At 33.3% G+C, this 124261-nt stretch overlaps 2 protein-coding genes across 4 annotated transcripts; one reads left to right on the top strand and one right to left on the bottom strand.

Annotated features, from left to right (window-relative positions):
* Window positions 1–9498: 9498 nt before the first annotated feature.
* Window positions 9499–95194, top strand: LOC126880353 (ionotropic receptor 40a). 2 transcript variants are annotated; one of them, XM_050644164.1, is made up of 15 exons: window positions 9499–9606; window positions 14727–14821; window positions 14873–14968; window positions 28111–28247; window positions 34668–34833; window positions 37139–37269; window positions 38889–38982; window positions 40290–40448; window positions 59933–60092; window positions 63714–63842; window positions 70123–70223; window positions 83565–83733; window positions 83807–83903; window positions 86767–87005; window positions 94922–95194. In XM_050644164.1, exons 2-15 carry the CDS (start codon window positions 14783–14785, stop codon window positions 95119–95121), a joined length of 1917 nt encoding a protein of 638 aa, XP_050500121.1. In that variant the 5' UTR covers window positions 9499–9606; window positions 14727–14782; the 3' UTR covers window positions 95122–95194. The 2 variants fall into 2 exon arrangements, with proteins under 2 accessions (XP_050500121.1, XP_050500122.1); XM_050644165.1 differs by lacking the exons at window positions 59933–60092; window positions 63714–63842; window positions 70123–70223.
* A 4042-nt stretch (window positions 95195–99236) lies between these two features.
* Window positions 99237–119456, bottom strand: LOC126880361 (TM2 domain-containing protein almondex). Of its 2 annotated transcripts, none has more exons than XM_050644180.1 (5): window positions 119157–119456; window positions 119039–119094; window positions 117231–117374; window positions 107964–108123; window positions 99237–101518 (listed from the first exon to the last, which is right to left on the bottom strand). In XM_050644180.1, exons 1-5 carry the CDS (start codon window positions 119230–119232, stop codon window positions 101277–101279), a joined length of 678 nt encoding a protein of 225 aa, XP_050500137.1. In that variant the 5' UTR covers window positions 119233–119456; the 3' UTR covers window positions 99237–101276. The 2 variants fall into 2 exon arrangements, with proteins under 2 accessions (XP_050500137.1, XP_050500136.1); XM_050644179.1 differs by having other exon boundaries at window positions 119039–119097; window positions 119157–119448.
* Window positions 119457–124261: the final 4805 nt, after the last annotated feature.

The raw sequence follows: 124261 nt of genomic DNA, 5'->3' as shown, positions 1-124261 counted from the left end.
ACTCTCTACAGGTTCTACATAATGAGTACTTTTTCCTTTGTTTTTATTACACATTTTAGCCAGATGGCCAACCTTCCTACAGACCTTACAACTATATTTTCGGTACTTACAATTTCTAAAGTCATGTTTTATTCCTCCACACGCATTACACTTTGACTCTCCATACAAACCTCCTGAACCTCCTTCTCGTGCTTCTCTATTTCTGCCTTGGTTAACACTGGTGCTTGATATCTTATTTACTGGAACTGAAGTGTTGGCTTCTACTGCTGCAGCTTCTTTTCTCAACGCCAACTCATATAGATGTTCTAAGGTTTTTGTATGATCCTCCTCACATAAGCGATCCAGGACTGGTCCCTTTCTCACACCACAAACGAATTTGTCTTTTAAAACATCGTTTAATGTAGTCCCAAACTTGCAATCTATTGCTTTATTTTTAATTCTTATGTAAAAGTCTGCCACGGACTCCTTTTCAGCTTGTCTCAAAGAATAAAATTCTATTCGTTCCTTAAAAACAGAAACTTTTTTAGTGAATTGCTTTTGTAGAAGAATACATAGTTCATCGAAAGTCTTATTCTTAGGTAAAACTGGGTCACACAATCCTTTTAATATTTCATAGGCCTTATCACCAATTATTGTCAATAATACTGGAACCATTCTATCATTCTCTACATAATTTGCAATAAAATATTGCTCTAACCTCTCCTGGTATATATTCCAATCAGTACCTATCCGGTACTCTTGTAGGCTGCCTATTGCGCCCCTTAGAACACTCACTTGAGTTGAAGGAAATACTGCACCTTCCATTTTGCACCTTGCAAATACTAAATTATTCAAGCGCCTTGCTTGTAAAATTGTCTACTGCTTATTTATCTTCGTCGCCAAATTATGTGGTGTCCACATCTAAGAATATTAAACAATTTAAACGGCATGAAAACCTTTATTCATTATGCTAAATGAACATATGCTAATATCTGAATTACATATTTTTGGTTATCTGTGAAGTTGGTCATAGATAGATTTGTAGAGGTGGGAAGTAACATAACTGTTACAGGTAGCATACATTACAATATGTAGTTGTCACAATGGTAATAAATTAGTTGCCCGTGTAACTAAAGGTATTACTTAAAGTTGTAACATCGTAATGTCAGTCGGGATAGGGGACGTTGGCCGAAACAACTGAAAATGCTCTCGGGCAACGTTATATACAGTGCATTTGTTTGTACTGACAACCAATGCGTCGAAAAATTGCTACTTGGGTAGTATATGCTTAGAACATGATGCGAACATCATTGTTATGTGGGGAGTCAACGTGTTCAATTAATTGGTTTTTTATATTCAATTGTCTGGCAGGTTTTTGAGTTTTGCTCACTAGTGTCTATTTTTGTTTTATTTATGTTGAAGGTTAAATTCTCTTTTTTCACTCGCTCTTTGTAGGTACCCTGTCCATAAGATGCTGAAGTTCATCAATACTGCTAGCAACCACAACTGCATATCGGTTTATCTAATTATTACTCCAGTAAATTTCGGAAATTTTTGACATAAATTAATCAATGATTATACAATATTGGTTTGTCTACAATTTTTTATTAGGATAATGCCTCAATAAATACTAATGGCCATTGGCATGTGTAATGTGTGTAAAAATGTCGATGTCATCGTCTTTACAAAAAGCTAATTGTATCCGAACAATGCATTATTTGCGTTATTATAAAAATTAAATTTGCCAGAAAGTGAATAAAACTTAAATTGTTTTTAGATACGCCCCACATGACATACTAGAGCTTAGGTTATCTATGTATTATGTCAAAACTAGTATAATCCCCCAGTAAACACTTTAAGACATTTTGAGCCTCGTTTAACTTTCAACCATTTGTATAACGTCACGGTTTCAAGCATAAAATATGTATATTTTTGTATTGTTAAGACACTGAGACGTTATACAATCATGATTGAAAGTCAAACAAGGCCCAAAATGTGTACTGAGAGGGGGTGGGGCCACTTTTCTAAACAAAACCGCGTGATTCATCGTATTTCCGTGGTTACAAAACTCGTTTTCAATTGTTTGCAGATTTTCTTAAAATCCGGCAAACGTGCATCTGTCGGCATTTAATACATCACTGCTGCCATCTACTAAATGACACGTGAACTATCTTCTCATCTATTAAGTGACAACGGAACTAATTTATCACTAGAAAAATGCCAACTTAATGCTGTAATATGAACAAAATCCCCAGATTGCAGCTTTTAACAATAATTTTTACCTTTAGGTACAGTTAATTTAAAAATTATGGCAGTACGGACAATGAAATTTTGTTTAAAATAAAGCTTTTTGCGTAGTTAATCGTTTCGATAGTTATTTTCTACCGAAGTTCAAAAATTATTATGCAAAACGAATTTTTACAACAAGTTACTTAGTAAGTTATGACATGGACTCCTTTAAGTACAGTTATAAAAAATATACTACTTTCTTTGGAAATTTTAACTAGATACTATTAAAATAGAAAGTCTACAGTTCACGTACATACCCCTAAATTGAAGATTGGGTTTGAAATAGTGATAAATTTTAACATTGTGTCATACCACCTTCAGATCATATAAACAATATACAGTCGGAAAAATGAAAGAATACCCATGAACGATCACATCAATCACTTCTTTTATGATTGATGTGATCGTTCATGGGTATAGGGCTTTTCATTCACAGTCATTTGTTTCGAGCTTCTGTCAAATGTCGTATAAACCGTACATATTAATATTATACACAGACTATACAACATATGACAGAAGCTCGAAACAAATGACAATCGATGAAAAGCCCTATTCTTTCATTTTCCGACTGTACATACATTTAAAGTAAATGGTAAAGCGGTAACGATTAATTTTATTTACGGTGCTATAAATAGAGGGAGATTTTTACGATTTATTTTACCAAAAAAGAGGCCAACTTTTTTTGAGCGTAACTCGTTTATTTTTTATGCTAGAAACTTTTGTAAAAAATAAAAATAAAGCATTTTTAAACTCTTTAAAAAATGGTAAATCTACTATCTAAAAATAGGAGGTTGAATTGTTACATTAACGTTTCATTCTTTAGAGGATCCAATTGTTAAGAGACATCTGTCTGGGAACATGTTAGGAAATACAAAATCCTTTGCCGCTTAAGTACCTACAGTAGTCATTCTGCAAATCTAACAGAAGGTCTAAGTAGTCAAGCACATTATGGAATCACAATGGAAGATGCTCCATCAGCATGTTATTAACTCCGAAATATGAAGAGGTTTGATAATAATCCTAGAAGTAGGTCTACAAAACTAAGGGTAGCAGTTAAAATAAGATAGAAAATTATTTTAAAATAAATATGTAGTTTGTTTTTCATGTTTGTTTTTTTTTTATTAACCATTCTTTATAATATAGATATGCCTTATTTATTTCCACCTTGAAAATGTGAGTTTCTTATTGTATATTCCAAATAAAAAACATGACAAGACATTAAAATAGATTACAAAAATAATTTTTAGAAAGACATGAAAAAGTAGAAATTGTAATGCATTTTTCGTTTTTCAGTTTTTTACTATTAGTCCAGACTGTATCGTCGCCCTCATTAGGAAAATTATTCTGATTCGATTTTTTTGCACAAACTTACCCAAAAAGAGGTTTGCCAGGGTGCCAGGCGGTACCGTGGTCGACAAATTGTTTAAAAAATTTTTTTAAACAAATTCACAAAAATATTTTTTTTGCTTCGAACCAATTTTTTTTAGATCATTTGGGTCATTCTGAGCAGAAAAGGTCTCTTGTGATTTTTCTCTAAAATTGATTGTTGTCGAGTTATACGCGATTAAAAATTTGAAAAACGCGAAAATGGCCATTTTTAAGGCTTACTAACTCTGTTAAAAATAATTAATATGAAAGTCAGAAAGTGACCAAAGCAAAGTCTAAAGCTCTCTCTATTATGAAGAAATTTTTGACATTATTTTATTACTAAGCTGTTATTTTTAATTATTAACAATCAGCGCTAAGAGCGTATTAGGCGGCCGTCAATGGTGAGTGCTAAAGAGATGCACCATATGACCATTCCGGCCGTCCAATGCTGCATCTGACTCGCACTCACTCGTTGATAATTAAAAATACATCTTAGTAATAAAAAAATGACAAAAATTTGTTCAGGATCTTGTAGAGGGGACTTTAAACTTTGATTTGGTCAGTATAATTATTTTTAACCGAGTTATTAAGCCTTAAAAATGGTTGTTTTCGCGTTTTTCAAATTTTAAATCGCATATAACTCGACAACAATCAACTTGATGTGAAAATTTATTTTGTGAATTTGTTTAAAAAATTGTTTAAACCATTTTTCGACCAAGGTACCGCCTGGCATCTTGTGAATTTGTTATAAGAACCTCTTTTTGAGTTTGTGCAAAAAAATCGAATCGTAATAATTTACCTAACGGAGGCGACGATACAGCCTTTTTGTATCTTTAAAGAGGAGGGTCTGGAATCTTCAAAGGACATCTCAGTCCAGAACGCCGCCTGACTGACCTTAGTGCAGGATTCATTCTTCGTAGCCCCAGCGATAGTTCCCGAGGTAGTTTAAAGCGCCCTCTCGTCGCTGAGGCAATGCCTACCTGCTAAACCAGACCCTCCTCTGTCATCCGGGCGCGCGACTTTTCCCCAACACGACTCTACCTTATCGGCAGAGTCTACGAGAAGTGTACGGTAAATTGAAGCTGTAATTACAAAATAAGAAATATGTTTGTCTTTGTACTCACTTTATCACGCTTAACGAATTACGGGATCTGGATTTCAATTATGATTTCAATGCATATTTTTTTATAATTCTCGTATCAAAGTTACGCGTGAAGTTAGTCGTATTGATGACAGTTGGGGAAACGTCCGCGACCCCTGTCATCCAGCGCTCCGAAAGCGGAATGGCCGCTGCAAGTTCGGCATCCCTTCTGAAGCATTTTACCTTCATTCATCCACAGACTGTCAGCAAGGAGGCCCTTATCTTTTTCCCTTTCCTCCTTTTTTTGGTCCCAAAATTTGGGTTTTTTTTGTTTTGTTTGTTTTTTGTTTTTTTTTTATTAGAGCTTCTTTCCCACAGTCTGTCTCACACAATCGGAACTCACCTGTTCGCCTCTTATCAAAACTTATTCCCTCTACCTTCTTCTTACAATATATTTCCCTCTCACCCTTATCGTTGGTACAGCTGTTTTTCCTCCTCTTCTTTCTTCTTGTGTGTGTGTGTGTGTGTGTGTGTGTGTGTGTGTGTGTGTGTGTGTGTGTGTGTGTGTGTGTGTGTGTGTGTGTGTGTGTGTGTGTGTGCTTGTTTTTGGTTTGGATGCAAGTCCATTTGCCACAGATTTTTTTATGTCAAAATTATCAAGATAATTCTATACGATAATAAAATAAATTCATATTATAAACATTTATAAATATATATTATTACTTTTGAGAAAACTAACTAGCAGATTTAATATGTTCATATCAGTGGTGCAGACAACATTATGGATATGGTAAGGTGGTAAATAATTCTTTTGAATAAGTGATTGTATTAAAATTTTTGTGTTTAAGTTATAATTTTTGCAATTAAAAAATATATGATTTAAGTCTCCGAAATTCTTTATTCTTGATCACTAAACGGATATAGTTGTGTACACTAGTCCAACCAGATTTATTGTCAATCATTCTTTCAATCATATCTCTCACAGTCACAAAATTCACACCTATCTCTCTTTCCATTCTGTTCCTTTCTACTATCCATCTGTTGCACTCTAGCATGTGTAACAATGTCCGGATGCCTGCAGTATGGGCATTCATCAGTGTCAGCCTTTCCGAACCTAGCGAGAGGTAGGCTCTAAAACACCCGTATCCTGTGAGCACCTGCGTTAGGAAATAATCCAGTCGCCTATGACCACAGTTCACCCAATCTTTTAGGTTCGGCATCAGCATCTTTGTCCACTTTGCCACATGCTCCGTGTTGTTCCATTCTCTCTGCCATCTTTCAATTGACCTTTCTCTTTCCTGTCTTCTCTCGGCCATAGTGAGCTCTAGGTCTCGTCTCTCATATAGTTCTTTCCTTTCCACTTAAAATCGATCATTTCTCTGTTATTTTAAGTTGAACAGACCGATTTGAGCATGTACCAAAATAATCTCTTCACCTACCATATCTCTTTTTGTATTATAACTAGAAGATTTATGAAGTAACGAATCTTTTTGATTTTTCATAAGCTACAAAAATATTTTATATAGTTTTTTCGTTAGATGCATAATTTTTAAAGTATTCGCAAAAAACCATCCGAGAAGGTGACATTTTTCAATGAAAATGACAAATTTTCAACCACGAATAACTCAAAAAGTATTGAGTTTTAAAAAAAAATATAGAATAGTTTTTGCTTAGAATTAGGTTATCTAGCCACTTCCGTAGTTATTTTGACCAAAAAATTTTCCACCCCCAAGAAGGAGTGGGTGTTGTGGGGGAGAGGAGTTTTGGGGGTTATAACCCCCCCCCATTGGGATGTACTTTAAGCTCTATACGCTTAACTCCATTACTACTCCATACCTCCCAGAGACCCTACAGTAGTTGTAACCTCCCCTTAGGGTCATTCTGGTTACTCCGTTGGGGTAGACTTTGAATTAGGAGATAAGTAGAGGCTATTCCCAAAATTTCATTAACATCCATGCAGTAGGATAGAATTCAGAGGTACCTAATATCCTCTTTTTGTTCTCATTGACTGGCGTATTTATACGCAGCAATACCTGAAAGTCCTCAATTTTTGTGTTTTCGTAGTGTAACCATAATGAATCCAGTAAATATTTAATTAGCACTCATCAAACGTGTCAATAACTAGATAAGGGGTGGCATTTCACGAAATATTCGTTTACTTACTATTAGAACAGCTTAAGATGCATGTCAATATTTTAAAACTATTTGCGGTTTTCTTTATATTAAAAGATGTTAACTCAAGAAAATTTATGGTTCCAGATGCATGTAAGCAAACAAAATTAAACATTTTATTTATTACTTTTTATATACCTACAGTTTTACACTTCATTCAATAAAAGCTTACTTTAACTTCGTATTGTATATGGAGTAAGAGAACGCTTTTGGTCAACGTATATCTCTCGGGCCAGGGCCCTCGTCATACACACCATTGACCACAAGCGTTATGATCAGTAGTAATTCTACTTTCAATTCAATCTAATTCAATCTAAACAAGAGCTCTAAAATTATCGAATTTTTCCCGAGTGACACTTTGACAGTTTTAATTTCACGACCCGAAGGGGAGTGAAATTATGTTAAAGTGTCACGAGGGCAAAAATTCGATAATAATTTTAGAGATCGAGTGCAATTTGTTGCGATTATTTCATGAATAAAACTGTTCAAAACCAAAATTTTATTGTAATTTATTTATAGTGGAGTCACTGAAGGTGGATATGAGCTATTACCTCCGATTTCGTTCAACCTCCATCGATTTGCATGAAAATTGGTGAGTGGTTAGAGGATATCTCAACTTGCGCTTTTACCCTGGGGGTGGATGCCACCCCTTTTCGGGGTGAAAATTATTTTATTAAAAATAACCCCATAATTAGGTAAGGGGACAAATTCTAAGCAAAATTTTTTATATAAAGTTATTAAAATAAATCAAAACTTTTTGAGTTATTAAAGATCAAAAATTTTAATTTTTCGTAAGAAAAATGCATGTTTTTAACCGATTTTTCATAGATAACTCAAAAACTATAAGTTTTTACAAAAAAGTTATTATTACAAAAATTGAAGCTAATAAAAAATTAAATAAACTCCTTACTAAAAAAACCTTTTAATATTAACTGAAAGGGAGTTATAGGTAATTGAATGCATATTTTTTCGGCGAATACCCAAATCTAAGTATTCAAGCTTAAATTACGGGAAATTGATGCATTTTATAACATAAACTTATCAAACATTTATGAAAGTACTTAGAAATATATATCAAATGAGATACCGGACAAGTTAATAGCATTAAAATTTATGCTCCAAAAATTTTTCAAACTTCATCTTTTAAAAATTTTTCCAAAAAATGTTATCGTTTTTTTTTTAATAACTCCGTTAATTTTTAAGATATCAGGTTCACCTAAAAACGGATTGAAAGGTGATTTCAAAGGCTATTAAAACACGTTAGATTTAATCTTTCAAACTCCTTACTTTTTTAAAGATCAAAGATTAAATGGCCACGGTTACATGGTTCTCGCGGCAAAACTTAAGCTTTAAACGTTTCTATCTCGGATATTTTTTACCCTACATAAATGGTAAAAAGGTATAATATTTGATATAGAAAAAACTAAAATTTGGTTATTTACTATTTTTTACGTATATTGAGTATTTTTATAGTTATTATCAAAAGAAAATGAAAATGACGATGATTTTAAAAATTCTGATTTTTTTAAATTATATCTTTTTTCAAAAATATGCATTCTAAATCAGTGAAATATGTTAAAATCATTACTTATGCTAATACAAAGAAATTGTTGTAAGGATTACTATAAATTTTAGTTTTTGTGGAAATGGCGTCATAACTTGCTTAATTTTGATGCTATTAACTTGGAGTTCATTTGTTAGGTATTCTGAAGTACTTTGATAAGTGCTTAACAGGTATATTTTATAAAATGCATCGTTTCCCCGTTATTTAAGCTTGAATACTTAGATTTGGGTACTCATCGAAATAAATATACATTTAATTACCTATAACTCACTTTGGATTAACATTAGTTTAGTACTTTGAGTTAATAGTGTATTGAATTTTTTATTGTCTTCAATTTTGGTAAGAATAACTTTTTTGTAAAAGCTAATATAGTTTTTGAGTTATACGAAAAACAGCTTTAAAACATGCATTTTTGTACTAAAAAAATAAAATCTTTGATCTTTAATAACTCAAAAAGTATTGATTTATGTTAATAACTTAATATATCAAATTTTGCTTAGAATTTGTCCCTCTATCGATTTATGGTATTATTTTTAATAAAATAATTTTTACCCCAGAAAAGGGGCGGCATCCACCCCCAGGGTAAAAGCGCAAGTTGGCAACATGTCACCTTTGTTTCTTGAGGTGTCCTCTAACTGCTCACCAATTTTCATGAAAATCGATGGAGGTTCAACGAAATCGGAGGTGAAAACTTTCAGTGACTGCACTATTATGTAAGTGCAAATTAATACAATTAAACACACAGTTGTTATAAATATTTAACGGTTGAAAGTCATCACTTTTATAATTTTTAAAACATTAATTATTGTCATTAATGCCACTGAATGTATTTTTTCGTAGCAACGAAGGGCATCTGACGTAATATACTTGACGACGGGATATTATCAAAAATTATCAGTTTAATTTTTATTTCTGTAGCTTTCTATTGGTTAGAATCTCCTATGAATTAAATAATCCTTATAATACCCCTGATTCCTTAATAACTATTATGATATATATTTTTTGGTTAATATAATACACAATAAATTTTTTTTGACAGATACAATCAAAGAAATTAAAAATAATTACGGTGGAGACTTGATAACTGCACTGTATGAGTTTATTAGTGGATTTCCATTACAACACATCACAATAGGATTTGACTATTCAATCAGTAAGTATTATCAGTATTATTATGGTATTTTAAATTCTCAACATTAATATCACAAGAGAGTGGGAATAAATTGAAAATAATGCGACAATTTTTCGAAAATGTGTTGCCAGGCAATAGACACTAGGGCGCGCAAGGCTAGAGTGACTATTGCCAATGGCAACAAGTTTGAGAAACAAACATTATTTTCTTATTTATTCTTACTATCGTGTGATATTCGAAAAAATATGTTTTAATTCTCACATAAAAAATTCAAGTTTTTGTAGATACACATTCGGTAATACAGTATGCGGCAAAATGAACAGTACTGAAATTAATATTTAAAAGTTTATGATTATTTATATATCTAGTATACATGATATAGCCTTGCAAACATTATTCACGACGACGTACGTTCCCGATAAAACATATGTTAAAGATGCCCTCTGGCCAGCGGCGGATCTACGGAGAGAGAAAATGAGAAAATTTACCCACCTAAGAACGTCCAAAATTAAAGAAAAAATTGTTCAAACATGAAAATATATTAGCTGACATGAAATCGAAACCACAGAAAGACAATTCCAACCCAATAAACACACTATTAGGAAAATTAAGGGAACCTAATGCCTGTAAGTTATTATTTATGTCTTTTATGTAACTTGAGTTTATCTTTTTTATGTCTTTTCGTTGGTTTTTCATTGGAAAAAACCCCATAATGCAAATTTCCCCTTCTAAGTAAAATTTGTAGATCCGTCACTGCCTCTGGCAGTCCGCAATTCGAAAATGGCTGACGGTGGATCTCTCTGACTCCTTCAGCATTCCCCATATGTACGCATCTGGTGGCGTTAGTTCTGGTGAGTGGCAACTCCCAAAATGATCGCGCAATATTCGAAGAGACTCCCTGGCAGGGTGACAGGTTGTCCCGTCCTGCTGAAACCATTGTTGATTTTAAGTTTGAACCGTTTTCGTGACCTTTTCCGTATGACCGAAAATAGTACCCCACTATAAAAATTTTTTCTGCCAAACTGAGAATCATTCTGAAGCACCTAACAGTATCACGACATTCACATACATTATAACGGCGTTCGGAAACCACTCAGTGCGTTTCGGCGCCTGACACATACAAATTTGAAGCATACGAATTTCAGTACTGTTTATTTTGCCGCTTACCGTATTTATCACAATTAATGTTTTACAACTTGTCAAAATAAATAGCATGAGCAGGTTTAGCAAATAGTCAGATGAAGATATCAATAAAATATTAGTTAAAATTATTTATAAATACAGTTTTATTCATGAAATCATCATTATTATCATCATCATTCCTCAACCTCTTGCATCCACTGTTGGATATAGGTCTCCTCCATATTCTTCCATTGTTTTCTATCTTGTGCATTCTGTATCATCCATCCATCCATCCATCTTTTTGGTGGTCTACCTCGGTGTCTTTTATCTTCTCTAGGTCTCCATTCTATGAGTCTTTTGATCCACGGAATTTTACCGCGCTGGACAGGCGAGAAGTGAGGTGCTCTTAGATCTCCCTTAGCCTTCTTTGCTCCAGTAATTCGTTGGTTTGCAAATTTTAGAAACCATGAAAGTGTTACCAGAAAATTGGTCCCACTAAAGTTTTGTTTTTGATATTATTTAATTATTTTATTAAAGCAAAACTTTCGCTTATTTTTAGCAGATGTCGCTACGACACCCACACCATCATGTTATTTCGTTGTGAATCGATACTGGCAGCCCGAATTTTACGCCCCGTTTCCGAAAGGATGATCATCTCAAAAATTATGTAATCGACGATTAACAATAGATTAAATGCGTCAGAAACGTCAACCAAACTAGTTTTAACAACAGTCGATCACCTGACAAAAGATTAATCGTTAGTTAACAGCCGATCATAAGTGTTTTGAGTCTCCGAAAGGTCGATTAACCAGTTTCGCTTGTCAAACGGCGGTAAAAATGGACTGTTACCTAATCTACGACTATCCGTCGATTAACGGGCTGTTAAGAGTGTTTTAGTTTTTTAATTACTGTAATTAACAAATACCGGGAAAAAATTTTCAAATAACACATATATAAATGATATAAATCATATTATTCAATAAAAATAAGATTGTTTTATGGAAGAAATAATTTAAAATATTTATTTAACTTGCAGAACATGGATATCTCGGACATTTTTTATATTTGATTATATAATTTTTCTTTTTTTCTTTTAAAAATGTAAGATAACAAGGATGCTAGACTCATAGAGCTATTTTTTGAGAGGCCAGAGCTCTAAAAAGCAGAACATAATGATTATAGCGATGTAAATAAGAGGGAAAACGTGTGAGAAATTATAGCAGCTAACTTTGAAGAAAATAAAACAGCCGGTAAATAAATTAAAAATAAATATAAAAAGTAAATATATAGACCAAAAATAAAAATACGATTATAAAATATTATAGATCATAAATAAACTGTTTTATATCTCCAACTCTCGTCACATTACCTAGCCTCATTTTTAAAATGCTCTCGTTCAATTATTGCTCCAAACAAGGGACAGTACGTAAGAGAGAATGCACCTTTAGAATCTAAAGATACAAGTTTGGATTTAGAGGTTAATATAATTGAAATTTTGAAGGATAACAGCCAATTGTGACAGTATCGTTACCAAATTGTATGTCAGATCATCGATTACATGATCTATGATCATGCAATTTTACAATAATTGGCGTTTGAGAAACCCATCACAGGTTAACAGTTGATCAAATCTGACAGCCGATTAGATGATCGGAGATTTGAATAACGTTTCGGAAACCGGCTGTTAGTCTGTTCAGAGATAATCAAATATGCACTCTCTGATGATAATCTTATAAGGTTTGAAACCGGTTAGGGTGCTTTTGATGCTCTCTGAACAAACTAATATATGAGACGGCTCTTGTTTAGTTTTACAACGAAATGATTATTTATTTATATTAGTGTTACTCCTATGGCGTAAATTTGAAGCCATGAGTGTCTTCTTCTTCTTCCAGGTCTAAAATGCGGTATAAAAATCTTGCACTGCTTCGGAGCCAATCTCTCATATACAGAGTGTCCGGAAAAGATTGGTCATAAATTATACCACACATTCTGGGGTCACAAATAGTTCGGTTGAACCTAACTTACCTTAGTACAAATGAGCTCATAAAAAAACTTATAGCCCTTTGAAGTTACAAAATGAATATCATTTTTTTTTTTCAATATATCGAAAACTATTGGAGATTTTTTATTGAAAATGGACATGTATTATTCTTATGGCAGGAACATCTTAAAACAAAATTATAGTAAAATTTGTCTACCCCATAAAATTTTATGGGGGTTTTGTTCCCTTAAACCCCCCCAAACTTTTGTGTACCTTCCAATTAATTCAATATTGTGGCATCATTAGTTAAACACACCGTTTTTAAACCTTTTTTGCCTCTTAGTATTTTTTCGATAAGCCAGTTTTTATCGAAATGCGGCTTCTTTTTTAATATATTTACATAAAAATTTTATGGGTGTTTTGTTCCTTTAAACCCCCCAAATGTTTGTGTACGTTCCAATTAAACTATTATTGTGGTCCCATTAGTTAAACACAGTGTTTCTAAAACTTTTTTGCCTCTTAGTGTTTTTTTGATAAGTCAGCTTTTATCGAGATGTGGCTTCTTTTTCAAAATATACCTAAAAATATGTAAGTTATAAATTTTTCAGATTATTAACAGGTGTCTATAATCATATACTCAACCATATACAAATATGTGGTGGATTCGACAAATATTCAAAATATCTCGATAAACACTGGCTTATCAAAAAAGTACTAAGAGGCAAAAAGTTTTAAAAACATTGTGTTTAACTAATGGTGCCACAATAATAATTTAATTGGAACGTACACAAAAGTTTGGGGGGGGGGGTTTAAGGGAACAAAACCCCCATAAAATTTTTATGGGGTGCACAAATTTCACTATAATTTTTTTTAAGATGTTGCTGCCATAAAAATTCCACATGTCCATTTTAAATAAAAAAAGAATGTGTGTGTACTATGTACGCACGTAAGAAGATATTCTTCTATTATATAATAGGTAATTTAAACGAAGTAAATATACTTAAAAGGTTATTTGTATTTTATTTAAAAATCAAACTAACTTTCTTATCTACCACTTTTAAAAAATTTTTATTAAAACAACCAAAAATAAAAAAAAATATGAACCGCCCGGGGGAATTGAACCCGCAACCTTCCAATCTCAGTGCTAACGCATTTCTAACTATGGGCCATTCCACGAACATACGCATGTTTTGGATTATTTCGACAACGAATATTTTACTGTGCAACATAAGAAGTACGAAAGTAAATGGCGCTAATAATTATTCCAATAAACAACAATGTAATTTGCAATTAACTTTCGTTCTTCTTATTTTGCACAGTAAAATATTCGTTGTCGAAGTATTCCAAAACAGGCGTATGTTCGTGGAATAGGGTATACTCCATCGAGGCACTAGAAATAAACATGTAAGTTTCGGATATAATTACACAACACGGCGACTTATAGTGTAAAAATGTTATGCTTACATAATATTTTATTAATCCAAAAACACAAGAATTATAATAAATAATACATTTCCTAAAACTACTAATATATTCTTTTAATGACTTATTTGCACGGTTACAGATACATACATACCTATCTTGAAAGATTAGCAACATACTGTCAGAACTACATACTGTCAGTGTGCGCATGAGCGCGGTAAATGTACAATTTTACCCTCAATCGATTCGCCGCTAAAGAAGAATATCTTCAAAAATCTCTAAGAGTTTTCGATATATGAAAAAAATCGATTTTCATTTTGTAACTTCAAAGGCTGTAACTTTTTTTGTGTGCACTATTGTATATAGGTAAGTGAGGTTCAATCAACCTATTTTTGACCCCAAAATCTGTGGTATAATTTATAACCAATCTTTTCGGGACACCCTGTATAATAAATAAACGTTGGCTCTATGTATTATGAGAGTGGCATTGGTTTTTTTATGGTCTTTAGATTATAATTGCTATATCAAATCAGTTTTTTCAGTAGAAATTAGAAAAGAAAAAAGAATTAAATGATTACTTGTGAGTTTAAATATTGATAGAAAACTTTTATTTTAGATGAAAGATTTATCGAACATCTGTTAAGAGTCTTGCATGACGGAAAAATTGTGGCAATGACTTTCAATTTCTCAAATCCCGATATAGTTGAAAAGGTAAATCTCATAAAGAAACAAATCATAAAGTTCAATATAATTTATTTTTAGTATTTTTCTTACCTCTCACATCAAACTGAAAATTTCTACGAGTCTTCAACCCTTTTTTTAGGTCGCCATCGTATATACGAATATTTATTAATAGAAGTAAGTATACTTGCTAACAAATTATTTATAAAACCTTATATAAATACTATTACAAAGTCATTATGTATTTGTATTTGAGTAGTATCGTTAAATTTCGAGAGGTAAAGATACTAAATAACGGGTATAATAATTAAAAGTACAATATATTAACAAAAGATTACTTTCTACCTATACCGGACCCTTAACCACACCATTCAAATACAAATGACTTTGTTGTAATAAGCTTAATTAATTTTTTCTCAAATATATTGTAGGAACTATAAACAGGTTCCTAAAAAGTTTAATTAATATAGGTAGGTATAAGTGAAATCAATTTGTTAGAAATTAACATAGATATTGATTTCTGTCAATGGTTAATGTGCCGGGGATTCAGAGCTGAACATTCCAAGAATAATGCATTGATTGGAGCAGCCACTTTCATTTCCCAAACTATCAATACGCATAAAAAATATGCAGTAGACATATTCCTAGACGTCCAAAAGGCTTTCGATCAACAATTGTGGCACACAGGTCTGATCGAAAAACTTCGCCGATTCGGACTGCCTATAACTTTCATCAAACTCATTAATTCCTACCTCTTAAATCGGACCGTACGCGTCAAAAGAGCAAACCAATTCTCCACACCATTCATTCCATAAGCTAGACTGCCACAAGGGTCAATATTAGCTCCAATACTATACACAGTATGCAATAGTGACATCCCCCACCCCATTAATCGAACCAAGTCCATCCTACTCTACGCTGACGATACTGCTCTGCTCACTGCAGGCACTGCATACTGCATACGGTACGCTGAGACATCCTTCTGTCCTCGATAGGGCCCAAACACAATTAAATTGTTACACGGTGCAATAAATGGAGAATCACCCTAAATCCAACCAAAACTCAAATGGTTGCTTTCAGACATCCTAATAGCATAGCTAGGATAACCCTACAGGATGAAGTTCTTGAATTCCGTTCATCGGTAGTATATTTGGGAGTCCATTCTAACAGGACACTCAACTGGAACATCGATATCCAAAACACCTTAAATAAGGCAAGGAATAGAGCTAAACTTCTTAGAGCGCTATCTGGAAGGTTTGGAGGCACATCAAACAAGATGCACACCTACAACACATACATGCGAGTGATATTGACTACAGTGCTTGTCTCGATGCCTCACTCAACCACAGACACAATAACACCATCCTTGAGTGTGAGCGTAAAGTCCTCAGAAAGTGGCTCAGGAGGCACTGGAGTTATCCGTCGGTGTTAGTACACCCACTCGCAAAAATTCCCCCCATAAAAGAGAGAATCCGTTCTCTCAGCAACAGATATGTAACACGTACGATTATTGGTACAAATGTTAGAGCTAAGAACGATCTAAAAATCCCTTGCAATCGACAAGGTCATATAGGTCACCAGAATTCTCAAAAACAAAATTCCATTCCCTCCAGCCAATCTTTTACAATTGGCCAGAAACTAACTTTCTGACGAGTATTATGCAATTCTAGAACAAATTCCCCTTTATAGTCTAACAGCTGGGAGCGGATTTTGTGCGTGATAAGTAATAAGCAAAAACTGTACGGGGATATGTTGAATTAGTTGTGTACATGACTTTCCCCAACGGCCGGAAACCAGAGTGGGGGACGAGGATAGTTATAAGGGGTCAAAGTCGCGGTTTTTATTAGTTTTTTTGTGACGCTCGTGATCGAGATAGTGCACCAAAATTTGGAAATAAGTAGCTCATGACGTAACTAAGTAAAATCTCCAGGGGTGGACCGCTGCGGGGCCGACAAAGGGGTGGGGCATGGGTGAATATAAAAAATGTAAGGGTTTTTTTGCGACGTTCGTGATTTATATAGTGCTCCAAAATTTGGAAATAAGTAGACCGTGACATAACGAAGTAAAATCCACAGATCCGGAAACCAGAGTGGGGGACGAGGGTAATTATAAGGGGTCAAAGTCGCGGTTTTGATTATTTTTTTTTGTGACGCTCATGATAGAGATAGTGCACCAACATTTGGGAATAAGTAGGTTATGACGTAACTAAGTAAAATCTCCAGGGGTGGAACGCTGCGTGGCCGACAAAGGGGTGGGGCAAGGGTGAATATAAAAAATATAAGGGGTTTTTGCGACATTCGTGATTGAGATAGTGCTCCAAAATTTGGGAATAAGTAGACCGTGACATAACGAAGTAAAATCCCCAGATCCGGAAACCAGAGTGGGGGACGAGGGTAATTATAAGGGGTCAAAGTCGCGGTTTTGATTATTTTTTTTTTGTGACGCTCATGATAGAGATAGTGCACCAATATTTGGGAATAAGTAGGTTATGACGTAACTAAGTAAAATCTCCAGGGGTGGAACGCTGCGTGGCCGACAAAGGGGTGGGGCAAGGGTGAATATAAAAAATATAAGGGGTTTTTGCGACATTCGTGATTGAGATAGTGCTCCAAAATTTGGGAATATGTAGACCATGACATAATTAAGTAAAATCCCCAGAGGTGAAAACCAGAGTGTGGGACGAGGGTAGTTATAAGGGGTAAAAGTCGCGGTTTTTATTATTTTTTTTGTGACGCTCATGATGGAGATAGTGCACTAAAATTTTGAAGTAAGTAGGTCATGACGTAACTAAGTAAAATATCCAGGGGCGGAACGCTGCTTGGGGTACAAAAGGGTGGTAGGCAAAGGTGAGTATAAAAATATAAGGGGTTTTTTTGCCGTTTGTGATTGAGATAGTGCACCAAAATTTGGGAATAAGTAGATCATGACATTACTAACTAAAATATCCAGGGGCGGAACGCTGCGCGGGGGACAAATGTTGTGCTGCGTCACAAAAAAAATAATACAAACTGCGACTTTGACCCCTTAAAACTACGCTCATCCCCAACTCTGGTTTTCGCCACTGGAGATTTTGTTTAGTTACGTCATGATCTACTTATTCCAAAATTTTGGTTAACTATCTCAATCACGAACGTCACAAAAAATCCCTTATAATTTTTATATTCAACCCTGCTCCCACCCCTTTGTCAGCCACGCAGCGTTCCGCCCCTGGAGATTTTACTTAGTTTACATCATGACCTACTTATTCCCAAATTTTGGTGCACTATCTCGATCATGAGCGACACAAAAAAATAATAAAAGCCGCGATTTTGACCCCTTATAATTACCCTCCTCCCCCAATTGGTTTCCGGCTCTGAGGATTTTACTTAGTTATGCCAGGGTCTACTTATTCCCAAATTTTGGTACACTATCTCAATCACGAACGTCGCAAAAAAACCCTTATATTTTTTATATTCAACCCTGCCCCACACCTTTGTCGGCCACGCAGCGTTCCAGCCCTGGAGATTTTACTTAGTTACATCATGAACTACTTATTGCCAAATTTTGGTGCACCATCTCGATCGTGAGCGTCACAAAAAAAATAATAAAAACCGCGAGTTTGACCCCTTATAACTACCCCCATCCCACAGTCTGGTTTCCGGCTCTGAGGATTTTACTTAGTTATGCCATTGTCTACTTATTCCCAAATTTTGGTGCACTATCACAATCACGAACGTCGCCAAAAACCCTTTATATTTTTTATATTCACCCCTACCCCCACCCCTTTGTCGGCCACGAGCGTTTCGCCCCTCGAGATTTTACTTAGTTCCCAAATTTTTTTTTGCAATATCTCGATCATGAGCGTCACAAAAAAAATAATAAAAACCGCGCCTTTGACCCCTTATAGCTACCCTCGTCCCCCACTCTGGTTTCCGGCCGTTGGAGAAAGTCATGTACACAACTAATTCAACATATCCCCGTATAGTTTTTCCATATTATTTATCACGCACAAAATCCGCTTCTATCTCTCCGACTATTATATATCGCAGATAACATAAGCTGCATCCCTGAATAACATAAGCTGCATCCCGCTGAATCCAAGAGCCGTTCCCAATTAATGGCAGCTTGACGTCCTCGCTGGTTCGAGCAAGTCATAGCAACAGTTCTTCTCCTTAACCTCTATAGCTTCTGAGCTAATAACAAGAACACCACCTTCTAAAGCCCCCGCTTCACTAGCAGTTTTGTTTTCCACTTAGTACATTATTTTAATGTCCACACTCGGACCTACTCAATATCGTCCTTACACTCCTGAAAGGGAGTTCCAGTACCCTGAGGAGGTTTAAGCCTAAACGGGGATAAAATAACGTGATCAGTTCAGTTCAGTGTGCCGGGAAGTGGCCTTAGGTAACTATCTTACCAAGGCAGAATATGATCGTAAAGCCATTAAACAAATCTTTCTACACTGTAATTCCACAAAATTATTAAGCATGATCTTTTTTAAGTTTTATGCAGAGTGCGTATTGAGAAAATGCTTTGTTACTATGCAATATTCTTCGCAAAGGACCTCTTATGGTAACAACTATGGACCCAGGAAGACAAAAGCATATCTTTCAATAAAATATCTCTATATCTATACTATGAGTATGGCCATACCATCAAAATAAGAACTATATTATTACATTAGTATTAATGGATAATAAAATATACGGATAAATCAAATATACAAAGTAAAATAAAAGAGGGGAAAATTGGGAGATCCTGGTGACCGTTCACTAAGTCTTTCTTTCTAATCCAATGTCCAATTAATATTTTATTAGCAGATCCACTTTGCACATCCGGCTAGAATATGAATAATCATATTAATAATAAAGTAGTAATTTTAATAAAAGCTCACACGTTAGAATATTTGCATATGCTAATCTACTGTGCAGCAACAGCAATTGCTAATGTAATGGGCGTTAAGATCAGAACTAGGGGTACTAATAACGGAAGAACTGGTAACAGAATCGCACTCTGGGAAAAGACTGCTTAGAAAGATTGATTACTACGTAGGGATATTGGTCAAGTCACAAAATACATACGAGGTGTAACAAGTAGAAAAGTCATCAGGAGAGCTAAAGAAATAATGCTGAGAAATAATGCTGAGGCAAGACACTCAAGATATGATCCAGAAAACAACACAGCCCAACAGTGTCTGGATGCATTAAAACAAAAACTCTCCGTTTATTCAGGACGACTCAGGAGGTACAAAGTTAGTATAACAACCGCAAAAGCGACAATGCACTTTTTGAAAATTCTGAGGTGTTTTATCGAAAACTTAATTCCACTGTAGAAAGTGTCGATAAGACTTACCCAAACCAAGAAGAAATTCATGAGTTTTGGAGAAATCAACTTTCCACACATGGGTGAAAGCACACATTGGGATTAAAAATAATGAGACTGTTGATTTTTTGGCAAAGGAGAGCATTTTCGTAGGAACTGAAGCTTATTATAATATATGCGCTCCAGAAGTTCTTAGGATGTCTAAAAATAAAGTCCTTAATAGATGGAACTATGCATGGAAGGAATACTGTTTTACAAACCCCAATAGATACAACAGTAGTCAACCAGTACTCCCCAAAGAATATTGGCACAAAGAACTTGATGTGCCAAGGAAATACATCACGACGATAACCAGAATGAAATTTGGTCATGCATGTTATCCTTCACATTTATATAAGTTGAAAGTAATTGAACCCGAAAATTGTGAATATTGTGGCGTGAAAGGTGACCTAGACCATTTATTTTTTGGATGCATTAAAAACATACAAGAATCAAATAAATTATATAATAGTTTTTTAACGTTGGGATTGCAATCTCCTCTTAATATACAGTATTTAATAACTTTGGGATTGGAAGAAATATTTAGGTTACTTATTGACTTTCTCACAAATTGTAAAAATGTATTATAATAGTAACTTAGGGTTTAGTTAGTGTTTGACACCTATTTCTAACCTTTTGTAAATTTACCTTACTTATCCGTGGCCTAGTCTTGTGTTGTTGTATGAAAATGTCCTGATGGGTCCCTGGACGAGAAGTGTGTGTCCCAGTTAATGTTCCTTTTGACATAATTATTGATTTTTATTTCGAATATTCGCTTAGGGTAGTTAGGATTATTTAGGTTAGTTAGGGCTATAATATGTATGTTGTGACTGGCTGAATCACTAATGTGTATGCAAAAATAAACTTTCCACACCAGCTGACATTAACAACAATGCTGGATGGTTAGAACATACGACACAGAACTGCCAACACTGCATTACTACTCTTTACTAACCCTTCACTACTGAAGAAGTCTCAAATATCATCAAAGAGCTTCATAACTGGAAATCTCCTAACGGGGTTCAAAACTTTTGGCTCAAGAAGTTTTGGAGTATTTATGAATGCTTATCAACAAAAATTAATCATGTTATTTCTAATCCGCAGGAAATACCATCATTCTAAACTCAGGGAACCACTTATTTAATACCGAAGGATCAAAATAACACCCAAGATCCAGCCAAATACCGCCCAATTATTTGTCTTCCAACTTTGTACAAATTGGTCATATCCTGTGTAGCCCGGCATATCTATCAACACTGTGCTCTGAAGAATATGATAGAGCCTCAACAGAAAGGATGCGTCAAGGGTTCCATGGGTTGCAAAGAACAACTTATCATCGACTCTAACGATAATTTTTCACCTCTACTGGTTTCATCTCTTTTTGTTTCACAATGTATTATGTTTTCCACCTTTTGCGTTATTTTGCCGGTTATTAGCGCGCTCATCACTGTACATACTAAGAATTTCCACAGTTTTTACTGTATTCCTTCACTCAACCGTTCTCTCCAGTTTTTTCTGTTTTGCCAGTCCCCTTCCTGCATATTTCTTCTTTCCATTGCTTCGTCCACTTAATCTCTGAAAGATCTTCGGGGTCTGCCTCTCTTTCTTCTTCCTATCGGGATTCACTATGTTATTTTATTTATCCAAGAATTTGGTGTGATCTTTTGACATGTCCGTACCAGGTTAATCTCTTCTGTTCGATGTAGTTTATTATATCTGAGTTGATTCCCATTCTTTTCTTAATCTCTGGTATTTATTTACCTCTTCTTGTTACTCTGCAGCTTTCCTTAGGAATGCATCTGTGTTTCTCTTATTTTGTTTTTGAAGTTATACTTTTTTAGGCGCGATTGGAAGTGAATTTTCATTATTCTGTGCGCATCAGCACACAGACAGTATGGCATTAGTTGCTAAATCTTTCAAGTTAGGTATAAATATATCAGTGCAAAAAAAGGTGTGAAAAGAATATATGTGATTTTAGTAAATATATTTGTTATAATTGTTGTGTCTTTGGATTTGTCTTCCTCAGGAGTAAGATAAGTGTTATTAAAACATTTATATTTTTATTATACTTCACTTCGTCTGTTTGTTACCGTGAATCGTCATTATGTCCGTGACGATATACACAGAGTCCTCGTAGCGTGATTGGTATAGCGTTCGGCTAGAGTTCGAGAGTCTTCGGTTCAAATCCGGACCACTCCTATTCTTTTTTTATTTTTGGAAAGTGGTACGCATTAAAATTAGTTTAGTATTTAAATAAAATTAAAATAATCTGTTTAAAGTATCTTTATTTCGTTGAAATCATATAATAGAAGTATAACTTCTTACGTGCGTACAAAGTACACACACATTGTTTTTTTGTTATCTTATTTATTGTCCAATTTTCACACGCATAATCGAGTAGACTTCTTGTCATGGTATTATATATTCTTCTTTTTGTTTTTTGCTGTTCTTATCCGTGCCCAATTTTCGTATGCAGTCTCTTGTTTGTTCTGGTCTATTTTTTATATCTTCTTCCGTTGTTCCTTTGTTTGATACTATGAAACCTAAATACTTGTAATTATCTGTTCTTTTGATTTGGTTACCTGCATCTATTTCCAGCTGTTTTATTTCTGTATTCTCCGTTGTTAGGTATTCAGTTTTCTTTAGCTCTATTTCCATCCCATTTTTTGTATATTCCTGTTCTACTTTTCTCATCATAAAACTGAGGTCATCTTCGTCTTGTGCGATCACTATTTGGTCGTCAGCAAAACTTGGGTATATAGTTATTCGTTTCTTACTGGTATAGCCATTCCTTTGCACTTTCTTCTCCACGGTTTCAGGATTTTTCCAGGAATATTTTGAACAGGGTATGGGATGTGGAGCAGCCCTGTAGTCCATTTGTCATCCTAAAAGGACTGCACATTCTATTGTCCGTTTTGATAGCTACTTTGTTGTTCTTGTAGAGTGCTTTTAACACGTTGACGGACAGAAAGTCTATAGACGTCTAATTTCCATTTATGTTATGTGACACAACGTCTCGGTCCAAGAGCTGTGAGACATTTTTGAGTAGGTATTTTAGGCAACCTGAAAATTTTACACGTGACTCTTCCATGATCTTCTTCTTCTTTATGTACCATCTCCTCTAAGAAGGTTGGCAACCATCACGGCAATTCTCACTTTCGATACCGCTGCTCTAAAGAGATCAGCAGAAGTGCAATTAAACCAAGCTCTCAAATTGTTTAACCAGGAGATGCGTCTTCTTCCGCGACTCCTTCTACCCTGTATTCTTCCTTGCATTATTAATTGTAACAAGTTATAACGCTCGCCCCTCATAACATGTCCCAGATATTGTAGTTTTCTGACTTTAACTGTATTTAAAACCTCTTTATCTTTTCCCATTCTTCTCAACACCTCGATGTTCGTGTCTATCCACCCAACTTATTCTTAATATTCTTCTGTAGGCCCATAACTCGAAGGCTTCTAATCTGTCCGAAACATCCTTCTTTAATGTCCAAGTCTCCAACCCATAGAATAATACGGAGAACACGTAGCATCTCAGAAGTCTTATCTTTAAAGAAATTGTAATGTCCCTGCTACAGAGTACTTTTTTCAGTTTGTTGAAAGCATTTCTTGCCTGTCCTATTCTTGCTTTAATCTCTTCTGTGTACTCATTAGTTTCATTAATTATTGTACCCAAATATTTATATTTTTTAACCTTTTTAATTTGTTCTCCATGTATTGTTATGCTTTCTTGGCGCTGCTGAGCTTTTGTGATTACCATAAATTGTGTCTTTTTTGTGTTTAGGGACAATCCGTTTTCTTGGCTGACTTTTACCACTCTGTCAACCATTTGTTGTAAATCTTCAAGACATTCGGCTAATAAAATAGTGTCGTCGGCAAACCGTATATTATTGATTGGTCGGTCATTTACTTTTATTCCCGTGGTTAGGTCTTCTAGTGCTTCCTGGATTATTTCCTCTGAATACAAATTGAACAATGTAGGAGACAGGACACATCCCTGTCTGACGCCCCTCTCAATCTGTATTTCATTTGAAAAGGCGTTGTTCTCTTTTACCACAGCGATCTGATTACAATAGATAGCACTAATCATCCTGATGTCCCTCATATCTAAGTTTTCTTTTCAAGTAATTCGATAAGGCGGTTATGTCTGACCTTATCGAAGGCTTTGTTGTAATCCAAGAAACACATATATACTGGCTGATTAACATCCATGCACCTTTGCACAAGTACATTTACAGCGAACAGGGCTTCCCTCGTTCCCATTGCATTTCTAAATCCAAATTGCGTGTCGCTTATGTCCTGCTCAAGTTTGTTATGTATTCTCCGGTGTATAATTTTTCAAAATATTTTGAGTGTATGACTCATTAAACTTATTATCCGGTGGTCTTGGCATTCTTTTGCGTTTGGTTTTTTTGGCAGTGTTATGAACGTTGACAGCAGCCAATCTCTGGAAATGATTCCTGTACTGTATATTGTATTAAATAAGTCGACCAATATTCCAATTTGCTGTTCTTCTATTAACCGTATTATGTCTACAGGTATTTGGTCAGGACCTGTTGCCTTGTTGTTCTTTGTTCGCTTTATCGCCTCTAATACCTCATCTTCTGTTATGTCTGGGCCGTTGTCGAACTTTTCCTGCTCTAGTACTATCTCAGTCCGTTCGTCTTTAAATAGCTCTTGAATATATTCCTGCCATCTTTTAAGCCTTTCACCGACGTCATAATTATTTTGCCGTTTTTATCCAGCAGTATGTTTGATTTTTTCTTAATATTTGTGCCTGTTATTTCTCTAATTTTCTTATGAAGGTTTAAGTTATCATGTTTCTCTACCAACTGTTCAATCTCTGCGCATCTGTCACTATACCATCTTTCCTTTGCCTCTCTGATTTTTCTCCTTATTTCTGTGTGTATAATATTATACATGTTTTTGTCTTTGGTTTTATAAGATCCATGATAGCCTAATACAAAAATGCCGGTCTGGCTGGGGAGTAGCGGTTATTTTCCCCAAAAATCCCCCCAAAGTTAAACAAAAGGGTAAAAATTGTTATTACAAAAAATATCATTGACGTGACTTTAAAGTAAATTTAAATATTCAAATATAAAGAAAATAAACAGGCCAGGCGATTTGAGGGCGATTTTAACTCTGCAAGATACTTGCATGGGCGCCCCAAGATTATTTTCAGGGGGTGCATCTGAACTTCAGAAGATTTCATCTGAATCTGTACATACTATTAACGAGTATAAAATACACAACTATACATGCATAACTATGTACATTCCTTCCTGACAGGGAGGTGCAATTGTTATTTTGACAGGGTATTTTTTAATATTAAAAATAAACAGATTCTGAAAAACACAGTTTTTTTTGGTGAAATTTTCCAACTGCCAAAAGCGCTATAGGTAAGCAGCAGTGTGAGAAAGAGCGTATACCGATAGCTGTTTGCGTCCTCTGTTGTAGCTGAGCGAGTCCGTTCGCTCCAGAAAAATCACGTGACCTAGCGATATCCATGTTGTTGTTCCTCGAAACGTTAGAGTATTTATTATAATATATTATAGTTTTTTAAGTAACTTTTTCTTAATTAAAGAAAAATAATACGTACTATACAATAGATTTTGCAAATATGATAGAAAAAGACAAATTTATTATTATAAATATATAGGTAGAAAAGTATAAAACTATAAACTAAATTAATTCTGTGTTCGAATCTTGTACTTTTTCTTCAAACTCCTCAGCTAAGTTTAAATATTCATTCTCTTCTTCCTCGTCAGACTCCCCTCGAGACTCAGATTCCTCTTCTACATGATCTGTAAATAGTTGTAATATGTATTTAGAATTAATTAAAAATTAACTAGTGATTAACTAGTTGAGTTGCTACGTATTCTCCGTCCTTTTATACGGAGTCGAAGCCTGGACAATCACGGGCGTACCTGAAGAAAGACTTGCCGTTGTTAAGATGTGGAGTTATCGAATAATGTTAAATATATCATGGACACACGTAACAAACACGGAAACATTAATAAAGATGAAAAATGCAAAAGAAATACTCAACACTATGAAGGAAAGAAACATGAGCTACTTTGGTCATACCTACAATAAGAAATAAAAAACGTAATGTGATTGGTTATATAAGGAAAAGTATTAAGCATTGGTAATTTTTCATTAATTCTAAATACATATTACAACTATTTACAGATCAGGTAGAAGAATCTGAGTCTCGAGGGAGTCTGACGAAGGAGAAGAGAATGAATATTTATTTTAGCTCATTTTTCCTTCCTTCATAGTGTTGAGTATTTCTTTTGCATTTTTCATCTTTCTTAATGTTTCCGTGTTTGTTAAGTGTTTTGTCCATGATATTTTTTACATTATTCGATAACACCACATCTCTACAATGGTAAGTCTTTCTTCAAATGCGCCCGTGATTGTCCAGGCTTCGACTCCGTATAAAAGGACAGAGAATACGTAGCAACTCAATTAATTAATCACTGATTAATTTTTAATTAATTCTAAATACATATTACACCTATTTACAGATCATGTAGAAGAGGAATCTGAGTCTCGAGGGGAGTCTGACGAAGAAGAACAGAATGAACATTTAAGCTCAGATGAGGAGTTCGAAGAAGAAGTACAAGATTCGGACATCGAATTAATTTAGTGTATAGTTTTATATTTTCTACCTATATATTTATAATAATAAATGTGTCTTTTTCTATCATATTTGCAAAATCTATTGTATAGTACGTATTATTTTCTTTTAATTAAGAAAAATTACTTTAAAAAAAACTATAATATATATAATAATTACTCTAACGTTTCGAGGCACATCAACATAGATATCGCCAGGTTACGTTATCGCCAGGTCACGTGATCTTCTCGAGCGAACGGACTCACTCAACTACAACAGAGGACGCAAATAATTATCGGTATACGCTCTTTCTCACACTGCTGCTTACTTATAGCGGTTTTCATTTATATGCACGCGTAATTTGTTTGATCACATGGCAATTGGAAAATTTCACAAAAAAAAACCTGTCTTTTGTAGAATATTTATTTTTAAAATTAAAAAATACCCTGTCAAAATAACAATTGCACCTCCCTGTCAGGAAGGAAATGTACATAGCTATGCATGTATAGTTGTATATTTTATGCTCGTTAATAGTATGTACAGATTCAGATGAAATCTTCTGAAGTTTAGATGCATCCCCTGAAAATAATCCTGGGGCGCCCATGCAAGTATCTTGCAGAGTTAAAATCGCCCTCAAATTTCCTGGCTTGTTTATTTTCTGTATATTTGAATATTTAAATTTACTTTCAAGTCATATCAATGATATTTTTTGTTATATCAATTCTACCCTTTTTTAACTTTGGGGGCATTTTTGGGGAAAATAACCGCTACCCTCCAGCCAGACCGGCATTTTTGTATTAGGCTATCATAGTAGAGTCACCTGAAAAATTTTCAGGTTGCCTAAAATACCTACTCAAAAATGTCTCACAGCTCTTATACTATATATACCCGATATTTTTAAAATATCGAGTTATGACAAAGAATCGGTGTCAAAAACATCTACAGATGCATATGAAATGTAACACGACGTCCATGATCGTCGTCCACATGTTTACAACAAATGTTAATAAACTCTTTTTTTTTTCATAAACTGTAAGCGCTAAAAAAATTCAGCAATTTCCCTATTCTACTGTGCAAAATACATAGTGTCACCACCACCACACTTATTGCTTATACATTTGACGCACTGTCCTTCAACGTGTTACTGCTTTTATTAATATTCGTGTAACTTTGATTCCATTGCTTCCCATAGCTTGGTTTTAGACATCGAGTCACATGCCTTAAGATCTGCAAGAGCCAGATGAACGGATCTAGTTTTGACCATTCTTTTTTCTATTAGTTGTTCGACTGTGTAAATGTGATTTATTATTAGATACTAAAAGGTGTACTAAAAGCTGTGTGAAGTAATATTTTTCAGATATATGAACGCAATTTAATAAGAAGAAATACCATTTTTATCTTTTATTGGGGGAAACCACCATTTACAAGATATTTTACCAGAAATATTCCTTATTCAATAAAAGCATATGCGATTACGAATCCAAGAAATAATACGTAAGTACATATGTTTTGTTTATTTTTACGTTCTTTCACCTAGTACCTATTAGTTGTTAATTTGTTCCTATTCTCCTTTTCATGAACATTTTTCAGTGCGTCACAAATTATAGAAAAAAAGGTAAGTCCGTGATAATACACATTTATGACATTTATTCTAACGTGACATTTTTGTTAAATCTGACAGTTGTCAAATTTTATTTTCAATTTGGAATAAAACCAAATCAATTGTGTCTATTGCATTTATAAAATGGTATTTTCTTTCATTTGTATAGTCTTATAAATTGTACAGATTATATTGATAATATTATTATTTTATTTAATAAATAATTCTTTTTTGATTATGGCGCCATCTATCGACAACTAGAATAATCACCGAACTAGAATAATTACCAAATATTCAAAGACGTGCCTTTTTTTCTGTCACATACAATTTAATGCGTTAGAGAGAAATCGAAAAACTGTGACGCACTGAAAGATGATCATGAGAAAAAGAATATTAGACCATTCATCAGCGGTAAAAAACTGTAAAACCGTGGAATTTTGAGAATCAAAACCGATTTTAATGAAAATTTGGATTTAAGCTCGGTTGACCCTCTTATTTAAAATCTACCCTAAGCCGAACCGGGCTTTTGCCCTGGGTGTGAAAACAACTCCATCTAGGGGATGAAAATTTTTTCAATCAAAATAACTACGGAAGTCGATAGATTGACCAATTCTGAGTAAATTTTGTACTATAAAATTTTTTTGCAAAGTGGATACTTTCCAAGTAATTAGCGATTGAAACTATGCAATTTTTATTGAAAAAACTCACGTTTTATAACCATTTTTCATGAATAACTTTTAATTTTAATTTAATTTTAATTAATAAGTTTTAATTTAAAAAATTTTAATTTTATAGAAAAAGTTATTAAGAACAAAATGTAGCTAATAAAAAACCAAAGAGATTCGAGTCGAAAAGACCTATGTAAACCCAATAAGGACTGAGTTATTTCTATTTAAAGGATGGTTATTTTCGAAGAACCTCGAAATGGAGAAACTTCAATCTCTCGAATGTGGTGCAATTTTTTGGGAAAAGTTAACAGACATCTTTTAAAGTTGTAAATACGTCATATAAAAAAGAAAATAAAAGATAAAAAAGAGGTAAAAGAGTAAAAAAACACAAAGAAATAAATAATAAAAAACAAAACAAATATTTAAAAAATATATAACGAAAAAAAAATAAAATCGGATAAAATAGATAAGTTATCAAAAAAAGTATACAAAAAAGTCACATTTTAATAGATAAAAATAAACAAAAATAAAGAACAAGTAAAACAAAAAATTAATATGAGATTTATGGGAAAAAATATTACAATGTACAGTTACAATTAATTACAGTTACATTACAATTACAGTTAATTCTTACAATGTAATGTGTCAGTAAATTTGTTATATGCAATAAAAGATAAACTAACTTACCACAAATCGTCTGGCTAATTGGCAAAGTTTAAGCCATTATAAAAAAAAAGAATTGAGTCTTGTGTATTTTTGTATTTTTTTTGGTTTTGTATGGGTATTTGTAATATTTGTGCACTTAATATAATAGATCTTGGGACCACTCTTAAAAAAAATTATCTCCCTCATGAGACTTTTTTTATTCACTTATTCTGAGTCTAGGGATGGTCACCAGCTCAAGCTTAAGGCGAATTGAGACTATTCACTTTAGATGTACACTGTGGATGATTCATCTGCAATGAAAGGTATAAATATACTCTTCATCTACATTTCATCCAAGATGCACATCCAAAGTAAACAGTGAACAAAGTAGAAGGTATTCCTACTTTTGATGAAATGGTTGAATGATTCTTCCACAATGAACCACTAGAGTAAAGTGTAAACTTGTTATTTTCGGTATTTTTGTCATAAATTTATATTTTGATACCTACGTAAAACGACTTTTCAGTGGAAAGGTGAACATATGCATATATGTATTTCTAGAAATATATCGTAATCATAATCATGAGTGGCTGTGGAATAATAAATCTGAGGACTACCATAAAATAAATATTTTTTGTGAAAATGCAAACCGGTCCCTACTAAAACAGTTACATTTACCTGAATTAAATATAGGCGATATAAAATCAAAAATAAAAATTATCGCTATTATTGTTGAGTTAGCAAAAATTAGGAAGTCAGAAAAGAGTGGAGCAGAAAGCGCTGATGTTTATACTCCTCGTTTTTTTGTGGTTGAAAGAGGCAAACCCCCTGATTTTTTGTAATTTTCGACATTCTTCTAGTAATGCTTTACTTTCCATTCCAGGACTATTCGCCATTTTGAAAAGACTGTGAAATGAATTCCGTCAGTGAAAATGTAAATTGCTGACCTTTTCAATCTACACTTTCACTTATTCCTCTATCATCCGCAGTGTACATGTAAAGTGAATAAGTCTAAATTCGCCTTTAGCACGGCTCGGCTCGTTTCAAGTCGGTTTGTTTCTTGCTAACCGAGCTTAGAGCCGAATCAAATTTTTTTCGAGCCGAGCCGAGCTGAATCGAGACGAGCCGAGCTTTCCTTAACGAGCTTGTCAATATTTTAGCTAATGCTCTAATACTTTTTCTAATTCATCTATTTCTGCTATGAGTGATACTTTTGTTTGAAAATAAGTAATTAAGACTACAAATATGTATTTTCAATATACAGTGTGTCCGTAAAATATGGAATAAGTTCCAGCAGAGCCTGGCTCGGCTCGACTAGAATATTTCACTCGACACGAGCCACGAGCTCAACCTGCAGCTCGAAGTTCAAGCCAAGCTTGTGTCTCGAGTTTAGCTCGAATTTTCGAGCCGAGTTCGAGCTTGTCAAAAGCTCGGCTCAAGTCCATCCCTAGTCAAGTCGGACAACTTTTATATTTCAGACAATTTTCGGGAGGGGCGCCTTTCGTAAATATAGAGGTTTCTAAACTTTGGTGCGACCGACCACTGGAGTACCCTTAAACATTTGTCGGACAATATTATCAGTTAATAGTAAATATCTATATCAAATAATCATATAAAAATCAGCTATACGATTCGTGCTCTATGGAGTCACCCCATATGTGGGGCTGTCTATGGAGTCATAAAAATGATGATTTTTTTGCAGGATTGTTTGATATTGTTCGTCCACTCTAACATTTTCCATGCGTCACTTCATCAGGGCCCTCGCAAGGTTGAGCGGCGCCCGCGTGCTGAATATATTTTGGCGCCCTTTAAATCTACATATATCCAATTATGAAATAAATCTATAATTTTTTATTTTCTACTCGTAATGAAATAACAGAAATTGCAAGAACTCCAATTTTATTTTTCTTGTAACTACATAATTTACTGATAATGGCAAAAAACAAAGAAAACGTTAATATGTATATTAGTGAAGGACGTAGGAGTAAAATTTCGGGCCAATGTGTTTTAAATGCAATAATTTTTCTCGAATCTTAAAAAACTAATAAGTATTTTTGAAAAATTTAAACGCAGAATGAAAGATTACATTATTACCAAGGGCCGTAAGTCCCTTAGAATGACCAAAAAGTACTTTTGAATGAGATATTTGAAATTAAAAATTACACTAAATTTTCTCTTTTTTTTTCACTCCTGTAATTTATTAAAATAAACAATATAGAAGTTTTCAAGGACTTTCGGCCTTCTCTCATTCTGGGTTTAGATTTTTCAAAAATTTCTTACATATTTAGTTTTCTCAGGATTCGAAATAATGAATGCATTTATTAAAACACATTGGCGCGAAATTTTGCGCCAACGCTCTTAAATCTAACTTGAATTAAATGGGTGTTTTCTAAATTTGACGGCAGCAAATTCTTTTATAATATCTTTAAAGTCAATTTTATGACGAGCTCTTGCTCGATGCTATTACCAAACCAGATAATCTTTCCTGTACCATTCATAGTACAGCTCAAACAATTTTTAATTAACTTTAATTTTGAAAATGATCTCTCGCCAGAAGCAACAGACACCGGTAAAGTGAGGATGATTCTTCATGAAACAGTGATATTTGGTAAAGATGAAGTTAGATTATTTTCAAATATATATTGAAGAATATCAAGTGGATCTGATGAGTTAGGCAATTAAAGAACCTAATTATAAAGCTTTTATTTCGCTAAATAAATCAGTTGCATCAATCTTTACTTGATCAATCTTTTGTTGAAGAGCAAGACAATGTTTTAAAATATCATGGTCACTTAATGTAAAAATATCACTGAAAAAACCAAAAACATTATCATAATGAGACATTGTATCAAATCTACTATTAATTTAACGAATTTGGCCAATTATTCCCAAAAAAAGAATAATGTTTTAAACGCGGTTTTTGGATCATGAAATGTCTCTTTTCTATGTTCATAATCGAAAAAATTTGGTTTATATTTTCTCTCACGATATTTAACGAAGGAAAACCTTGTTCATCAGCTGCCAGTTTTCCCGCTTGGGCAATTATTCCTTCAACAACATTTTCATCTCCGTAATTTTTTTGGCCATTGGGATGGTACAGTTGATTTCACATTCAGATTATAGTGTAATGTGTAGTGTGTGTGTTAAGTAAATGTCTTGTTACTTGAGTAAAGTCGACTTCATTGTCTTTACAAAGAGACGCATTGGATCCGAACGTCTGCACTTCCTTCACCTATCCCACAAGGATAGAAATTATTTCCATTAACTGATTTTTAATAAAGAGACATTTTATACTCAGCTGGGATTCACAACTCAGAACCCTTGGATCCAAAGGCAGGCTCTCTTACTACCATTGAGCCACACAGGGCCAGCGATAACGGGCCTGAAAGTGATGCACTGCAGGCGGACGCCCCTATTTGGTGAGCGCCAAAATGAGCTTTTTGCTGCTGGTGTTATACAAAATACATAGGTACTTCAAAACGGTAGTTTAGAAATAAATATAAAGGTACATATTATTTTTATATTACAATCTTTGCCTTTTTATAACATGTATGTATTATTTATCAAATTGGGTGTTTCTATTAAATTATTAAAAAATCTATTTAACCCAAAATCCAACCTATTCGCCGTCAGAATTTATTTTTCAAAATTTGAATTCCTCGTCTCAAAAAACCTCAATGCCAAATTTTTATGAAATTATTGTAATTTCAAAAATCCACGCAAGTTTCAAATCTGGACAGAATATTACAACCCAACAAGTTTTGACCTGTAAACAAATTTTTACTATTTACGAATAAGTACTGCAAAATAGGTATTCCGATATTATATTGTTTTAAAAAATAGTAAATTATTAACACCAAATATAAAATATATTTTTTCACTAATAACACAATATTTGTTTTATTTTTGAAATTTCTCCAGATGTTCGTTAAAAATGTAAAATTGTATAAACAATGAATATCTCGTTAAAATAAATATTTCTTATTTGCCAAACCTTTCGGTTTGGCGCCCTTTTGGGGCTGCGCCCGCGTGCGTCGCACGCGTTACACGCCCGGTTACGGGGGCGTAACCGGGCTAGTGAAACGAACGTCGATGTGTATATTATACATTTTGTATACTGTATGCTATATACTATATACATTGGCGTACGTTTCACTTTGTGTTTTGATTTAATTTATTTGAAAATTTTTTGCTCAATTAGAAATCCAATGAAATCAATTAATTTGTGGTCATCTGATTGAATACAACCAATAAAACCAACATTATACTGAAAACAGATCCCATGGGCTGTTTTCACTCAATCATGTAGCTATGGATACCTACATTTCGTTTCATTTCGATTTTGACATTTCAAATATTCAATATTTCAAAATGTCACGATTTGGTTGTAATACTGATGAGAATATTAATGAAATTATCGAATCAAATATACCAAAGAATACTGTTTACAGTAAAAAATTTTCTATCCGAATAACCCTCGAACATTGATAAATGCTCAAAAATTTTTTAACAACTTTCTCAAGCTTGTTGCTTACAGGCAACAGACCTCCGCCTACGGCGTCGGTCTGTTTCCAAGCAACAAGCTTTCGAAATCTGTTATAAAATTTTTTCGAACAATTATCAATGTCCTTGGGTTATTACTACTGAAAATGAATCGTGCCACATGGGAAAAGATAAAATGGAACTACTATAAAAATACTTAAATTTATTGGTAATATTGTCTGACAAATTTTTAAGGGTACTCCAGTTATCGGGCGCACGAAAGTTTAGAAACCTCTATATTTACGAAACGCTCCTCATCCGAAAATTTTCCGAAATAGAAAATTTGTCCGACTCTACATGAATAACTAAATAAAAAATGTCTCATGGTCATGAGAGAGGTAATAATTTTTTAAAGTGTTGGCCAGTTTTTAAAGATGTATATCTATTCTTTTTAAAGAACAATTAACCTAAATTTAAACAGGAGAGCATGAACACGAGAATTGATTTGATCTGTTACAGTTATCGCTTGTACTATAGTCAAGCTACATCACACAAACAGCATCACTTAGAAATGGTAAACTGGTGGAATCAAGATATGGGCATTTTTCATCATCCCACTTTACCTATTACAAAGTCTGTATTTAAAGATTTTAAAGGACGTGTTCTACGGGTTCCCGTTCTTCACGTAAGTAAATTCCAAATTCTTGAACTTGGATTGTTTTTCTTGAGTACTTATAGTATTGTATTGAATTCAGATTCTTCACTTCTTTATTGTAATTTGAAGGGTCAGGAGAAGAACGATGAATGTTTTTCTGGAAGCATTTTCGGTAAAATGAGAAACAAAGTTACATATTCATTATTTTTCCCCCTTGCATCCAATCTTGTGACGTGTTTTTAAGACGATTCTCATTATTATTTCCTCTTGGCCATTCACAGGTTGATAGTACTCTTTCTAAGCTAACAGATTGCACAAAAATCGCAAAATGACCAAAAATTGACATTCATCGTTTTTCGCTCTGACCCTTCATTTGTTCTGGATCATTTCATTTATAAGCGTTACTTTTTTTCTTACTTTTATATACCATAGTACAATTGAACGAAAAATGAAATGGAACTGTGCAGGACAAGTGGCACGGCAAAACAACGACAGGTGGACGAGAAACATTGTACATTGGAGACCACGCGAACACAGTCGTAGCAGAAGAAGACCACAAAAACGATGGCTAGACGGACACATAACGAGAAGCGGCCCTAAATACAGATTACTAAAGGTAATCTTTCAAGGAAAAGTATTCAGAAAGCTAGGAATTGGGAGAAGAAGAATAGCATGGTTAAAGAACCTGAGGAAATGGTTCTCCACAACAACTAATCTATTTAAAGCATCAGTTAATAAAATAATTATAGTCAGAATGATCCCCAATATCGAAACGAATAGGCACCAATAGAAGAAAGCGACATCAAAACAAAAGTGGGGAGAAACTAGCACCAAATATCTAGCACAAAACAGAAGAGTAGAGAACTCGTGGGGAGGCCTTTGTCCAGGAGTGGATGCAAACAGGCCGAAGAAGAATTGAACGAGGAGAATACTTTGTACACCCTTCATTTCGCTGATAGTCAGGCCTAACAAATTTGACCTAGAATTTATGGCTAAAAGGTTATGCACAGAATATGAAGAATTGGGTCCATGGGTGAACTAGAATCTAGACTGGAAAAAATATCCTACGACCCAATACGACAAAATATGAGAGTCTCAACAACTACCATTGAAGACATTGAATGCAAACAATTAATTTGGTTTGACTATGTCCAAAGAATAAATGATTGACTACTTCCTAAGCAAATAATAAAATGGATACCAGTTGAAAGAAGGAAAAGAGAACTAAAACAGATATGGTTAGGAGGCGTTCAAAGAGCATTGTTGGAGAGGAATCTTCAAGCTGGAAATTGGAATGATCTGCGAGAACGAAGAATACGAAGCGGAAGGTGCAAGACGCAATGAAAACCGGATGAAAAAAAAATCGTCTAACAAACTCTGCCGTATCTACCTGATAATCAAACTTCAGCCCTTAATTTTGTTAAACTATGAAGCATGAGCGTGAATATATAAATGGTTTGGGAGGATTTTTGTTGACAATATAACGAAACTATTATTTCGTTTAGCCCTTAGGAAATTATTAAATACCAAACCTTTAGTTTTTTTTTATTTAGCTTAAATGCCTCGAAACTAAGGCCATTGGCATGGTACAGTTGATTTCGCAATCAGATTATAGTGTAATGTATAGTGTTCAATCACATATTAATCCCCTAATTTGTAATCTCACATTAATCTTAACTTCCTAAACTTTGTAGTTTTACCGGGTAATGAAATATATCGATTAATAGCTTAATAATAATTAGAGTCATTCAACTGCAAACTCAATAAATTGCCAAATAGTGTAAATTCTAATTGAACTTCCTAATGTTTCAATTGCTTCCTCGATTAAATTGTATTGTAAGCTTTTAAAGTTCAAAGTTTGTTACTATGATAGATGCATTAACCTCTTTGCTGAGGTATACATTATTTGTGAATTTATAAATTAAGGAATTTGTGCTTTTTTGAAAGCAGTCTATTATAAAATTTTACTTAACCAACACCTGTAGTGTAATAATTCAGTAGCTGTCAATAAAACCATATTTTTTACTCCACGACTTCAAACATTTATTTATCATCGTCGATCGAGAAGAAACGGACACAGGGAATTACAAAACAATTCGAACCTTATATTACACCGAATTGTCCATTGTGTATAATTTTAGTTTTGTGTATATGTACTTTTATTTAAATATCTCGACATTTCGTTATCGTTCTTAGGTAGGTATATAAACACAACATTGTCTTTTTTCATTTTTGCCAATGAGAATAGTTTTTATGTATTTCAATTTGAAATTTGGTAATAGTGCTAAGAAAAAATTAATTTTTTATGTAATATTCAAATATTACCGTATTTTAGAAACCACCATGGCACTTCGTTCGTTATACACCTACAGACACTAATAACCAATCTGCCGAATCGACTATTCAAGTTTTAGGCGGTAGAGATGATCGAATTTTAAAATTGTTATCAAAAAAATTGAATTTTAGGTAAGTCTATTACCTATAGTTCTTAACGTCGATTTTATATTAATTCATATTTGTCATTCACGTTATGAATATTAAGGTACAGTATTTCTCATGATCATCTTTCAGTGCGTCACAGCTTTTCGATTTCTTTATAACGCATTAAATTGTATGTGACAGAATAAAAGGCACGTCGGTGATTATATTTCGTTGGTGACATTTTTATAACATTTCTTCTAGTTATTCTAGTTGTCGATAGATGGCGCCATAATAAAAAATAATTGTTTTTTAATTAGATCATAATATTACAAATATAATCTGTATAATTTATAAGACAATACAAATCAAAGAAAATACCATTTTATAAATGCAAGAAACACATTTGATTTGTTTTTATTCCAAATTGAAAATAAAATGTGACAACTGTCAGATTTAACTAAAATGTCATGTTAGAATAAATGTCATAAATGTGTATAATCACGGACTTACCCTTTTTCCTATCATTTGTTACGCACTGAAAAATGATCATGAAAAGGACTATACCAAGGGTATCATAAGGATAATAACGCTTGAGGTCAATGGTGTATATACCGAGAGCCTTTGGCCCGAGGGATATACGTTGACCGAAAGCGTTATTATCCTATAATACCCGTGGTGTCTTCAACGTTTAATGTCCGACTAAATTATTCGTTATAGGTATGCAAAAAATTTAAATGAATTTTGAATTACATAATTAAATTTTAAATAAGTACATTTACCAGCAATAGCCGTAACGTAATTGTGGTAACCATAGTTTTACTTAGGTTGTTATTTGTCAAATTGACAGTATTTAACTAGTTATTTAAATTTAATGCCCTAGGGCATTATTTTTTAAAATAACGCCCTGGGATTATATCATACTTAAGTGACTTCGAAATCATGTCATTATTTGTCAAATAACATACATTAAAATTATTTTCTTTATACCTTCGTCATTATTAGCTTCGTCATTATTATAAATAAATTTTCTATAACAATCATTATATCCCAGTCTATCTTTGAAAAATCATCGATTTGGCACACCTATTTGTAATATACCTAGTGAAGAATGGCGGTACAGAGCCCAATTTTAAAAATATATTAGTATGAGGAAATTACTCTATAATTAAATAAAGTACTTATTAAAAAACTAGTCTGTAACGCCATTAAGAAGAACAAAAAAATAGACTTTTTTAAATAAACTTTTTATCCCATTCCTAGATTTTGTTTCACATTGCAATTATTAAAAATCGGTTATCTAATATAAGAAATCAAACTTGACTGACTTGGCAACATTTAGCGCGCCTATAAATAATATGAATATAATAATTATTGTTATAACAATAATGTGCCTTTGTTTTTGATAGTATAGTGTCATTGTCATTGTCGTACTGCCGACGCACTGTTGCCGCATTGTTGAAAGTTCGCAGTATTTTCGAAAAAAAAAATTTATTGATGACGCGCTGATGTAGTCTTTTTAAAAGCCGTTTTTAAAAAAGTGCTGATTTTAGCTTGTAAAAATTTATAATAACTTTGATATGTTTCATGTCAGGCGATTTTAAGTAGGTTCGCTAACAGACCAGATTCGTACTTTTAGTAAGACACATACATATTGTTAATTTTAGATTTGACTACTTTGATCCTCCAGAACGAATTGAGGGAACATCCAATATTGAGACAGGTTACTTTAGTGGAGTAATAGGACAGATTTTACGAAAGGTAATAAAATTTTTTTAAATTTCAATGTAGAAAATCCTATTCATAAATATACGGATACATAGGGTATCCACAAATACTCTCCACAAAAGAAAACTACAAAGTAAGGAACTCATTTTATGATAATTTGTCATAGATCATCGTATCAAAAAATTTATTCTTAATAGAACTCTTTAAGTTAGAGCCATCAACAACGGTTTATTTTCATCGCAGGTATTCTGCATTCGTCTCCAAAGTGATCGCGTGTTTCTATTGGTTGTGAATACACCATTGATTTTAGGTATCCCACACATAAAAATCGAAAGGATTTAAATCAAAAGACCTTGCAGGCCAAGTTACTGAACCGCACATTGCACAATCGCTCACAGTAATTTTTATCTAAAAAAAAGTAGAAACAATCTTACTATAATGGATCTACAAGAGAACCATCATGAACTATAGTGATAATTCTGACCATGTGCACGATTGCACAATTCTACACGCTCGAGCAGATTATCACTGAGGACACCTCTGTCGATACATTTATGCCTTTCGTAACGTTTATTTTATTTCATAACATAAGGATTATTATCAGCATAGGAATAATAATGTGAAATATGCATTTAAAATATTTTATCTTTTGAAAAAAGGGGCTTGCTCTGCTCAAAAAAGAAAATATGTGAAAAATAGTCTTAGTTTTGGATTTCTTGGAAAATAGTGCGTCATCGGAACATCATTTAAAAAAAATGAAATTATTATATATATTCAAAGTAGCATAAAAAAGAAAATCGTAGAACAACATTCAAATTTTCCAACAATTAAAAAAAAGTTCTATGAAAACTTCAATAATGACTATTTTTATCATTTTTAATATGTTGTTCTTCCATTTATAAGATTCGAAGCTGAAAGATTTTCGCAAGTGAAAACTAACAAACTTTCCAGTCACACGAAGGAGAAAACCACACTAACCTATTAACATTACATGTTAAGATCATAGTTAACACTCTAGGGTACCAGTATACCAGTAGTCCTTTTATGCTAAAATTTTTAAAAATATAATCAATACTCTTCTATCGATTCGTAGTGGCGGAAGGAAGAAAATCGTTGTAGCACATTTTGTAGTGCGATTTTCTTTACAAAATAAAGTTCAATTTTCACCTAGATTTCCTTAGGAAACCCCACAGTTTTCACATATTTTACTCTTTTGAGATTTTATGTTTGAGTACTCTCAAAGGCATAAGTGATAAAATTGTGACTGAATTTGTATTGAAATCCGATGATCTAAAACGTGAATGTGAATGCAATATGTATTTAAAATGAAAATATTTCAGGAAGCAGATTTATTTATTGGCGATGTTGGACTGACCTATGAGAGATTTAAACATGTAGAATTTTCATTTATAACATTGGCTGATAGTGGAGCTTTTGTTACGCATGCTCCAAGTCAACTTAATGAGGCATTAGCTCTTTTAAGACCTTTTCAATGGCAGGTAAGTATGGTTTTTTGCATTAAATGTGGTTTCTTTTAATAATATATGATTTTATGTGATTTGTCCAGAATAACCTATAATAATTATGAACTCTTTACCTGTTACCTACCTGCAGAGGTGTAACCAGGATGTTCCTAAGGGGGGATTACGTCTACTTGAAGGTCTCTGGGGGGAATGGAATAATAATGGTGTTAAGAATATAGATACATCCAAAAGGTACAAAAAGGTACAAAACAGATGAATTATTTTTGTTCCTAGAGGAATTAGGATTTCCCCCGGTAGTTGCGGTTACAGAGCACTGGCTTGAAGTCAACGAGCCTTTTTTTGTAGAAAAATACACCACAATTGCTAGGTATGATCGTCCAAGCTCAGCTTACGGAGGCACCCTAATTCTATCTACGAGCAATGATTTTTCTTCGGTAACAAAATATGACTTTCTGCTAAGTGAAGCCTTCTTTGAGTTTTCGTTAATTTACAATAAGAATCTTAATCTTTATATTATTTGCATTTATAGATCACCTAACTCTTCCGTGGAACTATTTTTTCAGAACCTGCTAAATTTGTTAGATGACCTGCCCCATAAAAGTAGAAAAATTTTATGCGGGGACTTTAACATTGATTATGCTGCTGCTAGTGCTACACAAATATCCTTGGTCAACATATTTGAATCGTATGGTCTAACAATGCACGTTGATTCTCCTACAAGGATTACAAAAACTTCATCTACCATAATTGATTATACTGTCTCAGATTTTTCACCCCTTGATGTCCACTCTACAATTATTAATGCTGGACTATCTGATCATGAAGCAGTTTATACGAAGTTTAATATCTTGAGCAAACCCTCCTCGAAAACCCGACGTTTAGGCAGGATTTTTTCCACCCGGAACTTTCGTAATTTCCAAAATTTATGCTTAACCTCTGAGTGGCGCTTTCCTGCTATGGACGTGGATAATAATTTCAGTACTTTTTTGGATAAGCTTGTCCGTATCTTCAATAAAGCATTTCCTTTAATTGCAATTAAGCCAAAACATCGCAAACCCTGGACTACTAAAGGTATCCGAATATCTTCCAAGAATATGCGTTCTCTTCTCTATATCAGGAAATTTACTACCAACGTTTCTATCACTGAATATATCACCAAGTACAGGGCAACCTATCTTAAACTTATAAAATCAGCTAAAAAATACTACTACCATAACCGTTTGGGAAGCTCAAAAAGTGTTGCAAAAGAAACTTGGTCCATAATAAACGATCTTCGAAATAAAACCCACACTTCTAAAACAATTTCCCTTCCAGACCCTGAAAATCTAAATGAATACTTTGTTAATGTGAGTAAAAATATTACATCAACTATTTTGCCACAACAAGATCCCATTGCTTATCTCCATAATTCAAGAAAGGTCTCGAATTCATTCTTTATAAAACCAGTCGATAAATCTGAACTGATCCAAACAATCAATAGTATCAAAAGCAAATCCTCCTGTAGTACTGATGGTCTATCGATAAAAATTTTTTCTAATCTCCCAGAAAATGTGTTAGAAGTCCTCATCTCACTAATTAATGATTCCTTTGAGAAAGGTAAATTTCCAGAGTGCCTGAAGACAGCCATTATTATTCCTCTTCATAAGGGTGGTGAAATATCTAATACCTGCAATTATAGACCTATTGCACTACTACCGGTACTCTCCAAAATTATTGAGAGACTCATAAAAGCCCGACTTATGTCCTTTCTAGTTGAAAACAACATTTTATCACAAAATCAGTTCGGCTTTTTAAATAATAAATGCACCACTGATGCCATCTTTTCTGTACTACATGAGGTTTATCAAGCACTGAACAATAATCTTCACACTGCCACCGTTTTTTGTGACTACGCCAGAGCTTTTGATTGTGTAAATCATAACATTTTGATAAGAAAACTAAATTTCTACGGAATTCGAGGTATTTCTTTAGATTGGTTCCAATCTTACTTGGATGATAGGAAACAACTGGTTAGAGCAAATGATACAGACTCTAGTCTCAAAAACATTGTATGTGGGGTACCTCAAGGTTCAGTATTGGGTCCTCTACTTTTCCTTATCTTTATTAATGACATCACTAGTTTAAAAATCGATGGAAAAATCTTTCTTTTTGCTGATGATACCACTATCACTTGGAGCAACTCAAATATTGCAACTCTTCATGCTGCTATAACTTCTGATCTACTTACAATAAAAACCTGGTCTGACTCTAATTTACTCTCGTTTAACGTAGATAAAACAGTAGCATTGTCTTATAAAGGAGTCCTTCAACCCTTACCTCTTAATAACAGCCAGATCAGTACCGTTGATTTTGTGAAATTTCTTGGTATTTTTTTAGACAGCAACCTTAAATGGTCCCACCATATCGATTTGTTAAGGAAGAAACTATCCTCAGCTTGCTATGCTATAAGATCTGTTTCGAATGAACTCAATTTAGCATCTTCCAAAATAACATATTTTTCTTTGTTCGAGTCACATCTTCGTTATGGTCTTCCTTTTTGGGGTTCTGGTACAGCTGCCCAATTCGATGTTATTTTCAAATTACAAAAAAGAGCAATTAGATATCTGTTTGGCCTCAGAAGAACAACACATTGCAGAAGTTACTTCAAAGATCACAGAATTTTAACCCTTCCATCTTTGTATATTTTAGAAACTGTTTGCTTAATTCGTAAACATCTACATGTCTTTCCACCAAGACCTAATCATGACTACTTCACGAGAAATTCTACGTTTGACGTCTATATGCCGACCCCGTCCTCTGAGTTAGTAAAGAAATCTATATTATATTCCGCAAAAAAACTTTACAATCATCTCCCTCTACAACTTAAATCTGCAGCATCTTTCCCCAAATTCCGTAAACTGACAAAAGCCTACCTATCTGAAAGACCATATTATTCAGTAGAAGATTTTCTTAATCAATAACTAAGAAATTGCAGTACCCTTTGCACAAGTAGTATTTTTATTATCATTTTTTTTTTGTCTATATTTGGGTGTCATATGCAGCAGCTTAACTTTTAAACTTATTAATTACTAGGTAGACTATGCATTTGCAATTTACTTAAATTTTGCAATTGACTACTTCTGTTTAACTTCATTATTATTGTTATTATTGTAAATATATTGACGATTTATGTAATTTTAGTAAATTGGATTGTTATTGTTTTGTTGTCTTGACTTTTTATAAGCTTTGTCGATAAAATTGTACAATTTTTCATGACAATAAAGCATATTTCTATTCTATTCTAAGGGGGATTATAACCCCCAAAACCACTCCCTGGTTACATCTATGCCTACCTGCTATCTGGAGCTACCTCCATTTTACTTTCCTGAACCCTATTTACAGGACACACTTCATTTCCGTACAACAATGCAGTTCTCATCACACTCTTATATATATTTCCTTTCCTTTCAGTCCTTCTCCGATATTTCGATCACTGAGTACTCATCTTATTCTCTTCCAGTTAAACCAACGAGCCTGTATCCTGTGAGCAATTTTTTGATCTAGTTCTTGATTCTTAGTGATTTTCGTTATGTAGGAGCCAAGGTAATAAAATTCTCGTACTCGTCTTAGTTTTTTTCCGAGAAGTTCAATTTCCCCTACCAATCTTGTTCCTATTAACCACATATATTCCGTTTTCGCCCTGCTAACCTTCAGTCCTCCCTCTTCAATAGCCCTCCTCCCACCCTCCAAATTTTCCTCTATTTCTTTTCTCTCCTCCACTAACCCGATGTCTTCCGCATTCCCTGTTTTTCCTATTGATGGCCTACTTCAGCCGAAAGGGATTAAAATAGTTCATTATAATACATGTGATAAACAAAAAGAAACAAAAATAAGTGTTTATAATTCGGATTTTACTTGAACAAATGTTTCTTTATGGAACATTAAAAAGAATGAATGTTTTGGCAGAAGTAAAAGAAAGAAAAAATCAGCAAAGGCTTAGTGACAGGATGTAACAAAAAGGTAGGTCATACAATAAATCACATATTTTGGGACCAAAAATAGTTTGAACCTAACTTACCTTAGTATAAAATAAATGTGCACATAAAAAATTTACAGCCCTTTAAGTTACAAAATGAATATTGATTTTTTGCAGTATATCGAAAAATATTAGAAATTTTTTATTGAAAATGGACATGTGGCATTCTTATGGCAATGATATAAAAAAAATAACAGTGAGATTTGTGCACCCCATAAATATTTTATGGGTGTATTGTTTCCTTAAATATTTGTGATCGTTCCAATTAAATTATTATTTAATCCAGGAACCAAAGCTTTTCACCTCGCAATTTTTACAGAATGGATCAATTTGCTTGAACATTTGAGAATAAGTAGTGAATAGTCCATGAATCAAAATCTATATGATGCCGACAGGCGCTTTTACCATGGGGGTGGTTGCCACCCCATCGCGGGGGTGGAAATTTTTTATTAAATTTGACCGCAAAAGTTAATAAACACATTATTCTAAGCAAAAAATGTTCTATACATTTTTTTGATAAACTTAATGGTTTTTGATTTATTCGCTATCGATAGTGTTAGTTCTATATCTAAAAAATCAATGTTTTTCGATGATATACTCATTTACGATTCACTCAATTTTTGCCGTAGAACAAATCTTATCAAATCATGTTCTGGGGAATTAAATTACCTACAATTTCATATTTAAACATTTTTTCGTATCTCTGAAGCTAATCTTTCTATTCTGAAGAAAATTGCTTTTTTTTACCAAATTGTAAACATTCGTTATTCGCTTTAAACTTCATTTTTTTAAAAACTAATCATTCTAAGCCAGTCAAACTACTAGAATCTATTAATAATACATAAATAAGCAAGAATAAATGAGACTAATGACTAAAAACACCGCCAACTTACAATATTATGCTTCCAATTGTATTTCTCCTTTTTTTTTCAAAAAAATATGTTGATTTTTTAACCGTAACTTTTTTATTTATTATTTTAGAAAGTTCGTTAAAAACGAATTTTTTAAGTTTTTACAAGGTCTATAAGGCTACTAATATTAAATCCTTTTAAATTTCTCAGTCACAAAAAGAGGTAGCATTGAAAGGGTTGGTAAAGGTGGTTTTTGCATGATATTACAAAATTTAATTGTCAATCAAGTTATCCTCGAAAAATGCATAGTTTTCCCGTCCTTTGACTTTGAAACTACAATATTTAGCATTTGACGAAGAAGAGCCAACGTATAGCTCGATTACGAAACTTAGGCAAATATGCAAATTGTATATTTTGCATATTATGCATAAAATATGCAAAAATGTCAAATTTTGCATATTTCTATAAAAGTGTGCATAAAGTGCATATAACTTGAAATTTTAGGTGTATAGATATTCATCAAATAAATCAAGAGCTTGGAAATCAAAATATTTAATTTTGTTTCAATATCTCTAGATATTTATTGTAGTTTTGTCCTTGAATAAGGGTTCCAAAATCTGCTAGTTTATACCTCTAGGTAAAAACTTTTATTGGGATGGTCAGTTTTAGACATCAATTACATATGTTGTAAAATTGGAACCAGTAACACACCTGTTTTTGTAATAATATTGTGAATTGCAATTTGAAACTACCGCAAATAAACACTGCTTTAAACTTGGATATAACCTACATCTACCGATAAGGATAAAGATTACTGCTTAATTTGTGGTAAAACTGGAAGTACTACATAATTTTGTGTTATATTATTTTATACGAGAATATTTTCTAATATGTGCTGACACAAGGCAAGTTCGCAATAAATCGATATATTTTTTATTTTCTCAGGCATTTTTATAATTTCTTGTGATGAAAAAATAGGATCTAAAAAATTCAAATCATTCAATAATGTACTGAAAAGTCGCTTAACATTGTTTTCTCGTACAATAACCTTTAGTTGTATGCTTAGATTTAGGCTCGTAGTATTTTTTCTTAGATAAACAAACAAATAGGTATCTTAATTTTATTTATTGCCACCCTAAATCAACCATGAAGTTCTTCTTCGTCCTGGACTGCGTTTGTCTGCTATTTTCACTTAAATAATATTTTGTAGCAACCTATATTTGGGACCTCTCATTAAATGTCAGAAATAATCCAGCTATCTCTTCTTGATGCTTTTTATAATCGCAGTAGTCTTGCGGAGACATTCTAGTATTGTGATATTTCGAATCTTCTCCATCCAATAAACTCTTAAAATTCTTCTATTGCACCACATTTCGAGGGATTCAAAGCGATTTTAATCGATTTTATTCACAGTCCAATACAGTAAGACCGAGAACACGTAGCAGCGAAGTAGTTGGATCCTTAATGCCAATGTTAGGTCTCTGTTACATAATACTTTGGACACCCTTCTAAAAGCGGCTCTTATTCGGGGGGTTTTATTAAATGATCAAATTACCATAACATATAGCACCAGCAATTAATATTTTTCTCTGGTCTCTGGCATTGAATTGAATAGATGGCAATAAACAGATTTATTGTGGGCTTCTTCATTTATTATGTCCCAAAGACTTTTAATAATTTTCGATTCCAAGGAATTCTGCCACATTTATGTTTCAGTTATTCAGTTATCAACAGGACACAAAATTCACTATTTATGTTCAATCGTACACTGAACCAAAAAAGTAGGTAATTATAATGAAAAAAACATCGATTTAAAAACGGGGAGCATTAATTTTCGTCCAATGATCAGTATCGTTGGTCCAATGTAAGTAGATACATTAACTAATGCTCAAAAACATTAATTTTTATGAATTAGTACGTTCATTCAATGTACTTTCGAAAAGGAAGCGAAAGTAGCAGTAGCAAAAGCTAAAGCAGAAGCGTATTCAAACCTATACGATCAACTTGATACCAGGGAAGGCGAAACGGAGATATATAAAATAGCCAAACAGAGAGCAAAGAAAGCAAAATATTTTAATCAGATTAGATGTATCCGAGATGAAAATAATAAAATACTAGTTCACGAAAGGGATGTCAAAAAGAGATGGAGAAAGTACTTTGACAGCTTATTAAATGAAGAATTTGACAGACAGCCTGTAGAGTCAACGGAGACAGTAGCAGCAATGGTCACCAAAATAACCAACGAGGAAGTGGCTCAAGCGCTTCAAAAAATAAAGAAAGGAAAAGCGGTAGGACCAGATGATATTCCTGGGGAAGTATGGAGAGCATTGGGAGAGACAGGAACAAGGTGGCTAAGATTCCCAATTTTAATTGTTATGAAAATAGTTACCAGGTCCTTTCTGAAGAACTAAGTTCAAGTAGGTACTAGGTGGGATACTCTTAGGAACCATTTAATGTGAAAGCAAAGATTACCGTTAATTTGAAAAATGCCCCAGTAACATCGATTGATGTAGAAAGAAGTTTTTTAATTTAAACAATATATTGTAATATGTACCTACTCAGAAGCCATAAGTTTTTGAAGTTATACTTCTTTACGGGCGTAATGACAGTGAAATTTTATATGGGAAAACCTAGCGACCGGGCGCATGCGCATTATAACTTTGTTCTGATTGGATGTTCAAATGACATGACAAAAATTATCCAATATGGCAGCTGTGGGACTGTGTTTGGTTATAATGTATGCTTGTTGCGTTTTAAAATTTGTAGGAAGAGAAACAACAAACAAAAAGTTAGTTAATGGTTATACTGCCTTTTTAAATAGTTTTCATATTATATTTTTGGACTTATTTACATAGAAGAGATGATTGTTGCATGCCAATGTGAAAGCTCATCAAACTGTGCCTAGTATGAGTGCCGCAGATCTCGCTTATTCAAAGCTAAAGAATCTTTCACTGGTAAGTGTTTTATAAATAGTTGATCAAATTTTGTTATGATATTTGAACATAGCCACTTTGCACGACGCAAGTGATTGCGAAATGTATTAGTCGTTATACGGGCTCCGATACCTACCTTGAACCTACCAAAATACATAAGTAGTATGTAATACTTTTTTTTACATAATTTGATTACAGTCGAACCCGCTTATTGGAATAGCCTTTGTGCAAGGCAAAAATATTCTTATAACCGGGATATTCTAATAACCGATCATTGGTGGCTAGTCGAAATAAGTGTTACCGAATATACGTAGTAATATTATTTACATACTATGCCAATGTGTAGTTTTACATACTATGCCAATATGTAGTTTTATTACATACTATGCCAATATGTATATCATAATATGTACCTACATAATCAGTGTATGTAAATGGTTTTAGGTCTTTTTACGTCAATAATACAGTAGTGTAACTAGTACTTATCTATGTATGTGTTCAATACCAAATTTCATTACATGTATGTGAATGAATACATTAGGTAATTAATATGAAATGTATGCGATATGTAGATATGTAAATATTTTCTTATTAAAATGCATATATAACAAAATTACTTTTTTTCTTGAGAAATTATTGGTAATTATAGCTTTTTCGTTGTTAATCCGTGTGGTCATCCTTAATCCTTAATCCATTGGTTGAATAGAAGTTTTATTGGCTTCAAGAAATGGATTGTTACATTCTTGTTCTTTTCCCTTTTTTTCGAATTTAACAAAGCCATAATTCGCATCTTGCAAACAAGTAGGTACTCTCTGAGTGAATTCTAAATAAACTGCTTCTAACAATTTTATAACAGACAACAGTGCCTTTGTGTAGACAAATAAAAATTATTTTATGACCCATGCATTTGTCGGCCATGCTAAGATCGAATTGGTATTCGTAACAAAGTAATAAATATTTATTACCCTAATAATATCTAATCCAGCACTACAGGCCGTTGACGACAAACCATAATACCAAACATAATTTAAATTTTTAGCAAATTGTAAAAAAAATATTCTTTGACCTGCAAAATATGCTAATAAGCGGTATTATCTAGTTAGATCCTATTCCAATAAACAGATAAATTTATTAAGGCGTAAATGGAAATGTTTCGGGAACTTGAATTTATATTCCATAAACCGGGATATTCTTATAACAGGGATTCTAATAAGCGGGTTCGACTGTACCATCAAAATTTATATCAATATTCACCTAATATATTGTCTTCTTACCCTATGTTTTGTTGTATTTTTTCAATTCTAAATCATTTCAATTCAAAATCAAAATAATTTGATTTACATAACGCTCATTAAATGCAACAATGTCATATCTCAAAAAACTAACTTTCGAGAAAATCCAATTTTAAGTTTTGGATGCTGCTAAAAATTTTTTAAATTTATTGAAAAAAAAATGTTTAAAACCATTAGACAATGTGATTGTTTTGTTTAAGAATCAATTGAAAAAAAAAGAGTTTTTTAATTTTAAGGGTTAATAAGATCAAAATATTAAAAAATGTTCCATTTTGTGACGTTATTGTCACTTAAATGCATTTATAAAAGAGGTACAAATTAAAATATGATGATCTTGTCATTATTTAAACACAATTTTGGCAAATAATTTTAATATGTCAACTTGTCAAAAACAAGAAATTACAAAATAAGAAATCTACAAATAAAAATACTGTGGAACAAACATTAATAAAATATTTTGGCTTAGACATTTTAATGAAAATACGCCTAAAATAACGAAACTATAAAATAAAAATACATACTGAAGAAGGAACATAAATCAAGTAAATAATACTAAGTTAGTTTATAAATATTAATACTTAGAAACATTGATAATATTATCTAAACAAAACGATACAAAATAACAATACTACAAAATAAAAATACTGAAAAAGGAACATAAATCAACTAAAACTTATGGTTTACAAATATTAATAGACGCTTGTAAAAAAGAAATATAAACGCTTACAAATTTTGATAAAAGTTTGTGTAATACTTTGGGATATGATTTTTGTTTACCAAATCCATGAGATCAGATTTTTTTGATTCTCGGAGACCTGGTTTTTTGGAAAATGCAGGCTTTAATGTGAGTTTAGAGTTATCGGTCTTTTTTCTTTTGATTATTTGAACTTCTTGGAATTCATCGCTGTAGGATCTTTTACATCTTACAGAATTGGGAGACTCCCTAAGCACTTGCAATACCTTAACTTCAGAAATTTTGAAATTTGTCATATTTAGAGGTCCAATATCCAAAGTTAGCTGTTTTATGTCAATAAAATCCTCAAACGAAAGTTCATTGACAGAGAAAGGGGTTCCTTGTTTTTTGGCAGATTTAATAGCGGCAATAAATCCATCTGTATTATAAATTGGGCCGCCCTTTAATTGCCTTTTTACTTGTCTCTCAATGAGAGAATGGGCTGAATCACCCTCATTTTGGGTGTGCCCCTTGATTAAATATTTGTGGGTGATTGACTTGATACCCAAGAATCGGATCGCATAAAGGTACAACCCCAACATAAATTTGTTTTTTTGTTGACCCACACAGTTTTCAGAATAAAATATTACTTCTGCGTCCTCCATGGTGGCCTTTTTCTGTAAATATTTTAGAACGCAAGTTCCAAGTTCGTTTACACCACGATGGCCAATTGATTCATCCCATACAAAACATTCGCAACTGTTGTTTTGCAAATCGTAAATGGTGAAGTTGAATACGTTAAGTTTCGATTTATAATAAAAAACCGAAACATCTCCTTTCGGTACCTGCATCACTGCTTGGAGATCGTATACTGCTACAATTCCACAGATATTTTGATTTTCTTTGTCGCGTTTCTTTTCTTCCCTGGATAAGGTTTTCTCGCTAAGATGTCGGTCGTAATTTTCTTTTAAGTCAACCTTTTCTTCATTGCTTGCATTTTCATAGGCCACACATGTTTCGCAAAGGTCTTTCTTGGGTGTAAAGAAAGAAATATTAAATTCTTTGACAAAAACTTCATGGAAAATTGCGTAACTTGCAAAAGGTCTATTTCTTTGTTTACAGATTTTAATATAGTCTCTATGAATATCTGCCAATGAGCGGCTACCATCAATAAATGTTCGGGATGTATTGGCGCGAGTATAATGGCTTTCAATTCTTGGGATGGATGTTATATGCTGTCTAATATCTTCCCGAATTTCTAGATTTAGCGATTTCTGGTTTCCGTGTCTTCCACGTTTGTCCGGTTCAAGGAGGACGTCTGAAACTTTATTCCGTTTTTCTTGCACAGTTCTTATTATGCGATCAGTTATGTCCAAAGTATTTGCAAAAAATACTTTGCAAACTCGAATCTGCTTACCTTCTTTTACAAAATAGTATGCGTTGTTTTTGTCTCTGGGTTTTCTTGTACCTCCGACACGAATATATCGATATTGGGGTACAACAGGTACCATCAGTTTGTTAATAAACTCTCTCTGTTTTTGAACTTCACCGAGTGACCAATAGCTTGAAAAAATCTGTATTCTCTTCTCTTCGGTAAATTTAGATGAACATTTGAGTTTACAATCTTTGCACGGATACCTTACTTGTCTTTTTTTCTCATCTTTTTGTTTTTTGAATGAGTTTGGTAGGCTTCACCACAATTTCTCATTTTTTTTTGTAAGATTTCTCTTCCAGTTTTCAGTATTCCGTTGACGTTTCTTGCCTTTCTTTGGGGGTGTAACAAGAATAGGAATATCTTGGTTTGCTGATAAGGTTTGATTAGGCTGATTATTACCGTCGTCGTTGTTTTCTTTATCACAATCTTCTGATTCTTCATCACTCTTTGGTACATAGTTCTGATCGTTAATTATGTCTTCACAATCTTCAGAGGACGAAGAAGAGCTACCACTACTGGAAGACCTACTATAACACCTACTACAACACCTGCTTGAAGATGATGAAGAACTTGTTGACTTAGAAGCTCCAGAAGCTCCAGGAACAGCTATATTCTTATCATCTGTAAAAAAATAATTATCTTCAAACACTATTAACTTCCAAAATCATACCATTTGTGATTTTTTTTGCATATTTTAATTTTATATGGGAGTGCCTAGGTGTCAAATAAAATACACCCTATACTGTTTTTTTCATATTATAACATAAAATACGTAGGCAAACTATATATTTTTTTTATTTTAATTTTTCAGAACTATTTTTTTTTTTAAATATTTTTCCTTGTAGCACCAATATTTCTAAACCGCAACGCGCGCTCCCTCACATTTTTCCAAAAGCTGGAACAGCCCCTGAAAAAATACTTACCTAGTGTACTTGAAGATTCTTGATTTTTTACAACATATTCATTGTCCATCTCTGAAACGTTTGTTTCATTTTCTTGTGTGTTTTGTTGTTCATCATTGTCGAGCATTTTCTTTGTGGTACCATTTTCACATTCAAAAACAGAAACTGTGTAGTCAGATATAGACTGTTCGGTCGGTGCATCCTCATTGGTAGATTGCTGCTGCTTTAAAAGCTGCTGAATCTTTTTTATGCGAAAGGACATTATTACGTTGAAAGCCTAAAATAGTAAATTTTTTAAATTAGATCAAATAAAAGTATTAGACAAATAAACATAATATGCAATTATTTTTGGTTTTAAGTTTAAAAAATAGTAAAATTTAATTTAATCATTTAGTCGCAAACCCAAATGGAAAAAAGTTGTGTTTTAAGATTGACCTAATCTTAAATAAATATTATTCTTTTTAAATTTTTAAATAATATTTTGTAACAATAAAGTCATATTGTTTACAAAAACTCAGACACCTCTAGCAAAAAGAATATTAAATTTTTTGTAATAAAGTATTAAGAAAAAATAATACACCAAACAAATATTTTTTTCAGAACAATAGCGTCATATTTTTAATTATTAAAACCTAAACGTTTATCAATTTTTGGCGAAAAAAGTACTAATTCTACATAATGCGTTATTGAAATAAAATATTATCAAATAAAAGATCTTACCTTTAGTGCAATATCCTCATAAAACACAATAACACGTTTTTTAACAAAAGCGTAAGCACGTTCCACTTCAACTGACAAACCACAACTGAAATAAAACTCTTGCGGTAAAAATTTATATCGCGTCGCAGAAATACTACAATCGATTGGCGCCACCTCTCAGTTAATTGTTAAGTTACAGATATATCGATCTAACAAATTAAACTTTATACAATATACTTTCTGTTAGACCACTTAACTCAAAAATTCGATTTTTTGAGATATGACGTTGTTGCATTTAATGAGCGATAAGTTAAAAATGTCAAAAGGTTAATCTGTTTAGTTAGACGATCTTCGCACATAATGACAAGCTGCCTCTGTGGTGCAGTTTTAATGCGGGTGAATCCCAATACAACGCAAATACCAGCCGCGTGGTAAGTTGGTTCGAATCCCAATAGAAACTTTTATTTTTATATTTTTTTTTATACATTTTATGATTGTAAGTATATTTATTATATAATTTTATTTTCAGAAAATACGTATTTAGTTAAAAATTTTTCCGACAATTAATGTTCAGAAATCATTTGTGGCATTTTTAATGTGTTTGTGTGTGTTTTATTTTTTTATTATTTTAATTTTTGGCACTGTTTTAATAAAAATGTTTGAGAAGTATTAAGTATAAATTAATTTAATATTTAAATAAAATATAAATAAAAAGTATATTAATTTCGTTTATAATCATATAATCATATAATCATATAATAGAAGTATAACTTCTTACGTGCGTACAAAGTACACACACATTCTTTTGTTAAACAAATTTAAACAGCATTTAATCATTTAGTGTTAGCACAATTCGAAGTAATATCATTTATTTGTTAAAATACTTAAATAGTTAAATACCTAAGCTTAGTTTTCAAAATAAATAAAAAATATTAATTACTATAAATTATGAAGATATTTTAAATATTTTTGTAAATAAAACGGATAATACTTTCTGAGTTGTTTAAATATACTTATATTTTTTTTTTATTTTTATATGCTTATTTTCTAGATAAACATTCATATTTTTGTATTAAATACTGCATATTTATGAGCATGTTTCATATGTTTTTATTTGCATATTTGCCCAAGTTTATCGATTACTATTTGTCTTAAAAAAAATAAAAGAAACGGTTTTGTTTATTTTTTCAAAAGGTACATTTTCGTTAAGTAAAGTTGTTTTGATAAAACGAAAACTTTTTGAGTTATTAGCAGAAAACTGATTAAAAACATTGATTTTTTTCGATATAAAACTAACACTTTCGATAGCGAATAAATCGAAAACTATTAATTTTATCAAAAAAATGTATAGAACGTTTTTTGCCTATAATGAATGTTTTTACCAACTCTTGCGGTCAAAATATAATAAAAATTGCCACCCCCGAGATGGGGTGGCAACCACCCCCATGGTAAAAGCGCCTTTCGGCATGATATAGATTTTGATCCTTGGACTATCCACTACTTATTCTCAAATTTTCAAGCAAATTGATCCATTCTGTAAAAATTGCGAGGTTTTGTCCTATTTTAAGCTTCATTACTTGGACTAATTGTGGTACCTGTGATGTATCGGTATCATGCGATGGGCTATCGGTCTATCACCATGAGATGATACGGAGACGTGTGTTGCTGGAGGATTTTCTTGCACACTAATGCACACATTCCACCTATTCCACCTATTGTGGAATGTGTTCTATGTGTGTTCCACCTATGTGGAACCACCTATGTGTGAACCTATGTGTTCCACCATAAAATGAATAGGTGACGGAGAAAAAAACAAAAACTGAAGCCCGCCAAAGCATTTCTGAGGTTTGCGGCGCCACTGTGCCGAAACGGTTGCCTATACGAAAAAAAATGCATAGAGCCTTATTTGTAGAGAAAATAGTGGTCTTTAATTCTGTATAAGTTTTTTTTTAAATGCATAGGTAATGAGAAAATCGTCAAAACATGCTCTCCAATGGATAGGGGTAGTTTCTGCAGTCTATTTTCAAGGATAGGGGTAGTTTCCGCATGGATGTTGCAATAATCATATATATTTATGAAAAACCCTATTGATGGAACATATGTTAATATGGGTCAAAATGCAAAAAAAGAATTCAACCCCCCCTTTTTTATTTTTTTTTGGCTACAGGGATTGCATTAAGAAATCGCTTTTGTTGTCCATGTATGGGTAATAAGAACGTGTACAAAATGATATATGAACCATTTTTAAAGAGCATGGTGTGCGAAGGATTCCAAGAAAATCACTTTCTTTATTAATTCTCCTTTTTTTTTGGGTGGTTCCGAAAAAAATGTGGGTGCATATGGTGCAGTATAAATGCGAAAAAAATGTGGGTGCAGTATATGGATAATCGCTGAAAGTTTTTTTACTTTAGTATAGGCGGTTCAGATGGTATAAAAATGGGTTTTTTTTTTTTAAATGTAACACCCTGTAATTAAAAAATGGGCGATTTCCCTTAAATCAAACCTATACCAAAAAAATCAGCCACTTATTTGCAATTAAATTCTCTAGGGTTTCTTCTTAATTTTCATTACAGGTAGGAAAAAATAAATTTTTTGTAAAACATATTTTTTAAAAATTTGTCAAATTTGGGGCGCCATCCCCCCTAAACGGTGAGTTATAGACATATGCTGTCAAGAAATAAATAGTAGGAAATATTGTCCTCTTAATTTTACTATAAAGTAAATTTTTTGCAAAACGTACAGGAAGGGCTACGTTTCGCAAAAACCACAAATTACCCCCTTCAAAGGGATGAAAAGGGGGGTTCCGGGGCGAATTTTTTTAAGAAAAAGTTAATCTCGTAATAAGCACCCCTTGATATACCAGAAAAAAAATAAAACCTCTCTTGTGTCCATTTTGCGAGGTTCAACCTCTCCCTACACTATTTTATGTGTACATTTATACTACGGTAAATTAGGTTAAATCGAACTATTTTTGGTGCCAGAATATGCTATTTAATTTATGACCTGCCTTGTGTTATACCCTGTCTACAAGGCCGCCGCCAGAAAAAAATTTAGGGAAGGTCAAAATCTGTAAGTCGCTTTTCTATTCTTAGTCCGTTCTTTAACGGTAAAATATTGCAAAATCTCTAAATTTTAAAGAACCGCTTGGATTGACATGAAATTTGGCATACACATAGCTAACAAGTCAAAGAAAAAAAGTGATATTGTGCCGATATGTGCTTTTGCCCTGGGGGTGGTTTTCACCCCCTCTTGGGGGTGAAAACGACTTTTCGAGTTATTTGGCAGTGAATATGTTTCGCAAATAACTCAAATAGTAAGTATTTTGTCGAAAAAACATTCTTAGCAAAAATATAGCCTGTAAAATTTTTTAAAAAATGATGTATATATCACGTCTCTACACCTAGTAGAAGCAGAGTTATAGCTAATGAAAAATAGGTTCATATTCGTCAAATTCCAAATGGAATACTTTAACGTGAAATTACCAAAAATGAAGCACATTTCGGGGAAAACTCATTACAACTTATTTAAAGTATTTAAAAAAGCTTCATTTTTGTTTTATAAAAAAATTTCTAGCGTCAAAATTAAACAAGTTACGCTCAAAATAAAGGTAGTCCCTTTTGGTTTTGGTAAAAAAATCGAGAAAATCACCCCCTAATTAGTATCTTAAATGAACTTAATCGTTACGACTTCACAAGTTTCTTGACTCGTGTATATGTTGTTTATATGATCTGTAAGTTTCATTGGTTCAAAGTCCTTATTATTGAAAGGGCTGTAGTTAAAAGGGGTTGAACGAGTCACTGATCACGAATGTATGCAAATTTAGAAACACCAAATCTTTAATCAATTTTTGTCTAACAGAAAAACAAAAAAATACATGACATTCAAAAAAGCAAATCTGACTTTTTTTTGTTTTTCGAGATTTTTGGTATCTCTAACAATTTTTAAGTTATTTTGAAAAAAAGCATATTTTTCAAAATTTCAATTCTTAAAATTTTTAATTTGAAACCAAATTTTTTCAAAAATAAGCACTTTGAATCGATGAAACTTACAGATCATATAAACACAACATAAGTAAAATAATTTGTGGAGCGGTAACGGTTAATTTCATTTAAGTTGCTAATTAGGGGGTGGTCTTCCCGATTCTTTTTTGCAAAAACAGAAGGGACCAACTTTATTTTGAGCGTAACTTGCTTAAATTTAATGCTAGAGACTTTTTGTAAAAACAGAAATAAATCTTTTTTTAAACACTTTAAAAAAGTTATAATGGGTTTTCCCCAAAAAGTGCTTAATTTTTTGGATATTTCACGTCGAAATTACTTTTTGAGTTATTTGCGAAAAACCGTCTAAAAATGTGGTTATTTTGTTGAAAAATGAACATATTCACTCGCAAATAACTCGAAAAGTGTTGACTTGGCGAAAAAGCTCTATAGAACAAAAGTTACTTAAAATTAGTCAGTTTACCCATTTCCCGACTTATTTTGGACATACATTTTTTCACCCCCAAGAGGGGGTGAAAGTCACCCCCAGGGCAAAAGCACACATCGGCACAATATCACTTTTTTTCTTTGACATTATAGCTGTGTGTATGCCAAATTTCATGTCAATCCAAGCGGTTCTTTAAAATTTAGAGCAAAAACCGTGAAAGAATGGACTATCTAGAAATGAATGAAAGAACAAGAAAAATTTAGATTTAATAATAATACAAAAAAGACTAATCGGTAAATAAAAACTGTAATCTCCTTCGATCTTTACCAAATTTATTGAGACGGATTTGTTTTATCTTAAACTGTAATTATCCAGGGGGCTTGCGGATTAGGCCGGTCCGAAAAAGGGCAAAAAAAATTTTTTTGGGTAATTTTAAACGGGCTACTAAAAAAAAGTTGTGTATGGTAGTCCTAATACTGTGTACCAAACATAGGCCGAATTAAAATATTTTTGACCAGGCCCCCGGGCCGGGGCCTAAAAAAATTATTTTTTTTTTGCTTTATTTGTGGGGCGGGCTGGTTTCCCAAAATATTAATATCGATGCTACTATCTCGTTAAGAAATTTTTATCATGATTTAAAAAAATTTAACCAGCCCCCAGGACTAAAAATATAAAAGAGGGGTAAACAATTCATATTTGTTTACTATTTTTGCGCTGTGAACTGTGCAGCTCTTTGCTTGAATCAATATTCGGCACAAAAGGTTGTTACATTGAACTATTATGGACACATTTAACATTATTTTGTATATTATTATTTATTTAACCCAGAACTCATCACGCTGAGGTAGCTGCATGGCGAGTTCCACCCGCCCACTATGAGATGCATGTAATCTTCTGCATCGAAATTGATTTAGGGATTTGGGATACTATGAAAACGCAATTATTATACCAGCCTTCCTATATTTTAAAATTTTTCTGACAGCAACATCTCTAATACGTTAACGTGAATCTGTTAACCTACAAATTTGAAAGACTTCCGGGTGTGCAAATTAAGCATTGTCTTAAATAACTTTATTGATAATTGATGAGACATTACTCGGAAAATTTCTCGAGGCCTGTATTAATTTTCATAGATGCCTGGCTGAGATTTTATCTCAAACCTCACATGAGAATATACTTGTCTTGTAATACAAACTCAGCTAAAATCTTTAAGCTTTCACAAGGATCAGTTGTAGCTACATAAACTCTAAGAATGCGGTTCGCTGTCGTGAACCAACATGTTTGTGCCATCTTCTCTGGACTTCTCTCTGCCAAACTTTGAGAACATATTCCATCTCAAATTATTAATATTATAATAATTAGAGAAAACTATATAATTATATAGTTTGAATAAATACTGTTGATCTGGACTTAGATCATTTTCGTTTACAAGAGGCAGGATAGCTTCTATGGGTTTAAATTTAATAACAGGCATTTTTTCGCAATGGGGAAGAGGGGATCCAATCAGCTCAGAATATGAATAGGGAACTTTTGTGTGGGCATCTAGTTTTTGCAGCAAATATCGCAAGGCAAGTTCAGTAGTGTGCAACGGGCATACATTCCGCTGTAATGGTTTATATGCACTCGCCTTTCTATAATTCCAGTGATTCCACCTTGAAGGTGGCACCTTCCAGCCGTATTGATATTTGTACCATCACATCCCATAACACTTAAACTATTTAGATCTATATTATGGCTTTGTAAATAATAATAGATATTCCTTCGACAATATCTATGACATGAGACTGGCTAAGAGCTAAGTACCCAAAATATAAATTACCGGGTCCTTCGATTAAAGCTATATGGTCTCCAGTTTTCATAATTCGTCTCGCGTTTCCGAAGACCATGGTTTGATATTTGATATAACCCAAATTTGATATAGGATTATATAAATAGTAGTTCCAACTTTTAGTCACTAGCCTTGTACAAGAATTTAAAAAAACATTTTGACCCAAAAAAAAATTTTAAGGGCCAGGGGGCCCGGTTAATTATTTTTTAAAGCAGCCCAAATTTGGTATAGGATTATATAAATACTAGTCACAACTTTTGGCAACTAGCCGTATAGAAAAAGTAGAAAAAAATTTTTTCGGCCCGGCCTATTGCGGATCCTCCCTGACCCCCCCTGCCGGCGGGCCTGCCTGTCTATTATTTACGTTGATATGCCTAAAACACCAAAAACAAGATTTGTAATGTGCCTACATAAAAAAAAAAGGAAATATAGAAACATGTTTTTAGGTTTGGCCAGCTATTGGTGTCACAATAATTGCTGTTGGTCCCGTATTATTCTTACTTATAGCTTTACCCAATTTATGGCAACCAAAATTTAAAGTTCGGTCCTACTCCAGATTATTTTTTGATTGCACGTGGTTTACAGTAACCATTTTATTAAAACAGAGTAAGTATGAACAAATATTTAAAATAAGCATGATTTGTAAATATAGAATAAAATAATAGATATATGCACAGAGGATGTGATTTTTTTAGTGATGAGTATGCAGAGCACATTCCATGTCATTGCACATTTAACAACATGAAAAATATATTCACCCATTCCGACATATCTCTCTCACTAAAAATAAGGCTGCTAAAGTGCTATGTATTTCCAGTCTTGCTGTATGGCGCAGAGGCATGGACACTAACAGAAACATTAATGAGAAAGCTGAAGGCATTCGAAATGTGGGTGTATCGACGTATCCTCAAAATATCCTGGACTCACACCACCAACGTAGAGGTACTGCGCCGAATGGGAAAACAAAAAGAAATCTCTTTCACAATTAAGAAGCGGAATCTTAAATACCTCTCAAACAGACTGAATACCTGAATACCTCAGACAAAATACCTCTCAATTGGCGCTGAAGCAGAACAACTCGATATCGAAGACAATCAAAAAATAAATCCATGTGACAAATATAAATACCTGGGCGTCATCTTCGACCGTAGTGGAAAAGACGAACGAGAAATAGAACATCGAATCATACAAGCACGAAAAGCTATAGCATGTCTAAACGGAGTCCTATGGAGTAAAGAAATATCAAAGAAAAAAAAAAGGGAACATATATGAGACAATGGTTAAAACTAGCCTACTTTATGGAGTCGAGACATGGAGAATAACCGAAAAATATAAGAAAAAGGCCGAAGCCACGGAAATGGATGCCATCAGAAGATCGATGAGAATATCAAGAGCCGAAAAAATAAGGAATGAAGTAATAAAACAACAAATGGGTGTAGAGGGCACTATAATTGAGGATATTGAAAGGAAACAGCTCATATGGTATGGGCATGTGACCCGAATGGGGGACGGAAGATTGCCTAAAAAGACCTATGATGTGGCAACCCCCCAGAGATGAAAAAACGAGGAAGACCACCACAGAGCTGGAATCTGGGAATTAGGAAAGCGATTAGCGCTCGAAATCTAAATGATGACCTAACTCAGGACAGAATATAGTGGCGTTTGGGAGTCCGACAACGTCGTAAAACGTTATGAAACCGAATATATGTAAACTTGAATACCTCGGTCATATTATGAAACATGATAAATATCATATATTCCAACTGATAATACAGGGTAAAATAGAAAGCAAACGCGGACCCGGAAGAAGAAGACACTCATGGCTTCAAAACTTACGCCCATGGTTTGGACTAACATCGATCGAGTTATTCAGAAACGTCGCAAACAAAATTAAAATTGCTGTCATGATAGCCAACGTCCGCAACGGACAAGGCACATGAAGAAGAAGAAGATTCCATGTCAGTGTGGCAGTCTGGCAAATGTCATAGGCAAATGTGCGGTTCTTTGCATTAGGAGAAGAAAATCCAACGGCAAATAGCTACATGGAAGGTTCAGTCTCGAAGCTATTAGACTTTTTAAAAAGGGTCAGGCTAGAGAATGTTGTCTAGGACTATTTTAGAGGACCACAATAGATCTAAAAAGGTCGTAGTGGAATGGGCCAGAAGGCCACCTCTTTAAATAAGTATATCTATCTAGGGATGAGTATACTCTAATAATAGTAATACTTATTATGATTTCTTCTTATTTATTTTAAATATTATCAGGGTAGCGAGTAGTACTTTTCAACAGATTTAGTATAGAGAACAGACTATTTCCGAACCTGGTAACTTTGCCCTGCGCTAGCTACTGTTTGTCTCCTACACTCCATTTCCTAGGACCTAGGCGCAACAGGCCCTAGTCTTTCGTCGCATCGAATCTCTATTTATTGTATTTATGGAGTTTCAATATGAATCGTTAACAACGCAGAATAAACAGATTTAGGGGAGTGCATATAGATTTTCACTTCGGAAAAAATCAAACAAGATAGAACTTTTTGTAATTTCATTAAGAAATGTTTAATAAACAACATAACAAAAAGTTCTACTCGAGAAGTGGGTGCTTCATTTTTTATTAAACAAATGAACTGCGAAATCAGATGTTTTTTTAAATAACTTATTTAGAAAATTTTACAAAAAAAACTTATATAAAGATTTTTCTAAAATTAAATCTGTAGCTTCTATAATTTTTTATTTATAACGCTAAAGTCACCCTTCGAACAAACATTGGAGCACTGTAAACTAGCGTTCGGCGAAGTGCACGGTTGAGTTATTTTAATGTAATTCTTTAAATAATGGATCAAATGAAATTTTACAAATTAGACATGAAAGAAGAAAAATTAGGCTATCTTACGGTTATAATAAAAAGAAATAAAATTTATGCGCATAAATACAGTGTGGGCGGAAAGTGAGACTTACATGAATTTTGTTTAAAAATGATTTAAAAATGTGTAACTAATAAAATTTTTCTTATAAAACTCTCAATTTTGCACAACTGACCTTTCGAACATCTTACTAAACGATGTTTATTTCAAATAAAATCTCAAAAAAATTTAGTTCAAATGATACGACGCGACGTCTCAAAAAATGTAATTTTTGAAAACTTCGTAGTTTTACAGAATTACCACAATTTTAAGACGGTATTACTCCAGTTTGAACATACTTATTACAATAATTTTATAGGCACTTTTTTAAAGCTTAGGATGTAATAAGCAATTTTTGACCCCGAATAACTTTTGATTAAAAAATAAAATAGCAATTCTGCTTACAGCATTTGAAAACTTACGTCAAATTATACCGGTTTTAATTATTTGCATTGCTAAAAATTAATTTTTTATTGTTAAACAAAGCTATTTGTTTATAGGCCAAAAAATTGTTTATAATTTTAAAACATTGCTGAGGCCGCTTAAATAATCCGAAATTAATTCTGTAAAGTGTATTAGATAGGTAGAGCGCCTCTTTATATGTAAAAAAATTAGTCAACTTCTAAATGGTCTACTTTTTGTTCAGAAAGTTTTTAAAAAAATTGAACTTTTTTAAAAAAATTTAGATTGCAAATTTATTATGCAAAATCTATTGGGTCGATTTTAATGAAATTTGGTAGACGGTTTAAGTATGCTATAAGAATTTTCTAAGCGAATTACTAAGTTTCCAAGTGCCACGAAAGTAGTTAAGAAACATTGAAAAACAACAGGCTCATTTTGCCCCCTTATTTTGTATTTATTGCTATTTTGCAGAAAAGGTAATACTTTAAGACATTTTTAACCAGTCGCATATCATACAAAAATCAATTATCTTTATTTTATTTTTCTACGACTTTGTTCCAAAACGAATCGTTTTAAAGTTATAAGCAAAGAAAGTAGAAAAAAATCGATGTTTTTTGAAATTTTTAAATATTTTAATTTTTTTATTAGTGTTCCGGGCATATTTGAGAAAGAGAATAAGTCAATTATTATTATTGAAGTTGTCACCTAACTTTATCTGCAAAAATCCGAATGCCACCTCTCACATCCAAAAATAGACGTTTTTTCACAGATCAGCGCTGGTCTAATAATGATGATGATAATTCAGTATCGATAGTTTTCACTTTGATATATCTTGCATTAAAAATCTGGAAAAATATGTAGTATAGTTTACGTAGAAATATATATGATTTTAGTGATTTATCAAAAATTTTGTTCTTTTGTTTTAGCTGGACGAGAACCAAAATCAAACAACAAAACTAGATTCTTTATCATCCTGTTATCTTTTTCAGCTACTTATGTAATTAGCGATATGTATTCAGCTAATTTAACTTCTTTATTAGCTAGACCTGGAAGAGGTAATTTTTATAGTGTTCACTGTATTACTTCACTCAACCGTTCTCTCCAGTTCTTTCTGTTTTGCCAGTCCTCTTCCTGTAGATTTTTTCTTTCTATTGATTAGTATACTAATTTAGTACAGTTTATCTCTGAAACATCTTCGGGGTATGTCTCTCTTTCTTCTTCCTATCGGACTCTACTCTGTTATTGTGTTTATCCAACGATTTTGGTCGGCTTTTCTGACATGTCCGTACCAGGTTAATCTCTTCTGTTCGATGTAGTCTATTATATCTAGGGTTACCATAATTTATTAAGGCCAAATCCGGACAGGGTAGTCGAAGGGGTTGTAGAAAATGTAAAATGTGAATTTGGCTGTGTTGCTACCTCTACATTGTATTTACATATATGCGAAATGCAGATGGCATAATTAAAAGTACAGCTGTTTCGCTACAATATGCAACTAACATCGAAAATCTCTGCCAGTTTAAAATACATATAAGGGAAAGTGGGGGAATGGTGCGCACTTAAGCAGTAATCGCTTCTGCTGTAAATTCTTTAAATCTATCATAACGGCCAGGACGTTTAAGTAAGCTCTAATTATTCTAATTTGAAAACGTAAAATTAGTTTTAGAGAAATACAAAGTGAAAAAGCATAATATTAAAAAAAGAAAAGAAATGCCTTTGCGCACGATTGCCCATCCATGAGGGTAATCATGCGCACGGATTGGGAAATGGTGCGCACTAAATTAATATTTAAAAAATCCTTTCTATTGAGGTTCTCGTCCCTTAATCGTCTTTCCTGAGCTTCCTCCAATTTTGTCTTCAATGGTGTGCTTGTAAGGATTTCCGATTGTTACTTGTTACGAGATTTTCTTTTAATTTCTGGATTAACTGTTTTTGCTATTATTGAAGCAAAAGCGAAAAACGAATTTTCCTTAGATCTAGGTTCCTAAGGCTGAACATTTGTAATATCTAACATTAACTCATCAGTAAATGCATTTTGTTTAGACGTTGTAGAAGCCCCTGGTAGAAAAGCGACTTTTACTATAATTTCCTTTGCTGGATTGGCAGGAGCAAAATCATCCTCATTAAATTTATCTGGATCTAACGGACATATTCCAGATGCACTAAATCCTGACACTGTCTTCTCCATAATGGCTACTTTCATAAATGCTTTATTTAACAGCTCAGCGACGTCACTTTCGGTTATTTTTTGACGGCATGTTAGACTGATAAAGATCATATTCTCTATAATGGATATTCTTTAAAGGACTAAAGAAAGTCATGTCCGAAGATCATGATCCTGAAGATGATCTGAGGTGTGTGGTGAAAGTGACATCATATGAATGTTTTTTAGCAAAAATTATATGCATCAATAGACATATAGCTGGAGTGGTTATGCAGCACTAAAATGATGGGATCATTTGCTTTGCATGTCTTACAAAATGACTCAGCCACTCATAAAAAAGTTCGGTATGCATCCATCCGTTTTGGGGACATATGTATAAAGCATCAAGAAGTCCATTTTTCACAAGTGCTAGAGACATTCTTTTACGAGGATAGATCAACATAGGGAAATATAATTTCCTGCAGCACTCACGCAGAAAACTGCTAAATGGCTAAAAATGGTAATGTTAATATTTACCATTTCATTTTTTGTGGGGGAATCGTACGCACTCCTGCGCACTATTACCCATTTATGTCTGAAACAGCAAACATCATCACAAACAGAAAACTGATGAACCATATAAACCAACAGATGCATCAAAATGTACGGAAAACAACATGATTTAAATCAATAATAAGTTCAAACCGACTGAATAAAGCATGCGAACTTAACGTCTTAATTTTTGAAACAGAAAACCTAGAAGAATTCTTGAAATTTTCAATAATTGGATCTCGCTTAGTCCACGTGCATCGATCGACTGAAGATAATGGCGTCAACTGTTCAACAGATCGGCCGAAAGGTGTAGGACTGGTTGGATCCATAGAATCTTCCAAGGAATTTGAAATATAATGCAGCGCACGATTATCCGCCGCGCACCATTCCCCCACTTTCCCTTAGGTACACCTATGTTTTAACCAGTGATGTGGGAGAGAGGGGATATGACATAAACGATGCTCTTGTTTTTACTAAGGTATGTGCAGGGAATAACGTCAGCTTGGTAATATCGCCAACTCGTGATTTCTCAGAAAGTACGTTTGCTAAATAATAAACGGCAACATGGATATGTTCCTTATAGTATTCTAAATCACGTGATCATGTTTGCGATGACCTTAGATTCGCCAGCGGTGTTTATGACAGTTGAGTATCAGTGGTCGGTGTAGAAGGAGTACCGTTTATAATTTTACATCTTTTGTGTTTATTAGATTGGAGCGGCGTTATTGATGAGTAATATTATTTGATTTCAGTGATTTGTACTTTGTTTCCTAAGGAATAAAATGATCCATTCAGATTTTTAAGATAATTTTGCTTATCTTCGAAAACCAAATTACAAACAATTTATGTGCATGCCGGTAATATCGCCAAGTCCAATGGATAGTAATAACGCCTTGGCATTACCATCCCTTCTTGGAGTTTTGGTTGCCTTGGCAACTTTCTCCAGATACGTCAAAGGTTGGAAAAATTAAAAAGCGCTTTGCCGTAGAGTCATCGGCAAGCAACAGTGATTCTGATGATATAGAGTTAAGTGAGATGGAAACATCAGATGAAGAAATACATGACACTTCATTTTCAGATATGTAACCACTCCAGACTATGGTACAAAAATGTTATTGTTCTTAAATACTTACTTATTGTTATTTTTCAGCAAATATATCATTTTGAAGTATAATGTTCAATTGTTAGATCGTATTGCATTCGAAATAATAGGTTGGCGATATTGCCAACAAGGGTTGGAAATATCGCCAAAGATGACTTTTTTTAAATTGTCCAGTAAATGTGTAAAAATACCCAAATTATTTTTTTAGCGGATTCTACGTAATTTCAAGTCGTTCATTGAATAGCTCAAGTTGTGACATTTTTTTTAATATGACCCACTATCCAACAAAAAAATTCTAAACCTTAGCTTGGTGGTATTACCTTCAGATAGGTACCTTAAATGGGACCACTTAATTTGACACTTATGGGGAAGAAAATATGGCGGCGGGCAGGTTTTAATATGTTGTACATGGAATATGTGTTATTAATTAATTATTAAAACTAATAATTATATATATTTATATAATATAATATAATTTTATAATTATATACTTTATATGGAACAGAATATACTACCAAAAAGTTGTTCCGCCATATTGCCTTCCCCAGAAAGCGATCCCATCTACTTCTATTCACCTCATGTGACATCCCCTCCCTCCCACATCACTGGTTTTAACATACTTTAGATCTAAGGTGCTGCGCATAATGAAATTTTCCACCGTTGGGCCTAGTATTTTCCATTTTTTTTAGTAAAGAAAAAAATCCGGACATTTCTCATATCCGGATATGTCTTTGAAATCCGGACTGTCCGGACGAAATCCGGACGTATGGTAACCCTAATTATATCTGACTCCATTTTCATTTTTTCTTAATCTCTATGTTATTTGTTCCATCTCTTCTTGTTACTCTGCAGCTTCTCAGAAAATCCATCTCTGTTACTCTTATTTTGTTTTTGGTTTCCTTATTTATTGTACAATTTTAACACCCATAAGTGAGGATACTTATTATCAAGGTGTTTTATATTTTTATTTTTGTTTTTTACTGATGTTCGTATCCCACAGTACCGGGTTCACTTTTCGTATGCATTTACTTTGATATTATGACACCTAAACACTTTTACTTGTCTCTTCCTTTGATTTGTTTACCTTCGTCTATTTCCAGCTGTTTTATTTCTGTTTTCTCCGTTAAGTAATCAGTTTTCTTTAGGTTTATTTCCATCCCTTTCTTTGTATATTCCTGTTCCAGTTTTCTCAACATAAAACTGAGGTCATCTTCGTCTTGTGCAATCACTATTTGGTCATCAGCAAAACTTACGGTATGTAGGTATTCGCTTCTTACTGATATACCCATTCCTTCTTACTTTCTTTTCCATGGTTTCAGGAATATTTTGAATAGGATAGGGGATACGGAGCAGCTCTGTAATAGTCCCTTTGTCGGTCGTCTTACATGGACTAAATATTGTATTGTCCATTTTGATAGCTACTTTGTTATTCTTGTAGTGTTTTTACTGCTTTTGTTAATATTCGTGGAACTTCGATGTCTTCCATTGTTTCCCATAGCTTGACAGGTATCGGGTTATAGGCCTTCTTAGTATCTACAAAAGCTAGATGGACGTATCTATTTTTACCCATCCTTTTTTTTATTATAGTCCAGAAACCAATTTTTGACATATAAGCGATTAAAAATTGAAAAATTGCGAAATCGGCCATTTTTAACCCTCAAAAACTATGTGAAAAACTGAAAATTTGAATGTTGCCAAGGTAGGTAGATATTCTTTAAACATCAATTGATGAAATCTCGAAGAGTTTTTTGCAATACAATATTCAAAACTCCTTTGTTTTTTAATTGCTAATCAAGCGTGCGTGACATACAATACGCACACTCCAGAATAAACTATATATACCAGCATAAATAAACATTCTATGTAGTATGCCTACAAACTAAAAATAAATAAACTCAATAAAATACTCTCTAATTTAAAAATAAAATAAATTTTGTTAAAACGATAATGATTAGTCGTTCAAAATAATGGATAATTGGCAATAAAATCATATTATAAGAAATAATAAGTGCTTTTTATAAAAGCAATAATTATACATAAGAAAATAGTTTTTTTCATGGAGTTCTTTGGCGGCATTTAGGATTTTAATTTAATCACTCCCTGTTTGATGCCAACTTTGTACAAACCTTCGTCATGGATCTTAAGAATATCTCCAATGTTTCTAATATCTCCTCTCCTTTATCATCATCTGAAATCGGTATAGTCTAATTATCTCCAATGTTGGCTGGTAAATGAGACTTGTCAAAGAAAACAAAGTTTATTTCACAAATAAACATTGCTTTTCGATTAAATTCAATGTTCAAGCCAGTTCCCGCCAGCCACCTGCCTCTTGGAAGTTTGAACATTTAATTTAAGCGAAAGGCAATGTTTATTTGTGAAATAAACTTTGTTTTCTGATTTGTGAAAGCAGTAAAATGTATTTTGAATTAAATAAATAACATACATTCTTCTTTTTTTGTCAAATAATTTAATTTAATAAAAATTTTTTGGACACCCTGTATAAATAATTATGTGAATGTTTATATTACTTAATAGAGAATTGAAGAATTTGGAAATGGGCTAGCACACGACCCCTATTCTCATTAAAAAAATCATCGATTACGTCATCACGTCCATATATGCCACAATATCATAACTTAAAAATACAAATCGACCTGTTTCGGGATTTTTCCTTAAAGTCGCCGGTTTCCGAAATAACGAATTTATTCCTTTCATTTGCACCATACTGTATGTAACGTTGGACGTTAACATATGCAACGGTGGAAAATAGTTTCGCGCACGCTTGATTAGCAATTAAAAAACAAAGGAGTTTTAAATATTGTATTGCAAAAAACTCTTCGGGATTTCATCAATCGACGTTTAAAGAATATCTACCTATCTTGGCAACATTCAAATTTTCAGTTTTTCACATAGTTTTTGAGGGTTAAAAATGGCCGATTTCGCAATTTTTCAATTTCTAATCGCTTATATGTCAAAAGCTATCAGAGAAAGGTCACTAAAGACCTTTTCTGTTTGGAATGATCCAAAAAACCTAAAACAACTTTGTTCCATTCAAAAAAAAATAATTTTAGGAAAAAAACAAAAAAAAACGTTTAAAAAAATTTTTGACACACTTTTGGTCCTGGCAACATGCAAATTTGTTAAAAGAGGTCCTTTTTGAGTAAGATTGTGCAAAAAATCCGAATCGGAATATTTTTCCTAGGGGATGCGCAGTGGCTTTCTGGACTATTAATGGTTCGACCGTGTAAATGTGATCTAAGCATGCTTTCCCCACTGTGAACCCTGCCTGGTCTTCTCCGATTTTCACCTCTAATATGTAGGCATTTCTAATGTTTTCTTTTTGGTTTTTCCATACAGTAAATTTTCTCCGTTCAGTGCTATTTCAAACATTTTGAGTGTCATCTTTTCCGATCCGTTTTTTATCAATTCATTTGGTATGCCGCCGGGGCCTTCTGCTGTTTTGTTCTTTGTATTTCCAACTCTTTTTATAAATAAATAATAGCAAGTGTTAATAGTATACCTATTCTGGATATTTTAGAAAAAGCTATTCACAATCTGTATCAATTAGAACACGCGATGACGTCTAGAGGCTACAAACTGTACGTAGAAAAACATAGTTCATCCCATGGATTTTTGGAGGTGAGAAATTTTTTAAATACAGAACTATATTATTAAGAATATGATGCTGTCAAACCCTCTTATTGGAATAGCCTTCGTGCCAAGCAAAATTATTCCTAAAACTGGGATATTCCAATAACCGATCATTGGTGGCTAGTAGGTACAAATGTTTCGGGACCTCAACTTTCTATTCCTTAAACCAGGATATTCCTATAACCGGCATTATAATAAGCGGGTTCGACTGTAATCATAAATTTATTTTTCATTTTAATTTTTAGTTTCTTATTTACTCCACCATGGCATCTACACTTCTATCGGAGTGATTGCTGCCCTCTTTGGGCACTTCCGATTCATTTGTCACAGGGAATCAGTCCGCACTAACATTTTGGTTTTACAATTGGTTGTGTGACTTGGGGTCTTCTACAATATTTCTCCAGTTGTTCCTGTTTTTGCTTATGGTTATCCAATCTTCAACTCCCACCTTCTTAAGGTGTGCAATCATCTGGTTCTCCCATCTCGTTTTTGGTCTTCCTCGGGATCTACTAGTTTCCATTTGATAATTTTCTTCATAACTACTTCTGGATTCTCCTTTCTGTTTCTGAAATTTGGTGGCCTTGCTATTCTCCGACTGGTTATTCTTTCTAGAATCCTCAATATGTCATCGTCTTTCTTTGTCAGACATATTATATCAGAACCAAATGTGACTAACTACTGGTCTAATTGCTGCTCTGTAAATTATCAGTTTTAGACCAGGGCGCATCTGTAAAAATATTAGTACATTTGTACGTTGAGAGGTGACTCAAATTTTTTTGCAGAAATTGCTTAAAACTAACTCAAATAATAATATTTGAGTTATCCTCCATCTCAAAAAGGTCCGGAACATTGTTTAAATAATCAAAATGTCAAAAAATGAAGGAAAAACTCGATTTTTCTCTTCGTTTTTTGATTATAACTTTAAAAGTATTCATTTCCGAGAAAAGTTGTACTGACATAAAAGTTGCGTAATTAAATTTCCTACAATATAGAATTGGTTAAAAATTTAAAAAGTAGTTACCCTTGTTGCAAAATAGCAATAATTACGAAAAAACCATACAAAAAGAAGTATTCGCATTTTACGTTTTTCAACCATTTATGCTACACTTAGGACCTTCATATTTTACCCAGAAAAACTTTATGATACAGTAAAACAATACTGTAAATTTCATTAAGATCGGTTCAATAGATTTTGCAAAATAAATTTTGCAATCCAGCTTTCGCAAAAAAATTCATTTTTTCAAAATGTTACAGGACTGAAAATAAAGCATTTACATAAAAATAGCTTTTTTTGCTTATAGGCTATTGATTATGTATTGTAGAAAGGAACTACAACGTTAACGGGATTTTATTGTCTCATATGGTCAATGGACGTCTAAATTTGAAGAAACCGCGGAGTGCTACCATTTACATGGGTGCGTTTTTGAGAAAGGGGCGAATTAGTCCCTAGGCACAGGGCGAATTAGGGTGAGTTCTATGCACTTTTGGTAGAAACACGTCTACAGGAAAATTATTACAGGTTAAAATTACTATCGAATCATCACATTTTAAAGTCAAAAATATTTTTTTTTACAAAAATAATGTTAAAAAGAAAAGCAAGAAAAAAACACGAAAGATAACAATTTTGTTGTTTGCCCCATAACTTTTTTTCACGTGGATATAGATATAGACATTGCTTCACAGAAAAAAAAACTTCCATCCTTCTTCTTAAAAATGACGAGTTGTAAAAGTCTCTATGATTTACTGTTTCCAAAATATGATTTTTCAAAATTCGCCACTCACAGTGATTTTGGCCCATTTTCCTTGTTACTTCTCGAACATTGCTCTGTAACTTTTTTCTACGTAGATTTAGGTATATGCAATGTTACATTTAATATGAAGAAAAGTCAATTAACTTTAAAATGGTCTATTGTAGAAGGCTGTATGACTATTTTTAAGCAAGATATGGTTCCTCAAACTTTTATACTTTTAATGATTTTTGATATATTTTCGATTATTTTTAAATTTCCCATTATAACTTTTTTTCTTGTATATTTAGGTATATACATTGTACAATTAAAAAGAAAGCTTATTTTCTTTACTTTAAAATAGTATAATGTAAAAAGTTCTAGGACTATTTTTAAACAAAATATGCTTTTTTAAAATGTGACATATAATACACGTGCAATAGGTCCCACTAAGTTGGAACCATATGGAAAACTTTTTTATTATTAACTTTATGAAAAAAAATTATTCTTTATAAAATGCTATGCATAGTCTAAAACCTAAGATGCAATCATCAGATATAAAATTTTATCAATAGTGTACGAGGTATGTTAAAAAATATGAATTTCACTCAAGAGTAAAGTACCTTTTAGTTTCACAATATCGCAAAGTGTTATTAAGAAAAGTTATTTGGAATTAAAAATTATGTTATAATATGCAATTATATTCTTCTATTTGAAAAAAATAAAAAAAATTTAAAATTTTTTTCAAATTACGGATACCCTCTTGGATATTCTACGGATATCTTGTTTAAAAATAGTCCTAGAATTTTTTGTAATACGCCATTTTAAAGTAAAGGAAATAAGCTTTTTTATTTCACAATGTATATATCCAAATGTACAAGAAAAAAAGTCATAATAAGATATTTAAAAATATTGACAATATGAGACAATAAAATCCTGTTAACGTTGTAGTTCCTTTTAGCTCTCTTATTTTGAATATAATCAATAGCCTATTATAGAAGTGTACTCGAAAACTTGAATATTTTGGCCATGTTATGCGACACCCAGAGAGATATAATATACTCCATTTAATAATACAAGGCAAGGTAGACGGAAGAAGAGGGCCAGGTCGAAGAAGAACGTCATGGCTTAAAAACCTGAGAGAATGGTATAACAGATCCTCTGCATCCCTTTTCCGAGCTGCCGTTAACAAAATTACTATAGCCAATTTGATAGCCAACGTTCGATAATCGAGCACGGCACATGAAGAGAAGAGAAGTGTATAGTAACCTCGGAGATCCGTGGAAAAAATTTACACCCAAAATAACAAAATTCAGTTTGGCAACACTGTGCGAATGTTGATACTAACATATCCTTTGTTGATAAGCACAACGTTAATTTAGTCCAAACAAATTAATATATATTTTTTTTGCCAACAAAAATGAGATTTTTCAACCAAATAATGTTTCAAATATGATGTGCAAAATAATTTTTAATTGGGTTCTGCTAATGGGCTTGCTTTTTTGTCATTAAAATAAAAAAACTAAATTTTCCTCATTAAATCAATGTTGTCCGGTTATCGTCTTAATTATTTTAACTGTACTAATATCCGTTGAGTAATTATGAATGATTAATAGGTCGTTAAAACATTTTATCTATAGCGGCTTCTGGAATATCTTAAAAATATCGAATTTCATTGATAAAATGCGCATATTCCACCGATCTTCGCTTCGACAATACTGTACCTTTCATTTGCAATTTACAAAACTAAAATCGATTAACTACCACGGCGTCAGGAATTTTTTTTAAATAAACATTAATTATTATTGCTACGCGCAGGACAGCGGATAGCTTGCTCTGCTTGGGCATTCCAATAACCTTTGATAATGATTGATACATTTAAATTTTTATTACAGTTCGATATAAATAAATAAATTTGTTTATTGCAAAATAAAAACACATACTCTATCCTTTGAAATAACACTTTTTTAGCAAAAACTTTCTTTGTTCATATATTTTAACTTAGAGAATAAAAGTTTATTATTTTTAAACATATGCAATTCTTTAAACAACCCCCTCCGTGGCTCAGTGGTAAGAGCGCCTGCCTTTGGATCGAAAAAATCCGAAAGGTTGTGGGTTCGAATCTCACCAGGGTCAGAAATTTTTCATTTATTATAAATTAATAAATGAATATAGTTTCTGTCCTTGTGGGATCGGTACTCACCGGAGGGACCGCAGACGTTCGGATACAATTAGCGACCCTTTGCAAAGACAATGACGTCGACTTTGCAAAGTAACAAGACACTTACTCAACACACACACTACACATGACACTAGGTACCTAACTGTTCAAAATTACCGGACCTACCATGCCAATGGCCATTAGTTGTCGAGGCATTAGCTAAAATAAAAAAAAATTCTTTAAACAATATTTCACAAACATTAATAAAATTAGTTTGATTTTTGTGGAATTAAAATATTAAAATACAACAAAATATAGAGTAAGAAATTAATATATTAGATAAAGATTGGAAGAAATTTTGGTGGAAATTAACTTGTGTGATTCGAACACCGCTGTCCTGCGCGTAGCACCAAAAATTAATGTTCATTAAAAAATTTTCTGACGCAGTTGTAATTAATCGATTTTAATTTTGCAAATTTCAAATGAAAGATACAGTACACTTCTATAAGGAAAAAAATTCAACTTGCTATCTGCTTTATTTTCAGTCCTGCAAAATTAAAAAAAAAATGATTTATTTTTGCGAAAGCTGGATTGCAAAATTTATTTTGCAAAATCTATTAAACCGATCTTAATGAAATTTACAGTGTTGTTTTACTATATCATAAAGTTTTTCTGGGTAAAATATGAAGGTCCTAAGTGTAGCATAAATGGTTGAAAAATGTAAAATGCGAATACTTGTTTTTGTATGGTTTTTTTTCGCAATTATTGCTATTTTGCAACAAGGGTGACTATTTTTTAAATTTTTAACCAATTCTATATTGTAGGAAATTTAACTATGCAACTTTTATGCTAGTACAACTTTTCTCATAAATGAATAGTTTTAAAGTTATAATCAAAAAACCAATAAAAAAAATCGAATTTTTCCTTCATATTTTGACATTTTGATTATTTAAACAATGTTCCGGACCATTTTGAGTGGGAGGATAACTCAAATATTATTATTTGAGTTATTTTCAAGCAATATCTGCAAAAAAATTGAGTCACCTCTCAACGTCTATCTCAAAACAAATGCGCCTTGGACTATTTAGCATTCTAAACTTCTTATCTTTAACCCGCGAGTAATTGCGCTGTTAGATAGAATCTCATATTTTATCCTTTTTCGCGATAACTTGATGAAAAATTTTGCAATTTTGAAAATATTTCGTAAGTGACTCGAGGAAGGATGTAGGTAGTAATGCGTAGGTATTTCTTTCTTCTTCTTTTTGTGGAATTTATGGCTTTGGGGAGAGCCAATTAGCTTTAATAATTGTTAGAAATAATATTTCTAACATAGCAAGTAAATAAAATACTATAAAATAAAAATTTGTTGTAAATTCGTATTGTAAGATTAAATCTATCACGCGACTATTCACGTTACAGAAGTGAGCGCGACTATTCCCGGGTTAAGAAAGTTACTCTGCTTCTAGTCTAGCATTAGTTTTATTAACTGAGACCCCAAGATATTTAAAGTGTATATTCTCCCATATTTAAGCTTGTCACATTAACTGTATTTTTCCATGAGCATATTAGTTATTTTGTTTTAATTTGATTTATTGCCAAACCCCTCTTGGATGCTTTCTTGCACAACTTCGTAAATTCTTCTTTAAACTTTGTAAATTTCTGCTAATTAATGCTAAGTCGTCAGCATACGCCACAAGTTGCGACGTCGATTTTAATTGTAGATACCTTTTATTTTTGGTAGTTCTTATTGTTCTTCTATATCAACATTAAATAGAGTCGGTTCGCTAAACTCAGACACAACTGACCAGTGATTTTAGTAAGGAATTTTGCCAATTTGGTTAAATTGGCAAAAAAATAGTTAGATACTAAATAGTTAATAATTACTAAATAATTAGTAATTACCAAATTATTAGTAAATTGGCCAAAAACAAAAAAATTACCTACTAAAATCACTAGCCAGTTGTGTCCGAGTTTAGCGAACCGACATAGTAACTTTGATAGAGAGATAAAGTTGCTATGTTTTCTATATTTTTGGACATGCCGTTATCTGTTATTATTCATGCCGTCATCCTTCTGTTGTTATTTTCGTAAGCTTTATTAGTTTCATTGGGATATCTAAGTTTTTCATAAATTACTTAATATCTTCTATTAAGTCGGGTCTTATTAGGCTGTCAAATGCTTGCTTGAAATCTATGAAAAGGATGTGTGTCAATATCATGTTTGTAACACTTCTCAATTGACTGTGTGAATATGTATGTGTAAAAAAAATATTTTGTTATGGAATCGTCAAGATGCCTCGGAACTGGACTGAATAAAATGATGACGACAAGTGCTATGGAAATGGATACGAGAAAGGTTATATATATGGGCTGCTGGAATGTAAGAACTATGTATGAGATCGGCAAAACTAATCAGGTAGCTGCTGAGATGGACAAAAACAAAATAGAAATCCTAGGAATAAGCGAGGTAAGGTGGAAAGGATGTGGAAAAACGAGACTACAAAATGGAAAAATAATCTTATTCTCGGGATATACACAGGAAACTGCTAAACATGAGGGCGGAGTGGCCATAATGCTGGGAAAAAACGCAGCACGAGCATTGATAGATTGGGAGGGTGTGACAGATAGGATTAGAATAGAAATATGCTTTATTGTCATGAAAAATTTAACAATTTTATAGACAAAGCTTACAAGAATCATAAATAAAAACAATAACAAATACAATTTACTAAAATTATACAAATCGTCAATATAAATAAAACATAATAAAGTCAAATAAAAATCAGTAACAATCTATTGCAAAATTTAAAAAAATTGCAAATTGCGTAATCTACCTTAAGAAATTTAATAAGTAATTTATTAAGTTATGCTGCTGCATATGACACTCAAATATAGATTAAGATTCTACTTATACATAACAATACTGTAATTTCTTAGTTATTGGTTAAGAAACTCTGCTATTGAATAATATGGTCTTTCAGATAAATAGGCTTTAGTCATTTTACGGAACTTGGGGAAAGATGTTGCAGATTTAAGTTGTAGAGGGAGATGGTTGTATAGTTTTTTTGCAGAATATAATATAGATTTCTTTACTAACTCACTGGACGGGATCGGTAAATAGATGTCAAAAGTAGAATTTCTGGTGGAATAGTCATGTCTAGGTCTTTCTGGAAAAACATGTAGATGTTTACGAATTAAGCAAACAGTTTCTAAAATATATAAAGAAGGTAATGTTAGAATTCTGTGATCTTTGAAGAAGCTTCTGCAATGTGTTGTTCTTCTGAGGCCAAACAGATATCTGATTGCTCTTTTTTGCAATTTAAAAATAACATCGGATTGGGCAGCTGTACCAAAACCCCAAAAAGGCAGACCATATCGAAGATGGGACTCGAACAATGAAAAGTATGTTATTTTGGAAGAGGCTAAATCCATTTCCTTAGAGACAGATCTTATTGCAAAGCAAGCTGAGGATAGTTTCTTGCTTAACACATCGATATGAAGGGACCATTTAAGGTTGTTATCTAAAAAAATACCAAGAAACTTTACAGAATCAACGATACTGATCTGGCTGTTATGAAGAGGTAAGGGTTGAAGAGTTCCTTTATAGGGTAATGCTACTGTTTTATCTACGTTAAAAGAGAGTAAATTAGAATCTGACCAGGATTTTATTGTGAGTAGATCAGAAGTTATAGCAGCATGAATAGTTGCGATATTTGAGTTGCTCCAAGTGATACTGGTATCGTCAGCAAAAAGAAAAACTTTTCCATCGATTTTTAAACTAGTGATGTCATTAATAAAGATAAGAAAAAGTAGAGGACCCAATACTGAACCTTGCGGTACCCCACATACAACATTTTTGAGACTAGAATCTGTATCATTTGCTCTAACCAGTTGTTTCCTATTTTCCAAGTAAGATTGAAACCAGTTCAAAGAAATACCTCGAATTCCATAGAAATCTAGTTTTTTTATCAAAATGTCGTGATTTACACAATCAAAAGCTTTGGCATAATCACAAAAAACAGTGGCAGTGTGGAGATTATTGTTTAATGCTTGATAAACCTCGTGTAGTACAGAAAACATGGCATCGGTGGTACATTTATTATTTAAAAATCCAAACTGATTTTGTGATAAAATCTTGTTATCAACGAGAAAGGACATAAGTCGGGCTTTTAGGAGTCTTTCAATAATTTTGGAGAGTACCGGTAGTAATGCAATAGGTCTATAATTGCAGGCAATAGATTTTTCACCACCCTTATGAAGAGGAATAATGATGGCCGTCTTTAGGTACTCTGGAAATTTACCTTTCTCAAAAGAATCATTTATTAGAGAGATGAGGACTCCCAACACATTGTCTGGGAGATTTGAGAAAATTTTTATGGATAGTCCATCGGTACTACAGGAAGATTTGCTTTTGATACTATTGATTGTTTGGATCAGTTCAGATTTACCAACCGGTCTTATAAAGAATGAATTCGAAACCTTTCCTGAATTAGGGAGATAGGAAATGGGATCTTGTTGTGACACAATAGTTGATGTTATATTTTTACTCACATTAACAAAATATTCATTTAGATTTTGTGGGTATAGAAGGGAAAATGTTTGAGCTGTGTGAGTTTTATTTCGAAGATCGTTTATTATGGACCAAGTTTCTTTTGCAACACTTTTGGAGCTTCTGAGACGATTTTGATAATACAATTTTTTAGCCGATTTTATAAGTTTTAAATAGATTGCCCTGTACTTGGTGATATATTCAGTAACAGAGACGTTGGTAGTAAATTTCTTGATATACAGTAGTGAACGCATGTTTTTGGCTGATATGCGGACACCTTTGGTAGTCCAGGGTTTGCGATGTTTTTGCTTAATTGTGATTAAAGGAAATGCTTTATTGAAGATACAGACCAGCTTATTCAAAAAATCACTGAAATTATAATCGACGTCCATGGAAGGAAAGTGCCACTCAGAGGTTAAGCATAAATTTTGGAATTTACGAAAGTTCCGACCGGAAAAAATCCTGCCTAAACGTCGAGTTTTCGAGGAGGACTTGCTAAAGATGTTAAACTTCGTATAAACCGCTTCATGATCAGATAGTCCCGCATTAACAGTTGTAGCGCAGACATCAAGGGGTGAGAAATCTGGGACAATATAATCAATTATGGTAGATGAAGTTTTTGTAATCCTTGTAGGAGAATCAATGTGCATTGATAGACCATATGATTCAAATATGTTGACCAGGGATATTTGTGTAGCACAAGCAGAAGCATAATTAATGTTGAAGTCCCCGCATAAAATTTTTCTGCTTTTATGGGGCAGGTCATCTAACAAATTAAGCAGGTTCTGAAAAAATAGTTCCACGGAAGAGTCAGGTGATCTATAAATGCAAATAATATAAAGATTAAGGTTCTTACTGTAAACTAAGGAAAACTCAAAGAATGCTTCACTTAACAAAAAGTCATATTTTGTTACCAGAGAAAAATCATTATTTATAGAAAGAATTAGGGTGCCTCCATGAGCTGAACTTGGACGGTCATACCTAGCAATAGTGGAATATTTTTCTACAAAAAGAGGCTCGTTGACTTCAAGCCAGTGCTCAGTAACCGCAACTATCGGTGGAAACCCTAATTCCTCTAGAAACAGAAATAATTCATCAGTTTTATATCTTATAGAACGAATATTAATCAGAACCATGCTAAAATTGTTATCACTAAAATAATTTGAGGATTCTAGTCCCTCAGAACACGTCGTGATGTTTAAAAATTTCGTCTTGGAGAGGCAGCGGAATAGTAGTTTTGGTGGCATTCCCTTGATTTTTGCAGGTGAATAATTCTTTCCGAAGTTAGAAAAGACCTAAAAGCAGCAAGATCAGCGTCTACCTCATCTGCACCAATTCCATAAGCATCATTAAAATCTAGAAGAATTTTTCGTATATCTTCACTCTTTGTAGGAAGTCCTTCGGAAGCCAGAAACAATTTAACACTTGTGTTGGTATACCCATCATATATAATAGGATTATAGTAGCAAGGTTTAAAACAAGATTTCGCAACCTCTCAATACTAGATGTTTATGCTCCCAACAACGACAAAGAACAGGTAGTGAAAGAAGAATTTTACGAGCAACTGCAAGCTGTATATGATAGAATGGAGGCAAATAATAAAAGTGATATCTTAATAGTGCTGGGGAATATGAACGCCCGAATCTCCCGATTGGACAGAATACGTAACGAAGAAATAAGAAGAAGGATGCAGGCACACGATACAGCGGTAGACAGGCTCGAGAGAAGAAGCCTAAAATGGTTCGGTCACTTACTTAGAATGGACGACCAACGATGGCCAAAGAAACTCCTGAAATGGAAACCCCCAGGTAGGAAGAAAAGGGGAAGACCAAGACTATCCTGGAATGACACGATAAGGAAGGCCATGGAACACCGAGATTTGGAAGAGGAAGATGCCCAGGATAGAAATAGATGGCGGTTAGGTGTGGGGATGCGGCGTCAGCCGATATGACACCCCGGATATATATATGAATATGAACGCCAAAATAGGTGAAGAAAATGAGGGAAAAGAGTTTGTAATGGGTAGGGAAGGGTTAGAAGAAATAAATGAAAATGGTGAAATGTTTACTGACTTCTGTGCCCAAAACAACTTAATGATTGGCGGAAGTATCTTTCCACACAAGCGCATACACAAGATAACGTGGATTTCTCCAGGAGGTGAAGTGCAAAACCAAATAGACCACATTACAATAAATAGACGATGGAGGAAATCACTACTGGATGTAAGATCTATGAGAGGGACAGATGTAGGGTCCGATCATGTATTAGTGAGAGCGAAATTTACAGTTAAGCTGCGAGCAGCAGCAAAGAGAACGCCGAATAGAGAAAAATACAATATTTACTGGATCAGAGATGGAAATGACGTACAGAATGAATTCAGAGAGCGAATGCAGAATAATTGGAGAACGGTCGGCGACATAGAGGAAGCCACTGTTGAGGAACTCTGGAACAAGTACAAAGAGACGATAAAGAAAACGGCAGTGGAAACAGTTGGCTACAAGAAAAACAGTAACAAACCCTGGATGACAAAAACAACATGGGACAAGATACAAGAACGTAAAAAAATTAAAGTCAAGTTACTAGGAATGAAAGACGACGATGAGAAGCAACGATTAGAACAGAAATACTGGGAAAAAAATAAAGAAGTCAAAAGAAGCGCAAGAAATGACAAAAGATCATACCACAACGGACTCATTAATGAAGCTGAAAATGCGGCAAGAGAAAATGACCTAAAAAAATTGTATGACATCACAAGAACCTTGACAAGAACCAGCCGAAATGGTACCACTAAAATAAAAGATAAAGATGGTGTCGTACTGAAAACAGAACAACAAATTCTTACTAGATGGATGGAATATTTTAAAGAAATTTATGAAGAACAGAATATAATAAACGAAATAGAAGAGGAACCTAACAGACAACCAATGAACATGAACTCCGAAGAATTCACCCATGAAGAGATAAAAGATGCAATTAATCAATTAAAAAGAGGAAACGCTGCCGAAATAGACAATATCCCTGCTGAGTTAATCAACGCTGACATCGAAACGTCCACCTCTATACTGTACACACTTTCAAATAAAATTTGGAGAACCGAAGAGCTACCCAGAGAATGGACGCAAGTAAAAATTCCTAATAAGGGCGACACATCCAAATGTGAAAATTGGAGGCCGATCACCCTGCTATGCACAACAAGCAAAATAATGACCCGAATCATGCTTGAAAGAATGAAGAAGGAATTTGATAAAGTTATAAGAGAAAACCAAGCTGGATTCCGGGCACGAAGATCCTGCATTGACCACATTTGTACGATGAGAACGATTATAGAGCAATCATTAGAGTGGCAGAGTAAGCTATATGTGAACTTTATAGACTTCGAGAAAGCGTTTGATCGTGTAAATCGCAAAGCCATATGGAAATTGCTAGAGAAATACGGAATGCCTCCCAAGTATATCAGAATTATAAAACTGTTCTACGAAGGGTCCACAGCACGCATAGTCCATGAAGGCAAGCTAACAGAACAAATAAGTATTGGTACAGGAGTAAGGCAAGGCTGTGTGCTCTCTCCAACCTTATTCCTGATAGTAATCGACTGGATCTAAGTAGTAGGCTAAGGCTACTAGTAATAAGACTGGAATAAGATGGAATGCTTTTGACCAACTTGAGGACTTGGAATTTGCAGATGACATATGCCTTTTAACAGAAAAAAGACAACACATGCAACGCAAACCTGAAAAAGTAGCAGAGGCAGGGAAGAAGGTCGGCTTTAACATAAACGTCAGAAAAACTAAGATAATGAAAATAAATACACCAAGAGAAATGGGAATATCACTGGGAGGCACGGGAATTAGAAACGGTAGAGAAATTTAACTACTTGGGCAGTATTTTGAACAACAAAAGAGGGACGGAGGAGGACGTAAAACGGAGGATAGGAATAGCTCAAAACGCATTCAATATGCTAAGGAAAATGTGGTCTTTACGTCAGATCACAAGTAAAACCAAGATAAGATTATTCAACAGCAACGTGAAGCCTGTGCATACGGAGCAGAAACTTGGAAAATGTCAAGAAAATGTATCGGTGAGATGCAAGTGTTTATAAATAAATGCCTAAGGAAGATTCTTAACATTTACTGGCCAAACCGCATATCAAACCAAGAATTATGGACAAGAACTAACCAGGTACCTATATCTAAGACAATATGCAAAAGGAAATAGAGTTGGATGGGGCACACACTAAGAAGATATACAGACATAGCGAGGCAATGCCTAGAATACACACCGCATGGCAAGAGAAGACCAGGTAGACCCGTAGAAACGTGGAAAAGAAGTGTGGACAAAGAAATTAATGCTATTAGGAAAACCTGGGCAGAAATAAATATTAGTGCAAAGGATAGGACAGAATGGAGGCAGACAGTTGACGCCCTATGCTCCGCATGGAGTGAAGAGGAATAAGTAAGTAAGTAATTTGTGTAGGTATTGCGTCTATTGTTGACCTTCTCTCTTTAAATCCGTGCTGGTAGTCTTCTATTTTAGTTTCAATATACCTATTTTGAGAGTCTTTGTCTGATTAATGATGTCTATAGTTTGTAACAGCTGTTTAACAATGTTACTACTCTATAGTTATTGCATTGTGTGGTGTCACCTTTGTATAGAATAGGAAATATTCACCCTGTTTTCCATCTTTTCCGTCTTTTACCCTGTTTTCCATCTTTCTTATTCACAAAACCTTATTATTAGGTCGTATATTTTTCATTGCAGTTCTTCTGCGCCTCAATTTATAAGCTCGTTTGGTATTTCGTCTAGGCCTGCTGCTTTCTTTTCTTTCTTACTTACTTACTGGTATTTTTTTATAGTACATAGTTAAACATATGTTTTTTCTTTCTTGTTTTTTAGAATGGTACTGGCATATATTCTAGATTGTACAATTTGATGATTCTAAGACAAGGAAACAACGATATTTTAGTAGATTCTGTGGAAATGGGAGTGAAGATGGTACGAGATTCGAGAAATGTAGCAGTGATGGGGGGAAGAGAAACATTGTTTTTCGATATTCAACGATTTGGTAAAAACATAATCATTACATACTTCAAATTGCACACATTATTTTACAACTAAGTATTCGCTTGTTCTTTTAGGTCCTGTTAATTTTCATCTGAGTGAGAAACTAAATACAGCATACTCTGCTATTGCGTTACAATTGGGATGTCCTTTTGTAGAAGAAATCAATAAAATGTGAGTAAACTATATTTCACTTTAATTATTATATTAATAATTTATGGTAATTCACACTAGGATCAGTCTCTTCTTCTTATTGCGCCGTCTTTTAGCCACGAGTTCTGGCGTCTTCCTACTAATATTTTGCCCTGTACTTTACATTCCAATATGATTTGAAGTACAGTGGAACCTCGATAACTCGGATTAATCGGGACCACGGCCGATCCGGGTTATCGAAAATCCGGGTTAGCCGGAGAATATGGTAAAAATTAATAAAATACGGTATACTTACAGATAAACTCCGTTATAATTGAAATGTGACTGTACTACACACAATACGGTCCCAATCAGAATGATGTTATGTTATTTAAGAACAGTGGAGACTAAGCCCATTGTTTAAAAAAATAATTTTTTAAATAGTCTTTTAGTCTTTTTTAAGCAATGCTAAGACAGTTTGAAATAAATAAAGGAATAACAGGTGCCTGTTGTTTCCGATAATCCGAGCTTATGAACGTCGCTCTGCCGCCGCCGTGTGCCATGAGTCATTTTTACTATCGTATAGTTCAAATTAAATACACAAATACCCATTATCTCTCAAAGATTATATTACATACATTTTTATTGTTGGAATGTTTGTCTGATGAAAATCGGTTCGGGTTATCGGGGTTCCAATGTAGTTCATATATTTCCCCTCTCAACACATGGCCCAAGTATTGTATTTTCTTTCTTGGATTATTCTTAGTAATTCTTTTTGTTTTTCATGCGCTGAAGTACCTCAATCTTAGAAACTTTTTGTACCTACCCATGGAATTCTCAGCATCCGTCTATATATAAAGACCGTTGAGCTTCTCCGTCGTATAAGACTGACTTGGGCAGCCTTCGGCAAGCTGAACCATATTTCTAAATCGTCTAATATACCAATATGCCTTAAAGAAAAACCTTTAATCAGTGTATTTTGCCAGTGTTGACTTACGGTGCGGAAACATTGACCATGACAAAGAGAACAGTGCAAAAGATCCGTGTGCCTTAAAGGACGATGGAGCGTGCTATGTTGTGCGTTTCACTAAGAGACAAGATCCCAAAACGTCAGCTACGACAAAGAACAAGAGTTGCTGAAACAGTAGAGAGAGTAGGAACACTGAAATGGAACTGGGCAGGTCACGTGGCTCGAATGACAGTATGTCATTATTGATCTGATAACTATTTTGAAATTCTGCCTTTCATTTCTTACGCGACTTTTTTCTCTACATATTGTTTCATTCACGCATCCTACGACTCTGTTTCTCTACTCTACTCACTTAATCTTCAACTTCTGTTTCAAGCTTTACATAGCTAGATATGGTGATGCCCATATTTTAAACTCCACCAATTGTTCTATTATCTGAGTTTTCAGCTCTAATTTACATCTTAGTAGATATCCTGTTATAACTATGCATTTTGTCTACTTTGAGGAAATTAACATTTTATTTGTCTGGTGCTTATATTAATCTGATGCAGCATACATTGTAAATCATCTTCACTTTGAGAAATTAGTATTGCTTCGTCTGCATAGTAGATTGTTTGAAGTTGTTTTTCCCATGCGGTATTCTCTTTTCGTTCTTACTATTTAATCCATGATGATGAAGTTGAACAATGGAGAGGTCAGTTGACTAATGGAGGACTCAGAAAATCCCCCTGTCTTAACCCATTGACAGCTTCAATTGGGTCAGTTAGTTCTACTTTTACTTTTATTGTGTTGTTCTGGTAGATATTTTAGACCGTTTTAGTTATTCCTAGAAGTGCCTCTATTGCGTATAATAAATGAAGAACATCCTTTAATTTGATCCTATCATATGCCTTCTTACGGTCCACGAAACATTAATATACCGTCAAAAATGAATAACCATTTTCAATTTTGTTGCAATACGAAACTACAGCCGCATCATCATTCCAGATCAATCAGAGAGTGCAGCAAGCACCTCTACCGGTTCCGAAACTTATTAGTCTCTCATCAGGAGGCACATATGCTGCTCTCTATGACCCAGGCGCCAGGCGTCTATGACCTAGGACAAACCCCGGCGTGCAGTCACGGATTGCAACGAACGAAATGGCAGGGATGCCCTAGCGGCAACTGCTATCAAAAAACTAAGTTTTCAATCTAATAGCACATAAAACAACATCCAAAAATGTTATTCCACATCCTATTCTCTGGCAGAGAAGGTTCCCATTGTTTTCAGTCTGCTAGGATGTGGAATAACATTTTTGAATGTTGTTTTATGTGCTATTAGATTGAAAACTTAGTTTTTTTTATTAATATACCGGTTTATTGTATTCTAATGATTTCTCTTCAAAATATAATGCAAGGAAAAATAGAAGGAAAACGGAATCCAGGCCGTAGAAGAATGTCATGGTTGCGGAATTTGAGAGAGTGGTTTGGCTGCACCACTAATGAACTTCTTAGGTCAGCTGTAAACAAGGTCAGGATAGCCTTGATGATTTCCAATCTCCGATAGGAGTGGCACCAGAAGAAGAATGATTTCTCTTGAACTTGTGTCATTATAAATATAACGTCGGTGCTTGATCTTTCCGACCTAAAACCTCGTTGTTCTTGTCGTAGTGTTATAATTTCATTCAGTTTAATTGTTATCACTTTGGTTGTTAACTTTGGTGATGTGTTTAATGAATAAATTCCACTGTAGTTCTCCGGGTCCGATTTTTCTCCCTTTTTGAAGAGAGATATTAGGATGTTAGGATTCTTGCGTTATTTTGTTTTGTTCTATTATTTTTTGGATTAGTTTTAACAGTTATTTGGTCAAATCTGATCCTCCTTACTTTAGGAATTCGATATTTCACTGTTTTTCAATTTCACAAATATATGTACATAATATATGGCTATTTTTAGACTAAGGGCAATATTTGAAGCTGGAATTATAACAAAAATGACTGAAAACGAATATGAGAAATTAGGAAAAGAAAAGTCGTTGTCGTCATATGAAATTGCCGAAAATGTTGCCAAAGACACCAACAAAGATTTAAAAAGGCAATCTAAGGCCGAGGAGGAACACGATAAATTAAAACCAATTAGTCTAAAGATGTTGCAAGGCAATTTTTATCTTCTATGTTTTGGAAACGTTTTTTCCGGTAAGTAGTTTACGAGTAAATCTTAAAATAACTGTTAAATAATATCCTTCTTCTTCTTCTTAGCCTTCTATCGTCCATTTTTGGACATGGGCCTCAGCCAACACCTTCCATCGATCTCTATCCTGAACTTGAGCAACATATACTTCCAATTTGTTCCGACTATTGTTTTTATGTCATATACCCATCTCATCTGCGGTCTTCCTGTTGGTCGTCTACATTGTAAGGTCTCCAATGTTAAATCGTGGCGTTCTAACGTTGGTCTTTTTGTCTAGCAGTGTGGCTTGCGAAGCTCCATTTGAGTTTAGCAATTTTTTTGTGATATCCTCTACTTTTGTTTTTGATCTTACCCAGTCGTTCCTCTTTTTATCTGACAGTCGTAGGTATACCTAGCATTGTTCTTTCCATTGCCCTTTCTGTTTTGGCTAGCTTATTTATATTAACCTTGGTTAGGTTCCAGGTGTAACATCCATGTCATGCAGAGGCGTGCGGTCCATGGAAGCGGGGGAAGCACCGCTTCCTTATTTATACTTCGATATAAGAAAATATATTATTAATTAATATTTAATAATCAAAAATTTTCCCTAATCCAAGTAATCTACATATTACCTAGGCAATAGGCATTGAAAAATATTAAAAATTAATCGCGTACGAACGAACTCAATATGCACACAATTCAACTATTCGGTCCACTCCTGACAGAAGCGCATCTCAAAATCGCCGCTTATCATGCAGTTGTCCCGTTTAAAAATTGGTCAGGGTTCAATGACCGCACCCACTAGTCGCGCGAATTTTGGTACCCTCTATTTCGATTATATAAGAATATTTCGATTTAAATTTTTTGCAGAGATTTTTCCTTTTACTGATCTTTTATTTGACATTTTACAGAAGTCAAATGACATTGCATTTTGTATAAGATAAATTGATGACTTTATTAATACGATAATTAAAAAAACGAGAGCAGTTTAAAAATATTTGGGATAAAACTGAAAATATGGGGTTTGAACATGAAAGAAAAATAATGAAGATTGATAATGTCGGAGACAGAGAGAACAGAGAAAACAGAGAGACCTTTTGATAATATTCTACAACAAATTAATGAATTCTAGCTTTCAAAATTTTAACGATTTCAAATTTGTAGAATTATAATATATAATCTTAATATTTCTAATTATAATTCATCAACATTTCCCACAGACGAATTTATTTCACTATACGATTAAATAATGAATTTTTTTGATATCCCAGCTTTGCATTCTCAGTTAAGTGTCGTTTATGAAACAACTGACATTAGTGATAATTATAACTACTGGTTTAAACAAGTCACTGTGTGAAGTGGTCAAGTTGTGTGAATTAGTACTAACTATCCCAGCCACACGTGCATCAGTTGAACGAAGTTTTTCAGTATTAAGATGCATTAAAAGTTTCAAATTAAGAGTTTAAAAGAAATTCAACAAGCGAAGACAGACTTTGAAAGTTAGTCCTATTATCCATTGAAAAAGACTGCATTCAACAATTATTAGAAGTTGATAGGAGAATAGACCTCAAGTAAAAATAAGTGTCATATTATTGAAAGTTGTGTGTTGTGGAAAATGCCTCGGAATATAATTTTTGTAAATAGAATTTTTCTTTAGGAAATCAAGCCCGGCGCGAGGACTCAAGGCCCGAGCTAGCAATACAGATCAATGATAGGTCACTAGTCACTAGAAATAGCGGGAATAGAGTGCCTCACGCATTGATCGGGGTAGGATTTAGTGTGTGAGTCCTTGTACCCAGGACGTCTCACATAAGCACTTTGCTGATAGAGAGCCCCTGCGCACCAGAGTGTTATCAGGTGGGAAGTGGCTCGACCCTCGACCCTTAAGAAAATATTTTTATATCCTTATTGAATCGCTTCCCCTTTCGAAAAAGTCACCGCACGCCACTGATTGTCATGTTAGGAAGGATATACTGGTTAAACACCTTGCTCCTCAAATATTGAGGTATTTTGCGGTTCTTAAGTATCCAACTAAGTTTTCCAAATCCTGCCCATACCAGTCTTGCTCTTCTAGTGATTTCCGCACTTTGGATCAGTTTGTGGAGCTTCAGAATTTGGCCTAGGTAGATATATTCCTAGACTTGTTCTATCTCACTGCCATGTATAGTTATAAAAATATATTTAACCCTTATCCGGGCAACACATTTTACTTACGTAACCGGGCAACTCGGGTCCGTTGGGCCCACCACTGTTCTTGAATGTACTATTCATATTTACCCATGTGTTTCTAATATTCTTTTTTGATTTTTTATTAAAGTTAAATTTAAATTGTCTAGATTAAAAAAACGGTGCTACTATAGTATGCGGTCTACCTCGAGTGTGCGATCTACCTGAAGGATTTGCACAAAATAAAGAAATGCAAGAAAACTCTTGTAGAAAGAATATTTATTCACGAGTAATAAACATTTGGAGAAATAAACAACGGAACAAGTTGCTCATCTACCGTTATGTTTTTACTAATAAATAGTATTTTTGGATGTTTTGGTTGACTCGATTCCACACATCGCGTATTGCTGCTACTTTCTCGTTCCTTCTTCGTTCAGACTTCGTGTCCTTATCGTCAAATCGAACAAATCTTAGCATATTTTTAAATTTTAACCCCATGGTAGCTTTAAATATAGTAGGTCCATATAACTTACTCCAAAATATATCTACATTATGGATTTTGGCACTCAGGTGCCCTGCAGTTAGTAGTACCTAGTCCAATAAAGGCATATGTAGTTCTCTAGAGTCGCAATATTTCCAGTTATCTATCCCCAAGACTTTTTCGGCTTCTTTTTTTGTACACTTTACTATTTCGTTCACAATTTTTTCGTCCACAAACAAACAAAAGGAATCAACAGGATCATCTACACTTTGACTAGGGGCTAACATTAATTTGTGCACTTTGCTTTTTATTATATCGCAGGATCGCATACGTCCTGTCGGTTGTGATTGATTCGTCCAGTTAATTCCATCCTTAGTTTTAACAATTACACACTCTGAAATCTGGGAACTTGTAGCTACACATTCTTTTTCATTATCACTCAATACTACTTGCTGATCATCCTCTTCACTTGCTTCCAAAAAATAATCTTTAATTTCAGAGTCACTTTCAATGCCACCTACTTCAGGAGATTCTTCATCATCGGAATCCCATAAATTATTACCAATATCTTGCAGTTCTGCAGCTGATAATGGTTTTCGCGACATTTTATTCGCACTATCTACTTTCACTGCAATTCAATATAATTTTAGGAGCTTAGTTGTCGACACTAACATCGATGTCAAACGACTGATAGCAAATGCATTATTTATTTCAAAATATGTACAAGTACCTACCTAACAATATTATTGCATTCCAACAATGATTACCAGTTTTTAAAATTCATTTAGAATAGATATAACACCTATTGTAAGAATCTCTTTGATGTTCCGATCAAAGAGACGTTTACGTTGTTTGTTACAGTTAAAGTTTAACTTTATTATCAGATTTCTGGATTCATACAAGTCGTTTAGATAATCCACAAAAACATTACCTGACTGCCAGATTAACTTCTGTAACAAAGATTTAGACTTTTGGTATAAATACAAATAGGGTCCGATGAGCCCGTGGGCCAAATTCAGTGATGCATAAATTTCAACAAAAATTTTTCTGTCAGGTTATGATAAAAGAATTGGCGTCTCGGGCTAGTTGGACCCACCTTGCCCGGATAAGGGTTAAAATAGTTTAATAAACTATAGACTACTAGACCAATAACTTAAATAAAATATAGATAGGTCCGACCCTGAACTTAGTTGGTATAGCATCGATTAAAATTTGCTCCTACTAAAACTAACTTCTTAGTGGTTTATAATCAAGAAACGTTAAATATTTTTACGAAAATAGTGTATTTAAACAACCAAGTTTCATCACACAAAAAAGAAACTGTGAGTATATTACCAATTTAATACAAATTAATTATACATAACCAATAATTCAGTTAAAACACATTCAATAATCCTTTTTTCTGGTTTTTCAACAACTTCGATAAGTCGAACTAATTAGCAAATACAGGACCGGCTTAACAAATTTCTATCAAATGAAGAAAAAAAAATTTAAAAATGGACAATTTTCCTTTAAAAGAACAAGCCGTTATCCTGTCAGCTATCCAAGGTATTAAAATACATGAATATAATATAGTAGCCATAGGATCTCTACTCACGCCAAAAAATGTTGTATTTGCCTCTCGAATACCGAACAACCGAGTGTGTATTTACTTAAACAGTACAAGCATAGTAGATACTTTACTAAACAACCACAAAACCGTAATCATCCAAGGCAATGAAATAGAAATTCGAAGATTTATTACGCCAGCAAAGAGACTAGTAATATCAAACATATGCCCCAGCACCCCCAACTATGTTATTGAAAATGAACTTAAACAACTGAAACTAACTGCAGTATCCAAATTAACATTTTTGAAAGTTGGCATGCCCGAATCTGAATATAGCCACGTCTTAAGCTTTAGGCGTCAAATATTTTTCTCTCCAATAATTAAAAAACCAATTCCAAACTCACTCTTAATAACCTATGACAACACTCCTTACAGAATTTTCCTATCCCTAGATGGTTTAAATTGCTCCCTATGTAATACTACTGGCCACATTGATGAAAACTGCATATCAATATCTACCGGAACAGAATCACCTAAAGAACAAACACATCTCTCAGAACTCGATTCCATGGAAGTCAATAAAAATAATACAGCAACAAACATTTCAGAACATACAACCAACCGCTCCAACCCTACTTCTGCAGATATCCCAACAACAAATTATTCGCTCCAACCCACAACGCACCTTCAACAACTTCAGTAAACAGCAATAATACTAATACAACCAATCAAGCCAAAAGGCAAATATCAACCTCTCCTGAAATCTCAGAAAATAAACTTTTATAGCTCCAAAAGAATCCAAACCCAGAAAAAAGAAAAATACTTTAGATGTTGAAGCCGCATTAAAGCCAATTGAAGACATTTTAACGACAGAATCTCCTTCATATACGCTAAATTTCACTTAATTATGTGACTTCGTTATAAATGCAATGGGATCAAAAGATCCTGAAACCATAGCCAAAAACTATACAGAAGACTTTGACGGCTCGTACACCTTATTAAAAATGGTTCACTCAAAATTAAATGATCGCCGCATGAAAAATAATATAACAAGAATTATAAGGAAAATAAACCCAACATATGATGAATCTTCCTTCACTGAAGAAAGTGACTTCGATCCATCTCAACAGCGCAATTAAATTCATTCTTCAATAGAACTTGAATGGCTTTTATAGCCACATTGAAAACATTAAAATGTTAATCAATGAACTGTCACCACTAATATGGTGTCTACATGGCCAAGTAGTCCTCAACAGATTGCGGCTAGGTCATACAAAATTCACACATGGATACATAATTTCCAAGGATCCTCAGCCACAACTGCCAAATACCAACTTCAGTACAACATAAATACATATAATGATAGACTGTCCAGTGTATTTAACAGCAAGATCCACAGCGAAAATACATCCCAACCTGAAAGAAGCTTTAACAGAAGACATTAGTGAAACAATAAACTATATTAAAAATTGTAAACTTTATAACAAACTGTAAGATTTCACAACATGTATTTTTCAAAATTGATATAAATATGTCATGTATAAAAACTATTTCTAAAATAAAATAAACCACCCCGCTAATAACCCTAGAGATTGATGTGGTTAAAAAATATATATAGATAAATAAATAGAGAAAATCGTACAACTTATCGTTAGACAGGATTTTAAAAAAGTTGTAGTTGTAGTCCTAATGATACGAGAAAAATAACAATATAGTACAATAAATTAACAAATGGCACACTGGTTGTTAATGAACAAAATTAGTAGGTATTTGGTAAGATATTTGTTTTTCGGCACAGACTCGATTCTGTGAGGTGGGTATGGAGTTCACAATCACAAGGCGAGCCAAACCTTCTGATGTAATAACTCTTAAACCATTTTTGAATATGTTCTATCAGTTCTTTCTTATTACTTGGCTTTCGACGTGATACTATAATTTCAGCCTTGACCATATATTCTCCATTTCTATCAATTACTATCCATTTTCCCACAACTTTCTTCTGATAGTGAGTCCGATATTTGTAAGTCAGTGGATTTCAGTGGCGGATCCAGCAGGATTCAGCATCGTCAAGAGGGGGGGGGGGGCGATTGGCTAAATTTCTATGAAAAATAAATGAATCAATGAATGTTTTTATAATCCTTATAGGTATATAACTTGGTTTGAGAGGAGGGCCTATCGCCCCCATCGCCCTCCCCTGGATCCTCCACTGGTGGATTTGACTAACATCGTATTAATAGGGCTTTTCATTTGTTTCGAACTTCTGTCATGTGTCACATAATATTAATATATCTACGTCATACGTCTTTGGTGTGTATCATTGGTATATGCCAATAACGTATGACGTAGATATATTAATATTATGTGACACACGACAGAAGCTCGAAACAAATGACTGTGAATGAAAAGCCCTATTAACTTTCGGTTTTCTGCCTGTTATTTTTGATGATTTTATAGTTGCAGTGTCATAATATCGTTTATACAGGGTGGTAAATCGTAAAACGGGCCATAGGAAACTCAATGTAAAATTCTAAACTGTTAAATTCCTTCTTCCCTAATTATTTTACATCAAAAGTCATGAGAAGGTATTTGTAAAGGATTAAAATCTGTATCAAAAACAAAATTTAAAATTGTTCTACGATTTAAACACATTCCAAAATTTTGAAAAACACCTAGGTACATTTGCCACAGTAGGTATGTGTTTAAAAGTTAGGCCCACGTTATTATTTAACTGAGAGTGCGCACACTATTGACTGAATAAAACATATTTATTATTAATATTTTATCCTCAACTGAGGCTATTTTATCAATTTTATTATTTTTTAAACAAAAAATGATAAAATAAAAATTTTGACAGTTCAAATATTGTTAATTTATAATATCTTCATAGTGACCTAACGCAACCGATACACATTCTGGCACTGTGTGTCCTAACTTTGGTGTGATTCTGTGAAAAATTGATTATATTTTTACAAAATTTTGGAATATGTTTAATTCGTAGAACAATTTTAACAGTTGTTTTCAATACAGATTTCAATCCACTACAAATAGTTTCTCATGTGTTTTGATTTAAAATAATTAGGGAAGCAGGAATTCAAGAATTTAAAATTTTATATTGAATTTACTATGGCCCCGTTTTACAATTCACCACCGGTATATCAGATAAACCTCATCTTATGTGGCCAGCATCCGATTTGTTGAGATACTATGTCGTGATATAATATGTAACCTTCAATAAGCAAATGCTTTGGCTCTCTTTCCTGGCGACCAGTAAACAGGTTTTAAGTTTCAGGGAGCCTTATTCGTTGAATCGATAGTTGTATTCCGCTCCGGTAATTAAAGAATTTCACATGAGTAACAAATATGTACCAATAAACTATGGAAGTTGCAGGAAACTATACTAAATGCTTTTAATTATTGAACGACTAACGCCACGACGCCACTCATCGTTGACTGACTAACGAAACTGTGACGTGATACAGTATTGCCATTGTCGCCATTCACAAATTCTGAATTTTCGTCGTTTCGAGAAACACAAAACGTTTAGCAGAAAGACAAAACAATACAATACAAATTTAATTGTATGTATTAATAAACTGTGTAGATGACGAACATAAGGCGAGTGTTGCTGGAAAAACAATAATTTTTGCAAATTTTCCAAAATTTTGGCCAGTGAAGTTTGGCCATTTTTCCAGTGTATTATATTATATTTTTAAATTATTTTCCTAATATAGTTTTTGTGTTTTTAGGATTAGTTTTAGTTGGGGAAATATTGTTTTATAAAAGAAGACTTAAAAATAAATCAAAAAGAAAAAAACGATCATTTATTATAAGTAAATGGAAGAAAATTATTACATTTAAAATTAGAAAATATCGACTGGTTTTACGAAGATTTTACATGAATGCCATGCACGACGCATTTGTTTCTACCCTAGAATATGTGGAATAACAAGAAAATAACCAAAAATGTTAAAACACTGATGTAATTGAAAATTTTGATTAATAAAATAGATGAAGGTGTATTTACTCTTTAAGTAATAGAAACCTAAGCAACGGTTAGCTGACCACAGAAAATATATAAATAAGATATTATTATTAATATCTATGAATCTTATATTATTATTAGAGCTATACTTATTGTGATAGATATACAGGGTGTTTCATTAAGAATTGTCCATATCGTAACCTTAGCACAATATACGAAGATTCAACCCAAAACACTTTAATAAAATATTCTTCCTTACCGAGATACAGAGTGTTTTATTACAAATGTTCTAAAATGATTTTAGCCCATTGTTAAAGCACCTTTTAATATTTTTTGTTCAAACTTGACACACAGTTTACTTTAGCTAGTGTTAAAAGATAGTTTTTCGCTGTTACCAGAGGCGTGCTGTAGGGATACATACCTATATTAAATTTTTAATTGTTATGACTGGCATATTTTTACCTATCATCTCTCCATTTGATAACTCTGAAAATTTTTTCTGTTATTTTAATTTATACGTAGGTATACAGTAATATAAAGAAAGATCCAATAAGAAGACCACCTTATATTAATCCTAGCGTAACAACATTATTATTATGTGTCGCATATACATTAACCATAGGTCAATTTTACGATCTTTGCAGAAAAGAAAAATGATTAAAAACAGACGCTGGACTAGACACACATAAACGACTTTCTCCCATAAATATATTATTATCCAGATTTAGCCATACGGCTCACACTCCCTCTAAAAGGGGAAAATTGACTCATCCCAGATACCTACGGTATCAAAAGGATTGAGCTCTGGTGGGACTCTTTCCGTGTTATCTAGGTGACTTGGTATGCAGGTGTATCTCCCAAAAATTTTCGTACACATCTGGCCGTTGAGAGTAGAACAGCTTTCTGCATGGTCTTGTAATGTTCATTTAGACCCAGCCTTTTTATGCTTTTGAGGAGGTTCTTCGGAATGACTCAAGTAGTAGACATAAAAATAGGTATCGTCTGGGTACTTTGCATTCTCCATTGTCTTCGTATTTGAATTTCCAGATCTCTGTACTTGGCGATCTTTTCAGTAAATTTACTACGTAGATTATTGTTGTTAGGTATCGCCACATCAATTAGTGTTGTTTGTCTGGTTAATTTATTAACTAGTACGAGATCTGGTCTATTATGTGCCACTGTTTGGTCTGTGAGCACAGTGCGGTCCCAGTATAGCTTGTAGTTGCCATCCTCAAGCATACTCTCAGGCTCGTATTGATAATATGGGAGATGGTCCGTTTGGAGAAGTCCCAGCTTGATAGCTATCTCCTGGTGCAAGATTTTTCCCACTGCATCATGCCGTTCCTTGTATTCAGTTGCAGCAAATGCCTGGCAGCCCCCTGTCTGTAATATGTTGGATCGTTTCTTGGGCTTGACATCCATATTGGCATCTGTCGTTTTGAACCTGAGGGTCTTTGACGATATATTTCAGGTAATTTCTGATTGGTATAACCTAATCCTGAATGGCCAGTAATGAACCCTCCGTTTCAGGGAACATCTTTCCTGATGTCAACCAATAGTTCGACGCTGTATTGTCAACATAGTCTTGGCTGACCTCATTGGGATGTCGCCCGTGCAAAGGTTTACCCATTCAGGTGCGCATTTTTTTGTCTTTAGTGAGGTGGTTTATGCGCATTTCTGGGTCGTTCTTTCTACTGCACTTTTAGGATGGTGTTTTTGTGCCTTTGTTCTTACTTTTCGCTGAAGATTCTCTATGTCCGCTTTTGTTCACTTAACAATGCCAAACGAATAGCTAAGCGCGGAACATGCGTAGGCGTTTAGTGCCTTAAACAAATTTCTACTGTTAAGGTGTGAACGATGCAGCTGTTTTACCCTTCGTATAAACTCCGCTGTTATCTCAGTTTTCATTTGCTTATGGTCAATTTTCCGCGCTTGCTTTACTCCAAGATATTTATACATATCATTTTCACCTATGGCCTCGATGTTCTGGCCATTTTGCATATCGAATCCTCCGGGCTGTACTTTTCCTCTGACTATATTTAAAACACGGCACTTGTCTAGTCCGAAGAATGTTTTATTTGTTTTTTGTCATCATCAACAAATCAGTTACAAGAAAAATAAAATTTGAGTTCTTGCAATTTCTGTTGTTTTATTACAAGTAAAAAATAAAAAATTATAGATTTATTTCATAAGTGGATATATGTAGTAGGTTTAAAGTTTGCTAAAATATGAGCCGCACGCGGGCACCGGTCAGCCTTGCGGGGGCCCTGTTATTGCTAAAACACTAATATCAAAGTATGGTTGGTATAACGGTGTAAAGAGCACACCTTTTAACTATTATTAGAAAGAATATTTGACCTAGAAATGTTAGCTACGACACCAGGTCAAATATATAAAATATTTGAAATCTTTGTATTTTTTTGTTAAAATCTTATATTTTCAAAACCGTTGTGGCACCTGAAGATGTAAAGATAGAACAAAAATATTTTGTAGTTTTATTGTAGACATGAAAAGGGTTTTTTGATTGCTATTAGAAAGTATTTTTTCTATCCTTTCATTCCACCCTAAATCCATCACTAAGATAAATACAGATTTATTCTTAATAATACAATAAAACTCCCGAGATCTGTTTGTAGAGCTTCATCTTCTTCTTACTCTTTATAAACAATTCTGCTTGTTCATTGGCGCGACCTCTATGGAAGGTTGTCACTTATATCTTTTGCGGTCGACCGATACTTCTACCGATTGGTGATTTATCTCTTATTATTTTGACCATACGTGTCTTCCCCATTCTGCTTATGTGATTATTCCATTCTTTTTGAAGTTATACTTCTTTAGGCGCGATTGAGAGTAAAATTTCATAATACTGCGCGCATGCGCACACAGACAGTATGGCGTTTAGTTGCTGAATCTTTCAAGTTATGTATAAATATATCAGTGCGAGAAAAGGTGTGAAAAGAATATATTACTGTTGTTAGTAAATATATTTATTATAATTTTTGTGTCTTTGGATTTGTCTTCCTCAGGAGTAAGATGAGTATTATTAAAACATTTTATTGTATATTTATTATGCTTGTCTGTTTGTTACCGTGAAGTGTCATTAGGTACGTCCGAACCGATACAGACACAATCCTCGTAGCGTATTTGGTATAGCATTCGGCCAGAGATCGAGAGGTCTTGAGTTCGAGTCAGCAGCAATCCTATGCTGTTTTTTATTTTTTTGAAAGCGGTAAGTACAAAATTAGTTTGGTGTTTAAAAAAATTAAAACAAACTGTTTAAAGTATATTTATTTTTAAGAAATCGTATAATAGAAGTATAACTTCTTACGTGCGTACAAAGTACACACACGTTCTTTTTTTTTTCTATTTAGTGTCCACATTCGTTTATACACTGTACGTTACATTGTATTCTAATGCCTTTACTCCTTTTTCGATCTCTCAGCGTATTTCCTGTAATTATGAAATATTCAGATGTACAGTTTGCTTGTTGAATTTGTTATCAGTTTAGAGTCAGTGTTTAAATTTTCAAGAACAGACCTTCAACAACTGTAAATTCTGTTCTGTTACATATTTGTGTTACCTGGATAAACGTGACAGTTGCATCTTGATAAACACAGTGCCGAAAATTAATTTGATAGACACAGTGTCGGTTTGTTTTTTGTTGTTTACTTCTCCGCAAAGTATCTTGTTTGTTATCCAAAGCCTGTTAAAGATTGTTCAGAGCATAGATAAATTTTTTTAAAACTGGGTGACAAAACACAACCTTGTTGTACTCCACGTTTGATGGGCAGTTTTTCAGTACAACCATCTCCAATTTGGATAGAGGCTACTTGATTGTAATATACATAAGTATTTTGAGCAGTCTTATATCTTAGTGGTCAAGTTCTGCTGCCCGTAGTCATTCAAAAAGTGTATCGTGTTGTACATGGGCGAATGCCTTCTCGAAGTTGATGAAAACAAGTTTTGTAAGAGAACGCGCATACAAAACAGTGCCTCTCTAGTTCCTAGACCATTTCTAAATCCCAATAGCTTATTACCCATTCTACATTCTGCACTGTTGTTCGTGATCACAAATACTATTTTATAAATGTATTTAATTTAGTTTATTTTTTAATGGTAATCAATAAATATATACAATTCTTAAACCTTAAACTATTTAAGTCTTCAAAATAAAGTAAATTGATATAACTTCAATAAACTTAATACATCTGATAATAACTTTAGTCTTATACTTAGCCGATTTTAGCCAATGCAACGCTAAACCGCAGAAATTCGGATATGGTATATTTAGATTCGAGAGAAACGTTTTAGAAACTTATTTACAAAAAAACGTGTTTCTTTATACAGAGTGTTTCATTGGGAAACGAAAATACTTGAATGATGAATAGAGGTCACTGAAGCGGTTCTAGATATACTACATTTATTGCCGCACAGATTTTATATATCCGAGTTACAGGGTGTTTTATAGAGTTTGCCCATTTCTTTCTGGACCCATAACTTTAAAACCACCTTGTATATTTTTTGATATTTGGTACACATATGTCTCATTTAGAACCCAAACTACCCAACTACTACTAATCACAAGAAAAATCCAGGTCAAGATTAAAAAATCTTATAAATTCATTGGGTCCTTGAAACAACACCTCGTATATTCAAATTTTCAAATTCCGTTTGCATATTTGAAAAGAGCACAAAAAACTAAGTTTAATGGTTCGCTTCAATTTTTTGAACAGACAATTTAATGACGTTAATTTTGAAATTATATTGAAATTTTTAAGAACTCTGAGAATAAAAAGCAGGTATTATTAACTTTGTAAGTAATTGTCACCTTGAAAAAACACCCTATATATTGATATTTTCAAAATCCGTTTGTACATTTGAAAAGAGCACAAAAAACTGAGTTTATAGGTTCGCTTTAATTTTCTGGGTAGAGAATTTAATGGCTTTAATTTTGAAATTAAGTATATTGAAATTTTTAAAAATTCTTAGATTAAAAAGCATGTTTTTAAAGAACTTTTAATAATAAATTATGAAAATTAATGAATAAATACTCATTTTAAAAATAATCAATAATTATTTACTACATTTGAAGGACCGATTTACCAATCACAAGAAAAATCAAGGACCGGGTTAACAAAAAAATATAAAGTAATTGTGACCTTGAAACAACACCCTGTATATTGAAGTTTTCAAAATCCGTTTAATGCCTCGCTTCAAATTTTTGCGCAGACAATAATTGAATGACTTTAATTTTGAAATTATGTCGAAAGTTTTAAGAACTATGAGAACTCAAGAAAAAATTTCGATATAATTTCAAAATTAATTTATTAAATTGTCTGCTCAAAAAATTAAAGCGAACCGATAAACTTAGTTTTTTGTGCTCTTTTCAAATGTTCAAACGGATTTTAAAATTTCAATAAACCAGGTGTTGTTTCAAGGTCACAATTACTTTATGTTTTTTGTTAATCCGGACCTGGATTTATCTTGCGATTACCAAATGAGCCATTGCAATGTAGTAAATAAATATTGATTACTTTTAAAATGAGTATTTCTTCATTAACTTTAACAATTCATTATTGAAAGTTAATAATATACCTGCTTTTTAATCTGAGTTTTTAAAAATTTCGATATAATTTCAAAATTAAAGTCATTAAATTATCTGCGCAAAAAATTGAAGCGAATTATTAAACTTAGTTTTTTGTGCTCTTTTCATTGAAAATTTCAATATACAGGGTGTTGTTTCAAGGTCACAATGAATTTATAATTTTTTTTAGTCAGTAACCTGGATTTTTTTGTGATTAGTAGTTGGGTGGTTTGGGTTCTAAATGAGACACATGTGTACCAAATATCAAAAAAATATACAAGGTGGTTCTAAAGTTATGGGTCCAGAAAGAAATTGGCAAAATCGATAAACACCCTGTTACTCGGTTATAAAAATCTGGAAGGCCATATATGTGGTATACCTAGAACTGCCTCAGTGACCTCTACTCACCATTCAAGTATTTCCGTTTCCCAATAAAACACCCTGTATAAAAATAATGGTTGGTTATCGGCCAAGTAAAATTTAATCATTATCGTTTAATAAGTCTACAATTAGATATTCCCTAAAAACTTGTTCATTAAATATAAAGTGATCCATCTGCGGGCCCCAAATAATGTAATGATATCAATATAACATCGATTATAGTCCATACGCCAAGCCCACCAAAACTAAATAATTTGCCAATTCCTTCTTGCCAATGACCCAAATAGAATCTGTCGGCTCCAAAGCCGCCCAATGCTATGCTTAGAGCGAGGGTTGTCGACCACCTGTATCCACCAGTCCAGTTGCATAATAATTTCTTCTTGAACGATCTCAGTCCTAGAATAAAATAAAGCGCATTTTAGTCCATTTACTCACGGTTTTTGCTGTGGATTTTAAAGAACCGCTTGGATTGACATGTGGCATACACATAGCTAAAATATTGTGACGTGATTTTGTCACCCGACTGTTTTCAGCTCCTTGCCTATTTATTATAATTTAACAAAAAGGGTCTTGTTTGCCGAATTTGATTTATGAATGCATTTAAAAGGGGGACCTTTTTAACAGGTATATTAACCTCGATATTTCTTTCTAGAAAATGCTTATTTGATATTTATGTAAATAACCATTCGATTGTTATTCTAGAATAAGATAAATTCTTCCGTAATAATGTTTCTTATTTTGGAACATTGTAATAATGTATAAATAAGGGTTTTTGGAATTAGTAAGTCAGTTGTGAATTTGAAAAATTGTGAAATAAAAGATATAAATTCATTGTTTTCCATTTGTTTAGGTGTAAGTTATTAGATAGTGTGAAGATGTGTGCTTTTGCCCTGGAGGTGTGTTCACCCCTTCTCGAGGGTGAAAAAATACGTTCAAAGTAAGTTCGGAATTGGATAAACTGACAAATTCTAAGCAACTTTTAATCAATAAATAGAGTTTTTTTACTAAGCCAATACTTTTCGAGTTATTTGCGAGTGAATTTGTTCATTTTCAACAAAACACCACATTTTATACGCTTTTTCGCAAATAACTCAAAAAGTAAGTGCTTTGACGAAAAAAAAAAAGATGTACACATAAAGTATATGTAGACTCAGCAGAAGCAAAGTTGCAGCTAATAAAAAAATAGGTTCTTATTCGTCAAATTCCAAATATAATATTTCAACATAAAATAACTAAAAAATCAAGCACCATTCGGAGAAAACTCATCACAACTTTTTTAAAGTGTTTAAAAATCTTTATTTTTGTTTTTTTTAGTTTCTAGCACCAAAAGTAAATAAGTAACGCTCAAAATAAAGTTGGTAAAAATCATCCCCTAATTAGCATCCCAAATGAAATTGTTTTAAAGTAAAAAAATTATAAAAGGTAAAGTTTTCAATCCTAATAGCAACATTAATAATATTGAAAAATATTAAAAACATTACTAAAAATTTTTAAATTGAAAAACTTATTGGTCCATTCCCTGGTGACACCTCCAAGGCTTCTAAAATTTGCAAGCCAGATGGATGCTGAAGTGAAGACAAAGGGAGGGAATTCTAAAAAGTTGCAATTCACAACCCCCGTCTGCAGCTTGGTAAAGTTCCAACGGAAAATGGACCTAGTTACTTTATAGGAGTAATACTAATATAAAATAAAAATGTATACCATTTTTATTCAGTTGCAATGCGAAGACAAAACGATCTTATTTTTCACTTAGAACTTGGAGCGCAGTCCAGCACTCTGAATCGACGATTTTCGACTCTTATTGGAGTCATCATCGGAGAGGCGTAGGCCTGCTGCTCTCTGCTCGAAGTGACCAAACCATGAAAGTTTATCCCCACATTGCAACTGATGTGTATGGATTAGGTGACTAGCGTCATCTGGCAATTGAAAGGTAAAGTTTCCAATCCTAATAATTTATTACATTAATAATATTGAAAAATATTAAAAATATTACTAAAAGATTTTTAAATTGAAAAACTTATTGGTCTATTTCCCTGGTAACACCTCCAAGGCTCCTAAAATTTGCAAGCCAGATGGATGCTGAAGTGAAGACAAAGGGTAATTCTAAAAAGTTGCAATTCACAACTCCCGTCTGCAGCTTAGTAAAGTTCCAACGGAAAATGGAAAATATACTAATATAACATAAAATAAAAATACCAGGGAAATGGACCAAAAAGTTTTTCAATTTAAAAATCTTTTAGTAATATTCTTAATATTTTTCAATATTATTAATGTTGCTATTAGGATTGAAAACTTTACCTTTAAATTGCCAGATGACGCTAGTCACCTAATCCATACATGTCAGTTGCCAATGTGGGGATAAACTTTCATGGTTTGGTCACTTCGAGCAGAGAGCAGCAAGCCTACGCCTCTCCGATGATGACTCCAATAAGAGTCGAAAATCGTCGATTCAGAGTGCTGGATTGCGCTCCCTGTTCTAAGTGAAAAATAAGATTGTTTTGCCTTCGCATTGCAACTGAATAAAAATGGTATACATTTTTATTTTATGTAAAAAAAATTATGTTTTTAATTAAAAAAAAAATCTTTTTTTTTTCGATCGTAACTCGGCTTCTACGCATGTAAATGAGCTTTAAAAAGTCTCATTTTAATTGTTTAAATTAAATTTATAACAATTTTTTTTTACTTTTGATCGAAATCCACCCTCGAAATTCGTAATCAGCAGCCAAAAATCCATAAGAAACCGTTGAGTTTACCCATTGAAAACGCCACGGTGACCTCTATTTGGCGCTTAGACTACCTGTACAGCCATTTAAACTGATCTTTTCTCAAATGTGATAAGCAAATAGAATTGTTTAGAAACTACTTAATCGATGGGACCCATCTTTTGCACATAAAGAAACTACATAAAAACTCAGACTTTAAAATGTGTTACATATTTTAATTGCTTATATTAATAATTATAAACAAATGAAAAAATGCTTACTTTTGTGTTTAATTTGCAATAACTTTTTGTTTATAAACATTTTCTAATTTAGAAAATCTGATTTTACAGAGTAAGCAATTTTTCAAGAAAGTCGCCTGTTGAATGTTTTCATCTACAATGGGTACTGTTTTCACAATATTGAAATGAATTAAAAACGCAACTTTTTTTCCTTAAGAGGATCGGTACGTTTTTTCGGCTGCAATGCTATTCAAATGGGGATTCATTTTTTTCGAATCCTGAGAAAACTAATAAGCATTTTTAAAAAATTTAAACGCAGAATGAAAGATTACGTTATTAGCGAGGGCCGAAAGTCCCTGAGAACTTCTCTAATGTTTATTTTAATAAGTTACAGGGGTGAAAAACTAAGAGAAAATTTAGTGTTATTTTTAATTTAAAATATCTCATTCAAAATAAACTTTTTATTTATTCTTAGGGACTTTCGGCCCTCGGTAATAATTTAAGGCGGCTGCACAATTGACCGGGAACGGGAACGAGAACGGAAACGGGAACGAGAACGGAAACTGAAAGCATCAGCAGATTCACAATTAAATGGTAAACAGCTGTTTTGTGTCACTGTCACTTGTGCTATTAATTATTTTTCTTCTCAAAATAAATTTTGTGGAACGATCTTTTTCTAATTTTATTAAAAGAACATGTCTGTGAACTCTAAAAATATGGATTTATTTGATGACGAGCTTTTATAATATTTTCGTTTTTTATAATCTTGGAACTAATTTACACAATATGTGTGCAATCGCAAAGGTTTGTCAGCATAAAGATAAAAAGCATACCATTCAAATATTTATATTATTATTGTATCTAGTTACCATATAAGTACACGTATTATGATCTACATCAATCATACGGATGAGGACATTTTTCCAATAAAGAAATTAATCGTCGTTCGTCATTTATTTTAATGCAAAATGTATAAAAATTGTCAATAAAACTTGATCACACACTTCTAATAACAAATTTTTATTGGGCATTTGTCAGCATTTTTAATACTGCCTTCTGATTGGTTCCGGGAATACAACGGGAACGAGAAAGTTGAAACATGGTCAACTTTCCCGTTCCCGTTACCGGACAGCTTCCCGTTCTCGGTTATTGTGCATCTACAACATTAATTTACATAGAAGTTAACTTTTTTCCCGTTCTCGTTTCCGTTCTCGTTCCCGTTCCCGGGCAATTGTGCAGCCGCCTTTAGTCTTTCATTCTGCGTTTAGATTTTTCAAAAATATTTATTGGTTTTTTCAGGATTCGAAAAAAATGAACATAATGTCCGTGGTAATATTTTCCAAATCTATCTTTGTCATACAACGCACTTAGTCGAGTAAAATATTGTCAGTCAAAGACTGACAATCAGTGACAATTTTAAATAATTATTTGACATGAAGCGGGAATATTTTTAGTTGTTGATTAAATAATATTGATATAAATATAGTGTATTTGATAAATAATTTATTTAAGATGTGAACTTTATAAAAAGTTATTTATTGTGTAATATTTATGGAAGATAGAAGCAGAGAATACATCAAGATATATTCTGTGATCCAAGTATTTTGTTATTAAAGATGTTCAAAATTGTAAGCGTTCCATAGTAACAATGTTATTAAAAAATCATTTTAACACTTTTCCTCTTTTCTCGATTGAGTATTAGTTTTTTTTTGTAGGTACATATAAATTATTACAATCACTGAATACATAGCTAGTGAAAAAATTATCACATTTATTAACTGAATTAATAATTTTCAATTATACAAAAAATAACAGTTATCCAAGAACATTCAAAAGCCATCTCTTTACGCTAGTTATGACATTGTCAAGTAGAATGACATTCTAGTAATATGTACATATCTATACCAGTGTGAATTTTACTACACGTAATTTGCCTTGTAAAGACAGAAAATGTAGGGATAGCCGTAAAATATTTGCGAATTATGTACCCATAGCCTTAATGTTAACATAAAAACCCTGACGCAGTAAAAATTTCGATATCCACGAGTTGATAAGCATTCTATATTGACTCTCCCCAGATAATCCAGTTCAATAAAAGCGGCCAGTAATTTTTCGATCTTTCAAGTGATTTTTCGGCTTTGTTTCCTGGAGTATTAATTCCTTAAGCCGTCCGCACACAGAGCTACCAAAAATAAACTAAACTAGTTGGTAACTAAAATTACCTACTGGTTACTAACTATGACTCGCACACTATGCAACTGAAATTAATAAAAACAAGTCACTTCTTGACTGTACGAGTAGCTTTGTTATACGGTGTTTAAATTTTAAACCTTTATATTTACTATTGAGTGTTATTATCGCTTTAAAAATGTCTAGTGATTCAAGTGACGAAGATATTATTCTTTAGTATTATAACAGAAGACGTAAAAAGCAGAAAAAAGGAGATATTGGGTTCATCCCTACATTGCAAACAATATAAATTGCAGAGCATTTGTTGCAACAAAAGAATTACAAGAAAGTCATGCTAAATTTCTTGGGTTTTATAGGATGTCAAAAGATGTTTAGTACAATTGCTTGTACAGTACATACCTGCAATTCATAAGAAAAATACTCCAATGCGAGAATGTGTTGGGGCGGAAGAAAGGATTTTAATAACCCTCGGGTAAGGAAATAACATTTCTTTAATTTTTTAAATGAAAACATTCTAAACCACTAATACTACTTAAACTACTAAATTAATAATACTTAAGATATCGGTAGCTAAATTAAACATTAGTATTATTTGTATGTATTATATTTCCCACAAGTTCATAATAGACCAATTTCGCAATTTCCCACAAGTTCATAATAGACATGTTCTACCAATTTAGCGTGTTAAACTTATCACAACAAACTAGAAACTAATCCCCAAGCGACCTACACGTCCAGTCCGCTATCGACTATCACTGACGCGTTACAAACCGGCTACTAACTAGTAGCGCTGTGTGCGGATACTCATTAAAATACATGGACAGTGACTACTAAGTAACTGATTGGTAACCGAAGTTACCAACTGGTTTCTATTGAGTAGCTCTGTGTGCGGACGGCCTTACATCAAATACAATATAGTAGGGGAGGAAAGTATGCTAAATGTGCAGTCACTCAAGCGTTATGGGGACCTAATTGTGAAGATTAGTTCCTAAAACCAAAAAAAGTTAAGTTTTCCATTTTAGTGGGGACTTTCCATTTTTTAATTTAATTTTTCATTTCCAACAATCGTTTTTTCCGATTATAGCGCCATCTATCCATAATTAGAAAAATGTCTCGAATAAAAGTTTCTTATTTTTACGTAAGGAATCCAAATCTGCAATAAAAAAATGGGGGCTTCTATTTAAGATTTTGAAGTAACCTCCGTGGGGGTCGTGTTTGGCGCCATTCGATAGATTTCGCGAAATATCGCGGGGTTCGTATTTACAATTTTAAATTTACCCCCCACCCCTCTCCGTGGGGGTCGTGTTTAGTATCATTCGATAGATTTTTGAAAAATATTGAACACGTATTTTTTAGTTTTTCGATCTGTCGTTCATTTCGCGAAATATTCGCTTTTTTCTTGTGAAACTTTGTGACTCACCCATTTCCTTACGCCCCGCTCAAATCTTCAGATTTTTTAAATATACACTGTTTTGCATGCACTTAACTTACCTTATCTTAATCTAACTATTTCGAGTTTTTCTAAGGATAGATTTTTTTCGGACCCCCCTTAACGAACTCCCCTGTATTAAGAGTCAATATATGGTAAAGGTACATTTACAGGGTACTAGGTTTCTCCCCATATGATAATCTGATGCGCTCGAGTAACTGCAAAAATCCCCGCTTGGGCTCCCCTACCAATATTTCGAAATATTTCAGCGAAATACTTACCTAAACATACAACATCATCCTTTACAGTACAGTTTGTTACGTAATATGATCTAGGAGAAGTAACGGAATTGCAGTTTGCTGATAAATCACAATCATGTTCCCAATGTTCTGTCTGATAACAATATCGACATATGTAGCTCCTCTGAAAAGTTCTAACACCCTAAAAATTAAAATATCCAATATTATACTAATTTCTCTTATGTACAGGGTGTCCAGAAACTCTTCTGACAAACAGAGGTGTAACCAGGATGATCCTAAGGGGGGGGGGCTACTTAAAGGTATCTGGGGGGTATGGAATAATAATGGTGTTAAGCATATAGAGCTCAAAGTACATCCAAAAGGGGGTTATAACCCCCAAAAACCACCCCCTGGTTACGCCTATGCTGACAATTAAGACAATTTAACCTAATTTACCTAGTTCGAAAATGCTTCCTAAGGAAATGACATCTGATGCACATCAAAAAAACATGAAACATGAAACAAATAAATTGTGAAAAAAGTTAACGTTTCATGTGATATATTAATAGAAGAAACAAAAATAAAATTTGTATAATCTACAATGGAAAATGATGACGTGGTCGTTGCTGTCGGCGCAGCTCTTTTATTGCTATTTAGGGAGGCCGTATATCAAAGAAACGTGAAACATAAAACATGAAATATGAAACAAATAAATTGTGAAGAACGAAACCGTTTCATAATAATTATGGTGTAGGAAACAGAGGTTGAACTTCGCAAACTCGACACAAGTCTGGTTTTATTTTTTTATCTGGTAGATTAAGGGGCGCCTTTAATAAGACCAACTTTTTCTTAAAAGATTTCGCCCCGGAACACCCATTTTCATCCCTTTAAAGGGGGTAGTTTGAGGTTTTTGCGAAACGTAGCCCTTCCTGTAGAGGACTATATTTTCTACAATTTATTCCGCGACAGCATATGTTTATCACCCATCGTTTAGTGGGGGTGGCCTCCAAAAGTTGACAAGTTTTTAAAAAAGATGTTTTAAAAAAATATTTTTAACAGTAATGTTAATCAAGAAGAAACCCAGCGCCAATTAATCACAAATAAGTGGCTGATTTTTTGGTATAGGTTTCATTTAAGGGTTATTGTCCATTTTTTAATTACAGGGTGTTAAATTAAAAAAAAAACCTTTTTATAATACCATCTGAACCACTTATGCTAGCGTAAAAAAAACTTTCAGCGAATACCCATGTACAAGTGTTATTAACAAATTTGTATAATGCGCCCCCATATTTTGCCTGAAACCACCAAAAAAAGGAAAATGAATAAAGAAAATAGGCAAAAATTGAATTTAAGAATTTGTGGCTTTAGGGTGCAAAGATGGCAAAGAAAGTAAAATATGTATAGGTCATAATGTATAGCAGACAGTGTGTTCTTTTATTTGCCATAAGTACGTTATCAATAAAATGAATAGGTGACGAAAAAAAATACAAAAACTGTAGCCCACAAAAGCATTTCTGAGGTTTACGACGCCACTGTGCCGTAACGTTGCTTATACGAAAAAAACGGATAGGACCTTATTTGTAGAGCAAATAGTGGTCTTTAGTTATTGTGTATAAGTTTTGTTTCAAAAATTACATAGGTAATAAAAAAATCTTAAAAATATGCTCGCCAAACTTATGTTCAGGGATAGGGGTAGTTTCCGCAGGGATGTTGCAATAACCATATATATTTATGAAAAACCCTATTAATGGAGTATCGGCCCATATGAGTAAAAAAGCGAAAAACAACATTTGCTTTCAACCACCGTTTTATTATTTTTTTGGGTACAGCAGTTGCACCAGGAAATCGCTTTGGGTGTGCATGCATGGGCTTAAGAACATTAAAAAAATGTGATATATGAAGCATTTTAATAAGGGGCATGGTGTGTAAAGGTTTCCAAGAAAACCACTTTCTTTATTAATTCTCCTTTTTTTATGGGGTGGTTTTGACCCATATGCCCAAATGGGTCAAAAAGCAAAAAAAAAAAATGTTTTTTCAACCTCCCATTTTATTGTTTTTGCTACAGGGGTTGCACCACCAAGAAATCGCTTTTGGTGTCCATGCATGGGTAATATAAGAACGTGCACAAAATGATATGTGAAGCATTTTAATAAAGGGCATGGTGTGTGAAGGAGTCCAAGAAAATCATTTTATTTATTAATTCTTTTTTTTTTTGGTGGTTCCGGGGAAAAATGGGGGTGAATTATACAAATTTGTAAATAATACCAGTACCTACATGGGTAATCGTTTAAAGTTTTTTTACACTAGCAAAAGCGGTTCAGATGGTATAAAAAGGGGTTTTTTAAAATGTAACACCCTGTAATTAAAAAATGGGCAATTGCCCTTAAATGAAACCTATACCAAAAAATCTGCCACTTACTTGTGATTAACTGCAGCAGGGTTTCTTCTTGATTCTCATTACAGTTATTCAAAACAATGAAACTGAAACCGAAAAATAGAACACGACTTATTTTATGAAACACGTTTCAAGAAGATAAAAATGTTTCGTGGGCATGAATCCCACTCGTTTCATAGATTTGCGGACGTCTATTTGTTTAGCAGTGATTTATTTCCATGAAACGTGTTTCACGTTTCTTTGATGTGCGGCCATGTTTCACGCGCATGAATTACACTCGTTTCATTGGTATGCGGACTTCTATGTTTTTAGCAGTGTTTTATTTTCATGAAACGTGTTTCACGTTTCATGTTTCTTTGGTGTGCGACTTCCCTAAGGGAGCTATAAAGAGCTCTTTGAAGACGGCTTCTTGTAATTAGTTTTTACTAGACGCGTTTACAAGGCGACATCTTCAAAAGGCTCCAGCTCCCTTAGTAAGCATTTTCGGACTAGGTGAATTGGGTTAAATTGTCTTAAAATTATCTGAGGAATCTCCGGTCTTCGTTTGTCAGGAGAGTTTCTGGACACCCTGTATAAACGTAAAAAAACAATAACGACCACTAACAACAGAGGCCAAAATATAAAGATTTACAAAACAAGTGATGACGTTTACATTTCTTTCAGTTAAATATTTTATTGAATTGTGAACTATTTGTTTTAAAATTAAGTAAGTGGGTCCTCTTAAAGTATTTATTTCTTTTAATAAGTTTTCGAATGCTTAAAATCCTCTCAATTCAGACCCAAAAAAAGGTTCTTAGCGGTAAAAATAGATTATACAAGAAGCGCAAAATATCAAGAATAGGAAAGAAAAATAATGAGGAAGTAATAACTTGAATGAAAGCAAAAGAAACAGTGATAAACCGAAATAGAAAAACGATCCTTGAAGTGGTTTGGACATATATTAAGAATATCTGATAAGCAATCGTAACCACCAGAAAAAAAAACAGGGTAGAGCATGTACTGGGTGTCCCAATAAGAATGGTTCTCGGCCATATCTCAGGAACCGTTTATAGTACAGCTTTGATAAAAAAATATTTGTAACAAAAGTTGCCTCGGGAAAAGCCTGGAAATTATTTTCATAATTGTAGGTTCACTGCTAGAGGGCGTAATTGAATATCAAAAATTTAAAAATCAAAATTTTACAAAATTTACTTAATGAAGGGGCACTGGAAATCGAATCATCGTATTCTTCATAAAATTCCGCGCATATTTGATTTCACAAGTTTAAGTCTACCTCTGCAAATAAGAGGTGGGGGTGAGTGGGAACCTTCTTATGAATAGATGGCTGTAAGTCCGGTTCTGCTAAATCGAATTTTGCATACTTGGTCTTGTTGAAAACAGCTCTTTTTCGTCAATGTAAGTGTCTTATTTTAGAAAGAGCCTAATAAGTAATATGGAAGCTAGGAGGCGTTATTTAATTATTTTCAAAAATCCAGTTTTCATTGGAAAATATTAAATACTAGTATGCATTTTTAATCCTGTATTACAAAATTAGACCAAATTAGCAACATAATACCGAAAACCGCATGTCGATAACTTTTGGTATCTAGAGATATCTTAAGAAGTATGTAAATTTTAAACATAACTGTTACATAAGATTTTCCAGATGTAAACGTATATAAATAATTAAAACAACAATAATAAGACAAACAACAATATAAAATATAACAAAGAAATAAAAGCAACTACTTTACTTAGTCTTAGTGACTGATTAAACGTTCAAATTTTTGCCCACCATTTTCGATGCAAGTATTAGATTTAACTGTTTTAGACTTTTATTTATGGGGACAGATTAAAGATCTTGTTTTTGCCGCTAGGCCCACTACTCGAGAAAACATGATCTAGAATCTAGAGAATACGAAACGCCATTCAAAGCATTGCGAAAGCAGAAATTGAGACTGCTGTTCAATCTACTCTTGATAGAGTAAATTCTAGCATCGAAAATGACAGACAACAATTTGAATATTTAGGTAGTCACTAAGTAAGTAGTTGCTTTTATTTCTTTGTTATATTTTATAGTGTTGTTTGTCTTATTGTTGTTTTAATTAAATATATATGTTTACATCTGGAAAATTTGTCTTTGTTTTTTCCATAGCACAATACTTTTCCTTAACTTCGTTTACCGGTGACATTAACAGTGGTTTAAAATTTACACGTTTCTTAAGATATCTCGGGATAGACAAAAGGTATCGACATGCGGTTTTCGGTATTATGTTGCTAATTTGGTCTAATTTTGTAATACAGGATTAAAAATACATACTTGTATTTAATATTCTCCAAAGAACACTAGATTTCTAAAAAGATTATCAGGCTATTTCTAAAATATGACACTTACATTGACGAAAAAGAGCTGTTTTCAACAAGACCAAGTATGCAAAATTCTATTTAGCAGAACCGGACTTACAGCCATTTTTTCATAAGAAGGTTCCCAGTCACCTCCACCTCTTATTTGCAAAGGTAGACTTAAACTTGTGAAATCAAATAGGGGCAGAATTTTATGAAAAATACGATGATTGGATTTCCAGTGCCCCTTCATTAGGTAAATTTTGTAAAATTTCGATTTTTAAATTTTTGATATTCAATAATAACACTCTAGCGGTGGACCTACAATTATGAAAATAATTTCCAGGCTTTTACCGAGGCAAATTTTGTTATCAATATTTTTTTCTCAAAGCTGTACTATAAACGGTTACTGAGATATAGCCGAGAGCCATTCTTATTGGGACACCCGGTACATTATGAAACACTGAGAACATCAGAATGATAAATGATTGAAACCTATTATAAAATGATTCCTCGGGTAGAGAGGCTTGGCAAAGGATGATGGGAATATCAGTTACAAGTGCTGAAATGCTCAGGTTGACTAAACACGCTACAAAGAGATTCAACTCATGCATTGTTATTGCATTCCCAGACGTCAATAAGGCATTTGAGAGAGTGTGGTACAAAGGTCTCATCCACAAAATGAGCCAACTTAGATACAGCAAGTCAATGACATGCCTTCTCTCGGTTGGCCAATAGAAAGTTCACTGTCCAGATAGGACACATGCTGTCTGAAGTTGGAATGATTGAGGCTTGATTGCCACAGGAACATGTACTGTCACTATTTCTGTATACAGTAACCAAGCCAAAAAACAAGGTCACTGGCTCCCAGGATCATACCGAAACCGTTAAATCAGATAATGCACTAAGTAAACAGTACTAAAATTAAAAGAACAAGCGAACAAAATTTTGACCTAAGATCTTTATTAGACATATCGCACTATGAGTGCAATACTATCGTAAGTCAAAAAAAATTATTTTTTTAAATAATCGGGAAAAATGTTTCATTTATAGCACTTTATATGAGTGCAAAACTATTCTAACTAAAAATTTAATTTTCATGGTATAATTCCCAAGTTATGATACTATAATATTCGCGTATAAGGCTTATCGTTTTTGTGCAAGACTATCATATTAGAAAAAATATGATAGTCTTACATCTAATTGCCGTCCGCGGCAATAAATTTGGGTATCTTATATCAAAATGTGATAGCCTTACACCCACAATATTTACGAATAACAACAAAAATGCAAGAATTTAGTTTCATATTGGCAGTGTGTGTCTGCAATATGATATCTTTGATATTAAAGCGTTAACAACTAAAATGGGAAAACAATTTACAACCAATATTAATAATGAGAAGGTAATTTGGAGTAATATTAAAGTACTGCAGTGTAGAAAAGATTCCCCACATTCTATATTTTATAAAACAAGCTTTGAATCAGACACGTTTAAAAAAATATTAATTAACAGATCCCACAGACGAATATCTGAATGCATCATAAAAGATCTAGTTCTTGACAATGCCTACAAGGAACCCCTGGGTATAAGTAAGCAAAAAAGATGGGTTACTATCTCTGTGTAAGAAAAATTTAATAACAAAAGACTACCACGACTTTTACGAATCACTCCCAGTTTCCACCAGTGCAAGTAATGACTCAGATGTTGAATAACTCATGAAGCAAAGGCTTAGGTTATAAGTGAAACACAATTTTTATTTGTATATCCTTAATCTTATGTTAATGGTTTTATTTAATAAATTACGTTTCGCTCGGAAAATAATGATTCTGACTTTTATTATCATTAAATTTGTATCGTATATGCCAAAATGTGTATTTTTACTACGGTGCAAGACTATCTTAACTTCAAATATATCATTATCAGGGTATTATGTTATTATTTTAAAAACACTAACTAAAATGAGTCAATCTAAATGTGTTGTTTTAATTCACAATACCATTTCTATCATTAATAGGGTTGATGTAAAAAAAAGATAAAAATTTGAGCCAAACTAAAACGTTCGTTATCTTCACATTTACTTTTTTTGAGTTGCGATACTATTGCACTCATAGTGCAATATCGTATCATAGTCACGATATGAGGCCCCTAGGACACAAGGGGTGTAAGTGACAATTTTTAGGAAATTGGGTTAAATATAAAAATGGACTCCCAAACACAAAGAAAACATGGTGGCTTCAAACTTTCTACATAAACTAACAATAACATGACCAGGAATGACATGTCATTGAAAACATGCTAACTAGTATGTACCTACATATATTCTTAAATTTGTCTAGAACTTTGAACAAAGTTTTCTCAAAACTTGGCACTTACACCACTTGTGTCCTAGGGGCCTCATATGTCATTTCCAGAACAAAAACAGGTAGTCACGTAGTCGTAGTTAAGTCATTCGCTGCCGATCGAAGAGGATGGAACTTGGCTAGGAGCCAGTTTGTTGAACGGCACCTAACTGAAGTAACTGTATCACTCGCTGGTACCTGACTGAAGTAACCACATCACATGCTGGCACGTGTGCGGCAGCGAATGGGTCAATTGGAATAGTCAAAAATAAAAAATCAATGGGGAAGTAATTAAAATTATTGGCGAGGAACCGCAAAGTGGGCGACGCCTGGTGGCGAAATTGAAAAGCATCAACTCAAGGAAAACATTGACTTTGCCATTAACTTGTGTACATATTTGCGATCAGTTTATGTTGTAGTTAACAATAATTTCGACTTAAAAAAACTATTGCAGTGTTCCTCAGTATTCATTCCTATTATACTCTATGTAATGACCTAAATTAACCAATGCCAAATCACACATTTTGTTAATTTAACGTTTGTATTAAACGTAGTATTTAAGCGACTGCAAAATTAAATAAATGAATAAAATGTAGTATATATTATGTACATAGAATGTACATTGTTATGAACAATATCCCGACCACTTCGTAATTTCCAGAACACAATTATTATAAAATAAATTCACCTACTTAGTTTCCAAGTTTCCAGTTTTTACTTAATTAAAAATTGTTATCTGTCGGTGTAAAATAAACTGTAGTGCACCTATTAATTAAATTAAAAACAAAATTAGAAATCCTAAGACAGATTAATAATTTTTAGAACGCTGTGTGATTATCGTGGGCCAGATTTTTTTATGAAAAAAAGGTAAAAACAAATCAGTAGTTAGCATCAAATTTTAATGAATGCATACAGATTAAACATAATTTTGAGTCGTCTTTAACTTATAAGACGTCTTAGTTGCAAAACTTAGTGGTTACCTTGGCAAAACACTCCTGTAAATGATTTTAATTTAACGTTTTAGAACTGTGAATTCAAATGACAAAATGAATTGTTTTCCTAGCGTTGTCGTCCATCTTTTAAATTTTGAGCGCCCTCTGTTGGAATTTAATTTTGCGAATCACTAGTTTAGATGCACAGATGCTCCCATGTAATCGGAGATTTCATGTTTTGAAAACCAAAAATTATTAAAGGGATGGGTACATAGTTTCTGCTCCATGCTATTCAAATGGGAGTCATTTTTTTCGAATCCTGAAACACTAATAAGTATTTTTGAAAAATTTTTGATAAATTAAAACGCAGAATGAAAGATTACATTAATAGCTAGGGCCAAAAGTCCCTGAGAACTTCTATAATGTTTATTTTAATAAGTTACAGGGGTGAAAAACTAAGAAAATTTAGTGTGATTTTTAATTTCAAATATCTCATTCAAAATAAACTTTTTATTCATTCTAAGGGACTTTTTTCAGGATTCGAAAAAAATTAACACAATGTCCGTGGTAATATTTTCCAAATCTATCTTTATCATACAACGCACTCAGTCGAATAGAATATTGTCAGTCAGACAATGACAATTTTAAATATTTGACATGGCATCGGGAATATTTTGAGTTGTTGATTAAATAATATTGATAGTGTATTTGATAAATAATTGATTTAAGACGTGAACTTAATAAAAAGTTATTTATTGTCTATTATTTATGGAAGATCCAAGCAGAGAATGCACCAAGATATATTCAGTGATCCAAGTATTTTGTTATTAAAGATGTTCAAAATTGTAAGCGTTTCATAGTAACAATAAATTATTAAAAAATCACTTTATCACTTTTCCTCTTTTCTCGATTGATTATTAGTTTTTGTTGTACAGTAGATAAATTATTACAATCACTGAATATATAGTTAGTGAAAAAATTATCATATTAATTAACTGACTTAATAATTAAGGCAATTAATTATACAAGTAAAAGTTATCCAAGAACATTCAAAAGCCATCTTTAAAGTTAATGATGACATTGTCAAGTAAAGTTTACATATCCATACCAGTGAGAATTTTACTACACGTAATTTGCTGTGTAAAGACAGAAAAAGTAGGGATACACGTAAAATATTTGCAAATTATATACCGATCGCGATGGCCTTAAGAATATATTTTCCGAATTTACTAGGTTTTATTTCTATATAGGATTAAATATGTTTGTAAAATTTTAAGTTAAAAAATCTTTTACGTAATAAAGCAACAAATATAACCATACACTGCATGTAACTCCTTGCTCTGGCTCACAAGAGGTGTCTAAAGTTTCTCCATATATGCACTTATCTGTCAAATTACATTTTATACAAGATCCTTTTAAGTCTTGGCATTCTAGATGTGTTGGACAGTGAAGAATTAAGTCACTCTGAAAAAAAAAATAAAAGTAATAATTAAATTAACAAAGAATTAATCGTTTATAATTAATCTAAAAAAAAGAACATTCAAAACCCAGATGAGAATAACAACATGGAACATCAGATCGCTCAACACCAGAGATCAAGAAATCACCCAAGTATTAAAAGAGAAACAAATACATAGATATATATGTGCTCTACAGGAAACAAAAACGAAAGGAAAAGGCCAATAAAGATTAGGTGAATATATACTAATCTACAATGGAGTAGCAAAAGAAAACAGGGCCAAAGAAAGTGTAGCACCAAAGATACAAAAATCACATAAGTAAAAAGAGTGTCAATATGTATCAGAAAGAATTGTAACAGCAAATATTAGAATGAAGAAGAATCTTGTTCAATTGTCTTTTAGTTTTTCATTGTCTAAAATCATTTATTCTTGTTTGTTATATAACTACACTCATCAGAAGTATTCCTTTGTATGCACTCCCGACGCTAGGGTATAAGGTGCCTGCCTGCAAAACTAGAGTAGACGCCCATCGTTTTATTTTGATTAGTATTTTTTATAACACCAGCAGAAAAAAACTCATTTTGGCGCCCACCAAACAGTGGCGCCCGCCTGCAGTACATCTCTTGCAGACTTTTTATCGCCGGCCCTGTTTGTATGTATATGTAATCCACCAATTCCTTTTATTTTACTATGTAAATATGTCATGTTTTTGCAGTTTTTATACTCTTTTCCAGCTTTCTTAAATAAAAACACTAGCACAGACAAGAACAAGAGGAAATCGAAATCAAATTAGAGTAGAGGATGCAATAAAGAGTTTCACATAGCATCTTGATGATACATCAACATCTTGATGATGAAAATAATACCAATAGTTTGTTATGAGCACAAGACATGGTTTTTGCTAGAAAACACAAAAAGAAAATATGTTATTGAAAAGAGATTCTTCAGACCTATCAACAAAAATGGGATATCGAGATTCAGATTCATTGAATAAACAATAATTACCAATCATTAAACTTGACATCCAAAAGGCAGTCAAATTGTAGAAGATGGTGGGGTGTGCCCAGGTTTTTGTCTAATATTGTCTTAACATGTTTGCTGCCTATTGAAGATTATGGAACTCGGTTAGGAGCCATTTTGTTGAACGGCACCTGACTTGAAGTAACCATATCACTCGTTTGAGCATAAACTCCCCCTGACTGAAGTAACCATATTAAGCGCTGGCACGTGATTGGCAGCAAATATTGCCTTTGCATGTTGCTATTTTCTTAACAAAGGTGCCAAGTTGATATTATTTCTTTGTTTAGAGTTTATACTGACGCAGTTATTTTCTCTAAAAGAATGTTTAAATTGCCACACATTATCTTTCAGTACTCTACTGTTACAAATCTCAACGAAGGATTCGGATCTGAAGATTAATCATCATCACCCTGTTTTATTGTTTGCTTAATAGGTCTTATGTTGGGCACCCAAAAATCTAGATTCTAAGAAAGGTACTTGAGTGTAACTAGGTGCAATAAATCACACATTTGGGATTAAAATCAACATATCAACATGAACATGTGTATAAATTTGCAGCTTTACATGATGACCTATTTTTAAAATAAAATAAATATTGTAACTAGGTCCAGACCTATAAGATTATGATGCATTTTGTTATAAACTTACATTTGCTGTATCACTCTTTTTATCATTGGTTTGATCTTGTCCTGTGGGATTTTGATCTTCTGAAAAACGTAAATGATTGTACCATCAAAAATATGATGAGGAAATCAATGTAACTTACCCATTTGAATATGATTTATTAAAATTGTAAGAAGGATAAAAGTTGCTTTTCTTATATTTATATGCAGACATTTCATTTTTCATGATATTAGCACATGTAAAAAAGTTGCAACTTATCAACTTGTAAATAAAATTATAAATATAATAATAATATAACCTTATTTTTTGACGTTTTGTCAGCTGAATATGGTGTTTGTTCCAGTGGGTACACAGCCAGGGTTAGAATGTTACAAATAATCTCAAATCTAATGAAGGTGGCTAGGGCAATTCTAGCGGATGTGGGATAGGTTCAGAAAGACGATTCAGATGTTAAAAAGTATCGTCACGATATACAGGGTGTTAGCACAGTGTGCAGTGTGTATGTGTTAGCACGAAGTATGACAGACTTTGGGAGGCAATTCTACATGAAAAAATACTGACAGTTTTGCTCCAGAAACGTATGTCTGCAAATGCTTCGTTTCCGAGATACGGGGTGTTGAAATTTTTATTTCAAACTGCCAATTTATTTATGGCTCTATACTCTATAGTGTAGGAAACAGAGGTTGAACATCGCAAACTGGACACAAGTCCGGTTTTATTTTTTTTTCTGGTATATCAAGGGGTGCTTATTATGAGACTAACTTTTTCTTAAAAGATTTTGCCCCGGAACCCCATTTTCACCCCTTTCAAAAAGAATCAAAAAGAAACCTGCAGCAATTAATGACAAAGTTGACTGATTTTTTGATATGGGTTTCATTTAAGGGCAACTTCCCATTTTTTAATTACAGAATGTTAAATTTTAAAAACCCCTTTTTATATCATCTGAGCCGCTTATACTAGCGTAAAAAAAACTTTTAGCCATTACCCAGTACAAGAGTTATTTACAAATTTGTCCAATGGGTGGTTCCCGGAACCACCCAAAAAAAGGAGAATTAATAAAGAAAATATGCAAAAATTTATTTTGGGCCACCACTGTGGCTTTAGGGTGCAAAGAAAGAGTAAAATATCCATAGGTCATTATCGTGTAGCAGACAGTGTGTTCTTTTATTTGCCATAAGTACGTTATCATTAAAATGAACAGGTGACGAAAAAAAAAAAAACAAAAACTAGAGCCTGCCAAAAGCATTTCTGAGGTTTACGGCGCCACTGTGCCGTAACTGTTGCTTATACGAAAGAAATGCATAGGACCTTATTTGTAGAGCAAATAGTGGTCTTTAGCAAAGTTTTGTTTCAAAAAAATGCATAGGTAATGAGAAAATCGTCAAAACAAGCTCGCCAAACTTATTTATTTTCAGGGATAAGGGTAGTTTACGCAGGGATGTAATAACCATATATATTTATGAAAAACCCTATTGATGGATCATATGTCAATATGGCTCAAAAAGCAAAAAAAAATTTTTCAACCTCCCACTTTATTGTTTTTGCTACAGGGGTTGCACCATCAAGAAATCGCTTTTGGTGTCCATGCATGGGTAATATAAGAACGTGCACAAAATGATATGTGAAGCATTTTAATAAAGGGCATGGTGTGTGAAGGATTCCAAGAAAATCATTTTATTTATTAATTCTTTTTTTTTTGGTGGTTCCGGGGAAAAATGGGGGTGTAGTATACAAATTTGTAAATAACACCAGTACATGGGTAATAGCTGAAAGTATTTTTACTCCAGCATAAGTGGTTCAGACGGTATAATAAGGGGTTTTTTAAAATGTAACACCCTGTAATTAAAAAATGGACAATTGACCTTAAATGAAACCTATACCAAAAAATCAGCTACTTATTTGTGATTAATTGTCGCAGGGTTCCTTCTTGATTCCCATTACAGTTAGGGAAAAATATTTTTTTAACATCATTTTTAAAAACTTGTCAACTTTGGGACGCCACCCCCGCTGAAAGGTAGGTGATAGACAGATGCTGTCAGGGAATGGATTGTAGGAAATATACTAGTCCTCTTCATATTTCTATTAAGGAATTTATTTTGCAAAACGTACAGGAAGGGCTACGTTTCGCAAAAACCACAAATTACCCCCTTTAAACGGATGACAATGGGGGTTCCGGGGCGAAATTTTTCAAGAAAAATTTAGTCTCATAATAAGCACCCCTTGATATACCAGAAAAAAAATAAAACCGGACTTGTGTCCAGTTTGCGAGGTTCGCAACCTCCGTTTCCTACACTACTAAGACCGCTGTGAAATTGAAATTTAGTGGATTTTAAGAGGTTGTTATTACGCATTTTTTGACATACAACTAATAATTTTGTATTCATCATTGACACGCATACGGGTAATCGTCTAAATTTTTTTAAATATAAAAACAGTACGCCACTGAGATTTTCAAACTAAAAATTATTCTTATATTCCCTGTTTAATTTATCAAGAACTATCCAATACAATATAATAATCTAGAACAATCACAGAAAATAATACTAAAGTTGGATTTATAGTTTGACGTAGCGTAGACGTAGACGCAACGGAGACGCACTGGAAAAGATCAACACCGAATTTTGTGTATAGGGCTTTTCATCGATTGTCATTTGTTTCGAGCTTCTGTCATATGTTGTATAATCTTTGTATAATATTAATATACACGGAGTATATGACATATGACAGAAGCTCGAAACAAATGACTGTGAATGAAAAGCCCTATTGTGTACTCGTGTTTATAAATGAACGCAAGCGCCTGACGGAACGTAACAGAAACGTAACGGAACGGAAGAGTTCACCATCTTTTACAGTGCGTTTCTTACGTCTGGCCCAAGGTTCATAAATAGACCATGGTATAGGGACCTTGCGTCTGGCCAATCAAAGAAACAATTCGTTCTGTCACCCAAAGTGGACACGCCCTCATCAATTTTGTAAAGAAGTTGTTTATCAACATATTCGAATTTTGTTAATTATTTGTTAATACAATGGATGTTAAGTTATTAATTTAATAAAAATATATCATAAAATATGAGTTGTTTATTAGCCTAATTCGGGGTTATCCACACATATTATACGATGGGTAAATCCAATAAACATTTTAAAGACCAGGAAATGAAACAAAATAGTTGGAAATCCCACGGCATGCGGCACCAAGGAGCATACCTTCGTTTATTTCCTAATCCATGTAACACACAAAACAGATAAATATTATAATAAATAATAGTATACGTATAAATAAATAAATACAAAGTTTGTTTACTGTTCGTATAATTTATAGGCTATGTTGTTGAATTAGAATTAAGTCATTGTTTACTCTTTCTACCCATGCGCAAAAATTCCGCTACGTCGATTTATAAATTTTCTTACGTCTCCAGTCCGTTTCTTGCGTCTCCGTTGCGTCTACGTCTACGCTACGTCAAACTATAAATCCAACTTAATACGATTTTAACTAATAGGTGCAAAGCTACAAGAAATTGTCAAAATGCAACCTCCTTTAGATGTGACATGACAGAAGAATTTTATATTCATCATTGGCGTGCTTACGGTAATGGTCTGAATTTTTTAAAGATAAAAATAGGATGTCACTGAGATATGCCAAATTAAAAATCATTTTTGAATTCCTCATTCAATTTACGACAAAAAATCCTTTCCTGTCTTTTTGTCATATTTTATGAGGCGCCGTTTTAATGGAAAAATAAAACATTAACGTTTACAAAGTATGTATTTGAAATAAGTCCCTGTCCCTATGCATATGGAAACTACCTCGAATAATTTGTAAACGTTAAAATGTTTTTTTTTTCTGATTCTGGCTTTGGTTTAGACTAGAACCTTTAGCCACGTAATTGTATAACTTATCACTAAGTCAGGAGAGTAATGTGTAGTGTGTGTGTTGAGTAGGTGTCTTGTTACTTTGCAAAGTCGACGTCATTGTCTTTGCAAAGAGACGCTAATTGTTTCCGAACGTCTGCGGTCCCTCTGGTGAGTACCGATCCCACAAGGACAGAAACTATTTTTCACTCATTAATTTATAATAAATGAAAAATTTCTGCCCCTGGTAGGATTCGAACTCCCGACCTTTCGTTTCAAAGGTAGGCGCTCTTACCACTGCGCCACAGAGGGGTTTTTAAAATGTTTTATTTTTTGTATAAAAACGCGCGTCAAATGAAAAAAGGCAAGATATATTTTTTTTGTCACAAATTATACGAGGAATTCAAAAATGATTTTTAATTTTACATATCCCAGTGGCGTACTATTTTTTTCTAAAAAAATTCAGACTATTACCCGTACGCGCGCCAATGATGAATGTAAAATTCTTCCATCAGTGCAAGAGGTCATTTTGAACATTTTTTTGTAGCTTTGGATCTAGTTAAAATAGTATTAGTAATGTTTTCTGTTATTGTTCTATTTTAGTATTATTGTATAGGGCTTTTCATCGATTGTCATTTGTTTCGAGCTTCTGTCATGTGTCACATAATATTAATATATCTACGTCATACGTTTTTAATTTGTATTATTTGTATGGCCAATAACGTATGTCGTAGATATATTAATATTATGTGACACATGACAGAAGCTCGAAACAAATGACTGTGAATGAAAAGCCCTATTGTTAAGATGTTAAAAGATTGTTATTGTAAGATGTTAATTGTTTTGCATAAAAATGGTGCACCCTATGAAAATAAGACAAGAGAGGTTTTTTATCATAAATTAAACGTAGAATTTAAAAATTATTTTTAGTTTGACATATATCAGTGGCGTACTATTTTTTTCTTTAAAAAAATTCGGACAATTTTACCCGTATGCGCGCCAATGATGAATACATTTTTTTTAATTGTATGTCAAAAAAGCGCAATAACTACCTCTTAAAACTCGCCAAATTTCATTTTCATAGCTTAACTGGCGTAGCTAAGCGGTAGTGTGCTTGGCTCGCGTGCCGGTGGTCCGGAGTTCAAATCCTACCGCCGGCAAGAACACTAGACATTCTTAAAATGTTTATAGGCCCCAGGTCGACTCAGCCTGAATAAAATGAGTACCTTGGGTAAAACCAGGGGTAATAATAGGCGGTTGAAGCGTAGCACTGGCCCTGTTACCTTCCTTGTATACCGTAGGCCCTAGATATAGCAGACTACCCTGCTATACTCCCAAAGCCACGTGAGCGGTATAAAACGAGAGACTATTATTATTATAGCTCAGTGCCCCATATTA

This window comes from Diabrotica virgifera, chromosome 2 (assembly GCF_917563875.1).
Source record: "Diabrotica virgifera virgifera chromosome 2, PGI_DIABVI_V3a".
In the NCBI taxonomy this organism is placed as follows: domain Eukaryota; kingdom Metazoa; phylum Arthropoda; class Insecta; order Coleoptera; family Chrysomelidae; genus Diabrotica; species Diabrotica virgifera.
Note: the sequence above shows the minus strand (reverse complement) of the source record. Positions and strands in the feature narration are given on the sequence as shown.

What these genes read in the sequence shown, in the direction of transcription:
- LOC126880353 (XM_050644164.1), top strand. Translation starts at nt 14,783, where the DNA reads ATGACTTTCAATTTCTCAAATCCCGATATAGTTGAAAAG. An exon ending in ATTAGCTAGACCTGGAAGAG is followed by an intron (nt 63,843 to 70,122) that starts GTAATTTTTATA and finishes TGGATATTTTAG; the next exon opens with AAAAAGCTATTCACAATCTG. An exon ending in CATCCCATGGATTTTTGGAG is followed by an intron (nt 70,224 to 83,564) that starts GTGAGAAATTTT and finishes CTTGTTTTTTAG; the next exon opens with AATGGTACTGGCATATATTC.
- LOC126880361 (XM_050644179.1), bottom strand. Translation starts at nt 119,232, where the DNA reads ATGAAATGTCTGCATATAAATATAAGAAAAGCAACTTTTATCCTTCTT. An exon ending in AATAAATCATATTCAAATGG is followed by an intron (nt 119,098 to 119,156) that starts GTAAGTTACATT and finishes TACGTTTTTCAG; the next exon opens with AAGATCAAAATCCCACAGGA. An exon ending in AAAAGAGTGATACAGCAAAT is followed by an intron (nt 117,375 to 119,038) that starts GTAAGTTTATAA and finishes TTTTTTTTTCAG; the next exon opens with AGTGACTTAATTCTTCACTG.